Source organism: Lagenorhynchus albirostris, chromosome 2, assembly GCF_949774975.1.
Source record: "Lagenorhynchus albirostris chromosome 2, mLagAlb1.1, whole genome shotgun sequence".
Taxonomy (NCBI): Eukaryota; Metazoa; Chordata; class Mammalia; order Artiodactyla; family Delphinidae; genus Lagenorhynchus; species Lagenorhynchus albirostris.
Genome location: NC_083096.1, coordinates 178,547,137 through 178,670,258, shown reverse-complemented (window position 1 = coordinate 178,670,258; position 123,122 = coordinate 178,547,137). Strand labels below are relative to the sequence as shown.

Below are 123,122 nucleotides of genomic sequence, written 5' to 3'. Positions count from 1 at the left end.
GGCTCAGTAGTTGTGGCACACGGGCTTAGTTGCTTCGCGGCATGTGGATCTTCATGGACCAGGGATCGAGCCCATGTGCCCTGCATTGGCAGGCAGATTCTTAACCACTGCACCACAGGGAAGTCTCCCAACTCCCTTTTTTAAAAAAAAATTTAAAGAATCTTTTTCTGAACCCCTTGAATCTGGTGTGACTGACTTACTCCCGTGTGAGGTGGTGTCTTCCATTATGTTCCTTTCTTATGCTCACTGACACATTTATCAATTTTTTTCTAAGAGGAGAGAGAGAGAAGGAATGTAGGAGACTTATGATGAAAATATAGCCAAGAGGTAGGTAGTTTTCTCCTGATAATACTTTTCACTTAATGAGGAAATATAGAAGATGAGTTTGTGAGTATTCATCTCATTAAAAACATAATAAATCTTATTTTTATTCAAATGCAACTGTTCAATAGGTTTTAAAAATTAAAGGAGACTCTTCTAATATTACGTTTTAAGTACATATAACATTCATAGAATTTTTTTAACAAAAAGAGATGGAGTCAGTTCATTTGGCTATAAAATGAAAGTGGGGTCAAGATGTTCCTGCTTTTCAGGGGATTATAAAAATGAATTATCATGTTTTAAAATGCGGGGTAATACTGACATTAGTTGAGATCATTGGAAGGAAGGCTGTTGGGTAGATTTCTCTCAGAATACCTGCCTGCTTCAGTGAGTCAGAGCAATGTCCTCCAAACAAGTAATAATCTCTTTATCCTTTGAGTTCCTCTGTGCTTTCCTGGAATTTCTTTTTTTTGGCTGTGCTGCATGGCTTGTAGGATCTTAGTTCCCCAACCAGGGACAAAACACAGGCCCTCCGCACTGAAACTGCAGAATCCTAACCACTGGACTTCGAGGGAATTCCCACTTGGAATTTCTTTTACGGCACTTTACACTTTCTACAATGTATTATAGTTGTATACGTGTTTTGGGGTTTGTTTTTAATTTTTTTTATTTTATTGAAGTATAGTTGATTTACAATGTTGTGTTAGTTTCAGGTGTACAGCACAGTGATTCAGCTATATATATATTCTTCTTCATATTCTTCTCCCTTATAGGTTATTACAAAATATTGAGTATAATATTGGGTATAGTTCCCCATGCTATGAATAAGTCCTTGTTGGTTATCTATTTCATATATAGTATGAAATATATATATTTCATACTATATACGTGTATATATATATACATATATATATAAATATATATATACATAAATATATATATATATATTTCATATATAGTATGAAATAGTGTATGTGTTAATCCCAACCTCCTAATTTATCCCTCCTGCCTTTCCTCTTTGGTAACCATAAATTTGTTTTCTATGTCTGTGGGTCCATTTCTGTTTTGTAAATAAGTTCATTTGTACAATAAATTTTTGTTTTTAGATTCCACATATAAGCAATATCAGATGATATTTTTCTTTCTCTGTCTGACTTACTTCACTTAGTATGATAATCTCTAGGTCCATCCATGTTGCTGCAAATGGCATTATTTCATTCTTTTTTTATGGCTGAGTAATATTCCATTGTATATATATGTACCACATCTTCTTTAGCCACTCATCTATTGATGGACATTTAGGTTGCTTCCATGTCTTGGCTATTGCAAATAGTGCTGCAAGGAACATTGGGCTACATGTATCTTTTTGAATTAGAGTTTTCTCCGGATATATGCCCAGGAAAGTTGTGTGTCTGTTTTATGTCTCTCCTTGACTGTAAGGCATCTTATGGGTAGGAGAATACTTAGCATGTCTTATTCACCAGTTTGTCTTTGTAGCTTGTATACTGCTTTGCCCACGATAGGCTTTTTTTTTTTTCTTTTTCCTACTTTTTTTTTTGTGTGTGCTTGTGGGATCTCAGTTCCCTCACCAGAGATTGAACCTGGGCCACAGCATTGAAAGCCCGTAATCCTAACCACTAGGCCACCAGGAAACTCCCCCATCATAGGCTTTCAATAAGTGGTTACCACATGCACGAACAGATGACAGAGTGAGTCAGCAGTACTGGTTTTCTTTCCTGGATTTGGTGACCACATCTGCTGAGTGTATCAAGCAACCCCAGACATTAGGCATAACAATGTAATCCTATAAAAATCAAATTCTACTCCAAGCAAGCAGAATTCTGAATCCTAAGCCCAAGTAAGAGTCAGAATACATAAATTTCAGATAGTTAACTTTTAGAGACATTAAGTCAGTCACAGACATTACCTGTGATTCTAGCCAGAAACAACATCTAATGATTAACATGGCCTCATAAAGCAGTAGGCATTCTTTGGCAGGTGTGCTGTATCATTTTAGGCAAGAAGAAGGTTAAAAATCTAGAAAATTGCTAACAGCAATAGCAAACAATATTTATGTAAGAAAAATATCTTGCTATTATTTTCCTTTCAAGAGGAAATACACTTTTCCAATTTATAAGATAAGAATATACTTCTCAGGGCTTCCCTGGTGGCACAGTGGTTGAGAGTCCGCCTGCCGACGCAGGGGACACGGGTTCATGCCCCGGTCCGGGAAGATCCCACATGCCGTGGAGCGGCTGGGCCCGTGAGCCATGGCCGCTGAGCCTGCGCGTCCGGAGCCTGTGCTCCGCAATGGGGGAGGCCACAGCAGTGAGAGGCCCGCGTACCGCAAAAAAAAAAAAAAAAAAAAAAAGAATATACTTCTTAGAAGGTAAAGGATTTAAAGAAGACATCAATAGTATACAGAATCTACTTTTCCCTAAACATTCAAAAATTTCCCTCTCAACTGATAATTTCCATTAACATACAAGATATACTATTATTTCTCCCAATATGAAAAACAAAACAGTTTTACCCACTTCTCCCTCCAACTACTGTCCCATTTCTTTGCTCTTTTTTGCCATAAAACGGCTTGAGAGAGTTGTCTATTCCTTCATTCTTTCTCATACATACCTAGATCAGTTTTCCTGCCCCATCAATCCACCAAAACTGTTCTGAAGGTCACCGAAGAGCTGCTTGTTGCTAAATTCAATGGACAATCTCCGTCTTCATCTTAAGTCATCTGTTGACAGCATTTGAAACAGCTGATCATTACCTCTTTCTTTCAACACTTTGTTCACTTGACTTTGGTCACAGACACCACCGTCTCCTGGTTTTCCTCCACCTGCAGGCCAGTCATTGTCAGTCTCCCTTGCTGATTCCTTTCCTCCTCCTTGCTTCTTCTAATCACTCATCCCATCTCATGACTTCAAATTTTCACCCATGCACCAAAGATGCTCAACTGATGTCTCTAGTCTGGACCTCTCTCCTAAACTCCAGCGCTATATGTGCAGCCATCTACTTGACATCTTTACTTCAAAGTCTAGTAGATATCTTAGACTTACCATGCACCAAACTGAGCTCCTTATCTTCCCCTCAGAGTCTGCTCCACCCATAGTCCTCCCCATCTCAATGAATCACAACTTCTCTTTCTACCAACACTTGGAGTCATCCTTGACTTCTCTCATTTTTTTCATTCTCACCCTCCACTCGCAAATTCTGTTTGCTATTTCTTCAAAATATAACCAGAAGCCCATCACTTCTCCCTACCTTGCTTGCTGCTATCTTGTCGAGCCCTCAGCACCTCTCACCTGGATCACTGAGCCAAGAGGTGAGAACCTGACTGGTCTCTGCGCTTCTACTCTTATTCCCTACTGTCTGTCTTCAATGTAGCATCGAGAGAGTGATCCTTTTAAAACCTCGGAGAGATTAGATCACTCCTCTGTTCAGAATGCTCCAACAGCTCCCATCTTAGGGTAGAAAGCCACAGACATCACTTTCTACTTTCCCTAACATTCATCCTGCTTCAGCCACACTGGCCACCTGCCAGGCCTATTCCTGACTCAGGGCCTTCTATTCCCTCTGCTCCTCATATGCTCTCCCACTGATATCCACCTGGCTCACTTCCTCTGTCCCTTCAGGTCTTTCTTCAAATGCTACTTGCTGAGTTAGGTCTTCTCTGACCACTCTATTTATATATATATATACATATATATATATATATGTGTGTGTGTGTGTGTGTGTGTGTGTATATATATATATATGTATATATTTGGCTGTACCAGGTCTTAGTTGCAGCACACGGGATCTTCAGTTGTGGCACACGAACTCTTAGTTGAGGCATGTGGGATTTAGTTCTCTGACCAGGGATCGAACCTGGGCCCCCTGCATTGGGAGCATGGAGTCTTAGCCACTGGACCACCAGAGAAGTCCCTTTTACTTATTTATTTGAATTTAAATTAATTAATTTATTTTTGGCTGCATTGGGTCTTTGTTGCTGCGTGGGGCTTCCTCTAGTTGGGGCGAGTGGGGGCTACTCTTCATTGCGGTACACAGGCATCTCATAGTGGTGGCTTCTCTTGCTGCGGAGCACGGACTCTAGGCACCCGGGCTTCAGTATTTGCAGCACGCGGCCTCAGTACTTGTGGCTCACGGGATCTAGAGCGCAGGCTCAGTAGTTGTGGCGTGCGGGCTTAGTTGCTCTGCGGCATGTGGGATCTTCCCGGCCCAGGGCTCGAACCCGTGTCCCCTGCATTGGCAGGCGGATTCTTAACCACTGTGCCACCGGGAAAGTCCCCTTTATTTACTTTTTTAGTTAATTTTTTTATTGGAGTGTAGTTGATTTACAATGTTGTGTTAGTTTCTGCTGTACAGCAAAGTGAATCAGCCATACATATACATATACCCACTCTCTTCTAGACTCCATTCCCGTATAGGTCATTACAGAGCACTGAATAAATTTCCCTGTGCTATACAGTAGGTTCTTATTAGTTATTTTTTATATATAGTAGTGTGTATATGTCAATCCCAATCTCCCAATTTATCCCCCCCTACTCCTTTCCTCCTTGGTAACCATAAGTTTGTTTTCTACACCTGTGACTCAGTTTCTGTTTTGTATACAGATTCATTTGTATGACCACCCTCTTTAAAACGGAAACACCAATCTCCAGCATTATTCTCCTTCTTGGACTTACTTTAATCTATAGCACTTATCATGTTGGCAGAGAGAAGAGGACTCAGTACTGAGCCTGCAGCTCTACAGTATTTAAAACTTGGGTGAAAAAAAAAAAAAGAAAAAAGAAAAACTTGGGTGAAGGAGGCAGCAAATGAACCTGAGGAAGAGCTTCCAGTGAGGCAAGAGGAAACCCAAGGGAGTGTGGCCTCAATGAAAGGCAATATAGGGGAACGTGTTTCAAAAGTGCTCAACTGTACTGAATGCTGCTGAGAAGGCTGATAAATACTGGATACAAAAAATGGAACTGGTCTTGGCTAGATGGAGATCATTGGTGATCTCAACAAGAGAATTTTCTCAGAATGGCACAGACAGAGGATAGACTGGACTGAGGAATAAGGGAAGTAGTGGAAATAATATGCAAAATGTCTTTTGAGATGTTTTGCTGTGAAGGGAAGCAAGTAAAGGAGGCATGGCCCAAAGGAGATGTAAGGTCAAGGTAGGGGTTTTTAAAGTTAGCGTTCCTAGAGCAGAAATGTGTCCAGTGGGGAGAAAGAAAATGATGATGCAAAAGAAAAAGGATAAATCCTGGACCAAAGTCCTTAAGAAGGCGGGAGGGGAAGGAATCCAGGGTCCAGGTGCAGGGGCTGACCTCTGATGGCAGAAGAGAAAACAGAATATACTGTACTTATAGATGTAGGTAGCTTTGTAGATCATCAGGAAGACAAATTTTGGTCCAGTGAACTCTCTATATCCTGGCACTTGAATAAAAGCTATCCTAAAAGATTATAAGTTCTAGAATTTACCTTCACAAATGCCTTTTAATTGACTAGGAGGCTATTTTTTACTTTTTCTAAAGACTATTTTATTTATTTATTCTTGGCTGTGTTGGGTCTTCATTGCTGCGCGGGGGCTTTCTCTAGTTGCTGAGAGCGGGGGCTACCCTTCATTGCGGTTCATGGGCTTCTCATTGCAGTGGCTTCTCCTGTTGCGGAGCATGGGCTCTAGGCATGCGGGCTTCAGTAGTTGTGGCATGCGGGCTCAGCAGTTGTGGCTCGTGGGCTCTAGAGCGCAGGCTCAGTAGTTGTGGCATACGGGCTTAGTTGCTCTGTGGCATGTGGGATCTTCCCGGGCCAGGGCTTGAACCCGTGTCCCCTGCATTGGCAGGCGGATTCTTAACCACTGCGCCACCAGGGAAGTCCCTATTTTTACTTTCAAGTGAAAAAAACCCCACAAAAACTCCTTTCCCCTTATAAAATAACAAAATCTGCCCAAAGTATACTTTTATTTTCAGTCACGTTTCAGTTTGTTCTCCTCCTTTATCTGTTACTAGTAATAAAAAGTACTTTTGCTAACTTCTAGGTAATTCTGAGAACTAATTTGTCTTGGGCCTTGATGCTTGGTAGTTCCCAAATGAGGCAGACAGATTATTTTGCATGATCTAAAGGGGGTAATATAATGCCCCCTTTAGAAGATGGAAGATGGAAGAAACTGAGCAAAACAATGAGCTAAGTATCATGAACACCTCTGAGATACTCTTATTTACGATTTTGTGGGAAAGCTTCCCCTAAGTGAAGTGGTAGGTATTCCAGCACTTGGGCAGTTTAAAACACAACTGTAAAAGGCACTAAAAAACATATTAGAGGGATTCATCCTGTAAAAGACCATGGGAAATACAGTACATGGCTAAAGAGAGTTCACTTTTAATTGTTGTGATTTTACAAAATTCATTATATTTGCAGAAAGAGTACTTTGGAGTTGAAGAAAAAGAAAGGGAGTGGAGTTGTCACGCAAATGGTAAAAAAAATCCCTGTATTTCTTAGTCTTAAAATAGTGAGACAGCTTTAAAAGTGAATTCTATGTCAGAAAATCCAAATGTCATAAATCATAAAAGGTTAAAGCTAGATTGGACATGGAATCTATGGTGAATAAAATACTGTGGCATTTTCACAATATCACTACTCAGCAAACAAGCATACAATCAGTACTTTATCTTACATTTTTCGAATACCCATTTTGTTCTAGATATTGTATTCCTGTGATGTATAGACAGAGATATTTGTGTGATAGGGAAAGAATTCAGGGGAAGCAAGACTTCTAATCATTTTCCCATTTGACTTGGGGCAGGCCATTTAATATTCATAGTTTCACTTTCTCCAGCCACAAAATGGGAAGGATATTTCCTATAATATTTGAATATTGTTACAGACGGAATGTTTGTGTCTCCTGCAAATTCATGTGTTGACACCCTCCCCATGTGATGGCATTACTTTGCAGAGATAATTAGGAATAGATGAGGTCATAAGGGTGAGGCACTCAAATGAGATCAGTGCCCTTATGAGAGTTTGTAGAGAGCTTGCTTGCTCTCCGTTCACAGTCATGTGAGGATACCAGCAGAAGCTAGTACAAGCCACCTGGAAGAGGGAGTTCACCAGATTTGATCATGCTGGCACCCTGACCTCTGACTTTGAGCCTCCAGAACTAAGAAATAAATTTCTATTGCTTATAAGCCACTCAGTCTATGGTATTGTTATAGCAGCAAAAACTGACTAAGAGAAATAATAAATGATTCAATATGCCTTGTAAAAGTGAATGTATTACATCAAAAGCACAAATGACAAAAGAAAGAAATTGGACTACATCAAAATAAAAAAATTTGTGCTGCAAATGATACTATCAAGAAAGTGAAATGACAACCCACAGAATGGGAAAGATATTTATAAATTACATGTTTGTTAAGGGACTAATATCCAGAGTATATAAAGAACTCTTACAACTCAAAAATAAAAAGACAAATAACCAATTAAAAAATGAACAAAGGATTTGGACAGATATTTGTCCAAAGATATACAAATAACTGATAAATACATGAAAAGATGCTTAATATTGTTAGCCCTCAGAGGAATGAAAACACAAAACTGCAATGAGATACCACTTCACATCTACTAGTGTGACTATTCTAAAAAAGAGATACTAACAAGTGTTGGTGAGGATTGGAGAAATTGGAACCCTCATATGTTGCTGGTGGAATGTACAATGGTGTGGCACTTTGGAAAACAGTTTTTCAGTTGCTTGAAAAGGTAAACATAAAACCCAGAAATTCTCCTCCTAGGTATATATCCAAGAGAAATTAAAACAAATGTCCACACAAAAACTTACACATAAATATTGATAGCAGCATTATTCATAATAACCAAATAGTGGAAACAACCCAAATGTCCATTAGCTGATGAATGAATAAACAAAATGTGGTATATCCATACAATGGAATATTGTTCGGCATTAAAGAAATGAAGTACTGATATATACTGCAGCATGGATAAACTTTGAAAACATATGCTAAATAAAAGCAGCTGGACACAAAAAGCCACATAGAGTAGGATTCCACTGGTAGAGACAGAAAGTAGATTAGTGGTTGCCCAGAGGGAGGGGAGGGGAGAATGGGGAGTGACTGTTAACAGGTACAGGGTTTCTTTCTGGGGTGATGAAATGTTCTGGAATTAGTGATGATGGTTGATAACTGTGAATATTCTACAACCATCGTACACTTTAAATGGGTGAATTGTATGGAATACGAATTACATGGCAATGACCACGTTTAAAAAAAGAAGTAAATGTACTGATATCAATGTCAACAGGCGTCTAAATTCTGGCTTACACAGAATTCCTTTCCTGGAGAGCAGATAATATGTAAAGCCAGCAGTGGTCTAATTTTACTTACAAATTCCTTACATATCTGGTTGTCAGGTTACTATTTTAAGTAAGTAGCAGGAAAAAAAAATTGTGACTTTTAATTCTGGAATGCAATCTGTAATATTATGGTTAAGTAAACCATCCCATAAGTTACATTCTTCGTAGGTGGCAAAATCTGGAATTTCATGACACTGTTAAACATTGACCACTGTTTAGACTTGTATATTATAAAATATTTGCATTCTTCAGAGAACAGATTTGTGGTTGCCAGAGGGGGATAGTGCGTGGGCAAAATGGTGAAGGTGGTCAAAAGGTACAAACTCAGTTATAAAAAGTCCTGTGGGTGTAATGTACAGCATTGGGACTATAGTCAACAATACTGTATCATATATTTTAAAGTTGCTAAGCGAATAACTTTTTAAAGTGGTCATTCCAAGAAAAACAAAAAACAAAAAAACAAGTATGTGTGGTGATGGGTGTTAACATATTGTGGTAATCATTTCCCAATATATACGTATGTCAAATCATTATGCTGTACACGTTAAAACTAATATGATGTTTTGATCACACACATTTCAATTAAAATTTTTTTTGTATTCTTGTCCAGGTGAGGACGATGGTTTCTTTTCTTTGGCTCCACAAGTCTTCCTTGTGTTTGTGTATGCACTTCAAAGTTTTCTGGGTCTCAAACCCATTTATACTTTCAAATTTGGAACACACTTAAAAAAAATCAGAAATTATCTCTCTAAAAGAACAAAGTGAAATGAAATGAAGTTCTGCTTGTGTTAAACTTTTCTTCCAAATGGGCTTTCCTTGCGGAGGAGGAAGAGTCTACGTAGAAAGGTTTTGCAGAATGTGAGCGGTCAGGCTGGTAGAGAACGCTCATCGCAGAAAGGAAACGTTTTCCGTTTCTTTTAGTTCGTTTGGGCGGCATCGTGGACAGTCGAGAGGCGTTTGTGAGCCGCTAAAGAGAAAAACCTGGGAACAACGGAGGCGCTGTGGGCCCGGGTCGCGGGCGGGAGTCCCCTTCTGGCCAATCTTCCCGTTGTCTGCAGGCCCCGTGCCCCGCGGCCTCCGCCATCACCCGCCCACGTGGCCCTCCCGGGAACCTACCTGGGCCGGGCCCGCGCACCGCTCCCGTGCCGTCGCCATGGCAACTCTCCGCCCCGCCCCCCGCGCTCGGCAGGTCCGCCGGCGGCCCCGCTCGCCCCTCCCCCCGCCCCGCGCGGCTGCCGGGGAGAGGGTGGGGCGGAGGCGGGAGGAGACTCAGGAGAGAGGAAATCGGCCGCGCGACGCCCGCGGCCCATTGGCTGCCTCGTCCTGGGGCCAGAAACCCCGCCTGTCTGACGGGGTCACGTGATCACTTTCAAAGATGGCCGCCCTGTTGTTTTGATGAATAATACTTGGTGGGGCGAGGGGGTAAGAGTAGGGGTGGAGGGGTAGGAGGATTTACTCTTCCAGCCAGAACATCGCGAGTTCGGTCCTCCCCCTCCCCCTTGCCCAGGCTCCGGCGTGGAGGCGGGGCGTGGCCGGCCTGCTTTGGGAGGGGAGGAGCTTCCCTCCTCAGTGCTGGGCTCTGCCTGGGCGGCTCTGGGGTCGCCTTGCCTCGGGGCACCCACTCTGCAGTTGAACACTTCCCGCCAGGGGGAAAGGGTTGGAAGGAGAGCACGATCTGCTGGAGGAAGCGCAGCTGCCGCGCCACCACCACGAAGACACAGTAGGCTCCGGGCACGAGGAGAGCTGGAGACCGAGCTCCCTAGTCTGGGTAACCTGGGAAGCAGAGGGTAAAAAGTGGCGCCTTACGGTAACCCTGTAGCAGCAGCAGTGGCGGTCAAAGGAGGCTACTCGTGGCGTAAGCAGCTGTAGGAGTCTCTGGGGCAATTGGAGTGACCGACGCCAAGGCATTTCACTGCCTCTCGTGTTCTTATTTTTTAACCTCTGACTATGCAGTTCTGAAACCTCCCCCATTCGGGGGACCAGACAGCCCGATAGACACCTTCCACTCTCCTCCCGCCCTGGTCTCAAAGAACAGAAGATCTCTCCTTAACGCCTTTCACCATTAAGAGGAAAGCGATGGAGGAGCTGAGCGCTGATGAGGTGAGGAGGTTGGGGGACACCTTGGGAGATTAGTTGGCAACTCTTTGGCGCTTTGGATAGGGTTGATATTGCGCCAGTGGTGCCTGGCCTTTGGGCAGGAATGGAGATGACATTTTCTAAGAATTAAATGAGTCCCTCAGAGGGTCTCCGGTTGTATTCTCTTGTATTCCTTTGCCTTCTTTTTCCATCCTGAACTCCATTTGCCTCTTTTCGAGTCTTCTTTTAGGGTCTAAAGAAGAGGAGAGCATACTGAGGCTTTAATTCTTTCCTTCAGGGTATTTAAGCAAAAAGGGCTAGATTTACATCAAGTGTGTGTGTGTGTGTGTGTGTGTGTGTGTGTGTGTGTGTGTGTGTGTGTGTGTGTGTATACGCGCGCGCTCGCGCATGTGCGTGTGCGCGCGCGCGCCTTACTGCAGAGATCTAAAGAATAATTTTGGGAGGAATCATAATGTATAGGTGTATGTTTTTAAAGGATTTGAAATCCCAAGTATGTGTGGCATTTCACTGTATAAGTTAATTAAACATTACATATGTGTTTGGGGGTGGTCTACAGACAGATTCTTTGATATTTAACAAAATATGCGTCTTCTCAATAGCTTCGTGAATTACAGTTAAATTCTAGCAATTTAACAGACCACTAATGGCTTCTGGTATACTCCTCTTTCATTATGCCTTTTTCTAGTTTTTGCCCCTTTCAAATTTGTGTTTTGCTGTAACAGACACTGAACAGGAAGCAAATGGAAGCAAATGACTTTGAAAATTCCCCCTATTATCATTTCTGAAAGGAGTCTTACAGATCCCCTTCTTGATGTTTTCAAGATTATTTAATAATAATAAGAAAAAGTGGCATTTAGGGTACCAGGATTTTCCTGTGACTCTGTTGACTTTTCCCTTCTTTTTTTTTTACAAATAGGGAGCTTCCCTTTCAGGACCCCTGCTGGCCTCATTCTCTTCCACCTACCATTTCTTCCACAGTTCATGTAAAACTTCTCTACAGTATTATGAAAGTAGTCATCCATCAGGTTGGTTGTACTGTAAAACTTCCATGCTTCAGTTTTAGCTGCAGAGCAGTCAGTATATTTACCTAGGGACTAAAATTCTCCAGAGATGAGGCAGGCAAGTGGTGGGTTAAGGGTCACATAGGAAAGGAAGCAAATAATTTTGTTGGTTTTGATACCTGGCTTTTTGGAAAGTCAGGATTGCCCATTCTTTGTTACTGATTTTGTTTTCTAAATACATCAATAGTGTAATCTTAAATTAGAAGAATATTGAACAATTTCTTTGATTCAGGTAGGAACTATCAAGAGATCCTCTTAGAGGCACTTTGTTTTGTGTAGTTTTTTTAAAGTGCACCCCCTTTTTTCTTTAACATTAATGCTAGTGGATCATTTCTCTTAAGGCAGAGAGTTTTTTAGTGAGTTTTTTACCTCCAGAAATTACTTTTTTTCTTGACATTCTTTAAATTGTTCCTGGTTTAGAAGTTTTTACATACTTGAGTTTTCACTAAGAAAACCATTAAAGCATACAGACCAGTTAAAGAACTGTATAATCTGAACTGTAGCTCTTCACTTTATCCAGTCCTTGAGGAAGGTATTAACTTTTTTTTTTTTTTACCATATATGGAACAAATATAATCATTGTGGAGGAGATAGACATTTTTCAAGGTCAACAAAATATTAAAATAAATGTGAAAAATTAAATTCACTAATATAAGATCAATATAAAATTATGTTCAACAAATTAGTTGGCCTGAACACAAAGGGACAGTTCAATAACTGGTAATTTTACTCTCAGCATAATCTAAAACAAATATTTTATGGGGAAGAAGCTTAAGTTTTTTTTAATCCATTTCCTGTAATTCTGGGATTAGGTGAACAGTTCTCAACAGAGACATTTCCAGAACTTTTGCCTTATTGTTACTCTATTGGTGGAAACTTGTGTCACAGATAGGGTAGTTGACATTTATTTGGTTAGAAAATAATAATTTATATTATTGAAAACTCAAACATGTATCTCAGGGTGTAAACAATCAAGACATTGATCTTTCAATCTAAATTAGGTATGACAGAGTTTCATATTTTAGCAAAATGAAAATATATGAAAATGTAGTCCATGAAAAATAGAGCCTGCTATAACCAGGGTAGTAGCTTTAGAAGATTTTACATTATGGGTACTTTTTGGTCCCTCTTATAGATCACCTTGAATTCTTGTACTTTTCTTCTCTTGTGCTTTCTAAGTAGAGTATTTCTTTAACTTCAGTGCTGTTTATATAGCACATTACAATGAGCCCTTTGCTGTATAGAGCAGATCCATGACTAAGTTTATTCTCTTCAGGAGCCTGCATTTCAAGGCATCATTATTTACATTGCATTCATTCTGTACCCTGCTCATGTGTTTTTTTTTTTTTTTTTATACCAAAATGATGCTCTGAGTAGGGCAGGTATTTTAAACTGGTTTTCAACTATGGTGATGATGTGTTTTCATTGAAATGATTTTCTTTTTTTTTTTGCAAAATCTGTATGACCTAGTTCATCTTCAAGAGGGCTGGCTGGGATTCAGGGTGTGGTCAAGGTTTTAGAAGTTGTCTTCCTTCCCAAATGCAGAATATATGACCTTGGACATTTTAGCAGTGTTTTTTCAGTGGAAAGGGACCAACATTTATTAGCAGTCTTAGAAACCTGCTCTGTGCCAGGCATTTTACAACCATTGTCTCATTTGATAAAACAGTGCAGTCCAGCAGTTCCTTAAATTTTCCTTGTTTTATAGGTGAAGCAGCTGCGAATTAGGTTAAGTCCATAGTGCCCTGGCTTAGAAGTGACAGAATTGGAATTCAAACCCAGGGTTCCTGATCTAAAAGCTCTTTTTACTGTATTTTACTGCCCAACAACTGCCAATAAATTCACCACAGCTTCTATATAAATATCCTACTAACATGCTTGATCTGCATAGTTTTTCTGTAAAAGTGTTGTTTTTTATGAATTCATTCATGATGTGATCAAGTTTCTAGTCTTTTTGGTGCTGACTCTCATCACACCCCTCCAAAATCATTCACTCAGCAAACATTTTTTAAAAAGATGCTGTTGGGGCTTCCCTGGTGGCGCAGTGGTTGAGAGTCCGCCTGCCGATGCAGGGGACACGGGTTCGTGCCCCGGTCCGGGAGGATCCCACATGCTGCGGAGCGACTGGGCCCGTGAGCCATGGCCGCTGAGCCTGTGCTCGTCCGGAGCCTGTGCTCCGCAACGGGAGAGGCCACAACAGTGAGAGGACCGCATACCGCAAAAAATAAAAATTAAAATTAAAAAAAAAAGATGCTGTTGCTTTGTGACCACCTAGAGGGGTGGGATAGGGAGGGTGGGAGGGAGACGCAAGAAGGAGGAGATATGGGGATGTATGTATATGTATAGCTGATTCACTTTGTTATAAAGCAGAAACTAACACACCATTGTAAAGCAATTAAACTCCAATAAAGATGTTAAAAACAAAAGATGCTGTGCATTTCCAGCAATGTGTTAGGTAGGTTAGGAGAAACACAGTCTTTTTCTTAAAGAAATTATTTAACTGGGGTTAGGGGATGGGTAGAGATAGAGATAGCTAGGAGTCCAGCAATTACAATACAGGGTGCTAAGAGCTGTTGTGGACCTATGCACAAGACAATAAGAAAAACAAGAAGGGAGCCCTGCTGGCTTAGCGTCTTAGCGAAAACTTTCAAGAAAAAGCGATGCTTATGTGAAGGGCTCTTGAAACTGGCTGTGAAACTGGGGAGCTCAGGAAACCACAAGAAGTAGTGGGACTGGAGACAGGATTTGCCTGGGGGAGTGGCCGCAGGCAGACAGGCACCAGGTCTCCGAGGGTTTTCAGAAATGCTTAGGAGTTTGAACTTTCTCAGTAAGACTATCAGAAGCCTTTGAGGGATTTTAAGGGATTCGAAAGATAACTGGCAAGGGTGTCGAAGGTGGATAGGAAGAAGGTGGCTGCTGTTGCTATGGGAACCAAGGCAGTGGAGTCTCAGGCAAGGCCTTGGCAGTGGGAAAGGAGGAGAGCAGACATCAGAAATATTGATCTAAGTTAACCCACTTCTGATGATAAGTTTGATGTGAAAGAGGTGGACGCAGGGGAAGAAAGAAAAAGATGACTCCTTGGTTTCATTGGAGGAGAGAGAAGGAATTCCAGACAAGGAGCAGATTTTGGAGAAAGCAGATTTGTTCCTTTGGACCACTGAGAGATGAGCTGACATAGAGGCGCCAGCCCTGGCCTTTCTGCTCTTAACATCTCCATCTCTGACCTTTTCTTTCTTTGTAACAGGCCTCAGGACCTAAGCTCACTTTTTTCCCAGTAGATCATTGCTAACACTCACTTGATAACCAGGATTCTCCTTCCTCAAGCCTGGAAGGAGAGTGGGATGTTGCCTCCCAGGCCCCTTCTCCACTCCTTTTTGTTCATTTTAGCCAAGAAACAGAGAATGGTAATGATAATAGTTGATATTTATGAAGCTCTTAATATGTGCTAAGCACTTAACTTGCTCAGCAAGGTTGGTATTAATAGCCCCGTTTTACAGATTAAAAAGTTGAGGCTGATAGAAATTAACTTGCCAAAAGGTGGACAACGAGGAAGTGGTAGAACCTGGATTCTAATCCAGAGTCTGATCCCAGAGTTCTTAATCCCTTTGCTAAACTACCTCCAAAATAGGAATAATCTCAGCCAGATGTAATGGTTGCAGCATTTTTATTGTCCCTCTTGAGATGGGAAGTGGAAGCCCTCGTTATTGCTAAGAGTGGAGCTTATCAAATAGCCCTCTACTCTTTTAGGGGAAAAAGACAGAAAGACTTCTGACAACGGGTCCTTGGGTCTTCAGGCCTGTGCTTGGCACAGAATGCATTTTCTCAGAAGGTACTTGTGGTGTGTCCAGGTGGAGAGAGCTTCTGTAGCAGCTCCTTCAGTGATACTTGCCATTTACTTGCTGCATGTCAGACATCACACGAGCCTTGCTTGCATGGAGCTCCTTTCTAGTGGGAGGAGACGTGATAAACAAATACATACACATAAGATGTCATTTGGTGACAGTGCCACGGAGAAAAATAAAATAGGCTATAAAGGGATGGAGAGCAATGCGAGGAGTGTGTGCAATTTTAGGAGGCGACTTTCAATCAATTCTGAGGTGCCCCAACCTTTTTTTTTACTTCACATTTTCACATCTTTGAAATTGGGATGCTTCTTGGTGTAATCACGGTTGGCCACGTGGTAGTTGTGAAAGTTGTCATTTCCTGTTTATGTGTAAACCTGGTTATACCTGTTCATGTTGTTGTACCTTCAATTAAATGCTGTGCATGATAAATATAGTTGCTATTTTAAATGCCTCCCCCCAAATTACACTTTGATTAGCAGTGAAAGCATATGTTACTTTGTATGCAGAGAGAAATGGAAATAGCAGTGGGGTCTCAATTTGATATTAGTAAAGGAAACAAAGAAAATGTTGGTGAAAGAATGACCACAATTTCATATTTTATTGCAAAGCAGCAACCAAGTGCATTAGGGAGCCGTAGAAAGGCAGAAATCCACAAGTCTCTGAAGCTGTGTCACATTTTGAAATTGAACATAGTTAGAAGGACTGCCTTTTACACCCAGGCAATGCAATTGAAGGTCAGAGACACTCCACCTTCTCAGAAAGAAATTTCAAAGCAATGAGAGGCTGGTGTAACTGATTACTACTCTGGCCTGGTCTGTTGTTAAGGTATTTTGTTGTGGTTTAATGGACAGTAGTTTTTTGTCTTGGTGGTGCAAAAAACAACGATGCAGTTTACAGTCAGTGACATTTTGTATTTGATGACATATGGTATATGCCCAGCTTTGTTTTAGATCATGAGGATATATGAATGAACAATACAGGCAGAAATCCTTGCCTGCATGGGGCTTACATTCTGAATTATGTTTTTTTTTAAATTTATTAATTAATTAGTTTATTTGGCTGCGCCGGGTCTTAGTTGTGGCATGTGGGGTCTAGTTTCCTGACCAGGGATCGAACCCGGGCCCCCTGCATTGGGAGCATGGAGTCTTAACCACTGGACCACCAGGGAAGTCCCTGATTTATGTTTTAAAAGAATCACTGTGGCTGCTGTGAAGAGAATAGATAAAGGGGGAAAGAGTGAAAATGGAGAGAAAGGTTAGGAGGCCAGTGCAGGAGTCCCAGGACCAGGGTTTGTAGTGGAGAAGGTGAGAAAAGGTCAGATAGAGGATGGTCAGATATTTGGTGGGTAGAGCCAATAGGATTGGGTGATGGGATGGATGTGGAGTGGAGTCAAGAATGGCCATCTGAGCTGGGATGTCATCGAGTGGACCGTTGTAACAGTTGAAATAGCACGACACGAAATAGCAGCTGCTTAAACCAGATAGATGTTTATTTCTCTCTAAATAGAAGTCTGGGTAGGAGGCTGGGGCTGCTGTGGCAGCTCCGCGCTCATTAGGGGCCCAGGCGCCTTCTGTCCTGTTGTACCAACTCTCCTAACGTATGGCATCCATCTTTTGGTCCACGTCTGTCTGCACTGTAGCCAGAGGGACGAGAGGAGAGGGGAAGGAGAAGTCATGCTCCTCGTTAATGGCACAGCTTGGAAGTTGCACAGATCACTCACTTCTGCTCACCTCCCATTGGCCAGAACCTAAGTCACGTGGCCACGGCTCCTGGCTGGGAAGCTGAGAACTGCAGTTCTTACTGGGTAGCTGTATGCTCATCTAAAAGCTCTCTCACGTTAGAAGGGGAGTACAGTCAAGGCTGTTCTGTTCAAACCCTTCTTCCGAAACCTAAAACACACGCTCTGCTTTCCTAAAGAGGCAACCTTCAGCTGAGTCCAGAATCTCTGGGTGATATACCGTCCAGGAACCCTTAGATTAAAATGCAGGTTATCAGCTGCTGTTCCCTCCCCGCGCCCCCGCCCCACCATGTGCTGTGGTGGAGTAGGACAGAATCATGGAAATAACTACCATTTCGAAAAGGGAAGAATGGGGAGTACAGACCCCTCACTGGTCCACAGCCATTGTCAGCTCCTGCCAGGCTGTGGTAGGGGGTCTCCCTGCCTTGGCAGTGGTGGGAGTTCCTGAATCAGTCCTTTGGGGCCAGGTCATTGGAGAATATCCCCTTCCTGGGGCTGAACAGTGTTTCCAGCTTGTTTCTTTCAGGAACCTGAAGGAGTTGGCTTTTTCAACCCTACTTGATCCCCAAATTACCAGACTCTGAGCAAACTTAGACTAGACTGTGGACGTGCCTTAGGCAGACCTGTTTTCCCTTTTATCTCTGCAGGCAAATCGGCAAACTGCAGCTTGAGTCTGTCTCATTCTTGCGGAACTTCTTGCTTAAAGTGGCAAGAAGCCAATAGGCACCCAAATTCCGAATTGTTCAACCAGTTCCCCTAGAATTGTAGGCCGTGTAGGCATGCAGGCTATTTTCTGAGGTGTCACAGGTTTTACCAAACGTTTTATTGTGGCCTAACAAGGTTACCAGCCTTCCATCCTGCAATATCTGTGCCCATGCTGAGCCCTAAGCCACTGCCACGTAGTTATATTCTGTTTAGGTTGATTACTTCCAGGTTCCAAATTCTATATATTAGTTAAGGTATTGGTTTGATTGCTGCAGCAGAGATATCCAAAATAATAATTGTTTAAATAAGATAGAAGCTTATATTTCTTTTAAGTAAAAATCTGCGTAGGTGGTTGAGAGCCGGCTTAATAATTCCATGATCACTAGGGAGCCAGTTCTGTTTAGTGCTGTGTTATCCTCTGTATGAGGCATCTAGCTTGTAGTCCAAGATGGCTGCTCCAGTGCCTACACGCACATCTGCATTCCAGTCCTCGGGGACCAAAGGGGAGGACATGTTCTCGTCTGTCAAGGGCATGATCAGAGATGTCACACATCATTGCTTACACCTCCTTGGCCAGAACTCAGTCACGTGGCCATAACCAAATGCAAGGGTGGCTGAATGTATAGGAGGAGGAAGCAACTAGCTATCTCTACCACAGTGATGCCAAGAGTTTTAGCCTTCACAGTTTGAAAAATGGAGTTGTTCCGTACTGAGGTGGGGAACACTGAAAGAGGAGATTAGAGGGAGAAATTAAGCTATCTGTTTTGATCATATTCTTGTTATATTGTTTATTATTTGTCCACTTGGAGATGTTAAGTAGGTTGTTGGATGTATGTTGGGCTTGCAGTTCAGGAAGAAGGCTGGGGTTGGGGATACCAATCAGGACGTTGTCAGTATATTTAAAATCATGAGAATGGACAGATGACCTAGGGAGTGAGCCTAGGTAGAAGAGTGGAGGTCAGAGGACTGAGCCTGGAGCCTCTCCAGCATTTAGAGATGGGAAGGAAAGAGGACCCAGATGGCTTCGCTGGTGGTGCAGTGGTTAAGAATCCACTTGCCAATGCAGGGGACACGGGTTCGAGCCCTGGTCCGGGAAGATCCCACATGCCGCGGAGCAGCTAAGCCTGTGCGCCACAACTACTGAGCCTGTGCTCTAGAGCCCGCAAGCCACAACTACTGAGCCTGTGTGCCTAGAGCCCGTGCTCTGCAACAAGAGAAGCCGCCCCGATGAGAAGCCCGTGCTCGCCATAACTAGAGAAAGCCCGGGCGCAGCAACAAAGACCCAACACAGCCAAAAATAAAATAAATAAAAATAAATTAATTAATAAAGAGAAAAAAAAAGAGGACCCAGAAAAGAACTGACAAGGGCTGGCCACTGAGATAGAAGGAAAGACAAGAGAGCCTGGAGTTCTGGTGTCCAGGAGAAGAAAGTGTTTCATGACGGAGGGCAGTGTTCAGCTCTGTTGAATGCCAGTAAAGTAAATTAAAGGAAGACCAAGACTCAACGATGGGATTTGGCAACGTGGAGGTCATTAGTGACCTTAACAAGACCAATTTCATTGCTGAATAGGTTCAAGACAGAGTAAGACAGAACAGGATGGGAGAGTACATAGCTCAGAGTGAGGTATCAGCTCCAGGGGTATACTGGGGAGCCATCCATACACTGTGAAGCCATGGGTTTAAAAAGTGGGAAGAAGATATTTGGCGAACATATCTATCTATTTATTTATTTATTTATGGCTGCGTTGGGGCTTTGTTGCTGCGTGCGGGCTTTCTCTAGTTGCGGCGAGCAGGGGATACTCTTCGTTGCAGTGCGCGGGCTTCTCATTGCAGTGGCTTCTCTTGTTGCGGCGCACGGGCTTTAGGCATGTGGGCTCAGTAGTTGTGTCTCACAGGCTCTAGAGCGCAGGCCCAGTAGTTGTGGCGCACGGGTTTAGTTGCTCCACGGCATGTGGGATCTTCCCGGACCAGGGGCTTGAACCTGTGTCCCCCGCATTGGCCGGCGGATTCTTAACCACCGTGCCACTAGGGAAGTCCCAGAACATATCCTTTTAAATTTTATCTTTTACCATTTCCTATTATGATCACTAATTCCTTTATTCATTCAATAAATATTTACTCTTTACTCTGTTCCTCTCTTTCCCGAGGTAGGAAGTAAAGGTGTGGAGGTAGATTTGTATATTATTCCTAGCAGGGTGTTTGGGGCCTGAAGAGTTCCAAGTGTAAATTTTGAACCATAATCTGGGCACACTGAATCATACTACAGTTAATCTTTAAAACATTTAAGAAAGAGTGGCAAATAGGTATATGATAAAATATTAATTTTGTTTGTGTAGTTTCAGCAAATATATGTGGGATGTTTACTCTCTGCTGGGTATTGGGGGTACATGTGTGGAGATACCGTCTCAAATATGAGTGAGACCTGGTCTTCACCTTCAGTGAGCTCGTACTGCAATGGGGAGACAGGAACACAGCCAACTCCAAGTAGAGTTCAAGGGCTGAAAGAGATATTTAAGTAAAGGAGTACAGTTGATGGAGCAGTGAATCCTGACTGGGGAAATCTGGGAAGGGCTCTGGGAGGATTTGAGTTAGTCTGTAAAGATGATCAGAATTTTTGACATTTAGAAAAATCTGTGGTGAGGATAAATGTTTCAGTTATTTCTTACTCTGGGCAAACTCTGTTACCTTCACTCTTTGAAATTGATTGTAAAATTTTTAGAAGCACTGAAGAAGCATTGGAGATGGTGAAAAAATCTCTGATATTGGTGGGTGTTTGTGGGTCTGAAAGGTTTTGCCATGTGATTATCGAGCACAGCCAACTGTGTAACCCCAAACGCTCCTAAACCAGTAAGCGAGCAGAAGCTGGAGGAGGAGGAGTTGAGGAGAAATAGGAAGAACAGAAAAGGTGTTTCATTAAAATCGCTTCTCCTATCCTGATATTAATCACACTGGTTGGAATTGTCTATTTGTTTGGCGTATCTCCTACTGCAGCATAAGCCCTGATTATTCTTGTTTTCACTGTTTTTTATCCATCTCTTAGCACGAGGCTTGACACAGGGTGCCCCACGGTAAATAGTGGCTGAGTTCACGAATTGACTACAAGGCGTCTTTCCGTGACTCCCGGTTCTTGTGCTGCAATCGTTTTTTGTTTTGTTTTTGCTGTTACTACGTAAAATTACATTAGTTAGGTTAAGGTAGGCACTGGAAAGAAACATTATCGTCAGAGCTGTAATTCAGAGTCAGATGTGCCTGCGTTTTAGGCGGACCAACCAATTGGATGACTCCGGGCAAAGTACTTCTGAGCCTCAGTTTCCTCACTTGTAAAATGGGGGTCTGCATACCTGTCCGTGGCATTGTTCTTCATATTAATTGCAGTGATACGTAAAGTGCTGAGTGCAGTGCCCTGGCAGAGCATGTAGGGACATATTAGCTCTCATATGTCCCTTCCTGGGACAAATTAGCTCTCTTTTCCAGAGTAAGATTAAGTTGTACATGGTAAGAATTTTAGTTGGTGCTCATGTAGCACCTCCCGAGCCCTTTGCACATAACAATGCTGAGAGCATAAAAGGAGGTCTCTTACTTGTTAAGGTAGCAAACAGGCTGAGGCTTGTGTGAAAGGCTGGGTTGGAATCCTCTCCCCCAGCCCCTTAAGCTTCCTAAAGTCTCTTCTCACCCAGCTGCCATCTTTTGTGTGAAGCCACAGTGTTATCACTTGGCACACCTCCTCTTCCTTTTTCCTAAAATCTGGAGTGATCAGGTGGCCTGCATGTACTAAGGGGGTGAAGGAAGAGCGAGGAAGTTTGAAAGGAAGGGAACTGTGCAGACAGGAGAAACACGCTGCGTGTCAGGACCAAAACCCAAAACACGAGGTGATTCAGTCTGCTCAAGTCAGATGACGTGTTTTGTCTTCTGAAGGGACTGTCCCCTCCTGCAGGGCTGGCGAGGGGAATCTCTGAATGGGATGACACTGTGTGAACTGCTTACCAGCTGCCGTATCTTTAGCATCATTTGAAAACAGTAGTCAGGCTGGGCAAAGAGACCTCTTTTGGGTCCTAGTATTGAGAATATCTGGCCTTGACTTAATTAACTTTCTAATTAAACTTTGTGAAATGTATTCAGCGCACATTGTTTCTTTGCTCCCTGTCAGTGTTTGGCATAGATTCTAGATGTATAATAGTGTCATGGTAATTAGTTAAATTTTCTGCCTAGATGAGATGGCCCTTTGCTTTTATGGGTCTTTTTGGGAGCTGAACTCCTCGGATTTCCAAACAAATCATCATGCACATCTGTCATCTGCCAGGCACTCTTCTAGGGTCATATTAGGTCAGGGTCTTTGGTCAGACCTCTGTCTATACTTGTCACCAGGGCTGGCTTCGCAGACATGTGACCTGCAGTCAGAAGTGCCCCACACTTGGTCTAATGCTCTGCTGTTGCTGTCTTGAAATTTTTAATACATTTGAGAAAGAGGCCCTGCATTTTTATTAGGCCCCAGGCCCCACAAATCCTGTAGCTGGTCCTTGTTTGTCACTGACTTTCTCTGTACAGGTGGCTATATGTCTGGAGAGCGTTTGGTTAGAACCAAGCTTATAGAAAACCGTATGAAAGCTCATCAAAGACCGAAGTTCAGGTTTTAATGGAAAAAATATTGATATGTGTCTGACTCTAATGCCATGTCATTAAGAGAATTTCTTGAAATTTTTAACAAGTTTCTACTTATACACAATATTGAATCTTTGGATAACTCATTAAACTTCATCAAATAGATTCACTTTTTTTGTGTGTGTGTGTGTATTTTTTTTTACGCGGGCCTCTACTGTTGTGACCTCTCCCATTGCGGAGCGCAGGCTCAGCGGCCATGGCTCACGGGACCAGCCGCTCCACGGCATGTGGGATCTTCTCCGACCGGGGCACGAACCCGCGTCCCCTGCATCGGCAGGCGGACTCTCAACCACTGCGCTACCAGGGAAGCCCAGATTCACTTTTTTTTTAATCAATATTTTTACATAGAGGCATTTACTTCCATATTATCGTTTTCATGTTGCATATCTTATTTCTCCAATCTCAATGAAACCTCTTTTGTATTTTATCAAATACATTCGTCATATTTTTATAGTATAAACACTTGTTTTCATGAATTATGGATTGTTGTATTTAAAACTATAACTCGTGTTTTAAAATTTAAAACATTTTTGATTAAAAAGTGTTATCCAACAGCTAGTTTTCTATATTATTGGTGCTTATCTGTAAATACTTCTTTGTGCTGGCCAATCAGGTATTATGATTGACCCAAAATAATCATATACAGATTCCTCATTTTCAAAAATAATAAAGTACATTTAATGTTAGAGATGGAAAAATTCTGTATATATGAATGCCCTGGTGGGAAAAACTTATTTCTGAGAGGGAAATGAAAATTGGTGGAAAATTAAAAAATATCTAGCAACCTTTATAATCTACTGAGTAGAACTTTTTATGTGTGATTTAATTTACCCATAAAATTATCCTGTTTAGGCTATTGAGGGATATGAATATTTAGAAAAAAGCAGGTAGTAAAGTTTTTTTTTTTTGGCCACGCCATGCGCATGCGGGATTTTAGTTCCCCAACCAGGGATCGAACCTGTGTCCCCTGCAGTGGAAGTGTGGAGTCTTAACCACTGGACCGCCAGGGAAGTCCCTTTTATTTTTTTAAAATTAATTAGTTAATTTAAAAAAATTTTGAGGCAAGATGAAGGAAAAATTTTAAATGCTAAAAAGCAATAGCAAAACCCTTTTACCTTACTGTATATAGATCTCCCAGAGGAATTTACACTTTGGTTTCAGCAATAATTATTTTGTGGGCCAGTTAAAAAATGTTAACATTCAATCTACACAGAGAAAAAAATGTATAGCCCCTTTGAGCTTTGAACATCAGTTATGTAGAGTAGATGTTTAGAGTGTCATTTACGACATTTTTGTTTTAGGATGCTACCGTATGACAGCATATATATGTTTATGTTTGGTGAACATTAATTAATTAATTAGCTTTCCACTTTTATGTTAGTTAACCTTTTAGTTATGATAAATACAGACCAGACATCATTTCCGTGGAGTTTCATCACAGGAGTGCCCAATTTTTTTTCTTTCAAGGCCAACTTGGGGCAGATAGGATGGTCATCTGCAGGGGCTTTTGTGTGTTTGTTCTTTTTTACTTTGTATAAATGTCCTCACACTCGAATAGTTTGGTGATTTCTGGTCTAGGGAAATGCGGATAAAGCAGGCTTTTGCCTTGAGATGTTATGATTAGAATGGCTTGTGAGTGGGAGAATTTTAGTGAATGCCAAGTGGAAAATATGCTTGTGCAAGTGTCCCATTAGACACCTCTTAGTCTTTTTTTTTTGGTAAGTTTTTTTAAATTAAATTTGTTTATTTAATTTTGGCTGCATTGGGTCTTCGTTGCTGTGTGTGGGCTTTCTCTAGTTGTGGCAAGCGGGGGCTACTCTTTGTTGCGGTGCGCGGGCTTCTCATTGTGGTGGCTTCTCTTGTTGCGGAGCACGGACTTTTTGGGAAGTCCCTCTTTGTCTTTCTTGATGTTAATGTGGACAGGTAACAAAGCACATTGACCCATACTGGAACGAGATATTTATATGAAAGTATTGCCATTTCTGTTTTTAAAAAGGGCTGAGTGGCATTTGGGATGATGCTTAACCTGTAGGAGGAACTTAAACATTAATGATCCATGTTAGGAAGGAAACCTTTATTCATATCAAGAATATGATGGGGCTTCCCTGGTGGCGCAGTGGTTGAGAGTCCACCTGCTGATGCAGGGGACACGGGTTCGTGCCCCGGCCCGGGAGGATCCCACATGCCGCGGAGCGGCTGGGCCCGTGAGCCATGGCCGCTGAGCCTGTGCGTCTGGAGCCTGTGCTCCGCAACGGGAGAGGCCACAACAGTGAGAGGCCCGCGTACCGCAAAAAAATATATATATATATGGACAGGAAATGGCCAAAAGTCAGTGTTTTCTCCCTCTGAAAGAGCCCGCTTTCCCCAGCCCTGCTATATAGATCTGCTAGAATATTGGCGTTGGAGTGTTCAGATTTGGTGTGAATGTAGAACTTTGGTAGAGATTAGAGAAAACGCACGAACCCTGCCCCAGAAGAATTTACACTTTTGTTTCAGCAATAATTATTTTGAGAGTCAATTTAAAAACTCTTTCCCCATAGCTGGGCTTCAGGAAATTCTTTAAAATGTCTAATACTGCCTGTTTCACTCGGTCATTCTTAAGTGACCAGGAACCATTCTGTGAGAGAGTGTCAGAAGTAGCTGCTACTTGGTCTGTAGGCTCTTCTCGTCTATTTAAGGGCCACCAGGGAAGCCCTGTAAGAATCATTTTTTAAAAATCAGATCTAGTTAAAATGATCCTACCCTCAGGCTGTTTCTCTGCTCTATAATGTTAGGCTCTTGATTCTAGTGGTTTCTCCTAGTTTCACAGTCAGCTAATAGATCCGATGTTTTTCACAGATCTGATATAGCTGTGCTGTTTATTCATACCGTTTGGGTGAAACAGAGCCCTGAGCCAAAGGAAAACAGCGTCTGAGCCTAAAAGGGAGGTGGACAGAGCAAAAGGATGGTGGAAACCTGGAGGCTGAAGCTACAAAAACACAATGACTGTTTACTGTGTGTCAGGTGGGCGCTTGGTTTGTTCAGCAGATATCTACCGAGTGCTCTCTGCTGTAGGCATTGCTGTCGTTGCTTGGGCTGTGGCGGTGAGCACGATAGGCCAGATCCTTGCTCTCCTTGTGCGGCGCCGCGGGGAGGTAGGCCATACGCCCATAAAGAGAGACCAGCCCAGGTCATGTGTTGCGTTACCTTAATCTCTGGTGACTGTCTTGCAAGATGAGTGATATTTATATCATCACCTGCTTCCAAATGGGGAAACCAAGACCCAGAGAGGTAACACAGCTGGAAATGGGTACAGCTGGGATTTTGACCCAGAGCTGGCCCCAGGAGAGCTCGTTCGTCCCGTTGAAGGCTGTGAAGACGGCACCTGGCGCAGCAATCGCTCACCCACTGCGCTCGGTCTCTTGTTTTACTTCCTCTTTTTTTTCCCCCTTGTTTTACTTTCAAGCGGAATGCTTTTTTAAAAAAATTGCTCTAATATCAAATGTTGATGAAGAGTCTAAAATAAGTATTGTTATAAGCCGTTTATTATTTTAATTTGAAGTAATACTATTAACTAATATTTTCAGTGTTACAGGGTGACTCAAGAAAGTACTTTGGATGATCAGGCAGCTTATGCCTTTGGTTCTTAGCCCTCTCCCTCTGGCAGAACGTGCTTAGGCACATACCTAACACATACCCAAGGTTCTCCATACTATTGATCAGATGCAGAAAATATTGACATCAGTCATTTTTGTTGGACTTTATAAAACTCCATGTAATGAAAAACCCTGTAATCACTGCCTGGCATTGGAGAATTACTAAGGGTCAAACCTTTTTTCTCCCTGAGACAAAACAGTTTATAGTCTCTTTTCTAATGACAATAAAATCATTTCTTTGTCGTGAGCCAGACTGTGGGGTTGGTGGTTAGACTAGTTACGTAGGTGTGAGTGTCCTATGGTGAAGCAGCCAGGGTAGTAGAGTTCAAAAGACAGTTAGTTTGAAAATTGTGTATTTTGCCACCGACTGCTGGAACTTAGCCTCTGTAAGAATTTTGTACTTTATTTTTGAGAGGTTTACTCAACTAGAAAAGTACTCATGGAGGAAGTCGGATAACTTACCTTGTCTGCATTCCTTTCGCAGGGAAGGGAAGGGGAGCCTGGCAGGCAACTGAGTGGATGTCGGTAAAGACAGGCGCTGGAACAGAGGGGGCACCAGCCCAGGGGTGCTGAACGCAGGACAGTGAGACAGATAGCAAGTGACCACGAAATGGTCGTGTCCAAACCAGGACTCTTCCGAGAGTGGAAGGGGCTCTGTTAAAATTAGGCAGGAGCACCTGGAGTGCACTGCTGGGATCCATGGTCCCCCTGCTGTGTGTGACACGTTTGGGCTGGGGAGGAGTGTTTGGGAAAAGCACTGATGCTTTAAGGTTTTAATCTGGGAGTCAGTCGTGAACGTGGTCATCATATCCTTTGGAGAGGAAATGCAGTAGAGAAAGCAGGCTTCTTGTAGCTTTGAGTAAACATTTATTGAGTTGGGTGGGTAATGTGGAAAGAGAAGCAGAAAATGATTGGAAGACAGATTGCAGAGGTGACATGACTGGTCTACTGTTGTCTCTCTCTGCTGTGCTTTGTGTGTCCTGTGGCAGGTTTCAGCTGATAGGAGGGCTTGGTCCTTTATTTGGAGTATGGGATCTGGGCTCGTTGAGCTGTTAAATTCATGTGTTACAACTTACAGTGCACAGTCACAGGAATGCGGCCAGCTGTCTGTTCCTTTCTTCTGATACCTCCCTTTTATGACTTGCCATTAAAGGAAGGGTAGAGAACTGCAGATTCTACAATTAAATGTACTTTAGGTTCATTGTATTATGAGGCAAAAATAAAAATAGGAAACAGAAGGTAGAAGCAAAAGCTTTGTTCAGAATCTCACCATCCAGGGGTACCTGTAGTTTACATTTTGGTGTATATACTTTCTTCCACTATTCCACTATTTTTTCTAGGTTAGGTATTTTCCCCCCACAACTAAACCTTCTAACATATATTTTTTTTTGTCCCTCTAGAGTCATAGATTTTTGGAAATTGATTTTAGAAATTTTTCTAACCTACCCTCTTCGTTTTTCTGATTATAAATTCAGTAGTATAGATTCACTGAATTCTGCATGATTCATTGTCTAGGACTTCCATAACCAGGAATAAAGGGAAAAGCAAGAATTACCTGTAAACCTGTTATCCAGAGAGAACCATTGTTAATTTGGCGGGGGGATTGCCTTCCCAGATTTTCTCAGTGTGTATATACTTCGCATACTCTGCTGTTTCCTACCTTTGTACCTCTGCTCTATCTAGCGTCCTCCCTCTTGAACATTACAAGTTTTGATTATAAAATGTCCAGTTCACTCTGGTTCGAAAAACAAGATGCCACCTCTAGCCCTGCATTCCCCTCTTGCTGTCACTTGATCCCTTGGCTCTGCTTTCACAGACTAGGCTCTTACAAGGGTAGATCTCTTATCCCCACTCATTTTTCAGTCCCCCCTCCTTTCCTGTGCTTTTTGGGGAGGCTTTTTCCTTCATCTTTCCACTTAGATTGCTCTAGCTAAGACCACCTGATTGACAAATCCCTTGGCACTTTTCAGAATGTGTTATTTAACCTCTCTTTGGATTTTGACCATGGTGACCACTTCTTCTTTTCAAAGTCTCTTCCTTTGGATATCATGGGGATACAGCTTTTCTTGACTTCTTTCTTTCTTTTCTGTCTCCATCACAGACTGCTCTTTCCTGTATACCTTAAATGATGATGTTTCTCAGGATTCTACTCTCGAATCTCTTCATTCCCTACCTTCAAGGTATATCTGTTGAATGAATGAATACCCTTTTACTGGGCCTTCACTTATTTATTCTCCAGGTACTTATTTAATGCTCCTGTGGTCCATGCTCGATTCTGCAGTCCTCAGGAGATGGATGTGAACTAGATAGCAAATTTCTGCTCTTGGTACCTAGAGTTATCTGCCGTGTAAGTGTTGGTACTGATGACTTGCAAGTTCGTATCTCCTGCCTGCGATCTGGACCCAGATCTCCAGCTGCCCCAGCCTGGCAGACAGTGAGGGTGCGTGTCTTCTCAGCAGCTATACTTCTACACACGGCTCTGCTTTGGGGTATCACTGGAGGGCCACTAAAACTTGCTTCAGCTCAGCGCTCACTAGGAGTTCTGTTGAGGGCATATGTTTATGGGGGATCGAGTGAAGGATATGCAGCCCATTCATTCCCTGAGAAAGTGATTTTTAATCTGTTCTGAGTCAGGGACCTCTTTACAAATCTTATGAAAACTGGAGATCCTCGTGACCCTCAGATTTTGAATCCGTGCCCTTAGTACTCTGAAGTCTATCCCAAAATCAAGCCAGGCCACAAAGGTGGGGCAAGGCCCTCCTTCCTCATTGGGGCCACTCTAAACTGGATTGCTTCCTCTGAGTCATATTTTGGCATTACCATCTGCCTATACTCAGTATGTGATACGTGTTGTCACTCACATACTGTGTTGGTAAACTACATGCATAATGTGTACTAATCTCCCTTCTGGCTTTATCTGATTTTTTCTGTCATCATCTTATTTCTGTCCTAGTTTCCTTATCTATCAATATTTGATTTTAACTTAATTAAGTTAAATTAAAAATGTATTTTATGTGGTTTTTTTGTTAATCATTTTCGATCCTTGTTAGAACAAGGAAATGATAACCATAAATAAAACAAATGTCAGCTGCCTGTAGGGCATTTCTGTTGAGATATTCTTACAGGGATCTCATACCCAGTAGTCTAATCATGACTCATCTTCTCTTTGTAAAAACCCCTCCCTCTGTATTCTCAGTTTTAGGAATTTTACCATCCACTTGGGTACCCTGGCCCGAAACCTAGACTCTCCACCCTTCCTCACATCTCACTTCCAAAATAATGACCGAGTTCTGTTGATTATACACATTAAATATCCCTGGAACTGTCGCTTGCAGCGTCCCCCTTGCCCGGGCTTGCTTTGTCCTGCCTTAGTCCATTCTCCACATGGTAACTAGAGTGATGTGTTTTAAAAGATAAATCTGACCCAGTCACTCCTTCAAAATCTCTTCCTTGACGTCATGAAAAAGTTCAGCCTTAGGATGGTATTCAGAGCTCACCGTGGGCTTGCCCCAGCCTGTCTTTCCTGCCTTGCGTCTTGCTTTGGCCATTCACACGCATCTTTAACAAGCAGCCCAGAATTCCCTAAACACTGTGTGTTCTCACAAAGCCTCCCCACCGTTGCCAGTGCTCCTGTGTCCCTTTGCTTGCTGAGTCCTACCTGTCCTGAGGAAGAAACTCTAGTCAGGTAACGTGCACAGCGTGTTATGTTGTAGAATTTGTATGTTGCTTGACTTTCAAGATTACTCTTTGGGCTGATTCAGAAATGACTTACTATAGTTAGCGAAAGTGATTTTGAGTCCTGAAAACCTAATAGTGACAAAAGCCAGGTGTTATTCTGTGCACAAACTATTGATCATGTCTTTGGGAAATTGAGTGTTTATAAACATGTACACAGTAAGTGATACAGCAGCTTATCCAGCTTAAGCAAAAATAGGATTTATTTTAAGGATACAGGGGTCCTGCTTCTGAGCCCAGGGACAGCAAGATAGCTGGGTCACGGGAAGGAACTGGAACCTGGAATCAGAACGCTGCCAGGCCTTCCTTTGTCTTGGGTTTGTGCTTCATTGTCATCGCCCCTTGTACACACTGTGCATTACCTTCCCTCTGTCTCACTGTCTCACACTCATGGGCAACCCTGGCTGCTCCCACTTCATGCCTACTGTGTGCAGCTGAACACGGCTAGAGAAAAGCCAAGCCAGGTGGGCTGGTAGGTATAATTTTTCTCTCAAGTTTTTATTCTGAAAATGTTCAAATCTGCAGAAAGATTGATCGAGTCACCTGAATGGATTCATCGTGTGTTAGCGTTGCCTTGTTCCGTATTCACTTAGTATGTAAGTGTGTGTGTGTGCATGTAAACATACATACGTAAACATACATGTTGGTTTTGATGACTGAACTGTTTGAAAGTACAGAGAACCATAAAGCAGAGATGGGGGACAGGAGGTGGCCAGGGAAGGCCTCACGAAGAAGGCAGCATTTGAGCAAAGACCTGAGGAGGGGATGCTGGGCAGTTGTCTTAGAGAGGGGTGTGCTAGGGAGAAAGAGGCAGCAGTACAGGAAGTGACCCCTAACACCTGGACAGCATGTGTGCTGAAGGAAAAAGAGCCTCTGCTGCACTAGACTGTTTTATTGTCAAGATATTCCCTGCCCCTTCCTGGCGGAAGGTTATGTTTCTCAGCCCCACTGGCTGCAGGTGTGGCCACGTGACTTGTTTTGGCCAATGAGATGTGAGCAGAAACGAATAGGTCCCTTCTGGGCCGGCACCCAGTGCGCAGGCTCCTCTCCCGTTGCCTTGACAAGTGGGAGTGTTCCCTGTAGAGGCTGCTTTGTCATCCTGGGTCCTTGGAGTGAGGACGATTTGGAGCAGAACAGCCCTTGCATCTGAATGTTTTCAGATTTTATAGACATAGTAGGAGATAATAATAGTTTCATTCTCTTCATGAGAAATTGAAAGGAGAAGGAAGATGGGCAAAAATAGAAATTTATTATGTATCATTGCCATTTTCATTTGCACTAATACCTATTGTAATGTAAGTATACCCAAATGGAATCACAGTGTGTGCCCTTTTGCAACCTGCTTTTTCAATTCAATTAAAAAAATACTGTGGCAAAATACATATAACATAAAAATATACCTTCTTTTAAGAGCAGGAGATATCTGAATAGGAAACACATTGTTTTCTTTAAAAGATATGGCATGACTGGGCTTCCCTGGTGGCGCAGTGGTTGAGAGTCCGCCTGCCGATGCAGGGGACACGGGTTCGTGCCCCGGTCCGGGAGGATCCCACATGCCACGGAGCGGCTGGGCCCGTGAGCCATGGCCACTGAGCCTGCGCGTCCGGAGCCTGTGCTCCGCAACGGGAGAGGCCACAACAGTGAGAGGCCCGCGCACCACACACACACAGAAAAATATATATATATGACATGACTAAGCTCCGTATGTATGTATTATATATGTATGTGTGTATGTGTAACCTCCCTATGAAGTGATAATGGATGCCCCAGACATCCATTATCAAAGGAGAAGAGTTGCACTCTTCTCCTTTGTGTCTTTTCTACTCTCATTATATCTTGTGCAGACCTTATTTTGCTGTATCATAATTGTTGATTTTCTTCTATGTCTTTCCACAGTGGATCTGGAAGTCCTTAAGGATAGAGCTTATGACCCCAGTGTTGTCTTACTTTTAGTGCCTGCTACCGTGACTGGTGCAAAGTAGACAAAAAAACCAACAAAGGACTGAATTTGGGGGGCAAGATTATGTTCATAAAGTGTCATTTTTTTCCTGTTTTATTTATCGATACTCTATATATTTTAAACAAGAAAATGGAAATATTCTTTGTTTCAGAATACACAGTCATCGAAGAGGGAGATTTCTAATATTCTAATGTTAGAATATAAATACAGTATCTGAAATACCAACATTCTATGCATAAATTCCTTTATTTGTAACTGATAATGCACAAGCACTGTGTCATCAGGGAAGTAAGGCTGCCTCCATCTGCAAGACACTGCAGCTTCAGAGGGGGTTTTCTTCTGTAAAAGATCAATGGGGTTTGGGTAAGACTGTACCCTCTGGAGTTACAGTGGCTACTCTTTGGCTTTCTAGCTGTGTGACCTTGAGCAAGTCACTTAGCCTCTCTGAGTTCAGCTTTCTCATCTATAAAATGGGAAAATAAATGTACTGTCTCTTTGGATTATTAACTAAGTTTATATACGTGAAGCCCTTAGAACCAGCATTTGAGACATGATAAGGGTTTGGTAAGTGTTAATCATATTAATGTTAATTTTTTTTTATCTTAGAGTTTGCAGCAGCCTCCCAAAGTATCAGTAATCGTCAGTGACTAACCTAGAAAACTTTATTATCTGAGTGCCGTATTCACTTCCTCTTTGCAGGAGAGGAGATTATAGGATTGTATTGAGAAGTAAGGAGACATGTACTTGTGTTCAGTTGAAATCTTTGACTTAAACTCTTGTCACTTCTTGCTATAATGTTAGGATTTAAAGAAAAAGCATTTTTTCGTATTTTTGGCCTCATGTATATAGGGTGACAGTGACAGTCTGAGTTTAATATATTCTTTTTAAATGGGGGGGATTTAAGTGACAAGACTTTTGGAGGTTTAAGTGAAAATTAATTTAAAATTGTGAATTTAAAAAAGGAAACTTGTGAATTTTAGATCTCAGAGCTGTGGTGTTCAGATTTGAATGTATTTACTTTGAGATATATTGTTGGGCTTAGATATAGGCATATTGTGAAATTGTCATAGCATTTAATAACTTTTAGATATGACCAGCTATTAAAAAAGAAAATAAAACCTACAGTAATAATCAAAACAGGAGATATCTCTAGAAGGACACCATCCCAAAGAGTAAATATTTGAAAATGTTTTTCTTTATGTTAGAATTTAATATTTTAGAATTTAATAATTTGGAAAAGTAAGATGCTTTTGTAGAATGACTGTTTACTAAATTTAAAACAGTGCCTTTTGGATTTATTTTTCCCCACACAAACGCTAAAAATAGGAGGATCAGTTTGGCCCATCCTGTCTTAGCTTCTGCCTCATGTCACCACAGTGGCCCTTGCTGTTTTGAACAGAGGCTGTTTTGAATCTATTTTTAGTTAGTCAGAAACGTGAGGGTAGGAAATGCTGCATCAAGATAAAACAATTCCAGGGAAACCTCTATTTTATTTATTTTTTATCCTTTTTAAATTCTATTATTATTATTTTTTCGGCTGTACCGTGTGGCTTGCAGGATCTTAGTTCCCTGACCAAGGATTGAACCTGTGCCCCCTGCAGGGGAACCCAGGCCCACAGCAGTGAAAGCACTGAGTCTTAACCATTGGACCGTCAGGGAATTCCCGGGAAACCCCTATTTTAATGTCATTTGTGAAATAAGAACTGAAACAGTCAAGACAAGAAAAACTCTAGGAATGAGATTTCATGATCAGTATGTTTGGGTTTGAGTTGTGGTTAGGTCGTAAGTTGAGGAATTGGAAGTTCCTTTTTTATGCTCTTGGGTTTTTACTCTCTGTGACATCTAGGAAGACAGTTCTTTTAAAAAGGACTTCCGCTTAACTTAAAAGACTTTCTACCGGTCTTACCTGCTTATGTATAGAGTAGGCAAAGACGAAAACGTTTAATAATACTTTGGTGTGTTGGGACTATTTTTAGTTTGTGTCTCATACGTTTTGCTTGTGATGAAAGTGAGATCACGCCTCTTAATAGTCAAATTAATTAGGTAGACCTTCATACCTGCGATTGCTCAAAGCCATTCTCTTGAGAGTCTCCAATCCAGAAATTCCCAGGGTCCTCAGGCTGCTAGGCCAGTTCAGAGCCACCACCATGGTGGAAAGTGGTCAGTCCACTGAAGGGCACTGTCTTCTACTGAGAGCATTGCAGTGGGGCCGCCCAGAGCACTGCCCCATCCATGGCTGTTTCTTCCCTTCCCGGCAGGTTTTTAAGATGGGGGGTCAGGACAGGTTCTGCCAGTCTCCTCCTACCAGCTCATGTTATGCGTAGACCTGTCTCTTTTCCTTACTCCACTCCTCCATCTCCCTTCCTGGTCCACAGTATATTTCACAAAGTCTTGATTCTTATTCTTTTTTTTAAACCTGTGTTTGTGGAGTGGTGGTGGGGAGGGATTAGGGAATCCCAGCACGGTGGAAATCTTTCTTCTTGGAAAATTTCCTTCAAGCCCGTATTACAGTGAGTCAGGACATTTATTCTATGTTTATATCACTGAGGAGGACATCTGAATGTAACATCTCAGGCTGAACTTGGCACCTAGTTTTGTTTTGTTTTTTTTTTCGCGGTACGCGGACCTCTCACCACTGTGGCCTCTCCCGTTGCGGAGCACAGGCTCCGGACGTGCAGGCTCAGCGGCCATGGCCCACGGGCCCAGCTGCTCTGCGGCATGTGGGATCTTCCCGGACCGGGGCACGAACCCGTGTCCCCTGCATCGGCAGGCGGACCCTCAACCATTGCACCACCAGGGAAGCCCGGCACCCAGATTTAAAGTGGCTTCATATTTTTTTCAAAAGCAATGTGTGTGCTTTTTCAAAGATAATATTATCATTCCCTAAACAGTAAATTTTACGTGCAATGCATTTTCTGATAGTTTTCATTTATTCTTTAATTCATTCAGCACATATTTAAAGAGCACCTACTATGTGCCAGGCACTCTTCTAGGCACAGGTGAGCCATCAGAGAAAATGAGAAAAGCCCGGGCCTGAAGAAACTTAAAGTAGGGGGATGGTAAACAAGCAATACACAAAGGAACATCACAGGGCTTTCCTGGTGGTGCAGTGGTTAAGAATCCGCCTGCCAGTGCAGGGGACATGGGTTCGAGCCCTGGTCCGGGAAGATCTCACATGCCGCGGAGCAACTAAGCCCATGCGCCCCGACTACTGAGCCTGCGCTCTAGAGCCCATGAGGCACAACTACTGAGCCTGTGTGTCACAGCTACTGAATCCCACGTGCCTAGAGCCCATGCTCCGCAAAAAGAGAAGTCGCTGCAATGAGAAGCCCGCGCGCCTCAATGAAGAGTAGCCCCCGCTCACCGCAACTAGAGAAAGCCCAGCAACACACAGCAACGAAGACCCAATGCAGCTAAAAAATAAATTAATTAATTAATTAAAAAAAAAAGAAACATCACATGTGTAGTAGGTCAGTTAAGAGCCGTGAACATAAAATGAATTAGAGAACAGGGCAAAGTGGTAGTTTTCTCACAATTCTCTGAGGAAGGCACTGTTTATCCCCATTGTACAGATTCGGAACTGGAAGCCCAGAGAGGTCAGGTGACTTGTCTTGAACCCACTTAGGTAGTGAGTTAGTAGTAAAGGTTGCATTTGAATTTCAAGTCAAGCACGGGCTCTTAAGTTTAGCTGCCTCTAAAGTAATGAAACTTAACTTCTAGCAAATCCCCAAATGCTGGTTTCCTTGAAAATTTAAAGTCTCTTCTGTTGTATTGGTGTGTATACACAAACACATTTTAAAATGAAAATACTGCCTTAATTTCAGTATCAGGTAGTAAGCACAGTGTTTGTGTAAGGTATTTTAATTTACACTAAATTTAAAAAAAATGGAGAATCCTCATAAAGACTGTAGCATTTCCAGTGGGCCTTGAGGGATAAGTAGGATTTATTTTTTAAAATTATATCCTATTTGGGGCTTCCCTGGTGGCACAGTGGTTGAGAATCCACCTGCCGATGCAGGGGACACAGGTTCGTGCCCCGGTCTGGGAAGATCCCACATGCCACGGAGCAGCTGGGCCTGTGAGCCATGGCAAAAAAAAAAAAAAAAATTATATCCTATTTGAAACATGTAAAAGACTATATTTAACGTATAAGTTATGAAGAGTAATATGATGAACACCCGTGAACTCACTACCCACAGTTGTAAGTATACAACCCAATGAATTGTCACAGGGCGGACACACCTGTGAAACTAGCATCTCGTTAAAAAAGACAAAAGACCATTACCAGCACCCGAGACACCCGCTCATGCCTCCCCCAGCCATCCTCCTTGTACCCCTGCACCCCCTGCCAAAGGTAACCACTATCTTGACTAATGTTACAGTTTAGTTTTTCTTGTTTTTGAAATTTATCAAAATGGAATCATGCAGTGTTTGCTTTTTCATGTCTGGCTTTTCTTTCTTTCTTTATGGCTATGTTAGGTCTTTGTTGCTGTGCGCAGGTTCTCTCTAGTTGCGGCGAGCGGGGGCTACTCTTCCCTGCGGTGCATGGGCTTCTCATTGCGGTGGCTTCTCTTGTTGTGGAGCACAGGCTCTAGGTGCGCGGGCTTCAGTAGTTGTGGCACGCAGGTTTCAGTAGTTGTGGCTGTGGGCTCTAGAGCGCAGGCTCAGTAGTTGTGGCGCACGGGCTTAGTTGCTCCGCAGCACATAGGATCTTCCCGGACCAGGGCTCGAACCCGTGTCGCCTGCATTGACAGGCGGATTCGTCACCACTGCGCCACCCGGGAAGCCTCGTGATTTGTGTTTTTAAAGAATTACTGTGATTGCTGTGTGGGGAATGGGTTGCAGAGGAATCTAGGTGATACATGCTTTCTTATCATTTAGGATTTTATTCTATACTTAGATTAAAAAAAAAATCTCCCTAGCTCTTGGCAACCACCATTCTACTTTCTGCCTCTATGAAATTTGACTAGTCTAGGTGCCTCATGTAAGTGGAATCATACAGTATTTGTCTTTTTGTGACTGCCCTTATTTCACTTAGCATAAAGTGCTTGGGGCTCATTGTGTTGCAGTCAGAATTTCCTTTTTAAGGTTGAATAATATTCCATTTATGTTTAGAGCACATTTTATTTATCTATTAATAGACATTTGGGTTGCTTCCACCTTTTGGCTTTTGGAAATAATTTTACTATGAACATGGGTAAACAAATACATGTTTGAGTCCCTGCTTTCAGATCTTTTGGGTACATACCTATGAATGGAATTACTGGATCATATGGTAATTCTATGTTTAATTTCTTAAGGAACTGCCATACTGTTTTCCATAGCGGCTGCACCATTTTACATTCCCAACAACAGTGTACAGGGGTTCCAGTTTCTCTACACCCTTGCTAATAGTTGTTATTTTATGGGTTTTTGATTGTTTTTTTCATAGTAGCCATCCTAATGGGTGTGAGGTATTAGCTCATTGTGGTTTTGCTTTGCATTTCAGAAATCTAAAGCTTTGAAAGTGTTTAAAGAAAGGTGGATGGGGCCTCTGCCCTCACTAGGCCAGAGTGGACCCAGGCGTATCCATTAGGAAGCTTTTGCAGAGGTCCTGGTGAGAGAGGGTGGTGGCAGAGGAGCTGAGCGGGGAGGGTGTACTCCAGCAGAAGGAACAGGACTTGGTGGTAAATTGTCTATGTTTGAGGAGGTGAAGGGCAGCAGAGAAGCTGGGAACACAGACCCTGGGTCTCTGGCTTGATAATTGCGTTGGGAACAGGTTGGGGGTGGTGTTTCTGGTCTGTCCCCCTCCCCTGTCCCCCCCCCCCCCGCCAGTGAAGTATTCCTGAGAGAACGACTTGTTAGCTTCTTTCAGTGAGGTGTTTGTTTTTTTTTTAAGACACATATTCTTTTATTTCTGTTAAACTGAATATACAATTATTGTTCCCTAGGCAGCCAACTTTTACTTATAACTACAATTTAATTTCACGTTAACAAAACACAGACAGTGAAAAGACAACTTTGTGTAGATCTAATCACAATAGTAAATAATTTATACAAGTTTTTTTTTGTGTGACCAAACAACTTCAGGATTTTGTATAAATTCATCGATAGATGTATTTACAGCAGGGGCACAGGGAGGGGCTTCTGAACTTTGGGGTCAAGAATCAGGATGTTCTTGTCTGAACAATAGAAGGAGCAGATTTCCAACAATGTTAGAATATGGCAAATAGGTTCTTAGTTCAGATGAGGTCCATCCCCGTTAGCATTTGTTGTCATTTAACTTTTTCATCTAACTTATTCGTAATGGAAAGAGTGTGAGCAACCTAGTTGGTTTGCTTCTTTGATGCCTACTTAGAGCCAGAAGCCTTATCGTAATTGCTGTGTATGCCCACTGCCTGGGAGGGCAGGTGCTCAGTTTTTTGCCTGGTTATGAATTAGTGACTATCAAAATGTGGGGAAAACATTTCTGTGATCCACCGGGATTTTGTGGTACATATTTGTAATCACTTCATAACTCTGAGATGTCATTATAAGGAGGAAGTTGTTGATTATGTTTTTATTGAAATTAAGTAAGAAAAATCTAATCATTTTGTTCTTGAAAGTGAGAGTAAAATTTGTCCTAATATAACTTTTGTTAATTTCACTTTCAGTGACTTGTATTTATTTCATATCCTACCTATTAATATGACCAAATTTATATAGTTTTATTACAGTAACAACAAGCTTTAGTGTGTTTAAAAGTGTTGTATGCTTATTACAAATTCACAGTGTCACTCAAGAAGATTCAGTAAACAGAGGTGGTAAGGTGATTACAATGCAGGTTTTAGGGACTTCCCTGGTGGTCCAGTGGTTAGGACTCCGAGCTCTCACTGCCGAGGGCCTGGGTTCAGTCCCTGATCAGGGAACTAAGATCCCACAAGCTGTGTGGTGTGGCCAAAAAAAAAAAAAAAAGATTCAGTTTTTAAAATGTGAGGTGGTAGCTTATAAAAATACTGGTACACAGAGTTATCACTTGTCTCGAATGGGTGCTTTTTTCTCAAGGCGTATTTAGCTGTCAAGTTCTAGTATGCTTATTGATAACATTAACGTTGTTGCTCTTTGGCAGAATTGTGTTTCTGCTGTTCAGTTATGAAATGCCCTTTCGCTCTCATTGTAGATCCGACGGAGGCGCCTGGCACGACTTGCTGGTGGACAGACCTCCCAGCCAAACACCCCGCTCACCTCTCCCCAGAGGGAGAGCCCTCCGGGGCCTCCTGTAGCAGCCTCAGCCCCAGGCCCGTCCCAGAGTCTTGGTCTCAATGTCCACAACATGACCCCAGCTACCTCCCCCATAGGTGCATCAGGTAAGCCTTGCCTTCACACCTGGGACACATTTATCGTTCCCACAACTGTAAGCTTGCTCTTAACGCTTACAGTTGTGGCGTTTCCACAGCAACATAAAATGAATTGAACAATTGCTGAATTGAACAGCAACTTTTTAAAATCCTGCAAGCAGTAGTTTAAAGATTAAGATCATTAGAGTGTGTTTTGTTAATGTCTATTCATTTTGATAGTGATCTGTTGAAGCTACTTGTTTTCCTTTCTATAGCTTTCATCTTTTTTTTTTTTTTTTTGCGGTACGCGGGCCTCTCGCTGTTGTGGCCTCTCCCGTTGTGGAGCACAGGCTCTGGACGCGCAGGCTCAGCGGCCACGGCTCACGGGCCCAGCCGCTCCGCGGCACGTGGGATCCTCCCGGACCGGGGCACGAACCCGTGTCCCCTGCATCGGCAGGCGGACTCTCAACCACTGCGCTACCAGGGAAGCCCAGCTTTCATCTTTTTTTTCAAACAGGGTCAGGTCTTTATCTCTGATGGCAAGGAGATTAAGACTAAATTTGGTTCTGTTGATTTCATGAGTTTGGTTGATGCTTTTTTTTAAGATAAAATAATCTGAAAATGCAAGATTAAACTAATGGTCAAAATGAAGGGAACTTACCTCCTTAAGCTTCGATCATTCCTCCACCCACCTACTCGAATGTGTGGCCAGTTCTTGTTGGGCTTGAACTGTCCCTGCCCTAACTGCAGGCTGCGCCGCGCATCCCATCTCCTCTCACCTATCCAGAGCCATTGTTCCAACAGTTCCTCTCTCTCCTGCTTCATCTGGTTTTCCATCTCAAGTGGAAACCTTTTATTTTTTCTTTTAACAGCCATTGTGCATGCTCTTCCTTCTCCCCTCTTGGGAGTAAATAGAAAGGAACTCTCTTGATCTCATATACCCTGCCGGCTTCCACCCCACATCCCCGCACCCCTTCACAACAGAACTTCTGGAAAGAGTTGCCTGTCCTCAGTCTCCTCCTTCTGTCCTTGTACCTCTGCTGCGTCGAATCCCGTCAGGTGAGGCCTCCCGTGGTCCGCTCTGAGTCACTGTCTGATCTGACTTGTCAGCCCCATTCACTGTGGGTTTGGCCTTATTCTCCTTGAGGTGTCTGTTCGGCTCCGGAGCATCACACTCCTGGTGTTCGTCCTGTCTCCATCTGTTCCTTCTTAGCTCTTTGTATGAGTCTTTTTCGTTTCCCTGGCTTCGAAGTGTCAGGGTTCCAGGACTCAGTTAACCTCTTGTCCTCTCCATCTATGCTTATTCTCTTATTGATTTTATCCAGCTTCCTGGGTTTAGTTGGTATTTCTAATCTGATGATGCCTAAGTTTATATCTCCAGCTCAGACCTGTCGTTAGAACCTCAGACTCACGCATCATCTACTACGCATCTCACAGGTAACACGTCCAAAATTGAGCTCCTGATATTTCCTTACGTCTTGTCTTTTCCTAGGACCCCTTCTCAATAAATGACAACTTTTTTTTTTCTAGTTACTTAAGGCTAAAACATTCTCTCTTCTTTCTACCTCATATTCTGGATCGGGGGTCAGCACACTCTTTCTCTAAAGGGCCAGATAGTAAATATTTTTGGCTCTGCAGGCTGTGCAGTCTCTGTCACAAATATTCTTCTCTGCCCCGTAGCACAAAAGCAGCCATAGGCAATATATAAACTAATGATCATTGCTGTGTTCCAATAAAACTGTATTTACAAAAATAGGTAAGAGTGGCCTGTGGACTGTAGCTTGCTGACCCCAGCTCTAGGTCTATCAGCAAAATTTAGAACCAGACCCGATTCTCACCATCTCTTCTCATCTCACCACCTCTCCAGGTTCAAGGCACTAGCATATCTTGCCTGGATTACTGGAGTGGGCTCCAGACTGGTCTCTCCATGCCTACCCTTGCTTCACCTCAGTCTGTTCTCAGTGTAGGGCCATACTGGCTCCCACTAAAGCATAAGTACGGCATTGTATGACAGCAGCGTTATTTTTTACAGCAAGCAGGATAGTTACTATCACAAACCAACAGACTCGGGCGACTCTGAATGGTTAGTTCTTGGCAGTGCGCCTCTCTGCTGTTAAGTCCCGATTGTGTTTCTCATATAATCATCATTATTCATAATCATAAATAGGTAGATATTATTAGCCATGCTCTTGGCAGGTTGGATAAACAGATTTTTAGGGATCTATTAAATAAACAAGTTTAAACAAAACAATAGAAAACGAACCCCTCGTAAGACAGGTCACATCATTTTCTGTTAGCTCCCGGCCTCACTCAGAATGAAAGTCAGAGTCCTCACCTTGACCCAAGGCCACGTGTGACCTGGCCCTGCCCCGGCCCTGCCCTCCTCTCTCACTGCCCTTCTTGCGCCCTCTGCTTCAGCCATACTGGCTTCCTCTCTGTTCCTGGAACATTCCAGGCATGGTACCTAGTGGGGGCCTTTTTATTTGCTATTTCTTCGCCTAGAATTCTCCTACGCTAAAGTCCACATGGCTTTTTTGTTCAGCTCTTCAGTTGTTTATCCACACGTCACTTTCTCAAAAAGGCCTTCTCTGGGGCTTCCCTGGTGGCGCAGTGGTTGAGAGTCTGCCTGCCAGTACGGGGGACACGGGTTCGAGCCCTGGGCTGGAAGGATCCCACATGCCACAGAGCAACTGGGCCTGTGAGCCACAACTACTGAGCCTGTGCTGCGCAACAAGAGAGGCCGCAATAGTAAGAGGCCCACACACCGCAACGAAGAGTAGCCCCTGCTCACTGCGACTAGAGATGAATGAATAATTTTTTTAAAAAAAGGCTTTCTCTGGCCACCTTGTATAAAAGTGCAACCTCTATCTGACATAGACACTTTTTCTTCGAGCTCCTGTCACCAGCTGATGTAGCATGTATATTACTTGTATATCCTGTTTTCTCTGCTTCCTCTGCTAGAGTATAAGTTCTGCGGGACAGGGACTTGTGTCCATTTTATTCACTGCTGCGTGCCCAGTGCCTTAACAGTGCATGCCACGTGGTAGGCACCGAATAAAGATCTGTTGATCAGTAAGTGGATTGCAAGAGCAAATGACCAAAACAACATAGGCATGTGCAGTTCAAACAAAAGAAATCTCAGGCGGTTGTGATAGCTTTCCATGAAAACAGTGTGAAACGTCATGAGGAGGAGGCTGGCTTATGCTTGCCTCCTTTGGTCCTAGATGGTAAAAATAGGGCCAGTGGGTAGCTTCATTATCCACTGAGCATGAAGGGATGACTTCTGTTCCAGAATGATGTGCTTTCTAACAGAGACAAATACTGGGTGGGCTGCCACCCATGGGAAGGAGGTCCTCATCCGGGAGTGACTTGGCAGTCACCTGGCAGCCTTCTAAATTGAGATGCTTTCAGTTACAAGTAACTTTCAGTTAAAGTAACTGAAGCTGTAGTGAGTCCTACAAGTTGTTTCTCCCATCTAGTCCCAGCTTCTTTTTTTTCTTTTTAATTTAATTTGTTTACTTATTGGCTGCGTTGGGTCTTCGTTGCTGTGTGTGGGCTTTCTCTAGTTGCGGCGAGCGGCTACGCTTCGTTGTGGTGCGCGGGTCTCTCACTGCGGTGGCTTCTCTTGTTGCAGAGCACGGGCTCCAGGGGCGCAGGCTCAGTAGTTGTGGCACATGGGCTTAGTTGCTCTGCAGCATGTGGGATCTTCCCGGACTAGGGCTCGAACCCGTGTCCTCTGCATTGGCAGGTGGATTCTTAACCACTTCGCCACCAGGGGAGTCCCCAAAGTGATATTTTGTTCTGTTGTTTTGATTTGATTTTAGTTACAGTATTTAATTTATATCGATTCTAGATAAAGTCAAAGAGACCCTCCATTTTTTTTAAGTTTAAGAAAGAAGTGGAGGGCTTCCTTGGTGGCACAGTGGCTGGGAGTCTGCCTGCCAATGCAGGGTACATGGGTTTGAGCCCTGGTCCGGGAAGATCCCACATGCCGTGGAGCAACTAAGCCCGTGCGCTACAGCTGCTGAGCCTGCGTGCCACAACTGCTGAGGCCCACACGCCTAGAGCCCGTGCTGCGCAACAGAAGAAGCTGCTACAATGAGAGGCCCGTGTACCGCAACGAAGGAGTAGCCCCGGCTCGCTGCAACTAGAGAAAGCCCGCATGCATCAATGAAGACCCAACACAGCCAAATAAATAAATAAAAAGAAAGAAGTGGGGTCCCTCCTAGATTCTCGATGGTGTGTAGAGATTGGGGAACACTGGTAGACATAATAAATTCTGGGGAGAATTGCCCCACTTGAGCCTTGTGAAGATCATATGGAGGGTTGAGGAAAAAAAGAATTCAGATGATATTCTTGTTGTCTTATAAAAATATTGCAAATACAGTATATTATACTGTATGATATACCCTGGCACTCTATTACTATAGGGTTATTGTATACATAGTGTAGCAGAGCACCCTATGTTACAAGTACAGTTACTTAAACAACTTATTGTAATTATCAGTTTAATTTTAGAACTGGTTTTTACAAGGTGGAGATTTAAAAGCTGCTAAATTGATGTCCCATAAAAATTGTTGAACTTTATTATTTTATTAAAAAGTTGTCAGTCCTTTCAGTGTGGTAGGTAAAATGATATTCTCTTCAGGACATTGTTGATGCTCTGTTATTTACTCCTTCAGTAAATATTTATTGAGGACTTATTTTGGGTTACACTGGAATTGATTTAAAGTTTTACTGTCTTCTCTGAGCTTATTTCAAAATTCTCACTACATCAAATGCTTTTGGTATTTTACTTGAATCTACTTATGAATAGTAAAAATTTAGTTTCTCTTTCCCTCCTGAGTCCTGCAAAAGTTTTAATAAACAGGTCTGGGACTTCCCTGGTGGTGCAGTGGTTAAGAATCCGCCTACCAATGCCGGGGTCACAGGTTCGATCCCTGGTCCGGGAAGATTCCCACATGCCGCGGAGCAGCTAAGCCCGTGTGCCACAACTACTGAGCCTGCTCTCTAGAGCCAGCGAGCCACAACTACGGATCCCGCGCCACAACTACTGAAGCCCGCGTGCCCTAGAACCCGCACACCGCAACTACTGAGCCTGCGTGCTGCAGCTGCTGAAGCCCACACACTCTAGAGCCCGTGCTCTGCAACCAGAGAAGCCACAGCAATGAGGAGCCCACGCACCGCAACAAAGAGTAGCCCCCGCTCGCCGCAACTAGAGAGGGCCCACGCGCAGCGACAAAGACCCAACACAGCCAAAAAAATTAAAAATTAAAAAAAAACCAAACAGGTCCATGTTAAAACCTGCTGTCGGGCATGGATAAAGTCTTCAACGAAGAGAGACTTGAAAGGGTGGCGAGTGGACTTTCTTGGGATGCTGGGAGGGTTAAAGTTTCCTCCACTTGATAGTTGTTTCAGCTACAAGTGATAACTCAAATTGTTTTGTTTTTCTTTTTAAAATATACGAGCCATTTTCCTTTCAGCAACATAGGTATATATTTTTTAAGTACTTGAAAATGCCTGGGTAAACTTTTTTTTTTATAGAAAGATATTCATAGAGTTAAAGTAATTTTTAAAATTCTATGAAAAAGATGGTTTTGAAGACATTACTAGAAACACTGTGTCCCTGTGTGCCTGGCGGTGGTTCACTACACTGTGGGCTCTGTGAGGGCAAGGATGATGTCAGGATTTTTGTTTTCCCCAAACTATCACAAGATAAGATCTTCAGTTAATAAATGGATTGATCTGTATTTAAGGACATGGCTTAGATGGATCTATTCGACATCTTATTATGAAAATTCTAAGCATACAGAGAAGTAGAAAGAATTTTGCAGTGAATGCTTATATACCCATCACCTAGATTCTACCATTAACATTTTACTGTATTTGTTTTATCATACATCTCTCCATCTGTCTGTCTCTCTATCCATTCACTAAGGTATCTTATTTTTGGTACATTTCAAGGATATTTCTGGACTGTCTTGGAAGCTGATTTGTACTCAGGGACCATAGTTTGAATTAGTGAAAGAGAAGGTGATGAGTTAGTTTTAGGTATCAGACGTAGCTCTGTAACTGACCTCATGTGATACCTGTTGATAAATTATGATTTCTTGCTAACATTCCTATGATTTTAATGTTCCTTCAACCTTCAGTGTAATATTCTGATAGAAAGTCCTCGGTTGCCAACTGTAATGATTGTGTGAATGCCAATTCTGTGTGTTTACTGTTGCGTTACAAATACCTTTGACGTTATCTCACATGAGACTTCACCTTTCATGTCTCTTCTGGTTAGGAGTAGCCCATCGAAGCCAGAGCAGTGAAGGAGTCAGTTCTCTCAGCAGCTCGCCCTCCAATAGCCTTGAAACACAATCTCAGTCTCTCTCACGTTCCCAGAGCATGGATATCGATGGAGTCTCTTGTGAAAAAAGGTAAAGTAAGCCAGTTTTCCAGTAAGCTGCTTTGTTGTTGGAAAGGGAAAGATCCATTCACTTTAATCTCTAGTCCAGTGGTCTCAAATGCCAGCCCAGAGATCCATGGCAGTCCTTAGCAAATCAGAGCTAAATATAATAAATTGAAAGGTCTTTGTTTTATTCTGAAATGTTCTGTATACCTTTTTTTGTTTTTGGTGTTGGAATGTCTTTTATGAAATAATGGTATAGGTGGTAAAAAAAAATTTTTTTTAATGTCTTTATTTTGTAAATGCAAAGTTGGCAAGCATAGGTCAGCCCCTAAAAATTTCTGCAAAGATTTACTGCTTGGTGAAATTTTAAAAGTTTGGAAGGGTATAGGCAGGTAAGCCCCATATTCTAGGAGCTCCATGAGGATCAGGGTGTCTTGGAGCAGAGCCTTCCTGTGTTGCAGATGTGCTGTGACAAGATAACAGAGTCGCTGAAGGGTTGAGTACTCCTTGGGCAGCCTGACCTCCAGGGCCTGGCTCCTTTGCCCTCAAGCAGCCCCCTCTGTGTCAGTGGGCCAGACAGATACCATTTTCTGTGTGTGTTAGGATACTGGGGTGTCGTGCACTTGGTGGGTTGGGGTGAGGAGCCAGGTCAGGGGTTACCCCGCATTAGGCAAGAATTCAGAAAGGACCACACTTCCAGGAAGAAGATAAAGTAGAAAAAAATCAACCCCATAGAGTAAAAACAATTGTGTTCTTATTACCTTTGCTCTGAGTGGATGAATTTTTTTTTTTTTTTTTGAGTGGATGAATTTTTAAAAATCAAGTCAACTCTGCAATTTCTTGGCCAGTGGGTAACTTTCACATGGGTTTAGAACCTAAGTTTACACTATCGTGGTAGTCTGAAAAATCTCAGGCTAAGAACTGTCATAGACAATGTGGACTCTTTAGTGTCTTTAGGCATCTAGCAGATATGAACATAAATCATCCAAGTCTTTAGAAAATGTCCTTAGAAAAATTTCCAAGAAATATGAACTCATGGTCAAAAATTAAAGCACGCTAGAAAAAGCCACCATGAGTAAGAAGAGTCTGTAGAATCAATAAAAACAGAATTATTCACCTAGATGTTTTTGGGGTTTGGAATGATCAAATACAGAATGTAAAATTTGTACGTTTAAATAAATTTAAGAGTATGGAAAACATGAATAAGGTATAAGCAACTATAAAAACAACTAAGCACATTTGAAAAAGAACCAAATAGAATTTCTAGAAATGAAAATAATAAACAGTGGATTAAAATAACTAAAGAGAAATTAACAAATGGAATGATAGAGCTGAAGAAATTATCCAGGGTGTACCACAAAGAGAAAAAGAACTGAAAAATATGAAGGGTATTTAGAAATATAGAGGACACAGATCCAATATATATCTAATAGAAATGTCAAAAGGAGAGAATAGGCAGACTGGGAGATTCCCCACCCTTCTCCTTATTCCATGTTTTTTCCTCTGCTGGTTTGGAAGCCATTATCAAAAAGATAAATGGCTGAGGATTTTTCTGGAGTTGATAAATGTTATGAATCCTCAGATCAGGAAGCCCAACAACTCACGAGCAGATTAAACAAAGAGAAATTCATATCCAGACATTTTACAGTAAAATTGCAGAACACCAAAGACAAAGACGTTTAAAGCAGCCGGAGAGAAATGAGAGATTATCTACAAAAGAACAATAGATAGATAGATGTCTCAGTGATGGAGGCCAGAGGATGGTGGAAGTAGCCTTAAGTGCTGAGAGAAAGTAACTGTCAGCTGGGAATTATGTGCCCTTGTGGAACTATCTTTTAAGAGCAGGGGTGAAATAAAGACATTTATAGATTTAAAAAACAAACTAGAACAACCTGATAGTCTGCCACCAGAAGACCCGAACTTTTAACAGATGCCCTTTAAGACGAAGGAAAATGGTCTCAGGACTAATGTCTGAGATGCAAGAAGGAAAGATGAGTCAAGAAAATATTAAATATGTGGTAACCCTAAACACTGATGGTGTAAGACAGTAATAACAGTTTATGAAATAGTATAGGGGGAGAGAAGTAGATCATCAGGTCGATCTAACATACTGAACAGCAGTAGCAGGTAAGGCAGAAGGGGAGTGATCTGTATGCTTGGGAGAGGGGTAAAGACAGTGGCCAACTTTTAGATTTTGAGTTAAGAATACTTGATAAAGTTTCAAGGGTAACCACTGAAAGAATAGAAAGAGTTTATTTTCAAACCAGCAAAGGGAAAATATGGAATTGGGGTGGGTAGGGAGGGGGTTTAAGTCAATTCAAAGAAAGGGAAGAAAGAAACACAGATTTTAAAAAAGGCAAACAGCACAAAATAAGATGGTTAAAAGAAATGAAAATACGTCAGTAATCACAGTAAATCACAGTGAAACGTCAGGTTGGATTAAAAACAAAATAGAACACAGCTTTATTCTTGTTTACTGAAGGCATACCTGAAACATTAGGTTAGAGAAAGTTTGAAAATAAAAGAAAGGGAAAAATATATACCAGGCAAAAATACTAAACAAAAGAAAATTGGGGAAAGTATATTAATAAATTAGACTTTGTCACAAAGTATTACTAGAAATAAGCACTGTACAGTGATAAGTGTTTAGTTTACCAGTAGGATATAACAGTTTCCAAAGTATATGCACTTAGTAATGTAATAGCAACATGAAATAAGGCAAATCTTGATAGAACTAGAGGAAATTGACACAGACATAATCATAATGGGAGGTTTTTAACATGTCTTCTTCAGTCATCAATAGAGCAAAGAGAATAAACATCAGTAAGCATATGGACAAATTAAACAACACAGCTAACAAGTTTGATCAAATTGAAAGATACAGAATTTGGCACTCTGCAGTTGGAGAATACACATTCTTTTCTATAAGATCCATTGACCCAGAGGTTTCAGGAGTCAGAATCATACAGATCACGTTTTCTGACATTAGCTTAGATAATTATATAAGGTAAAAAAATCTTTTAAAAACCCATCATGAATTTGGAAATTTTAAAAACAGATCATGCTTCTAAATACAAGTCAAAGAAGAAATCATAATGGAAATTTGGAAGTATCTAGAACTGAACAATAACAAATATTACATATCATCATTTGTGTGTTGTAGCTAATGTGCTTCTTAAAGAGAATATAAAGCTATATATAATTAAAAATGAAAAATGGAAAAAGAATATAAATAAATATTGGGAATAAAACCCCTTTTCTTGGAATACTTTTCCTCTGGATATGCGCATGGCTAACCTCCTTCATATTTTTGCCCAGATAGCATTTCAGTGAGGTCACCCCATTTAAAAGGGGGAAAGCCCTGCCCTCTCAATTGCCTTTTCCCTGCTCTGTTTTCTTTAATTTTTCCATAGCATTTATCATATACTATATGCTTTGTTTATTGTTTATTATCTTTCTCCCTTTAACTAGAATGGAAGCTCCATGATGCAGGGATTTTTTTGTCTGTTTGTTTGTTGGCATCTCAGACACCTGGAACAATGCCTGCATAGAACGGGCACTCAGTAATACTTGTTGCTGAAAAAGAATTCTGCGAAAAATGTAAATATGCAGGATGCATATAAATTTCAAAATTTGGATGAAAATCAAATTCCTAGAAAAACACATTCTCCCAAAATTGACTCAAGAAAAAAGAGAGAACCTGAATAATCAAAAAAACGTGAAATAAATTGAATCAGTATTTTAAAATTTTCCAAAGAAAGCACGTTTCTTATATGATTTTATAGGTAATTCCAGCATTCCAACTTTACACACATTTTTCAGGTAATTTTTAAACTTACCAAATCAGTTTACGAGACTAATATGACCTTAATGTACAAAACCAGACAAGAATAACGTAAAAGAAGAAAATTAATTACGTGGTAATCATGCTTATGAACATATTTGCAAAAGTCTGAAGATATTGGCAAATCAAATACTGCAGCACATAAAAAGAAGACAAAACATCTATGGGGCTAGATGCCAGGAGAGCAGTTACTGTGGGCTAGCGTAGTAGTGATTGAAAGGGTCATGAGGGGGGACTTTTGGGGTGCTGGTAATGTTCTGTTGCTTGATCTGGGTGTCGGTTACATTAGTATGTTTCCTTTGTGAAACTATTCAGCCAAACACATCATGTATGCACATTTCTGTATATTTCAACTAAAAGATTCGTTAAAAAAAATAATATAACATGACCAACTTGGGTTTATCTTAAGAATGCAAAGGTGCTTTAACATTAGAAAATCTATAAATATTATTCACCACATTATATATTAAATAGAAAAGCCATATAATCTTGGAAGTTGCAAAGGTTTGATACAATTCAACATTGATTCATGGTAAAAATCTTAGCAAACAGGAGACAGAAAGTTGCATCCTTAAACTGTAGGGCAGAGACAGAGTTCACCAAATATTACACAGGCTCCCCTGCATTTCCAGTCTCCTTTGCCATTAGATTGGGGCCAATTAACTAGTTCTGTCCAGTAGACTTGTGAATGGAAGTGACATGTGTCACTTTTAGGTGAAGGCAGTTGAGCCGATGATCCTCCTCCATCCCTCTCTTCTCTTGCTCTAGTGACCTTGGAGGCTGTATATTGCAGACGGCATAGATTAAAGATGGCGTAAGGTTGCTTCACTCGTCAAACTTTGCGGAGGCAAGAAACAAACCCTTATAGTGTGAAGCCTCTAAGATTGCAGAGTGTATGTGTTACTACAACATAGCCTCTTATTCTCACTAATATAAAGGACATCTGCCAAAAAACCACAGCAGCTCTCATACTCAGTGGTAAGAAATTAGAAGCATTCTCTTTAAAATCAGGAATAAAAAAAGGATGAGTGCTGTTTCTGCTTCTATTCAACATGGGATCCTACCCACTGCAGTAAAGCAAGTTAGGATTGGAGTGAAAGAAACAAAACAGTTATTTGGAGATAAAATGATTGCCTTATAAGCCCAGTGTATAAGTAAACAAGTAGCTTATAAGAGGTCTGTGTCTAAAGTCAGTTACATTACTATGTACTCGCAACAAATTAGAAAACTTAACTTTTAAAAAGGCCCATTCACAATTTTATTTAAAAATATTTGGTGCTGGGCTTACCTGGTGGCGCAGTGGTTAAGAATCCGCCTCCCAATGCAAGGGGCACGGGTTCGAGCCCTGGTCTGGGAAGATCCCACATGCTGTGGAACAACTACGCCTGTGCGCCACAACTACTGAGCGTGGGCTCTAGAGCCCGTGAGCCACAACTACTGAAGTAAGCCCGCACGCCTAGAGTCCATGCTCCGCAACAAGAGAAGCCACCGCAATGAGAAGGCCGCGCACCACAACAAAGAGTAGCCCCCCCTTGTCACAACTAGAGAAAGCCCGCACGCAGCAGCAAAGACCCAACACAGCCAAAAAAAAAAAAAAATATATATATATATATATATATATATATATATATATATATATATATGGTGCCTAAGGATAAATTTAGCAAAAGAAGTGAAAGACTTAGGGAGAAAATTATCAAAGTTTATTGAAAGAAGACCTTAAATACTTGGAGAGAGGTACCTTGTCCATGGATAGATCAGTAACATAATGAGGTCTTTTCTTCCCAATTTGATCTATAGAGTCAGTGAAATTCTAGTCAAAATCCCAACAGGAGTTTTAAGGAACCCGTCAAGCTGATTCTTAAGTACGTGTGGAAGAGCAAAGGGCCAAGAATGGCCAAGACTCTCCTGAGGTAGAAGAATAAGGTAGAGGCGTTGACCTAGCATATAGCAAGGTTTATTGTGAAGTCGTAGTAAGTACAACACAGTGGTATTGGCTCAGGGACAGACAGATTGTCTAATGGAACAGCAATGAGTATCCAGAAGGAGACCTGCACACGTATGACAGTTGGACATATGACGTAGGTGATTTCATATTGGTGTTGAAAAGGATGGTCTTTTCAATAAGTGGTGCTGGGACAGTTATTTAATGTGGGGGAAATAATATATGTACTTCACCAGATTTTGTAATCAGGCTCTGATTGATTGTATATCATTTAGAAATAGCAATGTATAGAAAACCTTCTCTTAATTTTTGTTTTTGAAAGTGAGCCTAAGAAAATAACAACTTGAGGAAAATATTTCCAACAATATTATTATTATTTTTGAAAGTGAGCCTAAAGAAATGACAACTTGGGAAAAATATTTTCAACAAGAATGATAGAATGTTTATATCCTAATATATGAAGAGCTCTTAAAAATTAATGAGAAAAAAGATGAACCTTTATTATTTTGCTTTCCTGACTGATTTTGATTGATAGTTTAAAACTTTTCCCCAGGGAATTCCCTGGCGGTCCCATGGTTAGGACTTGGTGCTTTCAGTGCTGAGGGCACAGGTTGAATCCCTGGTCGGGGAACTAAGGTCCTTTAAGCCATGTGGCACGGCCAAAAGAAAAAACCACAAAAAACAAACACTTTTCCTCAACCAGTAGCTATGACATTGGGTGGATTTATCTAAGGTGAAAGACTGATTGTCTTTTATACTTAAAGCATGTCCCAGGTGGATGTGGATTCAGGAATTGAAAATATGGAAGTTGATGAAAATGACCGAAGAGAAAAAAGGAGCCTCAGCGATAAGGTTGGTAAGAGATGAAGCCCTTGCTTCTGTTTTTAGTTACAGGTAATATAAATAAACACTGCTTCATGTCCTGTATCTGTAAAGTCCATGAGAGAATGCCACCCCAAACCAGCAGATCCTATTTAGTTGACTGGGTTTTTTCTTTTACTTTTTTCAGGAAAAGTGGGTAGCCTTGATCACCCTTATTAGTGGAAGTATAACTCAGTCCTTTTACCTGATAAAAATCCTTCAGTTATCTTTGTTTCAGGTCCATGTTTTTTTCAGTAAATGTCAGCAAATAATTTAGAGCTAATTTGAATTTTTTTCTGTCTGTCTTTAATTGCTTAAGCAAGTAGGTCATCACATCTTTGGTTGTATTCTGAGGGAAATGACTGGGAATTGAAGCAAGAATGTGAGGAAACAGGAGGCTTTTATATTTTGTTATCATCTGAGCCTTAGTTCCCTATATTTAGAAAAAGGATTTTTTGGGTTTTTGGTGTGTGTCATGGTGTAGAACTGGTAGAGATAATTGTATCACTTTCTGTTCAGTAAATTATTGGTGTTCAGCAACATTATTAGAAGCTGGGCTGTAGCCTCCTGGTGGTGCAGTGCTTTATTTTGTATAGGTTTTGAGTGTTTACAAAGTTCTTTCATATATGATACTTTCTGTGATGGAAAGTAGTGAAAAACATTGAATTCTGGAAACATTTCTAGAGAAAAATTGGTTGTATACCTAGAATATCAACCTGGTCTTTTAGCATTCAGAAAAGTAAATAAATGGGATATATGTACATCCTTTATCACTGTCTTCCTTGGCAATTCCTGATAACAATCCTGCTGGTTTATACTCCACCCACCCCATAGACTTGCGTTGTAAGCTCGTGAGACCTACATGTTGTAACCTTGAAGTCATAGTAGCAAGTTTATTTTTCCCTAAATCAGTAGGTGAATAGTTTTATGCATTTCTAAAATATCCTCATTTGTAAAAAATTAAATCAGAATTAGGTATTTCTATTAAAGTCTAACTCACACCTCCTACTACTTGAAATTAACCCTCAAATCTTCTTCCTCACAAGGAGCCTTCATCAGGTTCTGAAGTGTCTGAAGAACAGGCCTTACAGCTGGTCTGTAAGATCTTCCGTGTCTCCTGGAAGGACCGGGACAGAGATGTCATCTTTCTTTCTTCTCTTTCTGCACAATTTAAGCAGAACCCAAAAGAAGGTAGGAATCAAGCTCAGCTGTCTTATTTCAGAGCCCTTAATAGAAAACCAGGATGAAAAATCTTTTGTCTTTCCCTCCTATCCACATGCATTGTCTTGCTTTGCAGTTGTATTTTTGATTACAGGCATACTTCTTGATGAGGACACTGCTGTTTGGCTACTTTCCACCTATCTTATTGATAAATTATTTTTTTTACTTTTTTGATTTCTCTAAAAGAAAACCGTATAAATAAGTTAATGGTCTCTACTGTCTCAGGGTTGAAGTTTTTTCCTTTGCAATAAGAAGGTGCTTAGAGAGAGCATTAGTGCCTCTTATACTCTGGGCAGGAGTATACTGGGTAGTCTCCGGGGATCCTGAGAGAGGCGCTCTGGATGGCCTATGCCTGCTGTAAGTGCCTCCCGGGTCATATGGAGACAGTGGAGTAAATCGGCTTGATTAAACTGCTTAGCAAGATAGCACATGTTGATATTTTGCAGTGTTTACAGGATTCTATTTTAAGAGGCTACACTAAACCACACTTACAGCAAAGTAATAAAACTCTTAGCAAGATACCAGCATTACAGGGCACACTCACTTTTCTCTACAGCAGTCATTTCGAGAACAGAAGAGGGAGGGGAAGTGCGCCAGAGTGTTCTTCTACGTATCACTAGTATATAACCTCCCTGATGGCAGGAATTTTTGTCTGTTTTGCTCACTGATGTATTCCCAGTGCCTGCACTTAATAATCCCTCAGTAGATACATTTTAAATGAGTGAATGAACATCAAGGAGATTGCATTCCCTTTTCTCTGCTGCTTGTCTTCCATGACAGACATGCGTGCGCGCGCGCACACACACACACACACACACACACACACACACACACACACATGAGTCCTCTGTGTTCCTGGTGGATGGACAGTTTACTTCTGACTTCACTGAGATCTTCTTAACTCTGGTTATAGAGATGAGCTTAGCAACCATGAGTTTCAAAACCCTGCCACTTGTAATTATTGTAACTGTTAAGATTCTTAAATCTGTCCAGTACATATATAAGTAGTAATTTTTAATAACAAATCAGATAAGATTTACATGGGTTAGACATTTTATTTATTTAGTAATATTTAAAATATATCTAAAGACCTACAGTAAAGCAGTTGGGAGCTGCAAAGAATAAGAGGGAAGCTAGAAGACAAGAGTCTGCTCCAGAAAGGCAGGTGGTGACTAAATATTAGACCCTTCATAAAATACTTTGAACTTTGTACTTAACAGTTTAACTATATAAACATACAGAGGTGAAGAAATAGTAACCCAGTTTGCATTTCTAGTGTGATAAACTAACCTCTGTAGTTGGGAGTAGCTTCTTTTTATAGTTAATATATATCAGCAGTGACTCTCATCAGCTGGGCTCCAGTTCTTTTTTGTTTTTTTTCTAATAAGCTTTCTGTTTTGGAATAATTTTAGATTTACCAAAAGTTCTAGAGATAGTGCAGGGAGTTCCTATATACACTTCACGCAGTTTTCCCTAATGTTAACATCTTACATAACCATAGTATATTTGTCAGAACTAAGATCTTACTGTTCACTAAACTCCAGACCTTATTTGGATTTCACCAGGTTTTCTACTGACGTCCTTCTACTGTTCCAGAATCCAACCCAAGATACCACATCGAACTTCTCTGGTTCACTTTGGCTTATTCAAGGACCGTGTGTATGAAGAACCATGTGTAACCTCTTCTTTATTCTGCCTTTCCAACAGTGTTCTCTGATTTTAAGGACTTGATTGGCCAGATTTTAATGGAAGTGCTAATGATGTCCACTCAGACTAGAGATGAAAACCCATTTGCCAGTCTGACAGCCACATCCCAGCCAATTGCAGCGGCAGCTCGGTCACCAGACAGAAATCTCATGCTAAATACCGGCTCCAATCCAGGAACAAGCCCCATGTTCTGCAGCGTGGGTTCCTTCGGTGCCAGCTCTTTATCTAGGTCGGTGTGGTTCTTTTTGCACATGTCATTGGTGGTAAAATAGCCAGGAAGTATGTAAGAGAAGGGAATGTTCATTTGTGGGCCTGTCATGCAGATTATGACATGTATTGTGTTTGGGGGATGGATTGACTCATTGAGGAGATATTGTCTCTTCCACTTGGGTCTCTGTGGCTTTCCATGGTTAGGCTACTGGTAAGTTAAGTTTTAGGAACAAATGACTGTGTATAGTATATTATTCTCTGGAAAGAAGGCTTTCTCATATTATAAGTATAGCCTCTAAATCAGTGCGGCAGTCTACTTACAGTTATTTAGGTGAGTCTCTAAAAGATCTCTATACTTGAACGCTTAGAGATATGAAGTGCAATTATACTATTCTTTAAAAACATGATATTTTCCATTTTAGTTATTTATCTCAAGCTTTTCTTCAATTTTCTCTCCTTTCCTCCCTTTCTCAACTCGTTTAGCCTCTATGAGACTAGCCCAGCTCCCAGCATGAGTGTCTGGAGCTCTGTGCCAATGATGAGTCTGCCTCTGGCCCCCCCGTCCCGGGCAGCCAGCCAGGCGTCCACTCCTCCCGCTTCCCTCAGTCCTCACGGCGCAGCTGCAGGGACACCTGCGGGAAGCCAGCCCTCGTCTCCGCGGTACCGGCCCTACACTGTCACCCACCCCTGGGGGTTGTCATCTTCTCCTGCCCCGCGGTCCTCGGGCAGCTCCATCCTGTCGAGCTCCCCAGGCCTGCCCACCCCAGCTAGTAGCCCTCAAGCCGTGCCCGCCAGCTCCTCCCGACAGAGACCCACCGGCGCGGGGCCACCTTTACTGTCCGCCTCATCCGGTGCGGGTGCCATGAGCAGACGGCCCTCCTCCCTAAGGAGCTCTCCTAGGTATCTATGCAGCAGGAGAGTCGGGTGCGTGTTTGCAGTGCAGGGAGAGGAGATTAACACGGTTTGGAAGAACTGTCGTGTGGCACTGACCTCGGTTACCTGTGTTTCTCTGTTTGGGGTCATTAACCCGCGTGTCTAACTGGTTCGGTAGACTCGTGCCCCGAGTCCACGCCCAGCCAGGCTTCAGTCACATCAGAAAGTATGGGTGGCTTGATGGTGAGACCCTTTCTTCCCTTCTTCCCCCTCACTCTTCCTCCTTCCTGTACAAAATAAAAAGAAGTCACTTGGTGTTTGAAATCGAGTGCACATGTCATGCCTCCTGACAAATGAATTTCAGAGACTGGCCAGCTTGTATTTGAGAGTTGGGGCTCACATGACCACTTTTCCACGTTTCGTACTGTTGCTAATCATAGTTGAAATACAGTCAGACCAAGGGGTTGAGGGAGCAGATCCCTTACCTCTGGCAAGTGGTTATGCCTTGACACTTTGTTTTCAGCCCCTTAGAAAGAAGCAGTATCGTGACTCCATTAATCCGCGCCCTCCACCCCTCAAGGGTTCCTATGCCTTTATATAATTTAGGTGAATTATTTTTCTGCATGTCAGTAGACAAAACTTGTAGCGTAAGATTTCATTAAAAGGCCAGCAATTGTAAAAGCTTTCCTCCTCTCTGTTTTCCTTTGTTCCCTGATGACTTTTTTTGCTTTTGTTACGGTAGTATGTACGACAGTCCTTTCTCCTTCCTCTTCCTCGCACTTTCTGGGGACAGTAGTGATGAAGATGGAGAAGAAGATGATGATGATGGTGATGATGAAGGTGGTGGTGGTGGTGATGAGTTTTCTTGTGTCCAGTTTGGGTCCAGGTATCAGAGGAATGGAGTCTTACCCCTGCATGTGCCTAGGTGCTTAGGAACTAACTTTTATAAGTCTTAATTAGAGGTGTGCTTTGAATCCAAACAGGATAGGGTCAAATGGCTCCAGGTGGCCTGAAAAGTCAAGATGTGAGAAACTTTGCATGTACTAAAGCATTAGGACCTTCTCATGGGGTAAAGTGGTACATAGAAAAAAATTTCATAGTTGTTGCCTGACAAGTTTGGAGAAAAACTTACATGTAATCATTTGTCAAGAACATGAACAGGATCAGTCATCGTTAAGATCAAAGATTAAAGATCAGTCATCATTCAGTTCACCCACGCTAAGATCTAAAATGAGAGGCCCTCCATTTATCTGTTGGAAGAGTATTCTTAGGAGCTGCCAGGTGTGAGCAAAATCTACTCTGGGAGGCATGTTCTCTTATGTACAGTTGCATGGATTGCTGCTAGTTAGGAATGGCAGAGGGGCTGGAACGTGTGTGTGTGTGTGTGTGTGTGTGTGTGTGTGTGTGTGTGTGTGTGTGTGTGTGTGTGTGTGTGTGTGTGTGTGTGTGTGTGTGTGTGTGTGTGTGTGTGTGAGAGTGTGTCCCTCCAGCTCACTCTAGGCTTGCAGGCTTCAGTAGTTGTGGCACGCAGGCTCAGTAGTTGTGGCTCACGGGCTCTAGAGCGTAGGCTCAGTAGTTGTGGCACACGGGCTTAGTTGATCCGCGGCATGTGGGATCTTCCTGGACCAGGGCTTGAACCCGTGTCCCCTGCATTGGCAGGCGGATTCTTAACCACTGCGCCACCAGGGAAGTCCCGCTGCTTTCACTTCTAATCTTAAATTTTGCTAATCATTCACCTCCTTGGCCTTGGTAAAGCCAAACCGTATTTGTTTAGACGGCCTGTGGAATGGCAGCAGAGGCTAAAGCATAGCTCATGATGTTGCTGAATGTTCACCCCTGAAAACCGAGTGAAAGAGACCGCTTGGGTCTTCTAGGTGACTTTGAACAAGAAAATATAATAGCCCCGTCTTTCTAACCCTCCCACTCATTGTCTTACAATTTTGCTCTTAAATTGAAGTTTCCTCTGTACCAAGTTGATATTTGTGCCCAGCAGTGTTCAAAAATAGCTCCAGGCTATAAATAGAGACAGCCGTAGGAGTGAGGTACACTGCATTCAATTCGTCGGTGTTCAGAAGAATCATTAGAGGGTATATAAAGAGAGAGGGGTGTTGGTGCAATGTCGAATATTGATTCAGGAAGGTCAATATTTGTATTAGGTTGAACGTTGTATCACTGTTTCTCAAGTAAATTTCCCACAGATAGAAGTGTCTTTTTCATGTAGATAAAGTCCTCATCCATGACGATAGTAATGCAGCAGACATCCTTGTCAGGAATCAATTTCTGTACCTGAAAAAAGTGCTTTATTATCTGTTTTACTGTAAGCTATCTGTGGGAGAAACGCTGTCTCTCCCGGGCCTGTTGAATTCCAGCTTCCTCTAACAAAGATACCAGAATTGTATGCGGCTTTCACTGACTCCGCTCTAGACTTATAACATCCCAACCTTGTCTCAGATCTAGACTTGATAAGGAGAAATAAATCTTACCGATTATGTACTCGTAGCTGCGAATAGTTATGAGCATCACCTGCCGGGTACTGTGTCAGCTCTCAACCTACGTTATCACTTGAATCCTCACAGCACCGCCCCTAGTTACTGCCAGGAAACGTGGGTACAGGGAGGTTAGTCACACAACTAGTACGAGGCAGAGCCTGAGTCCAGAACTCACATTCCTCCCACCATACCCAGCTGCCTCTGGCTTCTCCATCTTTGCCCAGTGGGACTTGTGTTGTTCTCATTCCTTACGAGTTATTTCGCTGCCCAGAGTTTACACATCTACTCAGTTCCTTGGCAAGAAAGTGCCAACATTTTACTCCTTAATTACAAAATTCCACTCCAGTCAGCTGGCAGGTCCTTTGCTGGCTGTTCAAATGAAATCTGATCTGTCCAGGTTTTAGAAATTACAGATTCTGAATCTATATCAGAATCTATATCAAAAAGAATGTAGAAGGACAGGGCGTATTCATATATAACTGATTAAACAAATAGAGAAGAACTTGAGAATGCACGTAGTGTCAGAACCAAGAAGTAGCAGAAAAATCTGATTAATTTGGGCAGTCGGTGAAGAGTTTTTTTCTTTCCCCTTTTCTAATTGATCTTAGAATTTTATTTACTTTGAAGTAAGCACTTTTAACACCCACTTCTCGCCTGGTAAGATCAATGTCTTAGAAGCAGCAGTCAAGGGGGCTTGTTTCTGTCTCCCTTTGTGCTTGCCCAGTGGAATCGATGGGTTGTACATCTTTTGTGAAGTAGTTAGGACATACATTCCTATGTTAATTATTTATAGTGGTGATAATAAGGGTTAATTTAAGAAAGGCAAAAACATTCCTTCTAGACTGTTTCGTAGTGCTCTGTGAAAAAAGCTATAAGAATTATAAGGAACTACTTCCTGCAGGAATGGAAATGAGCGAAGTGAGAGTTATCTTTGTAATAAATATAACAAAGGAATTATTCTGCGGAAACGTTTTCTGATTGTTTCCTAGGAAGTTGAGGACTAGAAAGAAGTTTTTCTTTCGTTTATTGGGTTCTTCTTCTCACTGCTCAGATATTTCAGTGAAGGAGATCAAATCTTGCAAGTCCTGAGCCTATGTGAATAGAGAAAGAGAAAACTAGCAAATAGGGGAAAACATTGACCTTTCCCCTCTTATTTCTGCTGACCATCACTATTTGGAGATGAAGCAACAGAGATGGTCGAAAGGAAATCTTTCTGCCATGTCTGTCCCCCAAACCCTCCAGTGATTTCCCTTCTCCCACAGAGTAAGACCCAAAGCCTCTCACCCTGGCCTGCAAGACAGTGCATCCCACATGTACACACACACACACACTCACATTCACACTCACACACTCTTCCTGCCCCTTTCTGTCACCCATACTCTGCCTTTCTTTTCCTTCATAGCACTTAAAGCACTTCTATACTATTTTTGTTTTTAATTGTCTTCTCTCTGTAATGTAGTTGGCATATAACAAGGTCTTTATCTGTTTGATTCAGTGTACTGTCCCCAGGACCTTCGACAGTGCAGACATTTGTTCAGGGAATTTACATGGCTTGACCCTGCCCAGCTCTGCCTTTGCCTTGCATCTAGAAAATATACCATTCCAAAGTCTGCATCTAAAAAAGTAATAAAATAGGGTGATTATTCCCATAATAGAAGAACGGAAACTGCGATGGAATCCTTTTAAGAAACAAGTTTTCTTGGTACATTTAAAATGGGACTCAATTTGCACAGATCTGATGCATGTATAAATCCCCAGAAATATTTTCATTGTGTTTTCAGAAGGAATCAGCTGTATTTCCAATATGTGAAGTAATTAAATTATTCAGTTGGATTGTTGATGTCGTTATCAGAAAATGGTTCACATGTTCTCCCAAGGGAGGTATAATTTTATAGATACTCTTAGGACTTAAACATGACATATTTCCAGTGTCGCATTCCATGTTACGGTTGTAAAAGCATCATGAATTTCATAACAACTTCTTCAGGAAAAAAATGAAATACTATTTTAAAACAGTTAAAAATGTCCATTGATAGCATAAATTTAATGTATATAAACTGTACACCCCTTGCTCCTTCAGTATCACATTCAAAATTTGAGTTCAGCTCTTTGAGTTCAAACCTAGAGATCCTTATAAACCGGTTTTGACCACTGACAATCATGCACATCCCTGGTGACGCTGGCCGCTTTGCATACCTGTGCTCATGATCTACTTCGGCACCCTTAGGACTGATCTTATAATTTGGAAGCATATTGACAAACACTAGGGTTTCTGTGTTTTCTGTTTAGTTAAACTTAACGTTTCTTTTCTTTCTTTCTCTTCTCTTGAAAGTCACTTGGAAGTGTTGTTTGGTCCCTGACAGATGATCACAGCGTACATCAACGTCTTTTATCTTTGAAACTTCTATTATACATTCTGAGTGTCTCTCATTGCCTTGCCTGGCGGTCTCGTACACACCCTGTCATTTTTCATGCCTTTGCGAAATGTTCGTGAAGGCATTTCGGTTGACTTTGAGGTGTTCAGATCTAAGTTAAAATGAAAGGGGACATTTTGGCTGAGAATGGAACCCAGTGTCAGTGCATCAGCAGCCGCCAGCTAAGCGCGTTGACTTCCCACAGTCGTTCACAGGCACAGCATCAGACTGACTCCTTGCAACTGGCAAGGACCCATTGGCATCAAATATCAGATGCTTTCCATTCCAGAGGTGTAAAAATGTGAGAAAGATGGGGCTTATTATCAAGGAAATGTATAGTTTAAATACTTCATTTTAAACACGAGGAAGATCTATTTTCAGTGTCATCTGTGAGAGCTTTTCAAAGGGACTTTAACCTTAACTGTGTATAGTTATAAGCCTGTGTTAGCAAATTTCATCTTTGGGAAGTGCAGTGAATATAGTCCCTGAGTCACTAACCTCAGATGGAAGAGGGAGGGATAGCAGATAGCTTGAGAGCGGGATCGTGGCAGGTAAAGCCAAATATCTTTCTCCCCTGTCTCCTTCTGGGGATTCACCACACTACTTATATTTATGGGTGGGTTTTTCGGTTTTGTTTTTATGTTTTGTTTTGTTTTTTTCCTTTGCTTCATTACAGTCCTCATCTTTCTGTTGTCAGGTCAATTAACAGATAACAGATCTTACTATACCATGAACTGTAGCCCAAAATTTAAGTGGTGTGAAGACACAAGAATTGTTTTTGGTTTTTTGAGGTGTCCCACCCTGGGCTGCCCATCTTTGTCTCTGGTGAGGCACTTTGTGGGTGGCTCCATTACCTGCCCAGTCAGGAGGGCGTTGGCTGCCTTGTGCTTTTTTTTTTTTTTTTTAATATATTTATTTATTTTGGGCTGTGTTGGGTCTTCGTTTCTGTGCGAGGGCTTTCTCTAGTTGTGGCAAGCAGGGGCCACTCTTCATCGCGGTGCGTGGGCCTCTCATTGTTGCGGCCTGTCTTGTTGCGGAGCACAGGCTCCAGACGCGCAGGCTCAGTAGTTGTGGCCCACGGGCCTAGTTGCTGCGCGGCATGTGGGATCTTCCCAGACCAGGGCTCGAACCCGTGTCCCCTGCATTAGCAGGCAGATTCTCAACCACTGCGCCACCAGGGAAGCCGTGCCTTGTGCCTTTGACTGCTTCTCAGCCTCCCCTCCTCCCTTCCCTTCTGTCAGACCTATGTAGTAAGTAAGTTGTAAGAATTCAGGTTTACGAGACTCTGGCCTGAGAGCCTTGGATTTAAAGCCTTGCTATTGTTTTCATCTTTTTAAATTGAAATACTCTAATATCATACTTTCATTCCAAGGTCAATTATGTGTATTCTTCTAAAATTCTAAGGTCAGTTATGTATATATTCCAAAATTACTTTTGTGTATCTATGCATCTATCTGCATAACGTATCATTAATATCTTAATTCTTCTTTTAGTTTCTAGCTCCTCTCTGCCCCAGGCTGAAGTAGGGATGGGTATCTCAAGTTCCTGATATTCTTCCCCGCCTTTATCATCTTTCACATGTAAATTTTTTTTTTTTTTGCTAAGTTTATATTTTTTCATTTGTCTTCATTTCATAATTCCTGACCTCTTCCTATGCCATGATTAATCTTTTTGTATCTTTTATGTCTATCAAATTTGTGAGTTAAACATCAGATTTGGTATTTGACCTATTGATGGTTAATCTAAACTTTGATTTCCTAACACCTAACCCTTGTGATAATGGTCTCAGGGAATAATTGTTACTAATAATAATAGTGCCTCACGTTGTATCCTGCTTATATTTTACAAAGCACCTCCACATTTTATTGAACCCTCACTGCAGATGAGATGAAGTTCTGGGTTCAGGTAACAAGTAAGCAGTAGGGATGGGAATAGAACGCAAGTTTGGATACTCCTAGTGCAAGGTTTTTGTTTTGTTTTCACTATACTAGTTTGTCCCTTTTGCCAAACATTTTGGAAAATTTGTGTTTGTAACATATTTTTCGTGTCTCCTTCTAACTGGACGGTTTTCCTAAGCCCTGGTCCTGTTGCCGAATGCTGGATGAAGGCTTTTAAGATCTGTGCTAGAAGTTAGGAAGAGGGATATTTTGTTAGTCCCTTGTAACTTCCCTCCTAAAGACTTCGATTACGTAATAGCGTAGGCTGGCTTTAACCTCCAAGCCTGCCTAATTGCAGCTGGCCAGTTGGATTTACATACGTGTGGTATCCCTTCAAATGCCCAGTGCTCAGTAGCAATTCTTAGAGTCCTCCTGGTTTTGTAAGGTGCTGTTCCCAAGAAGATAAGATGTTGGGTTTCTGGACAGACTTTCTTCTTAGGTCAATAAAATGTTTACTAAAAATTGCTATTGTTGGACTTGGAGCAGGTGAAACAAGCAGTCCGCTCCAGCCTCGGCTGCATGGGTGTCTGTGCTTTGTTCTGGGCGTGGGGACCCTAACGGGCTTTCTGCAGAAGTGTGAACTCTATCAAACGTGATTTATTGAGAACAGGTAAAAATCATCCATTCTTCTTTTCTCCAAAGTTTTGGAGCCTCTGGTGGGGCAAGTACTTGGGATTCCTACAGCGACCATTTCACCATTGAGACGTGCAAAGAGACAGATATGCTGAACTACCTCATCGAGTGTTTTGACCGAGTTGGAATAGAGGAAAAAAAAGCACCGAAGGTAACATGAAATGGATTCTTTTTTTTTTTTCTTTTTTTTCGGTACATGGGCCTCTCAACTGTTGTGGCCTCTCCCGTTTGCGGAGCACAGGCTCCGGACGCGCAGGCTCAGCGGCCATGGCTCACGGGCCCAGCCGCTCCGCAGCACGTGGGATCGTCCTGGACCGGGGCACGAACCCGTGTCCCCTGCATCGGCAGGCAGACTCTCAACCACTGCGCCACCAGGGAAGCCCGAAATGGATTCATTTTAAAACCCCCACAAAAACCTGGTTATGTGGTGGATAAATAATTGGTTTTTGACCCCCTAATGAGCATTCACTCATGTATTCAATCAGTAAAGTGGTTATTGAGCATCTACTATGGGTCAGGCACTGTGTTAGAAGCTGGGGGTGGATCAGTGAACCAGACAGACGAGGATCCCAGTCCTCATGGAATTCACATCCTAGTAGAGGGAAGAAGTGACAGGGCCAAGTGCCACTGCCACCAGCGACTTACACGGCCCTGATGATTTCTCTCCGAGTCTGTCGTAATCATAATAACCAACATTTATGGAGCGCCTAGACCGCCAGACACTTGGCTAGGTCTCATTCTCACAGTTGTTCATTAGTCCAGTGTGGTCCTGTGTGGTATAAGTATTATTTTTTTCCGTTGTGTTAATAAGCAAATGAACCTCAGAGAGATCAAGTACATACTAACCTCGGTCTTTCCTAAAAGCCAAGTGGCGTAAAGTGAACTTTCAAAAAGCGAGGGATACCTGTAATTGTCCAGAATCACATAAATAATAAATTGCAAAACTGGGTTTAAACTCAGCAAGCTGCACTTTTTCTTCTATTTCATGCTGAGTTACTTTATTATTATCACATTTCATTCCTATTTCATTTTCTTTTTTTTTTAAAGTTTTTATTGGAGTATAGTTGATTTACAATGTTGTGTTAGTTTCAGGTACACAGCAAAGTGAATCGGTTATACATATACAAATATCCACTCTTTTTTTTTTAAGATTCTTTTCCCATATAGGCCATTGCAGAGTACTAAGTAGAGTTCCCTGTGCTATACAGTAGGTCCTTATTAGTTATCTATTGTATATATAGTAGTGTGTATATGTCAATCCCAATCTCCCAATTTATCCCCACCACCCCAATTTCATTTTCTAGTTCTGGTTTTCCATTGGAAATTAATCCGGTTGTCAACCTGTTAGCTTCATATTTGTGAAGGGCTTCTTGGGGTTTGCTGCACTTAACCTTAGCAAAATCAAAGAGAGTGGGCATATCTCTGAAATCCCCACGTGGTCACCTGAAGCTTCTGCTTCTCTCTTCTCTAATTGTAGATTTTAGCGGAGACATTATACTTGGATGATACAGTTACTCTAGTTTGTTCATCATCGGTAAAAGAAGAGAAAAGGGTGCCATTTCCTGCAGATTGATCTCTTCTGACTCTTGTCAGTTTTCAACTGTATGGGATTATTTTGTTTGTCTTTGTAGACCTAACCTCTACCTTTCTTTGCAGATGTGTAGCCAGCCAGCAGTCAGCCAGCTTCTGAGCAACATCCGCTCACAGTGCATATCCCATACTGCATTAGTACTACAAGGGTCCCTCACACAACCAAGGTATGAAAAACCAATATGTGCTTGCTGTTAGCGGGGAGAGGGCCCTCTCCATCAGGCTGCCCAGCCATTCTGCACCACGTTGGATAACTCACTTCCTTACCCATGAAATGAGTGGTTGACTAGATGGTTTCTGAGGTCCCTTTCTTTCTCTAAAATACTATGAAAATAAAACACTCTGTGTGGTTTATTGAGATAGACTGTGGTTGAAATATGTTGACATCAGGGCAGGAAATTAGTAATTCAGTTTAAAAGCAGCTGCTTGAAAGCAGTATAGATACTTGAAAAAAAAGTGTAGATCATCACTTTCCATGTATCATATAATCAATTTCTATTATTCGATAATAAAGAATAGTGGTGGAATAGGTAATATGGGAATCACCCGAAGTGTACTACATTATTAATTTTTGTTCAGAGGGTCCCATAAAGGTTTCAAGTTTAATAAAAGAGTATTTCTGTATTTCATTTCTCTTGTGAAAAAACATCTAAAGGAAAAATGACAAAGTTCAAGATTTATTCATTCTGGATGATCTTACCATAACCATTTTTGAAATTTGTCAGAAAAAAAAAAAGGAAAATGATGCACATGTACTAAAACTTACACACCGTTCCATGGTTAAAATTAATAAGAGCTTAAAAAAGTCTTCAGCCACTGCTAATCTTTTTTTCCCCCATTGGATGAGGCATAAATAAATAAGTAAAAGAGACATATAATACTTTGGTTTTTCTAATGCTTTATTTTTCAAGGGCTATATGGAGGCAAAGATGGATCCTTTCAAACTTTCTATAGTTTCTTACTGAAAAGCCCCCAAAGTGATTATCTTAACAATGAGAAAGGTGATCTTTTGCCTAAAACGATTGACTGTTGTGTGGATTATTTGGGAAATTTGAAGCTTGACCTGTGATTGTCAGCTACATGACATCCTGTATGTTCTGTTGTTACACGGTGACAAGTTGATTTATCAGAGCCCTTGACTTTCGTGGGTCTGCAGGTCCCTGCAGCAGCCGTCCTTCCTGGTGCCGTACATGCTGTGTAGGAATCTCCCATACGGCTTTATTCAAGAACTGGTGAGAACCACTCACCAGGATGAAGAAGTGTTCAAGCAGGTAAGGTTTTGTGTGTTTGCTACTGAAACTGCTGGATTAGGAGCTTCCCTGCCGAGCTAGATTTCTAAAGACACCATATATTGAAAACTTTGGTTCCTGAATTTGAACATGCGCATGTCATTTGCTCAGAGAGAGCTCCCCGAGATTCCTGTCCTGAGGAAATCAGATTGACAGCTGCATTGTTCAAATCATGTGTACATTTCAACTAATCAGTCAAGCATCAGATGTTTTAAACATGGTCTGTGCTAAGTGCTTTGGGAGAGTAGAAGAAATATAAGGCCCTGTCTTTGATTTTAAGAAGCTCTTAACACACTACCAAGAAGTAGCATAAGACGTGATATACATTTGCCAGATAAGTAGTGTTGAAAATTAGTTCTGAGTTTACAAAAAGGAGATTAATAAATCAAAGACCAAATTAGCTCAGCTGCAGTTTGCAGGTCACATAAAACCATTGTCTTCTCACCACTAAACCGGGAATGAAGTCTCAGATCTTACTGATTACTTCATTCATTAAGTATCCATACATTTTTGATATCCCATTGTGTAAAGGCAAGTGAAAATCAGATATGTAATATTTAATAATAAAGCTTAATAATAATAATAACTACTAAAAAAGATAGTCTTGAAGATTTCTTCCAAGGTAAAACCTTGGCATGAATTTTGATTACTGTTCTGTGGCCTGTGTTGTAAAGTAAGCACTTTGCCACAACAACTTTAACACAGCTATTTCCCATGATGAAAGGATGCTAATGACATTTTCTTACAATTTGTTGTATGATAATCTCTTTTTTTGTTTCTAGAAAGAATAATAGAGGCAATAGCTACAAATGATATGATTCCTTTTCATCTATTTTTTTAAAAACTCTGTTTGTTTTTTTATTTATGGCTGCTTTGGGTCTTCGTTGCTATGCACGGACTTTCTCTAATTTTGGCGAACGAGGGCTACTCTTCATTGCGGTGCGCAGGCTTCTCATTGCAGTGGCTTCTCTTGTTGCGGAGCATTGGCTCTAGGCATGCGGGCTTCAGTAGTTGCAGCACACGGGCTTCAATAGTTGCAGCGCGCGGGCTCAGTAGTTGTGGCTCATGGGCTCTAGAGTGCAGTCTCAGTAGTTGTGGCGCATGGGGTTAGTTGCTCTGCGGCATGTGGGATCTTCCTGGACCAGGGCTTGAACCCGTGTCCCCTGCATTGGCAGGCAGATTCTTAACCACTGCGCCACCAGGGAGATCCCTAATCTGTTTTTATACCTAATATTATTTTTAACTGTTCATATTGAGGCCTTTGAATTCTCAGAAACTGTGTTTTCAGCAGTTTTCAAAGTATTAGTAAAAGAAGCATCCGGGAGTGAAAATCCCAGTCAGTGAGTGTTGTGTATTCTGTATTTGGAATTTATCAACTGCTCATCTTAGATGATGGTCTTACTGACTTACAGGAATATTTTAGGCATTATAGTGAGCTTTTCTTCTCTAGAAAATTAAGTGAACTCTGATGAAAATATATAACTGTCTTGTAAGGTTTAAGTGATACACTGTATTATATGTATAATATACATAAAGTAGAATACTTCTACTCAAAAAGACATCACTTGAGGAACCAGAGTAGCTTTACCTGTATGAAAGCCTGGAGATCAGCTAAAAAAGTATGTTATGCCTATTTTATTCATAAAGAAACTTACATAGAGGCTATGAAATGACCTCTATGTGTGTTTTTTTGTTTTTATATTTTAAATTTATTTATTTCACCTTATTTATTTTTTGGCTGCGTCAGGTCTTCGTTGCTGTGCGTGGGCTTTCTCTAGTTGCTGCCAGTGGGAGCTACTCTTCGTTGCGGTGCGCGGGCTTCTCAGTGCGCTGGCTTCTCTTGTTGGGAGCACGGGCTTTAGGCACGCGGGCTTCAGTAGTTGTGGAGCACAGGCTTCAGTAGTTGTGGTGCACGGGCTTTGTTGCTCCACAGCATGTGGGATCCTCCCGGACCAGGGCTCGAACCTGTGTCCGCTGCGTTGTCAGGCGGACTCCCAACCACTGCGCCACCAGGGAAGCCCTATCTGTTTATTTTTAATCACAGAATTCTGATCCCTTGTCTTTTCTTATGTGTCACCATGTTTCCTCAAGAGAAATGATGAGTACAGTGGAGTTGCTGAACTGAAAAACAGCATTTTACCTTTTGTCTTAAGAATGTGGCAGATTTGAATGATTAAACCTTTTGAGTGAAATTTCAGTCTTCCTTTAATTAAAGTTTGAGATGTTCATAGATAAATAAACAGCAATAAATAATAGTTAGAATTTAGAATTGGAGATGAACACTTGGAGCATTTTTTATCGGTGCTGGGAGGTATTTATTTGAAAATAAAATTATTTTAAAAACGTGTAAGTCACACAAACAGTATAATGTTCGATATTTGAAAAGTATTATGTTTAGTAATATTTTGTCTGCTTATTATAATTTAAACCCTACTTGCAAAAGAGGATAACTCTAAAGAAGTTTTACTTTATAGCGTTCCTGAAAAAAATGCTTAAGAGATTTTTCTAGATGATCAATTGTGAAATTTATCTTTTGGTGATTCTGGAACTACTGTTTTTCCCTCGATTGCAGTTTGGGCATTTCCCACCCCTACACCTAGGCATTTCCTCTCCATTTTTAGCTAGCTTACGAACGCACATTACTTCTACCCTGATTGCTTGGGTTGCGAGAACTAGAAGGATCTCTTCAAGAGCTGTGTTGATATCTCAAGACACTCTAATACACTTTGTAATGCAGGGCACCTTTTTAATACTGTGCTCCTTAAATGACAAAGGTGTTCCATACAATGGGATGAAATTAGTAGGAAAGAGAATTTTTCAGATTTTCTAGTAGCTTTTTAGAACACTCCCTTTTTCAACTTGTTGGCGTTCAGACTGTCAGCTGTTGTTTACAACATTCTCAGCTTAATGTTATTAGTCTTGAATCCCAACCAACTCCCTAAATGTGCTGCTCAGTGAGTACACTGTGAAATTTAAACATGAGCTGTGCTGAGCAGATTCTGCAGTGTTCCTGTGCCCTGGTATTAATGGTGAGCTTGTAAACGTAAATTTGAGTGCCCTTAGGCCCTGACATCAGGTTGTTGTACTAATCACACCATATATGGAGGTAAGGCATCCTGATGAAGTTTTCTTTTTCAGTTTCAACATTTACCAGCCATCTCTTTGTTCTACATAATTCAAGTTAAGATACTAATAATATCCACTATTGGTCTATTTTTTTTGTTCTCTTCGAAGTAAACGAGGAAAGATGGAAAGAATTAAAGGTGTAGGTGTAGGGGTGGCAACAAAAAATTTCTTAAAACGTTAATAGAATTGAGCAGATATTGGAACATTTAGTCCAATTTCTTTACAGGTTATAGGTGCTTGGTAATCAGAAACATATTCGTTGCTGTGATATGCAGGTTAGAGTAATGTATTTGATTAGGGCAAGGAGCCCGGGAGAGTCCTGCAGCAGGCTCCACATTTGTGAGTTTCTGTTGAATCACGGGGAGTCTTGTCAGAGTTTTAGGGTTCACCAAAACCTATTACTTCTGGAGAATTCAGCTGCCTTACTTTACGGTCAGCCTTGTGAAAGGACAAAGCAACACCCTGTGGCTGGATTCTAGGCTCCTGTGTATGCAAAACAGCTTTTCCTTGGGCAAGCAGTGCAAATGCCTGGACTTTGCAGATTCGGCACTTTATTTGACATGCCTCCTGTTCTTAAATTTTCTGTAACTTATATTTCTGATTTTTTTTCCTTGTAGATCTTTATCCCCATTTTACAAGGCCTGGCTCTCGCTGCCAAAGAGTGCTCCCTGGACAGCGACTACTTTAAATACCCCCTCATGGTAAAACTTTATTCTTTTCCTTGTAACACATTCAGCAGATGTTTTTCTTCCAGATGATTTTAACATACACTTTTCTTTCAGGTCCATGATCAGCCTTGTTTTCAAACTTAAAACATGAAATCATTGTGTTGGCCATGCAGAGTGTTTGGTGTGCAGTGAGATGCATCAGTGAAGACAGTTAGCAGCGCGGTACATATTTCACCATCCGAGCCTTAGACAGGAGTCAGTGATACAGTCATTAAAACGTACTTTGTCTTATTCTATAGCTTATGAAAACAATAATCATTGGTGGTCTCCTTCTTGATTGTCCTAGCAATGAGCATACCATATTTGGGGTGAAATTTTGTTAATTTAAAACAGAACAAAACAAAAAAAAGAACTGTGACAAATGCAAATAAAGAAGGCAGAGTTAGATTAAGAAAAGGAATACAATTTTGTCTTTACCTAGTGACTTTACACAGAAAATTGCACAGTGCTTTTCTTGTTCATCTTCCCCGTTTCCTGAGGCTGTACTCTTCACTTCAGGCTTTACTTGGAAAACACAAATTTGCTCAGCTCCTCCAGGCACTTAGAGGAAGCATAAATTGTGAACAGAACTATTGGCTAGATTCTCACCAAGGGTCTTCAGAGTTGTGAAAATATTGGAACCAGAAAGAAAATAAGAGGCTGTTTTCTTCTCTGACCTTGCTTCTTTAAAATTTTGGGAGAAAAATACTTTGAAGTATTACTGAATATTTTTCATTCTAAAAGTATGAAGGAAAAATATCAAAACATGAAATTAGTTGACTCTGTATAAACACGACCTTGTGTAAATTGAAGCCTTGGTTAAATTGATGTTTTGCTGCCCATGTTCCTTTTACTCATTCTGCTAACTTGATTCCATCTTACCATTAATTCACTGCTTCCTGAGCGCCTCAAGTGTGACACACACAGAGGACCCAGGAGCTCATGAGATAAGGTGCCTCTCCTCAAGGCAAAAATCAAGACCACAACGATACAGTCAGATAATTACAATCAGTGCAAACACAGAGGTGTATTTATCTGTTTCAGAAAATCAAAACTGAGCTAAAAGGCTAAATATTAAAGTTAAACATTAAAACATTAATTAATGTTTTAAACATTAAAGCCAGTTAAATAGAAGGTGAAGCAGGAAGTCTTAGTTTTAAAAATAATTTTGAATGAATTTATGTCGGGGTTCTTCCTAGTGCACATGTTATTCCCATTCCTAATGAAATTCTATTAATCCTTGTGCATTGTTCTGTCTTCGGCACATAAAAAGAAGTGGAAAAATCTGATTATTTGAGTTCAGTGATGAAATCTCTTAGTGTACATTAATTATCACTGTATTATATAAATATTCCCTCCTGGAATTGTTGGCTTTTCCCTGTGGTTTGAATTAGCTTGATGATTCAGTAAGGAGCTTTTAGTGTCAGATATCAACAAAGTGTTCTTCTGGGTCAAAAGACAAAGGCCTCCATTATGATAGACAATAGTTTTATTGATGCTTGTGCATCAATAAATGATGCTTGTGCAGCAAAGGGAGTGCACTGAGAGAAAGGGCAATAATTTAAGGCAGGAAGCGGAAGACCGTTGGAGCTAAAATCAGAAAGAAGCATGATTATCCTCTAGGTCAGTGGATCCCAACTTTGCCATACCTTGGAATCACCTGGGGATCTGTAGAAAGTACCTCTGCCTGGCTCTCCAAAGCTGTGACTTAATTCGTTGAGGATGTGGTAAGGGCGTGGCCTGGCATGGGGCTTTCAGAGGCTGCCCAGGTGATCCTAATGTGCAGCTGAGTTTGGGAGCCCTGGTGCTGAGCAGGGAGAATGTTTCCTTCTCAGTGGCTCTCTGAGCCTCAGCGGCTTCTCAGATGTGTCAGTGCCTGAATGCATGGACTCAAAAGCTTCCAGCAGCTGTTTTAGCAACTCCCATAGCAACATCCAAATCACAGAGGAAATTAAATTCACTGTTAAAATAGTGTTTGACTGTATTACCATGGCCATGGTAAACGCTTTTTATGTGCCTAAGAACTATATTTCCTGATTGTCTTAACTCGAGAACGATTGGAGCGCCGATGGAAAACTTTGAGGTTCTCAAAACAGGGATCTTGAAACCAAGGAATACTTTTAAATATATTTTGAATTTGGTCGCTTATTAAATTTTAATTATTTATAGTCCTGTTTGATACTGGCGAGACTAGCCATCTCAAGTTTATGAAGCATATCTTTCTGGTATAGAAAGATGTTAAATGAAAAAATCATTTATTGTAAGAATACACTCATTTACCTCTGTGTGTATATGTACAAAAATATGTCTAGAAAGCTCTTGGGCAAAATATCAATAGAGGTTAATGAGGGTGAAGTTTATGAGCGACTTGTAGTTTCATTTTATATTTCTGTTTTACCGGAAGTTTTTTACAACGCACATGTACTAGTTTATTCATCAGAAAAGCAGTGAAGCTATTTGTGCTTTGTTGGGAATGCATACCTATTTATAGCAGCATTAAAGCTATGTCTTGATGTTACCCATGGTGGTCAGTTTAGGATGAAATACATTTAAATGGCCCTTTCTGATCTTGTTTCTAGGCTTTAGGTGAGCTCTGTGAAACCAAGTTTGGAAAGACACACCCTGTGTGCAATTTGGTAAGTGCCACCCTAATGGACTTGCACATTTTCAGTGAACATGTAACACAGAAGATATTCCTTAAGTAACAGTATCTGAAAAATGTCTCTTGGAGGACGTTGAGATGCAGATGTGAGTAATACATGTGGGTGGCTCTCAACTGTTACATTGTTGTCACCTACGTTATTTCCGGGAATGACATTATTCACTTCTCTTTTGTGATTTTCGGGAGATAAGTATTGTACAGCTAGTACAACAGGTCCTATTGGAAACGTTTCCTTGAGTCCTTTGGTGGTATAGGAATACTTCATTTGCATGATATCAAATATTATCATGAAACATGGAAATTAAAAGTATATCTTGTAAAAATGTAGCGGACCTGGAGTGCTTTCCTTCATCTGAAATGAGAAAAAGTGGACAGGCATCCTGACATATTTGTGACCTTGTGTTTTTGGATGTTAAATGTCAGGCATTTTGCTGGTGGCTAAGAACCAGCTGAACAGGTCACCTGCCGAGAATTCTTTTTGTCTCATTTTTACATCACTTGCTGATTTAGCAGCTTGACTTGCCTCTTCTGTTTTTTCCTAGGTTGCTTCTTTGCCTTTGTGGTTGCCTAAATCATTAAGCCCTGGCTCTGGGCGGGAGCTGCAGAGACTCTCGTACTTGGGGGCTTTCTTTAGCTTCTCAGTCTTTGCAGAAGATGATGTAAGTACAGCGGCCCTTTGCACTTTGCTGCTCTTATGTTCAGATTCTTCCCCAAATGTATATTATACGTTGAATTTTTGCTTTCTCTTTCCAGGCAAAAGTGGTTGAAAAATATTTCTCAGGGCCTGCCATTACCCTGGAAAACACTCGTGTGGTGAGCCAATCACTGCAGCATTACTTGGAGCTGGGAAGGGTAGGTGTTGAGAAAATGAATCCAAAGGATGAATGTGTTTTCAGTTCTGAAAGTTAAAAGCAGCACAATTATAGGCTCATTATAGTGTGATTAAGGTAATTGGGCCCCTGTCCTGGAAAGGAAATAGCAAAGGCTATTTTATTAAAACTATAACTACTCCCCTCTTCCACTCCACATTCTGCTTTCATGCTGATCATCTTAATACAGTTGAATATGGACTTTTCTTCTATCCTTGTAGTCAGGTTCTTCTAAAATGAGTGGACGTGGGAGAGGAGAAAAAGTGGGAAGGAGTTTAGCTTTTTGTAAAGTCAAAAGAATAATTTCTTAAACAAAGTTTTAATTTTTTTCTTCCCTTATAAAATAAATTTCAGCAAGAGCTTTTCAAGATTCTGCATAGTATTTTGTTAAACGGAGAAACCCGGGAGGCTGCTCTTGGTTACATGGCAGCTGTCGTCAATGCCAATATGAAGAAAGCACAGATGCAGGTAGGATTCCTGAAGACTGCTTTTACTTATTCATTAAATTCATTCATCTAAGTCATACTTATTCAGAACCTACCAGACATTGTGCTAGGAAATGGAGATACAGTGTTGAACAAGATAGACAAGCTTCCTGCCTTTGTGGAGCTTATGTTCTATAGGGTAGATGAGTAGACATGTAAATGTTTAATTCTAGAATCGATGAAGCCAGTGAAGCAAGGTAGAGGACTTGAAAGTAACCATAGAGGCACCAGAAGGAAGGCATGGGAGTGTCCAAGGAGGAGACATTTGATCAGAGGCCTGACTGATAAGAAAGAGCCAGCCATCACAAGGCTGAGAAAAGAACTTTCTAGATACGTGTGAAACACGAAGGTGGGAGTGAACCAGCTTTGGAACGAGCCCCACGTGCAGGCTTTCATGGCTGGAGGATAGTGAACAGGAAGGAAACCGGCGGGTCATGGGCTGGAGGGGTGGGCAGAGGCTCCATCAGGTTGAGCTGATGTTGTAAGAAGTGTCATGAGGAGCCACTGGAGGGTTTTCGGGAAGGAAATCACCAAGTCTGCTGTGTGGAGGATGGGCTAATGGGAGGAGGGGGTACAGGAGCCAACCCGAGAAGACCAGGTACAAGGTGCGATGTTCCTGATGGGGGAGGCTGGTGGCTGGGACCACTTTACCGGCATGGAAAAGTTAAAAGGGCATCCTTGCTATATTATTATTATTATTAATAATAAATTTATTTATTTTTGGCTGCATTGGGTCTTTGTTGCTGCACGTGGACTTTTCTCTAGTTGCGGTGAGCGGGCGCTGCTCTTCCTTGTGGTGCGCGGGCTTCTCATTGCGGTGGCTTCTCTTGTTGCGGAGCACGGCCTCCAGGCATGCGGGCTCAGTAGTTATGACACACGGGCTTAGTTACTCCACGGCATGTGGAATCTTCCCGGACCAGAACTCAAACCCGTGTCCCCTACATTGGCACGCGGATTCCCAACCACTGCGCCATCAGGGAAGCTCCCTTGCTATATTATTAATGAGCGATGTGACATTTCTACTCAGAAGAAAAAGCAGAGAGAAGAGCATGCACGTGGTATTAGACTGCCTGGATTTCCAACTGGGGTTCCACTGTTTGCCGGCAGTAGGACGTAGACAGTTGCTTCTCTGTGCCTCCATTTCCTTGTTGCCAAGTGGGGATAATAATAGTACCTGACTTGTGGACTTAGTGTATATAAAGCTGTCAGAATCATGCCCAGTACGTGGTGAGCACTCCACCGATGTTAACTATCTTTATTAGAATTATGGTCTTTTTTTTTTGGCTGTGCCACACGGTTTGCAGGATCCCCAACCAGGGATTGAACCCAGGCCCTGGGCAGTGAAAGCACAGCGTCCCAACCACTGGACCTCCAGGGAATTCCCAGAATTGTTGTATTCTTAGAGCAGGATTATGCTATCGCTGTCAGCCAGAGAAGCTGTTAGTCAAGTGGTAACTGTGAAACGAGTTGTTCCGATGCTTTTGAGGGGAAATAAAGAAGAGAAAGGAAATAGCATTTATTGCATTTCTGCTTCCTGATTTTGAGGATCTTAGGCAAATCACTTAAATTCTCTGAGCCTTAGTTTCCTCCTCCGTAAAATGTGAATAACAGTATCATTCAATTCTAAGGGCTATTGTGGAGATTCAGTGAGAGAAAACCCTTCACGTATCGTTAACACTCAACAAATCGCACCTGCCAGTAGAGTGACGATGGTGGTGCTATAGGTGTCCCCTTGCTGACTTCAGGATGAAAGTTTGCTCTCCTTTCTGTACGCTTGTGCCAAAATTTCTGTTCAGATCATGATTTTAAATACTTTTCTCTTTCACAGACGGATGATAGATTGGTATCTACGGACGGATTGATGCTGAATTTCCTTTGGGTGCTGCAGCAGCTAAGCACAAAGATCAAGTTAGAGACGGTCGACCCCACGTACATATTCCACCCGAGGTGTCGGATTACTCTTCCCAGCGATGAGACGAGAGTGAATGCAACGATGGAGGACGTGAATGACTGGCTGACTGAACTTTGTGAGTGACATGTTCATTAGGTCGTTAAAAGCTGCCCTTCTTTTATTTTTTTTTTTTGGTTGCCCCATGTGGCACGTGGGATCTTAGTTCCCAGACCAGGGATCGAACCCACGCCCCCTGCATCGGAAGCATGGAGTTGTAACCACTGGACCACCAGGCAAGCAGTTCTTCTATTTTCTTTTAATTACAAAAAGTAGAGTAGATATGCATTCTAACAGAAGGACCCATTTGGACTCAGCATCATCCCACAGTGTGAATCTGACACCAGCTACAGCGTCCCTGTCTGTCACCTCCCAGCGTCCCACCCTCATCCCTGGGGCTCCCTCTTGCCCTGTTCCTGTTCTCCATCATCAGTGCCAGTTTTCATTGACTCCTCTCCCCCTAAAGCTGCTACATCAGACGGTTATGGGATTATCAGGAGGAGAACTTTAATAAACATCTTAATAGCAACGCTACTGTCTTACTCGTTAAATATAAGGAGACTGAGGCTCCAGAAAGTGCCCAGCTCACCTAGCCTGTCAATCAGCGAGTTGCACCTGCGGTCCAGGTGTGCTGAGCCGAGCCCAGGGCTCTGTCTGCTCCACCACACTCCCTGATCTGGGTCCATCCTTCCCAGTGTTTAGTTCGGTTCCACTTTTTCTTACTTGGCAGTAGTGAGGGAAGCAACCTAATTCTTTAGGGAATTTCTGTTCCTCTCAGGCGACCTGATTTCTGATAAGCCAGGCTCCAGAATTAGGATCTGGGCTCCTGGGGCCAGGCCAGCAGGGTTGGGGGTAGTTAGAGGGTTTGTGGAGAAGGTCAAGGGGGTCCCCTAAAGAACAGGCTGCCCAGAGGACGGCTGGAGCTAAGGAAGACGCTTTCTGAGGAAGGGCCCTTCCAGAGGGAGGGCCTGTAGGAGAGGAAGAAGAGAGCCTACCCTGCTTGACCACAGCTGCTTTCCCGGCTAAACGCAGTCGTGACAGAGAGGTAGAGGGGCAGAGGGAGAGAATGCAAAGGAGTATAGATGGAGAAGGCAGAAAAGAAGGAAAGACACAGGCAAAGGGAAGCTTGTGACGAATAAAATGTATCTGAGAGACCGGTGATCAGGAAAACAGAAAAGTAGAAATCCAAGAGAAATGGGTACATATTTTATGTTGCAAAATACTGGGTTTGAAAGTGATTCCTGAGTGAAGGAAAATAATGACTTTCTGGGCTTCCCTGGTGACTCAGTGGTTGAGAGTCCGCCTGCCGATGCAGGGGGCACAGGTTCGTACCCCGGTCCAGGAACATCCCATATGCCGCGGAGTGGCTGGGCCCGTGAGCCATGGCCGCTGAGCCTGCGCGTCCGGAGCCTGTGCTCCACAATGGGAGAGGCCACAGCAGTGAGAGGCCCGCGTACTGCAAAAAAAAAAAAAAAAAGACTTTTCTGCTTTTCCATTTCTTTGTTTTGTTATAATCCCTGAGAATCTGTCAGTACTGGGAATGCTATTCATTCACCCAAGTGAGCCACATCCAGCTTATGTGGAGGGGTGGTTCTCAGCTGCACCAGGTGAGAAGTTAGAGTTTACAGAGTCTAGGAAAAATAGAAAAATTTATTTTGTTTGGATGCTAATGACTCCTCACAAATTGTTATTACCTCTCTAGAAATACATTTATGAGCTAGAGATATGCAATAAAAATTAATACAATAAAAAAAGAAGTTCTCTTTTGGATTAGCCAACATCAAATAGATACGTAGAACAAATGGGAGGAAATGTGCTGTTCTGGGTTTAAATATGTATGTGTATACAATAGAAATGATAGCAATGACTTAGTTATTATGTAGATTTTATATATGCCAGTTAAAATTCTCATGAAATCTCTCATAGATCTTGATGAGTTGATGGAATAAAAATACGAATATTTTGAAAGTGTTATGATTATGGATCTTTTTCTCTATATTATAAAGCATGTTATTAAAGCAACTATACTTCAATGTAAAAAATTTTAAGGGGTTTCCCTGGTGGTGCAGTGGTTGAGAATCTGCCTGCTAATGCAGGGGACACGGGTTCGAGCCCTGGTCTGGGAGGATCCCACATGCCGCGGAGCAACTAGGCCCCCGTGAGCCACAACTACTGAGCCTGTGCGTCTGGAGCCTGTGCTTCGCAACAAGAGAGGCCGCGATAGTGAGAGGCCCGTGCACCGCGATGACGAGTGGCCCCCGCTTGCCACAACTAGAGAAAGCCCCTCGCACAGAAACGAAGACCCAACACAGCAAAAATAAATAAATTAATTAATAAACTCCTTAAAAAAATTTTTTTTAAACATGTTACTTAATGACAAACATAAAAACCATATGACATTTAGTTTTAAACATTATAAAATTATTCATGGAGTGATGTAGAGCTTCCACCCTTCCCTGGCACGAAAAAGCCGAACAGAGGATTTGACCCAGCCATAAAAGAGAGAGAAATTTTTAATGATTTAAGAAATGGAAAATATCATCAGAGATAATATATATATATCTTAATATATAAACATACTTTTTATAGAGGGAGAGAAAATGAATATGTAAAATAAAAGAATGGGAGAAAATATGTGTCACATAATTGATAAAATCATATTCAAAATGCAGAACTGTTATAAATGTGTAAGACCAAAACTAAATTCTACCAAGAAACAGTTATCTTTTGCTTGGGGGGAAAAAATATAAGCAGTATATGTCAAATAAAATATACTTGTAGGGGAAAATATACATATTTGTAGGAATTAGATACAAATTGAAAGAAATTCAAATTAACGTTCTGTAACTATAAATTATTCAAAAACAGTGATAAGATAGAATATAAGTTTGTAAATAAATAGATGGCATTTTATCAATTAATTTAGTCTATCTAAAGTGAATTCTGGTGATTCATAACAAAAATCTGTAATACTGTCTTTCTCAATAATTCTACTTCCCAGAATATGCTCGCAAAGCTGGCAACGGAGAGGGGGTGAGGGAGTAACTTGTTATACATAGATCCTCCCAGCACTGTTTCTAATAGAGGAAAATTAGAAACAACAAATATGTCCAACAGTAGGGAAATGGCTATGGAATCTGTAGCTTATTTACATAATCTAATACCATTTTGAGGTTTAACAATGATGTTTGAATAGTAGAAATGATTCTATAAAATACACCAGGAAGACACATCACCGAAGATTGTTGGTGTACATTTGTATAAACATTTAATTAGATGGGGCAGAGTACCTGATCATACATGGAGCTCAGAGGAATTCTGTTTTTCTTATAACATTACCTAAACCTAATTTTTTTTATATAAATTTATTTATTTATTTTGGCTGCTTTGGGTCTTCGCTGTTGCGCATGGGCTTTCTCTAGTTGCGGCGAGCGGGGGCTACTCTTCGTTGCAGTGCGCGGGCTTCTCACTGCAGTGGCTTCTCGTTGCAGAGCATGGGCTCTAGGCGCACAGGCTTCAGTAGTTGTGGCACGTGGGCTCAGTAGTTGTGGCTTGCGGTGTCTAGAGCACAGGTTCAGTAGTTGTGGCACACGAGCTTAGTTGCTCCTCAGCATGTGGGATCTTCCTGGACCAGGGATCAAACCCGTGTCCCCTGCCTTGGCAGGCGGATTCTTAACCACTGTACCACCAGGGAAGTCCCATTAATTCTAATTTTTTAAAAGTGTCCTTGGGGACTTCCCTAGTGGCACAGTGGTTGAGAGTCCGCCTGCCGATGCAGGGGACGTGGGTTCATGCCCCGGTCCGGGAAGATCCCACATGCCGTGGAGTGGCTGGGCCCGTGAGCCATGGCCACTGAGCCTGCGCGTCCAGAGCCTGTGCTCCGCAACGGGAGAGGCCACAACAGTGAGAGGCCTGAGTACCACACACACACAAAAAAAAGTGTCCTTAAACTTCTTGAAAATACAGGTGTAATTTTGTCTTCTTAATTGTGCTTTTCCTCTGATATAGTCATGTGGTAGATTTTATTTCGGGGATTTTGTTCTTTTTCCTAGATGGAGATCAATCTCCGTTTTCTGAGCCGAAATTCCCTACGGAATGCTTCTTCCTTACCCTGCACGCCCACCATCTCTCAATTCTGCCGGGTTGCCGACGCTACATCCGCAGACTCCGGGCCATACGGGAGCTCAACAGGTATGTGCATGATGCCATGTCCTGAGGTTGCCTGAATCACCACTTGTTCTCACAAGCAGGCAGTTCCCTTGTGACCAGTAGATTTGAATGTGACGGGTACATAGGGTACTGCCAGTAGATTTGAATGTGAGGGGTACATAGGGTACTGCCTCTGCTACTACATCCATGTTCCTTGATTGGCCAGAGTTCTTTACATGGTGAAGTGACCCAAACTTTGATTTCTAGAGTTCTCAACCCTTGGTATGTGGTTGAGACTTCCATTAACTTTTTCCACTAGGCACCATATTATCAGGAGGCACTTTAAAGGATTTCTTGGGTTCCAGACATACCCCTCTTTCCCTGGACTGTGAAACAGTTAACTCTGGTTTCCCTTAATAAACAAGGTAATTTACTCCCACCAACATGTAATTCACTTTTTTTGCACATTGTCCTGTGGCATAAGAAGTCTAAAAGGGCCAGATAGTAGCCTCAGTTTCCTATTCATTAGCACCATTGTTGTTTTTCTTAATCTAAGCATTTCTCCCCATGTACCAGCACCTGCAAACAAAGGTCACAGGAATAGGAGGCAAACATTTTTTTGAACAGGTCATCTGGAATAATAATGGAGTAGCCACTTAACACCATTTGGTCCAGGAGTGGTGTAGTCTGAGTATGATAGAAAATGTGTCATATCTATATCTACCTTGAATTAAAATAGAATCAATCACTTAATAATTCTAATAACTGCCTGGTAGATTTCTTAATATTTTTTTTCTACATGTAATCATGTTGTCTGTAAATGATGACAGTTTTCTTTCTTTGTCATAATTTTCTTTTTATTATTTTTCTAATTTTAATTATGCTTTATTATTTGACCTACATGCTATTTATGATTGTATTGATTAATTTTAAATTCTTTTCCTTTTTTTTTTTTTTTAAACCCCACATTTGTTTATTTATTTTTTTTGGCTGTGTTGGGTCTTCGTTTCTGTGCGAGGGCTTTCTCTAGTTGTGGCAAGCAGGGGCCACTCTTCATCGCGGTGCAAGGGCCTCTCACTATCGCGGCCGCTTTTGTTGCGGAGCACAGGCTCCAGACGCGCAGGCTCAGTAGCTGTGGCTCACGGGCCCAGTTGCTCCGCGGCATGTGGGATCTTCCCAGACCAGGGCTCGAATCCATGTCCCCTGCATTAGCAGGCAGATTCTCAACCACTGCGCCACCAGGGAAGCCCTCATAATTTTCTTTTTCATGCCTTACTGCCCTGGCTACAATTTCTACTACAGTCTTTTTATTTTTTTTTTTGCTGTACGTGGGCCTCTCACTGCTGTGGCCTCTCCCATTGCGGAGCACAGGCTCCGGGCGCACAGGCTCAGTGGCCATGGCTCACGGGCCCAGCCGCTCCGCGGCACGTGGGATCCTCCCACACCGGGGCACGAACCTGTATCCCCTGCATCGGCAGGCGGACTCTCAACCACTGCGCCACCAGGGAAGCCCTCTACTACAGTCTTGAGTAGAAGTATTGATAACTTTATTAAAATTTCTTTCTTATTCCAGTTAATGGGGGGAAGTTTTTTAGACATCCTCTATTATCAGATTAAGGAAATTCCCTTTTAGGTGATTATTTTCTACAAGTTTTTTGTTCTCAACAGGAGTTGAATTTTATTAAAATCTTTTTCCATCTCTGTTGAGGAGATCAGATTTTTTCCCCTTTATTCTATTAATATGGTTGAATTACATCAACTGGCTTTCTGATATCAAACCAATCTTACATTCTTTTTTAATTATTATTATTATTTTATTTATTTTATTCTTGACTGTGTTGGGTCTTAGTTGTGGCACGTGGGATCTTTGTTGAGGCATGCAGGATCTTTTGTTGCAGTTCCTGGGCTTTCCTCTAGTTGTGGCGTGTAGGTTTTCTCTCTGTAGTTGTGGCGCGCAGGCTGCAGAGTGTGTGAGCTCTCTAGTTCAGGCATGCAGGCTCAGTAGTTGTGGCACGCAGGCTTAGTTGCCCCGTGGCATGTGGGATCTTAGTTCCCTGACCAAGGATCGAACCCGCGTCCCCTGCATTGGAAGGTGGATTCTTTACCACTGGACCACCAGGGAAGTTCCCTTATATTCTTGAAATAAACTCAACTCTATATTATTGCTTTTAAATCTCATTGGATATTCAATTTGCTAATATTCTGTTTAGGAGTTTTGAGTCTATATTCAAAAGAAAGATTGACCTATGATTTTCATTTCTTGTTAAGTCCTTCTCAAATTTTGTTATCAACATTATTCTTGCCACATAGAATCAGTTGTGGAGTGTTCCCTCTTTTTATATTTTTTGAGGAGTTTATTGTGTAAGAATTATTTTATTTCTTCCTTAAATGTTTGGAAACATTGATGAAGTTGTCTGGGCTTAGAGTTTTCTATGTGGGAAGTTTTTTAAATTATGTATTTTATTGTTAATAGATATAGGCCTGTTTAGATTTTCATTTCATCTTGTGCGAGTTTTCCCGTGGTATGTAAAGGTTCAAAACTTTTTGGTATAAAGTTGTTCATAGTATCCTCTTTTTATCACTTTTGTGTCTGTAGGGCCTTTATTATTTCCTTTTAGTTTAATTTGCTTTTTGTTGATGTTTCTATTGCTTTTTGAGGTTGATATTTAAATCATTCATTTTCAGCCCTTATATATGCATTTAAGGCTGTTTAGTTTCCCTCTAAGTATGGCTTTAGCTGCATCCCTCAATTTTAGTAGGTCATCTTTTTTACTGAGGTATAATAGACATATAACATTATGTTGGTTTCAGGTATACAACATAATGATTTGATGTTTGCATATATTGCAAAATGGTCACCACAATAAGTCTAATTAACATCTGTCACCGTACATAGTAACATATTTTTTTCTTGTGATGAGAACTTCTAGGATCTCTCTCAGCAACTTTCAAATACACAGTACAGTATTATTAACTATAGTCACCATGTTGTATATTACATCCCCATGACTTACTTATTTTATAACTGGTAGTTTGTGTACCTTTTGACTCCCTTGACCTATTTTGTCCACCCCACTCCCCCACCTCTGGCAGCCACCAGTCGTCTTCTCTGTGTCTTTGAACTTGGTATTTTGGGTTTTTGTTTGTTTTTTTAGGATTCCATACATAAGTGAGATTATATGGTATTTTTCGCTCTCCGACTTATTTCACTTAGCATAATGCCCTCAAGGTCCATCCATGTTGTTACCAGTGGCAAAATTTCATTCTTTTTTATGGCCGAAAAATATTCCTCTGTGTGTGTGTGTGTCTGTGTGTGTGAGACATTTCTTTTTCCATTCATCTGTTGGTGGACACTTAGATTGTTTCTCCATCTTGGCTATTGTAAATAATGCTGCAATGAACATGGGGGTGCATATATCTTTTCATTTTTGTTTTCGTGGGCTAAATACCCAGAAGTGGAATTGCTGGATCATACAGTAGTTTTAATTTTAATTTTTTGCGGAATATCCATACTGTTTTCCATAGTGGTTGTACCAGTTTACATTGCCACCAACAGTGCACAGGGGTTCCCTTTTCTCTACATTCTTACCAACACTTATTTCTTATCTTTTTGATAGTGGCCATTCTAACAGGTATGAGGTGATATCTCATGTGGTTTTGATTTGCATTTCCTTAATAGTTAGTGATCTTGAGCACCTTTTGGTATGTCATATTTTATTGTTCCGTTCAAAATATATTCTAATTTTTATTATTTCTTACTTGACTTGTGGATTATATAAAGATGGGGTGCTTAAATTCCAGATTCTTGGGGGGATTTGTTCATTTATCCTTTGTTACTGATTTCTAGCTAAATTCCATTGTCAGAAGACATATTCTGATTTGTGTTCTTTGAACTTTATTGAGATTTGCTTTGTAGCTAACATTTAAATTAATAAATGTTCCATAGCGGAAATGAGTGCACAGGAATTCCCTGGCAGTCCAGTGGTTAGGACTCTGCACTCTCACTGCCGAGGACCTTGGTTCAGTCCCTGGTCAGGGAACTAAAATCCCACGTGCCACGCAACCAAAAAAAAAGAAGAAGAAAAGAAAAGAATCCGCTTTCTATATTGCTTTTTGCAGTATTTCACATATATTGTTTAAGTTTGTTTATCTTTTGTTCAAATTTTCCTTATGTCTGCTGATTTTATCAGCTTATAATATCAGTTATTGAGAGGCTTATAAAAATTTCCAACTCTGATTTGTCTGTTCCTTCATCCTGGAATGGATGCCGTCCTGTGGTCCCATCATTCCCGCTGACTTTGGAGGATACATGTCAATGGCACCATCTGCCATCTTCACTCCCAGCCTGCAGTGAGGGTTGGTGCCTTTCAGAGATGTTGGTGTTCCCCTCACCTGTGTATTTTTCAGTGCTGTGATACAAGAGGTATCTTCCAGGGCTTCCCTGGTGGCGCAGTGGTTAAGAATCTGCCCGCCAATGCAGGGGACACGGGTTCAAGCCCTGATCCAGGAAGATCCCACATGCTGCGGAGCAGCTAAGCCTGTAGTCCGTGGCAACTAAGCCTGTGTGCCACAACTACTGATCCTGTGCTCTACAGCCTCCGAGCCACAACTACTGAGCCCGCACACCTAGAGCCCATGCTCCACAACAAGAGAAGCCACTGCAATGAGAAGCCCGCGCACCACAACAAAGAGTAGCCCCCACTCACCGCAACTAGAGAAAGCCCACGTGCAGCAGTGAAGACCCAATGCAGCCAAAAATAAATAAATAAAATAAATAAATTTTTTAAATAAAAAAACTAATTAAATAAATAAAAGTATATCTGGCTGAAGTCAGATTAAGAAAATAAAAGAAGTGTCTTCCAGGACACAGTTGGGGTATGTGTGTGTTTTGAGAGGGTGGTTTTCTGAGCTAGTCATATGTGGTAAATCTATATTAATATTCCAAGCTTCTTATATTTTGGATTCCTTCCTCTGAATTTATATCAAGGAATTCCTAACAACTCAACTTCAATTCTAGGTTTTAGTCAACCAGGTGGGCACACAGTTAGAGCCCCTCCCAGATACTCAGGATAAGGTTGAATCCAGAGACTCTGGTCGTTGTATTCATGTCAATGAATTTATCCCCACTTAGGAGTGTGTTAGCACGTTCCTCTCTTGGTGATCAAGCATCTTCAGAATCTGTTCCACACATACTGCCACATTCCTTCACTACATACATAGTAGGTAGAATAGTGGTGCGGCAAAGATGTTCATGTCCTAGTGCCCAGAACTTGTGAATGTGTTACCTTACATGGTAAAAGAGACTTTGCAGATGTGACTAATTGTAGGATCTTGAGATGGAGAGGTTTTCCTAGATTATCTGGGTGGACCCAATGTATCACAAGGGTCCTTTTAAGAGGGAGGCAAGAAGGTCAGAGTGAGAAAGGAAATGTGATGACAGAAGCAGACATCAGAGTGATGTGGGGCCACAAGCCAAGGAATGCAGGCTCCCTCTAGAAGCTGGAAAGGGCAAGGAAACACTCTCCCTAGAGCCTCCAGAAGGAATGCATCCCCTGCTGACCCATTTTAGGCTCCTGACCTCTGGAACTCTAAGACTATAATTGTGTTGCCGCAAGCCAGTAAGTTTGTGATGATTTGTTACAGCAGCAATAGGAAGCTAATATAACATATTAGCAAATCTTGGTCTTTCTTTTTTCTTCAAATGTGTGCTTTTCCTGCATATGGCTTTGTAATTGGCCCATAAGGACAGTGATTGATCTCACTCCAGTTTCGGTTCTGGAAGCAATGACGTATGATGGGTTGGGACCTAAGGGAAATTGGCATCATCCTGCAATTTGACCATCTGAGCTACAATCACTGCAGGAGCTGCTTCTGCTGTCAGACGAGGCTCAGGGGATTTAGGGATTTGGGTACTTTGGTTCTCCTGAACTCCTCCATTTGAATTCTTGGAGTCCCAGTCTTTGCTCTGACATTTAGATAAGAGATCCAGTGAGGTTATGGATTCAGTCTGTGTTATAATTTGGTGCTTTATAGGACCAGACTCTGCTTCTTTATGGTCATCTTAGAAACTCCCTGACTCATTGGCTTGTTCTTGAGGCGAGATTTTAAAATCTGGAGCCTGTCATTTTCTTCTGTGAGCTTTCCAGCATAGTTACAAGTAGCCACACCATCTCTTCACTCCAGGAGGTCACTGGTGATCGTTTATGCAGCTGTTTTTCCACTGAAAACCTGGGCTACCAGTTTTATGCCCTCACATGCTAACTGAATCTTCACCGCTTTCTTTTTTTTTTTTAGTATTTATTTTTATTTATTTATTTTGGCTGCACTGGGTCTTAGTTGTGGCACACGGGATCTTAGTTGCGGCATGCGGGATCTACTTCCCCAACCACGGATCGAACCCAGGCCCCATGCATTGGGAGCATGGAGTCTTACCCACTGGACCACTGGAAGTCCCCTTCACCACTTTCAAACCAGCCCAGTCGAAGAACTAATCCCAAAGGCCCATTTTTCTGAAGGGCCTGTTACCTGTAACCTCTTCTTGCCAATAAGCATATAGGTCGTTATGTTAGTTTCCTTTTGCTACTGCAACAGATTACCAGGACCTTTGTGAGTTAAAACAACAAAAATTATTACCTTAGGGTTCTGGTGGTCTGAAGTCCTAAAATCAAGGCTGCATTCCTTCTGAGGCTCTAGGGAAGGATCTCTTTCTCTGCCTGTTCCAGCTGCTGGAGACCCCCTACATTCCTTGGTTCACAGCCCCCTTCCTCTCTTTTCAAAATCAGCACCATCGCATCTTCAGCTCTCCCTCCCTCTGATCTCTGCTTCACTTGTCACAACTCTTTCTCTTACTCTGACTCCCTCTTTCTCTTAGAAGGACCCTGAGATGACATTGGGCCCACCCAGACATATGGGCCCGTCTTAGACTCCATACCCTTAATCACATCTGCAAGTTTCCTTTTGCCATGTAAGGTAACATATTCACAGGTTCTGGGGATTAAGCTGTGACATCTTCCTGTGGGGCGGTGGGGCGGAGCATTATTCTGTCTACCATTATTCATGTTCCAGTTGTAGACAGAGGAATCCACTTCATCTGAGATAAGCAGCAAGAGGATAATTAAGGCTACTATTTGGTTTATTGAATCACTGGCATGCCTGGAAAAGAGGACTCCCAGAGCTCTTCTTCGAACCTGGCCTGGCAGGAAGAAGCTGCTTCAGGGTTCAGCCTCTGCCAGTGCTTCAAGCAAAACCCGTCAACACTGTACTTCCAGAAGAACCATGTGGCTGTCACTTCACTATATTCACTTCTGCCTTCAGTGAGGGCTCACCTCTTGGTGGAAGCTAGGTCATGTGCAGAAATGCTGGCAGCAAGGGAATCAAGGAAATGTAGTTTTTGTTTTTGTTTAATTTATTTATTTAATTAATTTATCTTTGGCTGTGTTGGGTCTTCGTTGCTGCTCACGGGCTTTCTCTAGTTGCGGCGAGCGGGGGCTGCTCTTCGTTGTTGTGCACGGGCTTCTCATTGTGGTGGCTTCTCTTATTGCAGAGCACAGGCCTCTAGGTGCGTGGGCTTCAGTAGTTATGGCACGCAGGCTCAGTAGTTGTGGCTCGCGGGTTCTAGAGAGCAGGCTCAGTAGTTGTGGCACACGGGCTTAGCTGCTCCACGGCATGTGGGATCTTCCCGGACCAGGGCTCGAACCCGTGTCCCCTGCATTGGTAGGCAGATTCTTAACCGCTGCACCACCAGGGAAGTCGCTAGGAAATGTACTTTTAAAGAAGTTATTGTCCCCTAGTTTCCTACACAATGTTTTGATAGATAGAAAGGGTTGACATAGTGTTAAGTGAGCCAGTCTTTAAAATATGCAGCATATTACATGATCAGGGAAGGCTTTACCTGTCTGACAGGTGATATTTGAGGAGATACCTGAAGGGAGTGAAGGAGCAAGTCGCAAAGGTAACCTCAGAGAAGAGCATTCCAAGCAGAAGGAAAAGTGCCCTTAGTAAAGCAGCCTTTTGTTTTGGGTAATTGAGTAGGCATGGTAACCTTGCATTTTTCCCCTCCCAGAAAAACAGGGAACAATGTACGTCCTTCCCAAAGTAATGATTACTGTATTTCATCAAATCTAAAATGCCATCCACTTTAAGACATCGTTATGTTGGGAATCAGTAAGAAAGAAAAATACTGCCCATTTAGCCATAACTTGCCACTGAGTTTGGTGATGCTGACATGGGGGGAGAGAGGGGACATGTGTCTGAGAGTCAGTGACATGGTGAAAATGAACAGATAAGGTGGGTGATGGATCTCTGTGTCTTCTTTCATTTGACTGTTAGTCTTCACTTTCAGAACTGTGGAAGATTTGAAAAACAATGAAAGCCAATGGAAAGACTCCCCACTGGCAGCTAGACACCGTGAAATGCTGAAGCGCTGCAAAACTCAGCTTAAGGTTTGTATCATTAATTGGGATAATTATACACCAGCCTCATAATAGTAATTTTCCCACCAGAATATGCGCCTTGAATGAGCAGTTTAATGTCTTCAGTTTTTCTCATTATTCTCTTCCCCCCAAGATAAAAATGGTACATTTAAAAACTTGTGGATAGTTTCTATGTATATTTAAATCTCAGGACAGAAAATGCCTATGCCTATGCCAATGACAATATGAATTCTTAATGGATTTTATCATCCTCAGTTGAACATCACCTCCCTTTCCTTGCCTTGTGCAAGATCCTCCCCATCTGCTAACCCTCACCCCCGCACCTCAAAACACACACAACTCCGGTTTGTCCAGCCACGCATTTTCATGATGTTTGACAAAGTGGATTTGTGGTAGTGGAAAGATCTCTTTGCTTTGCCCCTCATTGTTCGTTTAATTGAAAATGATCCATCGTATAGAACCTAACTGCAGATGGGAAGATTTCTGCTTATGAGACATAGCTGGGAACAGATGCTAGCTAAGGTTGTACAAGGGAAGCACAGACAGCAAATTTATGCATTTTTCATTTATGCATTTTTATATTCAAATTACAAAGCTGAATGTTAGCTGGTCGTGTTTTTTCTTGATTAGTAGGATGATGTGTAGACATTTTACCTGACTTAGATTTCTGGTACAAGTTAAGATTTCAGTTTTATTTATCTATACAGTAGACCTCTTTGAGATGCTGAAAAAGCTGGGGGCTCTTTTCTGGGGTCTATAGACCCCCTAAGCACTCCAGAGATAGGTTTCAAGAAGCCTGTAAACTGTTTATATGCAATGTGTGCTCACGTGTGTGTTTAAACTCACAGCGATACTCTGGGGGGGTATCATACCCTTGGTGGACAAGCATTTTGCCCAAGAGCAGCTTTTCAGCGCTGACCTGGCACTGAGATGCAGATTTGTCTGGCTCTTCTCAGTAACCATCCCTGACTTCCGAAGGGCCTCCCCCATCAGGTTATTTGAATATGGCAGTGACAGCCTAACCTTTTTCAGCACTAACTGTGTGCTAGGTTCTGTGCCCAGTGATTCGCATGGCATGCCTTTTCTTTCTCTTGGAACAGAGAAAGAGAAAGCTCTTGAGACATGACCAGCATCTTACAGGCAGTTAGCAAGGAAGCTCTTGAAGCTCTAGAGCCTAGGTTTCCCATCTCCTTGCCCATTCCCTGCCCAATCACGCTGCAGGTACTTAGCCACCAACTAATTAATCTATGGGTGGGGACATACCTGCTTCCGCAGAAACTGGTACGATGCAAGGCCTGTGCTGATGCTGGTTTACTTGACGAGAGCTTCCTGAGAAGATGTCTGAATTTTTACGGCCTTCTCATTCAGCTGCTGCTCCGCATCCTGGACCCTGCCTATCCCGAGTGAGTGTGCTCTGTCCTCTTCACGCCGGCTGCACTCCCCAGGCTGTGTTGTCTTTATTGTTCTTCAAAGCCAATACCTAAGACAAGACCCTTACGTTATTAAGAATTCATTTCCAGGTTGTACTTATATAGAAAGTAGTAATTTTTTGTTGTTGTTGTTGCGTGGGCCTCTCACCGTTATGGCCTCTCCCGTTGCGGAGCACAGGCTCTGGACGCGCAGGCTCAGTGGCCACAGCTAACTGAGCCTCTCCGCGGCATGTGGGATCTTCCCGGACCGGGGCACGAACCCGTGTCCCCTGCATGGGCAGGCGGACTCTCAACCACTGCACCGCCAGGGAAACCCGAAAGTAGTAGTATTAATAAATATTTTCGGGGACTTCCCTGGCAGTCCAGTGGTTAAGACTCCACACTCCCAATGCAGGGGGCATGGGTTCGACCCCTGGTTGCGAAACTAAGATCCCCACGTGCCGCATGGCGCGGCCTGGGGAAAAAAAAAAATAAGTAAGTAAATATTTTCCTTGGAATTAGTTACAGTAATAAGGGACTGTCAACACCTATTAAATTATTAATTTTGACATAATGCTTTTTAAAAATTGACTATAAAATCTTCAGGGTTTTTTGTTGTTGTTCTGGGGGTTTTTTTGTTTTTGCTTTTATTTATTTATTTAGTTAATTTTGGCTGCATTGGGTCTTCGTTGCTGCACGCAGGCTTTCTCTAGTTGCCACAAGAGGGGGCTACTCTTAGTTGCGGTGCACGGGCTTCTCATTGCAGTGGCTTCTCTTGTTGTGGAGCACGGGCTCTAGGCGCACGGGTTTCAGTAGTTGTGGCATGTGGGCTCAGTAGTTGTGGCTCACAGGCTCTAGAGCGCAGGCTGAGTAGTTGTGACACACGGACTTAGTTGCTCTGTGGCATGTGGGATCATCCCGGACCAGGGCTCAAACCCGTGTCCCCTGCATTGGCAGGCGGATTCTTATCCACTGCGCCACCAGGGAAGCCTCGCTTTTCTTTATTTTTTTTAATTGAAGTAGAGTTGATTTACAGTGTTGTGCCAGTCTCTGCTGGACAGCAAAGTGACTCAGTTACTCATATATAGACATTCTTTTCTTTTTTAATATTCTTTTCCATTATGGTTTATCACAGGATAGTGAATATAGTTCCCTGTGTTTATACAGTAGGACCTTGTTGTTTATCCATCCTATATTTAATAGTTTACATCTGCTAATCCCCCACTCCCAATCCTTCCTTCCCCCACCCCCCTCCCCCTTGGCAACCACAAGTCTGTTCTCTATGCCGGTGAGTCTGTTTCTGTTTTGTAGATGGGTTCATTTGTGCCATGTTTTAGATACCACGTATGAGTGATACCGTATGGTATTTGTCTTTCTCTTTCTGACTTCCTTCACTTAGCATGATAATCTCTAGTTGCATCCATGTTGCTGCAAATGGCATTATTTTGTTCTTTTTTATGGCTAAATAGTATTCCATTGTATATATATGTACCACATCTTCTTTATCCATTCATCTGTCAATGAACATTTAGGTTTTTTCCATGACTTGGCTATCGTGAATAGTGCTGCTGTGAACATAGGGGTGCATGTATCTTTTTGAATTATAGTTTTGTCCAGGTATATGCCCAGGAGTGGGATTGCTGGATCATATGGTGATTCTATTTTTAGTTTTTTGAGGAATCTTCATACTGTTCTCCACAGTGGCTGCACCAACTTACATTCCCATCAACAGCGTAGGAGGGTTCCCTTTTCTTTTCACCCTCTCCAGCATTTGTTATTTGTAGACGTTTTCATGATGGCCATTCTGACCTTTGTGAGGTGGTACCTCATTGTAGTTTTGATTTGCATTTCTCTAATAATTAGCAGTGATGAACATCTTTTCATGTGCCTACTGGCCATCTGTATGTCTTCTTTGGAGAAGTGTCTATTAAGGTCTTCTGCCCATTTTTCAATTGTGTTGTTTGATTTTTTTTGTTGTTGAGTTGTATGAGTTTGTATACTTTGGAGATTAAGCCCTTGTCTGTCACATCATTTGCCGATACTTTTCTCCCATTCCATAGGTTGTCTTTTCATTTGTTTTTTATGGTTTCCTTTGCTGTGCAAAAGCTTGTAAATTTGATTAGGTCCCATTTGTTTATTTTTGTTTTTATTTCTATTGCCTTGGGAGACTGACCTAAGAAAACATTGGTATGATTTATATCAGAGAATGCTTTGCCTATGCTCTCTTCTAGGATTTTATGGTGTCATGTCTTATGTTTAGGTCTTTAAGACATTTTGAGTTTATTTTTTTTCATGGAGTGAGGGAGTGTTCTAATTTCATTGATTTACATGCAGCTCTCCAACTTTCCCAGCATCACTTGCTGAAGAGACTGTTTACCATTTTATATTCTTGGAAAATTGGCTATAAAATCTTTGATTGATAGAAAAGGAAATTGGAAGCTAAACGCTGGAGTTAACAGGATATTAGGTCCCCCTAGACACTGGGTCCAGGCAAATCCCTAGCGAATTCAGAGAATGAGCTGAGAACATTCTTGATCTCTTTATCATCACCTGGACAGCTCCTCCAGGCAGCCATTTTTGTTTTATTTGTTATTATTTTATGGTTATTATGAAATCTCAGGATCACCAATGTTGGTGAGGTTGGCCCAAGCCCCCTGCAGGAGTGGAAAATATTGGGTTGGCCAAAAGGTTCGTTCAGTTTTTTCCGTAAGATGGCTCTAGTAGCACTTAGTTGTCTTTAACTTCATTCGAAACAATTTTGTTAGGTTGTATGTGACAGCTGTCATATCAGCGTGCATTTAAAAAAAGACATCAGAATTGGTGAATTTTTGTGTAGCCATTTTAATATTGAAGATGGAAGGAAAAAAGTCACATTTTCAGCATATCATGCTTTATTATTTCAAGAAAGGTAAAAACGCAGCTGAAACGCAAAAAAAGATTTGTGCAGTGTATGGAGAAGGTGCTGCGACTGATAGAATGTTGTCAGAAGTGGTTTGCGAAGTTTCGTGCTGGAGATTTCTCACTGGATGACACTCCTGGTCGGATAGACCAGTTGAAGTTGATAGAGATCAAATCAAGACATTAACTGAGAACAATCAATGTTATACCACGTGGGAGATAGCCGCATACTCAAAATATCCAAATCAAGCGTTGGAAATCATTTGCACCAACTTGGTTATGTTAATTGCTTTGATGTTTGGATTCCACATAAGTTAAGCAAAAAAAACCTTCTTGACTGTATTTCCGAATGCCATTCTCTACTTAAATGTAATGAAAATGTTCCGTTTTTAAAACAAATTGTGACGGGCAATGCAAAGTGGATACTGTGCAGTAATGTGGAATGGAAGAGATCGTGGGGAAGCAAAATGGACCACCACCAACTACACCAAAGGCCGGTCTTCATCCAAAGAAGGTGATGTTGTGTATATGGTGGGACTGGAAGGGAGTCCTCTATCATGAGCTCCTTCTGGAAAACCAAACGATTAATTCCAACAAGTACTGCTCCCAGTTAGATCAACTGAAAGCAGCACTCAACAAAAAACGTGCGGAATTAGTCAACAGAAAACGCATAATCTTCCATCAGGATAACGCAAGACCGCATGTTTCTTTGATGACCAGACAAAAACTGTTATAGCTTGGCTGGGAAGTTCTGATTCATCTGCCGTATTCACCAGACATTGCACCTTTGGATTTGAATTTATTTCGGTCTTTACAAAATTCTCTTAATGGAAAAAATTTCAATTCCCTGGAAGACTGTAAAAGGCACCTGGAACAGTTCTTTGCTCAAAAAGATAAAAAGTTTTGGGAAGATGGAATTATGAAGTTGCCTGAAAAATGGCAGAAGGTAGTGGATCAAAAGGGTGAAGACGTTGTTCAATAAAGTTCTTGGTGAAAATGAAAAATGTGTCTTTTATTTTTACTTAAAAACCGAAGGCACTTTTTGGCCAACCCAATAGTATTTAAAGTACATGTGTAACTCTGTTGTCTCAAACAGTTTGAGTTCCATAAAATGACCAAACATGACCCTTTTATTTCCTTCACATTTATTGCATTAATTTTAATGCAATAAATAAAAATCAAGAAATCAAGGAAAGGAAAAACGAAAATGTTTCACGTCCACCCTAGCCTATCCCTGTCTTCATTATTCCCTGTTCATTTCTGGTTGTAGTTTCTTTGCCTGTGCACTTTTTACATAGTTCTGTTATAGAATGAGAGCTTTTTCCAAGTGAAACACTTACTTGTGTTGGTAGTATAATATTCCTTGTAGTTTGATGTGTCATGATTTCATTTTGTAACCGGTACTTTTTCTCTTTGACAGCATCACGCTGCCTTTAAGTGCAGATGTCCCCAAGGTATTTGCAGCATTGCCTGAGTTTTATGTAGAAGATGTTGCTGAATTTTTATTTTTTATTGTACAGTAAGTCCCATTCCCATATTACATAGTTCTAATATGTGTTTATATTTAATATGTACATTATATTATGAACCTCCATCTTATGCCACTGCTTTAACCGAATGCTGCCTGGAGACTGGAAAAATAAATCCGGCTGTGGCATCCAGCCAATTCCAGTAATAAGACAGAGGAGGATTAACAGTGCTGGTAATAATGTGCTCTGTGAAAAGTGAGTCGAATTGTGTGTCTGAGAAACAAGGAGAAAACCATTTATAAATATCTGAGTGAACATTCAAAAGCCAGAAATACCCACCTCTATATTTTGTACCAAAATTTTTCTCAATTGTAAAATTAGAGAATGCTTACAAAGAAATATGTTGAGTGTATAACCAATATTTGAACTTTGAAAAAATGAAAACAGCTCCATCAAAATATTTTTTATAAAGTTTTTTTGGTCGTGAAGATCTTTTGTAAAATTCACCTATGATTTAATCATACCTTTGGTTTATTTTCTAAAACATAAGTTAATATAACATGCTATGGCCAATAGACGCAATGGGTTTTAAATCTACCTAGTTGTAATGGGGATAGTCACCTTAAACTCAGCAAGTTAAAGGGAATTCCGTGTCCTGGCTCCTAGACCTATTCGTCCCCTTCCTTGCCTAATGACACCAGCATCCACCCGTGTTTTCTCAGAGCTTTACTACCTGTTCCTCTCACCTCTCTTCAGATACTCTCCTCAGGTGCTTTATGAGCCCTGTACTCAGGATATTGTGATGTTCCTCGTTGTGATGTTGTGTAACCAGAACTACATCCGAAATCCATATCTGGTGGCCAAACTCGTAGAAGTCATGTTTATGACTAACCCTGCTGTTCAGCCACGGACCCAGAAGTTTTTTGAAATGATTGAGAACCATCCTCTCTCCACCAAGCTGTTGGTCCCTTCCCTGATGAAGTTTTATACAGGTAGGTTCCTGATGTGTACAGGTGGGCAAGGTCGTCTAAAGCCAGTGGTTGAAGTTGTTCTAAACCTGTTACCTAATATTCTGACATCGGCTTAAGTATGACCCACTAATACACTGCCAGCAGAGTATAAACTGTTGGTTATTTTTCCCCTGAGTTGTGGAAATATTACACTGACCACTCTATATACTAGTCCCTGATGATTCAGTGAGATCCATTGAAAGTCAAGATGGGTAACACTGAGATCAAGTTGGTGTTTTTATCTGAAACTACCTGGGTCATTTTGGCTTTTAACTTACAACATTAGTTTCGCAACACTGTCCTATAACCCAGAGTTTCAAAACTGGGTAAAACCAGGAGCTTGTTAAAAATGCTTATTCTTGGAGATCCCACTCAAACCAACAGAATCAGGATCTCTGAGAGTCACTCATTGACTAATTGTGTACATTCATCCAGTGCCTACTATTTGCCAGGCACTGTTCTAGGTGCTAGGCGACACTGGTGAACAAAACTGAGAATGTATCAGGCACTCTTCAAGGAGGTCTTCCTCTTCTGGTTGAATTGTATTCCAAATTTTCATTTTTAATTTGGCTTTTGAACTGCAAATGTGTTTTCATAAAGCCCATTACTTAGGGGACGCATTCACCTGTTCTCTACCAAAGGCACAGGATTATACAGATGGAACATTTTCCCTCCAGTTTGTATATTTCTCAGGAAAGGAAGTGTGTTGTTTGTCTTCTTTTTATTTATTTATTTATTTATTTATTTATTTATTTATTTATTTTTGGCTGTGTTGGGTGTTCGTTGCTGCGCGCAGGCTTTCTCTAGCTGCGGCAAGCGGGGACTATTCTTCATTGCGGTGTGCAGGCTTCTCATTGCAGTGGCTTCTCTTGTTGAGGAGCACAAGCTCTAGGCACACGGACTTCAGTAGTTGTGGCATGTGGGCTCAGTAGTTGTGGATCGTGCAGGCTCAGTAGTTGTGGCACGTGGGCTTAGTGGTTCCACGGCATGTGGGATCTTCCCGGACCAGGGCTCGAACCTGTGTCCCCTGCATTGGCAGGTGGATTCTTAACCACTGCGCCATCAGGGAAGCCCTTGTCTGTCTTCTTATCTTCTATTGAATCTAGCACGTTCTGAGCACCCATTTAGCAGAATGTACTCGCCATGCTCTTAGAAGAAACACCAGCCTCCCAGAGCACAGTCCATTGTTGTTCACGGCGGCAGCAGCAGTTTGAGGATTCCTCTGTGTTCAGTGACAACCACCCCTTACCTGTAGACCAACACCTGCTCCTGCTTGTTTTGGGCTGGTGCTGACATCTCTCTCTGTGTGCTTCTGAGGCTCAAGAACCTGTCTACCTCCTTTCCCCCTTGTCACTATTATCTTATGTCACCTACTAGGATATTCTCTCCTTCCCCAAGCCTGCCTATATCCTCTTAAACCTAAACAAGTATGCAGGCCTCTTGAAGTTTTGTTAACATGCTCACCTTGGCAACAGCAGAACACTCCTGGGTAAAAGGCCCCCGCTTGGCTCTCCTGTCCTCCTCTTACCTCTCAGCCCTGGTAGGAGAGGACCACGGGCCATTCCAGGTACAAGTGGTACATCACCCGTGTACAGGACGGGACCTTGTGTGGTCCCTTACACCTGTCAGGCTTACCTGAATTGAAGGTAATTCTGCATTTCTTAAAATAATGATGAGGTACCTCTTTTCACCTGTTAAATTTATTTTTAAGATGGGAATACCTAGTGCTAATATGGTTGTAGGGAAATAAACGAACCTGCAAAAGTCTGTTTCATCTCCTCCGTAGCTCGTGTGTAGAATTAGTGCTGTGAAACTCTCTTCAGAATGTAAGTTGGTAAAGCCTTTCTGGAAGGCAAATTGGCAGTCCACACCAAAGCCTTTTATCTTCCATATCAGTCAAGGCCCAGTTAGCATAACCTGCTGGTTAGTTTAAGAGAGAGAATTTAACATAAGGAACTGGTGAAATAGGTAGTGGAAGACAGAAAAGGCAAATAAGGAACACTGGGGTAGTACAGATTGTTGGTACAGGGAGCAGCCATCATCTGTCCCTAGGACTGGGGGAACCAAGGGAAAAGGCTGGGGTTATGGGATTCTAGTGCCTCAAATTAGTGCTTAGACAGAACTGGGACCCAGGCCTGAGGAAGCATGCTGGCCAGCTGGTGCTGGTGTCTCTGAGGGCATGTGGGATTCCTGGTCCTGCGAGTGTGGAACAAAGCTGGAAACAAGCCAGCTGCTGCTGCTGGGCTGGGAGAGTCCATGATGGGAGCAGCAAGCCAACAGAGGTCCAAGTCCCTTCTTCAGTTTTCCAGCTCCCCTGCAGCGCCCCCTGTTGGCGAGCCTAACAGGGGGGCCAGCCGGCAAAGGGAAACTTAAGAGTCCCAGCGTCAGTATCACAAAGCCAAGTATAAAGGGTGGATTTGGGGGGACCTCCCTGGTGGCCCAGTGGTTAAGACTCTGTCCTCCCAATGCAAGGGTCCAGGTTCGATCCCTGGTCAGGGAACTAGATCCCATGTGCATGCCGCACCTAAGAGTTACATGCCGCAACTAAGGAGCCCACTGACGCAACTAAGACCCGGCGCGACCAAATAAATAAATAAATAAATGTCTTTTAAAAAAAAAATTGGTGGATTTGGGGCTGAGAGACAGTAGCTAAATAATGAGTACACCCTCTTACATGTAAATTTCATTCATAGTAGTTGATTCTGTGGGAATAAATATAAATGTCTATAAATGTTTGTAACAGCATTCCCTGTGTTAGTATTTATAATGCGGTACAGTGAGAGTATTAAAAACAACCTAAATTCCTGCCAATTGTGGGTCAGTTAAGTAAATTATAGTGTATCCATACGGTGGGTCTATGGGAACCATGAAAAATAGTGTGTTATTTACAGTACGTGGTTAAGTAATAAAAAGTAAAGAAAATGCCATGTAATGGAACAATAATGTCAAGTATGACCACGTTTTGGTACACATATATATATTACAGAAAAAAGTATGGGAGCGTATACGCCAAAATATTAACAGTGAATTGGTTATTTATGAATGGTAGAACTGTGGGTAGTTTAGGGTTTTTTTTTAATTATCTGAACATCTTAATTATTCTACAGTAAACATGCATTGTTAGTATTAAAAAAAATTTTTTTAGTTAAGTGCATTTTGTACTCAGATAGTGCCCTGGGCCCGTCACTGTGGCTTTGGTATAAAGAACAGGGCTGGGCCTCTTGCCTGTGAGACCAGTGCTGGGCCTGGGGGGCCCCCCACCGGTAAGATTCCAGGAGCTGGTGGGCGGGTGTTGTTTTTCCTTTCCCCCTTGCCACCAAGCAGTGTGCCCTCTGGCCCTGGGCCACCTCTGTGGTGGTCCATGGGTATTAGATGATACCCATGCTAATAATAGCCACTGCTTATTGAACATTTACTAATCCTTTCACTAAATCCACACAGCAGTCCTCAAGATGGGTGCTATAAATATCTCCATTTTACGAATGAGGAAACTGCAGCTTAGAAAGGTCAAGAAGCTTGCTGAAGGTAAACAGCCAGTGAGTGGCAGTGGCCTCAGCAGCCGGGCATTAGCACAGGTGCTCCTGCAGTTACCACGGGCCCTGCGCCAAGGGAGCCTTGCTGCGGGCGTGGTGGACACTCCCCACGTGTCCATCAAATCCATGTTAAGTCCTGCTGACTGAGGTCCTGGCTCCTGAGCACGGCTGACTCTCAGACGTGAATTAGAGATTGATCTCTGGAACAGTCTCCTCTTTTACACCCCAGAGAGGGTATTCTAGCTTAGACAATACTTAAGATCAAATGTTTGTTCCAAAAATAAAACTGAGTTTCAAAAATAAGAGTATTTTATTTGTACCACAGCAGTCAGTGCCTTAAGGACCAGCTCTCAAAACTTGGCTACTCAGAACCAGGAAGAACACTGATAACCAAGACTTACCTTCAAGACTGTTCTCTTCCCCACGCTGATCTGAATCAGCAAAGCCAGCGTTAGCCCAAGTAGATTCGATCTCTAATTCAACAAATACGTACGGAGCTCCTACTGCGGGTCAGCTTTGGTGTTGCTGCCAGGGCCTAGCGGTGAGGACCCCAAATCCCCGCCATCACCAGTCAGGCACCCTAGCTGGGAGACAGACACTGAACCCATAAATGAGGTAATTCCAGAGAGTGAGTGTGAGAGGAAGGCCTGGTGCTGCTTTAAGAAGCATAGTCAGGGGAGGTCTCTGAGGAGATGACTTTGGAGTAATGTTGAAAATGAGACCCAAGAGGGGACAATAAGCAGATCTCAGCCACAGTGTGCAGACAGTGAGGACAGCAAGTGTAAAGGCCCTGAGGCCCGGGCAGCCTAGTGAATCAAGCCAGAAGACTCATGACGGGGGAGCAACTACCAGGGATAGTTCATTGCAGGCCTCTCAGAACTAGGACTTGAGAATTAGAACTTGGCCTGATGCAGTTTTGAGGGAACATTAGGAATGAATTTTCTTTTAATGTTGGGAGAGATGTATGTTGATGGGTAGTAAGTTAATGGTCATTACTTAGCCTCTGCTCTGTTCAGGATACAGCACAGGTGTTAGGAGCCATTTAGAGCCTCGACGAGGCTCTTTGTCAGCCCCCGGTGTTCTTCTCCTGTGGACTCTGCTAAATCAGCCCTCCACGCTTTAGTTCACATTTTTATACAGTTAATAAAATGACACTTAGTTCAGCTTAAAGAAAGGTTGACCTAATGAATATATGTAAGTGCTTTTAGATCTTTGTACCGTAGGTCTTAGCTTATTCCTTTTATCTTTAAATAACTACTTTCCTTTTTAATCCCAAGAAACTGTTTGTTGGCAAATATAGAAAATAGCAAAAAAGAAAATAAAAATCATTGATAATCTCTGCACTCAGAGAGAATCTGTTAACATTTTGCTCTGTATCTTTCTGGTCAATTTGTATATCATGTGTGTGAGTGTGTGTGTATTTTTTAATATGATTGGACCCAAACTGTATATTTTGTTTGGTAGCCTATGGTTTTCACTTAATATATCACAAATACCTTTTTGTGTTCTCTGTTGGGCACTTGGATTATTTATATTCTTTTCATATAAATAGTACTTTAATGAGTATCCTTGGAGATCAGTCTTTGAACATGTGTTTTCTTGAATAGAATTGGTGGGTCAGAAAGATGGGCATACTGATGGCTTGTGATACATTTTGTAAAATTGTCTGTTCATCCCCACCAGCATTTATAGGGTGCCTTTTATCTTTTCCTTGAGTCGTACTGTCTTTACCTGACAGTTTTCCTTCTTTTTAAGATTTGTCATGAATTCAGGAATTTCTCATGCTTAAGCTGTTTGTCTTTTGGATAACTAAGTTTGATCTTTGTTCCATGTAAAAAGATACATGGATGATGGTAATTGGTAAATGAATGATGAGTACATAGAGATTTACTATGCTTTTCTCTACTTTTAGAACATCAATTATACAAAAGTAGTTAAAATAATAGTCACATTTAGTAGGTATGTGGCCCTTAATAAAACTTAACCCAATTTTTTTCCTGCTCAGGGATACTCATTTAAAGTTCTATGGAATTTCTATAAATTAGTAAGAAAATTGGGGGAGTTATGAGAATTCAGATTCTGGTCATGGGTGTTGCCAAGCTATTTTCCCAGCCCAGTTCCTTTTGTTATTGTGTCATTGCCAGACCTTGGTTGTGAAACTTTTGTCTTCAAAGCCACCTCGTAATTTCTCTTCTGCCTTCCATGTGAGATATAGACAAAATTTTATCATATCTGTGATTTTGCAGATTTGTATTATTCATTCAATGACATTGTAGCAGCAATAACTGCTTTTAGAAAGGGAAGAAAGTACATATGCTTCAGTCCCTTGTCTTTCTTCTTTAGATGTTGAGCATACCGGAGCCACCAGCGAGTTCTATGACAAGTTCACCATTCGCTATCATATTAGCACCATTTTTAAAAGCCTTTGGCAAAATATAGCTCACCATGGCACCTTTATGGAGGAGTTCAAGTGAGTATTGGGCCCCTAATGTCACAGCTTGCTCTCTTGCAAATCACAGGTAGAGTGGCCGCTTAAAAACTTTCACAGCTGGGTTCTTGTTGACTGTTTGCTTGGTCTCAGCCTCCCTTAAGTTTTCCAGATGGTACTGCTAAATGTGAGTAGGGTTACCTAAATCTCTGTGCTTGACAGACATTGCTGAACTTTAGATTTTTCAAGATACTGTGGGCATGGTATACGTAGAGAAAGAATCTATAACTATTCTGAAATGATGTGTTGTGTTTTTTGGTGTTTCCTGAGTACAGTATTAAATGAATTTGCAGAATGCCTGAAATGAGATCTTACGGTGCTCTTGAATATGATACCAAGCTTTGGAGTTAGAAATGTAAGGAGAACTTCAGATTCAGAAGCAGATAGGGTAAGGCTGTCACTTGAAGTGACGTTCTTTGTAGTGAGGCCCTAGACCTTGATTAAGGGCTTTTCATTACCAACCTGAAATTTCGGTGACTACTTAAACCTGGACATTAGTAATTCCGTCTAAGTTACTTTAAAAAGAAAAGTGCTTCAAATAGAAAGGTAGGTGAAAATACTGAACTCTTGAATTATTCTTCAGAAGAGATTTTATCCCATCTCCTTGGATCTTTTGCAACCCATGTTCAGTCTTTGGTCAAGCCTAGCTGTCACTTGTTTACTGAGTTACTAGTCAACAGTATAAGTATGACCAGTGGAGTAGCCATTTGCTAGACACCTTTCTGCAGAGTAACCTCTTTAATTTAGTTATCTCCATGAACTGCTCTTGTCATCAGAATTACATTCCAGCAAAAAAAGCTTGGCATGAGCTTAGGAGACCAGGCAGGCCCACAGCTTCATCTGCCTGGAGAGTTCATCCTGAACTTGCCATGTTCCTGAAATCCAGGCCTCTGCCCTTGTTCACAGGAACTTCTCTTCCCCGCACCCCCGGCATGGGCTCACTGCCCTCTGGTCACCCAGCAGTAGATCCTGAAGTGTAGCTCCTCTTTTCTCTACTAATCTGGCAGATACAGAGTCTAACAGGTGGGCCAAGCCATCTCAGCTCACCAGCAAGTCCCTCCATTATAATAGGATATGCAGGACAGTTCCAGAGTTTGGAAACTTCTGTTTCTATAAAGTATGTTAATATCCTACTTTATCAGTATTACAGCTTCCACTTTTTCTTCAACCTGTCTTTCTTTATAATAAAGAAGAACTGTATCGGAAATTCTCTTATCTCTTATATGTGGGTATTTGTGCTTTCCTTATATGTTGGGGAGTTTAAGCATATTTTCTTTTCTAGTCTGGAAGAGTGTTTTCTCTACTTAAAATTACTGAGGGAATGAGCTGGGGAGTGCTGGTAAATCCACTCTCTGGAGGGGGAGAAAAATCAGCATTTGCTGGTCGTCCAGGGTGTAAATACCACCACTGTTGCCAAATTTGAGCTACCAAGGGAATTTGCTCGCAGAACTCTAGAATGTTAGGACTTGGCTCTCGGGAACCGTGCAGGGTGGCTGTAGCACATCGGTGGAATGAGCTTATCAATTAATACAGAAGAATGACAAGGTCTCAGGAGATGTGGGGCTGCAGCACCAGAGCTGCACCTCCGCTCCAGGGAAATGTGTGACCATGTACCGTGTAATTGCCTTTTTAGTTCCGGGAAGCAGTTTGTCCGCTATATAAACATGCTGATAAACGACACAACATTTTTGCTCGATGAAAGCCTGGAGTCTTTGAAGCGGATCCACGAAGTGCAAGAAGAGATGAAGAACAAAGAACAGTGGGACCAGCTGCCCCGGGTGAGGACACGGTCCAGGTGATGGGACAGCATCGCAGGGAAGCAGCCTCGGCCCCAGGCAGAGCTCTGCTTTGGGGGCTGCATCTGGGTCTGAAGGCTTAGGTCCGACAGACTTGTCGGTACTTGTTACCGTCCCACGTGTGGGCTTCTGTGAAGTTAGAGCCCAGGTTTGGGGTAGGAGAACCCTTAAACACTTGACCTAAAGTTAGGAAATGAGGTGAGAAGTCTTTGTCCTGAAAACTCTCTCTGCCTTTTTAACTTTCAAGGGCTGTTTTGGAGAAGAGCTTTTATTGTTGGAATATGTTAAGATGTAGGAAAGTAACTAGGAACTAAATCTCTAGAACTCTGTCTGCTAGTCAAGAATTCGGTTTGTTCGCATGATCTTCTTTGGACATCTGTGTGACTGACTCAGGAGGGCTCTGATGGGGTGTTTTTCCTCTCAGTACATCTTGGTTTTTATGTTCAGTTATAAACAGAAAAGAGGTCTGTTTTGCCAGGTTCCATGAGAAATTCCTGCTGTGCCAGTGACAGCACACTGCCCTCTCCTGACACTGATTGCCACCATTTAGGCGATTCCCCGGTCAGTTATTAGGCCCTTCGCAGCTATTGGTGACTTCATATATTGCTTAGTTCTGCTCCTGGTTTTGTTAGGTTCAAAATCAGAACTGCTTTCCGGAAAGCTGGGAGGACCGCTTTTTCTTTACTCGCAGCAGCATTCTCGAGGTGAAGATAGTACTGAGGTTGTTCTAAAGCTGTGGAGTCAAAACTCTCTTAAACGTAGAATGTCGAAGCACACACTTAGGGAAGGTTTTCATTCCAAGTATTCCTGCAGCTTTGATGAGAATTTTACGTCTTACTGTAGCCAACATGCTTCAACTACAAACTTAAACCTTCTGGGGGGCTTTGCGCAGAGTCCGTGGATGCTGGATTTCTCCGGTGTCCACGCCACCACGCTCCTTGAGCCCCTCTAATTGGATTCATGAGGTGGCGCAGTGGTCGTCATCTTTTCCCTCGGCACTGTACTGGCAGCCTTTCGATGGCGTTCATCCTACCCACCAGCCTCATATGCATTTCTAAACACATCTTAAACTGTTTCGCTCCTATGCCTCCAAAACCCTCCTCCTGCCGCTCTCCGTTTCCCATGGGGCGGCGTCACCCCCAGGCCTGAGGCTCCCCAGGGTGGCTCTAAGACATCCTCCCATGCTTACCCCTTGTCACAGTCCGTCAGCTCGAATCTGGTCCAGTCGCCCGGCCTTTGCAGAACATGCCGGGGAAACAGATGAGCTGTAGTTGCAAGAGCCCCAGCTTCGGGGTCCAGGGGACCTGGGTTTGAGAACTGTCACTGCCACACATTAACAGTTCTTCCTCGCTGTTTCCTAGCCCGTAAGTCAGAGATAGTTCTTGCCTTGTGGGAAAGTTGTGAGGCGAGACAGATGGTGAGGACGTAGTTCATGACCAGCCCAGAGAAAGTGTTCAGGATGTGTAGCCCCTATTGCTTTGTTTGCCTTGAGACACTTCTGTCCAAAATGCTGTACATTCTACTATTACGTATTAAAATCTTACCCATTCTTTGAGGGACGTCTTGTCCAAATACTCCCTCACGGCTGACCTGCCCCATCAGTGGAGCTGCAAAGTCTCACCTTTCTCCCCACTCCTGTAACACCTCTTTATGTCACTCATGATGCTAATGTTGGACCAGCTTACGTTGTCGATGTTGGGATGCGGGTCTGTGGCACATTACCTCGTCCAGAGTCAGTGCTTATAATAATAGCATTTGTTTATGAGGCGACTGAGCAGATACTATTGATTTTTCTGGGTCAACGGATGGAAAAGGGCATAAATAATCCCTAAAACAATGCTCCTTCAGAATCAGGTCTGCTTGACTTTGGAGTCACTTCCTGCCTCCTGCCTCCCCGCCTGGTCCTCCCAGGTGCTCAGCTCTCAGGCTTCTCTTCTCTCTACACACTTGCTCCCTAGGTCGTGTGTTTCACGGTGAGGATGCTGGTTGGAGTTTTGCTGTAAGAGTAATTCTTTGCTATGGGACAAGGTCCCGGGCACTGCAGGACCTTTAGCATCTCCAGCTCGTGCCCATTTAATGCCAGTGATGTTTCCCTCCGACCCTGGGTCACCATGCAACCGGAAACATTCCCACACGTGGCCTGATGCCCCCAGTTGAAAATCACTGCTAGCTGATCTCATCTATTCCAAGGTTTTAGCTGTCTGTATTCTAACAACTCCAAAATGTGCCTCCCCAGCTTGGCTCACTCCTGATTCAGGCTTACATAACCAGCTGTTGACCTGCCCCTGCCCAGTGGTCTAATAGGATCTCAAACCTGACTTGTCCAAAACTGAGCCCTTGATGTCGTCCCCCAGATCTCCTCTCCAGACTGCCCTGTCGCAGGAAGTGCCGACTGCATTCTGCTCATTGCTCTGGCTCAGCACCTTCTGGAGTCTTCCTTGATTCCTCTCTCTCCCAGCAAAGGCCCCTGGGCTCTGTCCTAAAGTATGTTTGTTATCTGACCTCTTCCCCCACCTCCAGCTCACTACCGTCTCTTAACCTGCATTACCGGAGTAGCCCCCCATTTGGTTTCAGCCTCCACCCTTGCCCATGTGCATTCCAGCAGGATGGTGTTAAAATCTGTCAGCCTCTCATCCCTGCTCTGCTCAGAGACCTTCCAGGCTTCCCGAATTCTCGCACTCTGGGCCTGGAGGGCACTGCAGTCTCGGCCCCGCCCTTCCCCTTCGCTCATGCTACCCTGCCCCCACTCGCCTCCTTGATCTTCCACCGAACAGCAGGGCCTTTGCACTTGCTGTTCCCTGAGCCCTGAGTGCTTTTCCCCTGGATCTTGCTGACTCACTTCCTTCAGATACCTGCTTAAATGTTACCTCCTCAGAGAGGCCTTCCCTGACCACCCTTTCCAGACTAGCACCCCAGCCCCAGCACACTCTTACCCTGCCGCCACCCCAGCCACCCCAGCCCGGCTTTATTTTTCTTCATCGTTATTGGACTTATCTGTATCTGGGTGGGTGTCTGTTTATTGCTTATCTCCCTAACTAGCGTCTAAATTCCATGAGGTAGGGAGCCTTCTTGGTCACGTTCTGTGCTTCATCTCCAGGACCTAAAGGAGGCCTGGCCTGTGGAAGGGGCTGGATCACACGACTGATGAATGAATGTGACACCCACACACACACTGAGGTGGTTCTCACCTTGCTCTCCCTCCATCCTCCCTGCTTCAGCCTTTCGTTCCTGACCGAAGGGCGGTGGGCAGGTCACCCAGCACTGGTGCGGGATCTCCACCGGGCACTTACCCAGGGGGCACTCGTGTGGCTACATCAGCTGTTCTAGCTGTTTCCCCTCCCCCAAGGTAAAGTAAACAGGCCTCTGAGCAGATGTAGGAATTTAAGCCCGTGCTGATGTTTCTGTATTTGGTCTATCACAGAGCCTTCAGTAGATTCCACCTTATTTTACCCATGAGTCAAACACACTTTATTGTCTTGTTTCCCAGCCTATGGCAGAGTAGAAGGAGGAGGATGGCACCAGAGGCAAGCATGCTGACAGTTGTAGAGGTTGACAGCCTAACCGATGTGGAGAGACAAAATTCAAAAGCTGAGCAATCTACAGGCCCTTGGTGTTGTGGCGAAACCTATAGGCCAGTGTGATAGTGCAGCACGCCTGTGGTTTTCAAAATAACGATGACTACGCAGACGTTGTTATTGAGGAAGGTGAATATCCTTTATTAGCACGTGTATCAGGCAGGATGTAAGAATCATTTATTGCGTCCTGCATAGAAGCTGATGGTGAGTTCTTTTATCATTGAGGAAACTGAGTCTCATGTAAGTTAAGTCATGTGCCAAGGTCCCCTTATTCAAAGCCCTAAGACATCCGATGGCAAAAGGAATAAACCCCAGTTATCTGGGAGGTTTGCTGTACAGGTTGTTGTATCATTCCCTAAGTATGTTGGCTGTATTCTGTACTTCCCCAGTTATGAGCTGACTGTATTTTTCCTTCACACTTGGCGTTTGCTGAGCTGCTGACTGTACTGAGATGTGTCTGGCATCTGTTCACTGTTCCCCAGGATCAGCAGCAGGCCCGCCAGTCCCAGCTCGCTCAGGATGAGCGCGTTTCACGCTCGTATCTTGCCCTGGCGACAGAAACCGTGGACATGTTCCATATCCTCACCAAGCAGGTCCAGAAGCCATTCCTCAGACCTGTGAGTAGAACCTTGGGGGTATTTGTTTTGTCTGTTGGATTCCACATTCAGAGTCTATCACTTATAACTAAATAGAGTAGTTGTTGAAATCCTGGGTGTTTCAGCACCACAGTCACCGATCGGTGAGATTCTGTTACTGATTTTGTTCCCAGTTATGCTAATCGATACACACAACATTCTATCGATAGTCTGAAGTCTGCCAAAGGTCACTTCCAAGATAACTTATATCACTTTCTGCTGAGACAGCACATTGGATTATTAATGTTGAAGCTGTGACGTATTTTTGTCATCATCGACTCCAGTATTTTATTTATAGGAAAAGTATAGGTGACATCAATTGGAAATGAGACTATATTAAATAGAAATAATTGATAGTGTATAAGATCTTTGGTTCTCTTCAGTGTAGGTTTGTTACACTCAGGAAACCAAAGGTTAATGAGAGCCATAATTAGGGTTTATGATAGGTCAAAGGTAGCCAGATTGTTTGGCCATGACTTGATTGATGAGACCGGGATCCTGTTTCTGAAATCGAAACTGAGGGGCATAAATGAAGATCTCTGCTTCTCTTCAACAATCCCCCGCAACACACACACACACACACACGCGCACGCACGCACGCACGCACGCAAACACACACACAGAGTTTGGAAGTCTTATGGTGGGGCCGGGGCCAGGATAGTGAGGAAGGCAAGAAAGGGGCCTGAGATTTGGTAGTGACTTGCCCACATGGAGACAAGTTTACAGTGGGATGTAATTTTACTCCACGTCTCCTCCAGTTTCCCTGTTTACTCTCACCTCCGTCATTATCACTACACCCTGTCCTACGTGCAACTCAGGAGATGAGCCCCCTCCTCTGTCCCCTTTACATTTCACGTCTCTTCATAAATAGATTGCAGTGCCAGAGCAGCAGAACATGAAGCAAAACAGTGCATCACTGAAAGCGTAAGAACACTCACCTCATTTAGATAAGTGCTTCAGGCACTTGCTTCCCTTAAAGGTTTGCAATGGACTTCTTTAAACTTTTTCTATGAAGGCCAGACAGTAAATAGTTTAGGCACTGTAGGCCACATGGCCTCTGTTGCAGCTGCTAGCTATGCTGTTGCTGTGTTCCAATAAAACTCCATGAAGTGAGGCATCAGGCCAGATATGTCTTGCAGCTAGCAGTTTGCCAATCCCTGCTCTAAGTCATGTTTTATTTTATGTTCAACTACTCCGATGGCAGTGCTCTTTGATTGTTCAGAAGGTCAGAAACTATAAAAATTGCTTGAGACTAAATTATCATAAAGCCTATTTTTAGTTCTAAATTCTTCATTTTTTGTAAAGGACATTATTGAAAGCTAGGTCTATTATTTTCATGTCAATTAAAATTAATGTTTTTCAAGACCTACTCTTTGATCTGAGCTCTCCATACACCTGGGTCACAGTCTTCTGCCCCCCAGCCTTTGCCTGTGCCTGCTTTGATCTTTCCTTTTCCTTTGCTGCACTGTTTTCACCTTCTTTGCTGGTTAACACAAAACTCTCCCACTTCAGGAAAAAAAAAAATTACCAATTATATCCTATTCTTATCCCTGCTTTACCTCACAGTTTCTTAACAATTAAATACAGGAGTACTTTTTACTTTGTGCAAAAGCAGGTCCTTTAGAAGCCAAATTTAAGTTGAATTTGTATAAATCCAGTCATGAAATTTAATGAAAACCTTGTTACTTAAAGAGAAGCTTTCACAGCTCATTTTTTATGGCCGGTGTTTAATACTCTATAAGCCAGGTTTTCCTATTTCAGGTTTGCTTAAAGCAATGTATGCCCACCTGTAGTAGGTACTGTGTCACCTTGTGGGGTTATAGCATATTATTTCATAATTAGTTTTTAGTTGTTTCATTTAAGTTTGTCTTGTCTCACTGGCTAGATTTAAAACTATTCAAGACATAAATTTTATCTTCTACCTCTTTTATATTTCTTCACTCTTTGCATCTGATAAATAAATAAGAATAGTGCATATTGCCTGAACTGTCAGGGACTTGAAATTTATAGAAAAAGAATGCATAAAATGATGACTGAAAGAGCATACTCCAGAAACTTTCATGACACGTGTGATGATGATGGAATTATGAATAGTTTCCCTCTTTTACCTATTAACAAATTCGAAGTGATCCTTGTTTTTATAATTAAAGCATGAATTTAATGAAAATGTTGCCTTTTTGGTATTTATAAATATTCCATCAGCATGCAACACTCTATGAAGTATTAGAATTATTGGATTAGAAACGGAGAGTAAAGAAAAGTTTGAATGGAATGTCCTTCTTCAGCGTATGATATAGCACATATAAGGGATTCTTTGAAGATTGAGCCTGCCAATTCCTGTTCCTCCACTGAAATGGGAGGTTTGGGTCCTTCTTGCTTGTCTCAACAGCATGAATTGTCCTATTATCCCGTGATTTCCTAGGAACTCGGACCCCGATTGGCTGCGATGCTGAACTTTAATCTTCAGCAGCTCTGTGGTCCTAAGTGCCGTGACCTGAAAGTGGAAAACCCTGAGAAATACGGCTTTGAACCAAAGAAGCTGTTGGACCAACTGACGGATATTTACTTGCAGCTGGACTGTGCCCGGTTCGCTAAAGCCATTGCTGACGACCAGGTTAGTGCCCAAGGGAACAGTTTCAGAGGGAGCCTGGAGTTCAGGCTCCTGAAGTGGGTGACTTGAGTTTGCTTCCCTGTGGATTTCCCGGCAGACCCTGCGCGATTACATATCCATCTGTTCTTGGATTTTCCCCACTTGAAATCAAGGAAGGTGACACTTTTCAAAACGTGGTTTGAGAAGTTTTTACTATGTAACTAGAAATAATGGCCACAGTGGCAAGGGGAACTTGTTTGGTGTAAATGGATGTGACTCAGTTGTTTTCCTTTGGGCGTAAAGAGCAGATTTGGCTCTCAGATCCGTCTCCAGTTGAGTTTGTACCCATCTTGCTAAGGGCCTCACTCGACAAATCGGTTACATTTCCAGAAAGAGCCTGGTTTTCGCAGGGAATCCAAATCTTCTTCCCGAGAAGGAGATTTAATAACAGCTTCAGTGCTGCCATTATTTCGGTGGTTCCAGGTTTCAAACCGTGTACGTTATCTTTACATTCTTCCCGTCTTTATTCCTTGCGTCCCTCTGATTGTATCCATTTTGTGGTTTTCATTTCCACAGCTACCAATTTAGTCCAAGCGGCCCCTGTCCGGCCTCGACGTTTAATTTTTCAGTATCTCATGAAGGGCTTCCCCTCCCTCCACGGTCCTGTGTCCTGCAGCATCTTCAGCGTTATAATAACTGGTGTTATTAACCACGCATCAAGTTTTAGCCACTTTTCATGTTTTCACTTGTAATCCTCACAGGATCCTACGATTGAGGTTTAGTTGGATTCCTTGCTTTTCAGGGAGGCACACGGAGGTTAACGAGCTGCACAGTTGATGTGAGGCAGAGGCAGGACTCCCACCTGGCAGTCTGGCCCTGAGCCCATGTTCTCAGCTTCTCTGCTCTCCACTTAAAATGCCCCCAAAGTGCCATGTCCGTTTCAGTCTCCGCATCTTTGTTCACATTATTTATCCAAGTATTAACTCACATCTCAGGGTAACCATCACTAGGCATTCCAGAAGGTTCTTTACTTATATCTCATCCAAAGGTCAAAATAGGGGAATTGTAGGTACTTGTTATTTTTCAATAACAGCTTTATTGAGACATAATTCTCATACATGGGTACTTTTGGATAAAGCAAGAGATGTGGTCTTGACAAAGCACCTGCAATGGAAAAAACCACATATGTCTAAAGCAGGTTTTCCATAAAAAGTCGCGTTAAAAGAGCAGGTTAGGTGTTTGCAGTTACTTTGGGTAGATGCTAAAATGATTTTCTAGCCTACGACTGTATGATGCTACACATATTGAGAAATGGAAGATAAGCGGTAGCCTTAAGAGGGACAGGAAATGGAAACGCTCCCCAGGCAAGGTCAGGTCGTCTGCTTGGGCAGCAGGCCGGCTGGAGCTGGGCCTCTCCGGCCCAGCCAGAGATCGGGTGTGAGGAGTGCCCGGGGCCTCCTCTGCTTTCACTGTCAGGGACTCAGAAGGGTCGTTTAGCCTGCTCCCTCTTCTCCTGGTAGGTCTTGCTGTGGCTGCCACGTCGCAAGCGGTTATAACACGTAACATAAAGTTTGCAGTGTGCATGAGCACAGCACACCCACTGAGACGATGCAAACCAAGTGGGTGACAAAGGAGTGTTTCCGAGTGCTTCCAGCTGCCTTTCCTTGGTGACCAGCAAAACGTCCACACTGCCTGGTAATGCCTATGGACTGTGGTGGTGGCACAGGTGGTGGCCTGTGGTGGCACGTGGCTTGAGTCACAGGCAGTGGTTTCTGCGCAGTGACACGTGGGTCTTCTCGAATGTCTAAATAGCCCTGTTCTTGCAGACACGTGAAGCAGGCCCACAAGTGCCAGTGGCACAGTGGAGAGAGACACTCTTGCAGTGGTTTCTCTGCTGCCTTGTACAGTGTGGCGTTTGTCTTGATTGTTGGACACTTTCCATTTATATGGGCTGTAAGCTGATGAGGAGCCTGCCCACTGGATTGTTTCGGAAGAGGGGCTGGGGGGGCTGGGGGCGGAAGGGTGGAAGACTAGAAGGCTCCAGGGAGGTGGTAGAATTTCATCTTCTCCCTTGGGAGCAGCGCTCTTGCTTCGCTCTGGTTCCGTCTGGTATGTCTTGTTTTCCTGGGAAGACAGAGGAGGAAAAAAACAGCAGCCGAGCAAGGGAAGAAACTGAGAGCCTTCTCTCCTGTGCACCGAGAGCGGGCGGAAGACAGGTGCCCGGGAGAGGTGACAGAAGGCCCCAGCGCGAGGAGCCCTGAGCCTTACACTCACAGGCCTGAGGAGAGAGCCCCTCGTCAGAGAGGAAGTGCGACAGGACAGTTGTCCCTGGAGCCCAGGAGAGAGAGAGGTCTTAGCCTGACACAGTGAGCTGCACTGAGGGCCAAGTCTGCCTGTGGTTTCCGGGCAGATGGACGGCAGATCTGTTGTTCATGGAGCGCTGTCTGTTAACACCATGTTCCATTAAACAACAATAGTAGTAAAGAGCCCACGTAATGGGGACTTCCTGGTGGTCCAGTGATTAAGACTTTGCCTTCCAGTGCAGGGGGTGTGGGTTCGATCCCTGGTCAGGGAGCTAAGATCCCACATGGCTCCTGGCCAAAAAACCAAAACATAAAACAGAAACAATATTGTAACAAATTCAATAAAGACTTTTAAAAAATAAAAAAAAAAAAAGGAAAAAAAATCTTGGGATTTCCCTGGTGGTCCAATGGTAAAGAATCCACCTTCTAATGCAGGGACCACAGGTTCAATCCCTGGTTGGGGATCCAAGATCCCACATGCCGCGGGGCAGCTAAGCTCGCGCGCCACGACAACTGAACTTGCGTGCCTCAACGAGAGAGCCCGCGTGCCACAAACTACTGAGTCCTTGCGCTCTGGAACCCGCGCACCACAACTAAAGAGAAGCCCACGCACTGCAGTGAAAGATCCCGCATGCCTCAGTGAAAGATCCCACATTCCTCAACGAAGATCCCTCATGCCGCAACTAAGACCCGACGCAACCGTAAAAATTAAAAAAAAAAAAAGAGCCCATGTGAAATCTCACTTCTCCTATGCAGCGTTCCTTTTTTTTTTTTTTTTAATAAATTTACTTATTTATTTATTTGGCTGTGTTGGATCTTCATTGCTGCACGCAGGCTTTGTCTAGTTGCAGTGAGCGGGGGCTACTCTTCGTTGCAGTGCGCGGGCTTCTCATTGCGGTGGCTTCCCTTGTTGCGGAGCATGGGCTCTAGGCGCGTGGACTTCAGTAGTTGTGGCATGTGGGCTCAGTAGTTGTGGCTCGCGGGCTCTAGAGCGCAGGCTCAGTAGTTGTGGCACACAGGCTTCATTGCTCCGCAGCATGTAGGATCTTCCCAGACCAGGACTCAAACCCATGTCCCCTGCATTGGCAGGCGGATTCTTAACCACTGCGCCACCAGGGAAGTCCTGCAGCCTTCCTTTTTTATTTTTTTTTTTTTTTTGAGGTGAAATTCACATAACATAAAATTAACCATGTTGAAGTGTGTAATTCAGTGGCATTTAGTACATTCACAGTATTGTACAACCATCACCTCTAATCACCCCCACAAGGAAATCCCGTACCCATTAAGCAGTCAGTGTCCCTTCGTCCTCACCCCAGCTCCTGGCAACCACTAAACTGCTTTCTGTCTTTATTTTACCTATTTTTACATTTATCTATTAGCCTGTTCTGAATATTTCATGTAAATGGAATCATACAGTGTATAACCTTTTGTGTGTGGCTTCTTTCATGTAGCATGCTTTCGAGGTTCATTCATGTTATATCACGTAGCAGTACCTTATTCGTTTTTACGGCTTAATGTTTCATTGTATGGCTATACCATGGTTTGTTTGTTCATTCATCCATTGATGGACATTTGAATTGTTTCCACCTTTTGGCTGTTATAAATAGTATCCTGTGAACGTTCCTGTAAAAGTGTTTGAATACCTATTTTCAATTCTTTGGGATATACTTAGGAGTAGAATTTCTGAGTCATATGGTAATTCTATGTTTAACATTCCCACCAGCAGTGTACGAAGGTTCTAATTTCTCCACATCCTCGCCAACACTTGCTATTTTCTGTTTTGTTTTTTTATTTTTAAATAGCCACCCTAGTGGGAGTAAAGTTGTATTTCACTGTGGTTTTGATTTGCATTTCCCTAATGACAAATGCTGTTGAACATCTTTTCGTGTACTTGCTGGCCATTTGTATATCTTTTTTGAAGAAATGTCTGTTCGATCCTTCATCTTTTTCTTTTTCTTTGGCCGCACCCAGCAGCTTTGTGGGATTTTAGTTCCCTGACCAGGGATTCAACCCAGACCCTCGGTAGTGAAAGCACGAGTCCTAACCACTGGACCACCAGAGAACTCCCCTTCATCCATTTTTTATCTTATTTATTTATTTTTGGCTGCATTAGGTCTTCATTGCTGCACGCGGACTTTCTTTAGTTGCGTCAAGCGGGGGCTACTTTTTGTTGCAGTGTGTGGGCTTCTCATTGCGGTGGCTTCTCTTGTTGTGGAGCACGGGCTTTAGGCTCGCGGGCTTCAGGAGTTGTGGTGCATGGGCTTATTAGTTGCTCCACAGCATGTGGGAATCTTCCTGGACTAGGGCTCAAACCTGTGTCCTCTCCATTGGCAGGGGATTCTTTTTTTTTTTTTTTTTTTTTTTTTTTTTTTCCTGTACGCGGGCCTCTCACTGCTGTGGCCTCTCCCGTTGCAGAGCACGGGCTCCGGACGCGCAGGCTCAGCGGCCATGGCTCACGGGCCCAGCTGCTCCGCGGCATGCGGGATCCTCCCAGACCGGGGGGCATGAACCCACGTCCCCTGCATCGGCAGGCGGACTCTCAACCATTGCGCCACCAGGGAAGCCCGGCAGGTGGATTCTTAACCGCTGTGCCACCAGGGAAGCCCCTATCCATTTTTTAAATTGGATTCTTTCTGTTCTGTTCTTTATATATTCTGTGTGAGTTCTTTATATATTCTGGATACTAGACCTTTATCAGATACATGATTTGCAGATATTTTTATGTTTAATTTCTGTAGCCATTCTGTAAGGTCCTTGAGGTCAAGAACAACATCTTGGGACTCCCCTGGTGGTCCAGTAGTTAAGAATCAGCCTGGGCTTCCCTGGTGGCACAGTGGTTAAGAACCTGCCTGCCGGGCTTCCCTGGTGGCGCAGTGGTTGAGAGTCCGCCTGCCGATGCAGGGGACACGGGTTCGTGCCCCGGTCCGGGAAGATCCCACATGCCGCGGAGTGGCTGGGCCCATGAGCCATGGCCGCTGAGCCTGCGCGTCTGGAGCCTGTGCTCCGCAATGGGAGAGGCCACAACAGTGAGAGGCCCACGTACTGCAAAAAAAAAGAAAAAGAATCTGCCTGCCAATGCAGGGGACATGGGTTCAAGCCCTGGGCTGGGAAGATCCCACATGCCGCGGAGCAACTAAGCCCAGGCGCCACAACTACTGAGCCCGCATTCTAGAGCCCACAAGCCGCAACTACTGAGCCCGTGTGCTCTAGAGCTCGCACACTGCAACTGCTGAGCCCACGCGCCACAACTACTGAAGCCCGTGCGCTCTGGGCCCCATGTGCTGCAACTACTGAAGCCCGCGCGCCTGGAGCCCGTGCTCCACAACGAGAGTAGCCACCACAATAAGTCCGTGCGCTACAACAAAGCATAGCCCCCACTTGCCGCAACTAGAGAAAGCCCGCACACAACAACCAAGACCCAGCACAGCCAAAAAAAACCCGCAACATCTTTGCTTCCTCTCTGACACCATCCACACTGAACTTGAAGCAGCAGCTCAGTAATCTGTATTTGGTCGATTCATTGGCACCACTGCTCTTTGAAACTGAGCGCCATGTCCTCTTATCATAAGTACCCTTTGATTTCTTATTTCTGTTTTTTTGGCTGTGCTGGGTCTTGATTGCTACTCACAGGCTTTCTCTAGTTGCGGCGAGCGGGGGCTACTCTTTGTTGCGGTGTGCAGGTTTCTCATTGCGGTGGCTTCTCTTGTTGCGGAGCATGGGCTCTAGGCACGCGGGCTTCAGCAGTTGTGGCACACGAGCTCTAGAGCACAGGCTCAGTAGTTGTGGCACACGGGCTTAGTTGCTCCGCAGCATGTGGGATCTTCCCGGACCAGGGCTCGAACCCATGTCCCTTGCATTGGCAGGCGGATTCTTAACCACTGCCCCACCAGGGAAGTCCCTACCCTTTCTGATAATGCTCACTACCCTTTCTGATAATGCTTTGATAATAATGATAATTTCTGATAATGCTCACTCCACTGCTCTATCTTAGAAGTTGACTTAACAGCAGGCAGAAGTCAGTTGGTTAAAAACTCAATCATCTTTTGAGAAATAGAGTGGGTGATATTTTCGAGAATAGTAAATGGGCTAAGAATGACTACTTGTTTACACAGAGAAGTTCAAGGTGAATCGTCTCAGTAGTGTGGATAGCAGCACCCACCCTGTGCGTTTTTGCCCTTCCAACATCTCACCATAACCCTTTGGCCATTTATACCCTGTGCCTCTTCCCAAAGGGACGGGGACTGTAGCTTACCTGGCTCATAATAAGTAGACACCAAATAAAGTATCTGTTGACCTAATGTAGTAATTTAGTTTCAGAAAACTATAACCGAGGCTCTCTGAACTTTTCAAATTATTTTAAAGGATTATTGCCAGGCCCAAGTGCCCTGCTGGCTTTTTGTCCTCTCCTCTCTTTTCCCCTGAGTTGCATGGATTAAATAAGGGGCGTGGCTGTGTGTGGAGAGAGAAAGCGAGCATGTGCACTTATTTAGAAACTGAAGTTTAAAAAGAACCGAAGAAAGACTGAGGACTTTCATTCCAGCCTTCTAAGGGAACACAAGTATTGAGATGAGTTCATCCCATGATGTTCATGTGAATCCTCGTTTAGAAATCACAGGTCACAGATTATGGTCCTGTCATTCAGAGTTTCAGATTTAGTCATTCCCCTCCTCCATTTGCATCACTGTCACTAAAGTGACAAGCATTCAGTGATTTTGCCGTAAATGCAAAATACGATATACTTTGATATTTTGAAATGGCAGTGATTTATATAAATTAGGCACCTGTGGGGTAGGTGTTACTACCCCCATTTTACACCTGAGGAAACTGGGGCTCAGGAGAGTTAGAGCTTTCTCTAAGACCACACAGCAGGTAGATGGTAAAGCCAGGATTGAAACCCAGGCTTGCCTGGGTCTTTGGTGGGCGCTTGCTGTGTAGACCAGCCCTCCCACTCTCACAGGCATAAACCCTGTCTGCTCCCGTCAGCAGAGCCCCTGACATTTAACAGCGTTGAACTGAGAGATCTTAAATAAGGATTGACAGGGAATGGGAGAACGCGCTTGTTGATTATGAACTATATTGGGTTGTTTTCACCATGTTTACCTTTAGGGAAAAGAACTGAAATTTCCACCTCCTCTCATAGGCTGCTAGGGCTCAGTGCCTGGCAAGGACTGAAGTAGACTTTCAGTCCTTCTCTTTTTAATATTTCCTTCTCTTTTTAATATTTAAATTTTAAGAGAAATGGATGTTTGCTATAAAAGTAATTAAAACTTTTTAAAATTCCCCTCATTTGCCTCAATCCTGAAGCCCTTTCCAGAGGCCTTGTACAGTTTGGTGCGTATTAGCCCAGTCTTTATGTATTTATAGCCATGTCAAAGTATTTATATATGTACATTAGAATTTTAGGGCTTTTTTAGAAAACAGATGATGCTTTGGGTATTTTCTGCAGCTTGCTTTTTTCCGCTTAAAATATATTTACGTCTCACGGTGTCTTTCCTCATTTTCAGAGATCCTACAGCAAAGAATTGTTTGAAGAAGTTATTTTGAAGATGCGGAAGGCAGGGATCAAATCCACAATAGCGATAGAGAAGTTTAAACTTCTGGCTGAGAAGGTGGAGGAGATCGTGGCCAAGAACGCGCGTGCAGAAATCGACTACAGTGATGCCCCAGACGAGTTCAGAGGCGAGTGGGCCCGCTTTTTTCACGTGGAATTCTTTGATTTGAGTTAACTTGAAACATGTAACATTAGAAGAGGACGTTCTGTGCTCTCATTACTTTTTTTTTTTTAATTTAATTTATTTTATTTTTGGCTGCCTTGGGTCTTCGTTGCTGTGTGTGGGCTTTCTCTAGTTACGGCGAGCGGGGGCTACTCTTCATTGTGGCGCGTGGGCTTCTCACTGCAGTGGCTTCTCTTGTTGCGGAGCACGGGCTCTAGGTGCGTGGGCTTCAGTAGTTGTGGCACGTGGGCTCAGTAGTTGTGGCTCGCGGGCTCTAGAGCACAGGCTCAGTAGTTATGGCGCAAGGGCTTAGTTGCTCCGCGGCATGTGGGATCTTCCCGGACCAGGGCTCAAACCCGTGTCCCCTGCATTGGCAGGCAGATTCTTAACCACTGCACCGCCAGGGAAGCCCCCTCTCATTGCTTTTTGAGACACTGGTCAGAAATTGAAATTCTGTTTATCTACCTTTAGTTCATATTATAAATTACAAGAGAAAAAAGTCCTCAGCCTGATTTCAAACCAGATAACAACCCTGAAGATTCTAAGGTCAATCTTGCCTTTGCAAGTGGGGACTCATGTTTTCAAAGAATTCTGAGTAGTCCTAAGAGGAAAGGTTGATTCTAGCCTGCCATCTTCGCCATACAGCTCGGGAGGGCCTGTCTGTCCTGCTGTCTTTTTTGTCTGTTCTTTCCTCCCAGCAGTAGCTGACAAAAGGGTGCTTCCCCTCTACAAAAGGTGAAGTGTATGCCTTTATCTAATGCTGATTTCCTCCTAAACTTGGGGGCCTGGTAGGGGCCGTTTGGTTGCTGTTTCCTATGGTTATATTTTTCACTGATAGGAGGGACTCTGTTTTCTTTTTCAGTTTTAGGCTCTATTGTTAGATCAGAGTTTGCTTTGCTCTGTCTCTGTAGACCCTCTGATGGACACCCTGATGACTGACCCCGTGCGGCTGCCCTCTGGCACCATCATGGACCGCTCCATCATCCTGCGGCACTTGCTGAACTCCCCCACGGACCCCTTCAACCGACAGACGCTGACAGAGAGCATGCTGGAGCCAGGTAGGGAGGGCATGGCTCGAACTGCAGTGCCTGCACCTGTACTGAGCAGTGAGGCCAAAATCGTGTATCAGAGAGTAGTCAAAAGGGGGAAATTTAACAAATCCAGACACTACATGGTTTCTGACACTTAATGGACAAGACATAAAACATTCTTTGCTCTTTTTCACTACAGAATTCCAGTTCTTACTTTTCATGTCCTATTTCTTCTTCAGCCTTCAGTTCAGTGAGGGAATGAATTGCCTTTTCTTTCCTTTTATACAGAACTACAAGCATCATCTCTCAGGAAGAGCCCTCCCATCTGGGGTATTAATTCTTTCCTTTCTTTTCTCAGTGCCAGAACTGAAAGAACAGATTCATGCCTGGATGAGAGAGAAACAGAACAATGATCATTAAACCATCCCCCTTGCCCACCCTCTGCGAGAAACAGCCAAGGCCGGCGAGGCAGGCAGGAGCAGCATCGGTGGTGCAAATGCTGTTCACATGTTGGAGGCCAGAAGTGGCAAAATACACCAAGAGCCTACCCAGAGTGACCAAACAGTGGAGACCGGAAAGGACATGAGTAAGAAGAGGAGCCCAATTCCTGTACATATATTTAAGTGACAGACGTGGTCAAAAGCTTGAGGGATACGTTTTATGATTGCTTGTGTAGTAGAGCACGTCCTTCATATGTCACAATTTGGGGCTTTTGCTACGGAAGTCTTTTAGTGATTGATGACGAATGGGTCTGGGCAGCATCCCCTTCATCCCTTTTTTTTTTTTTTCCTAAATCCAGTATCCGTTGGTTTTGATTGTGATTAGAGAACCTTGGACATCTTGCTGCTAAGACTCTTCCCCCCCGCCGGCCCCATCCTGATCCTACTTGCACTGCTGTGGATTTTTTTTAAGAGAAGCAAAAACAAAAATAAACTCTTTTCCCTGGCCCTCCAAACATTTATTCTGTGAGATAACTGTGCCTGCAACAAAGTGTTAATCCTGGGATCGTATTTTTATATCATATTCACATATTTGTTTTTTTAATTGGTGTTAGATGACATGATTAATAAAAAAGGCAAGATATTTTCAGAATTTGAATTTCAGTTTTTTTTTTTAAATTATTTTGAAATGTCCCTTAAAATTTTTTTTTATTCTAAACAAAATGAAGAGAATCCTGTTGCTCTGGTCCTTGTAGTGAGTCCACGATTAGGAATCTGAGGAACAGCTGCAGCAAAGGAAGCATTTAAGTGTATCAGGATTTCGCGTCTTACGGTTTGGGGGGGGTTGGGTTATTTTTAATGCTATGTGACAGTTGGAAACCTTTATAGTTATCCTGCGAGGGTAAATAAATTCCTCAACCCTTGAGTCTGTGAGTTCAAGGCAGGGGTCGTTTGTATGATGTGTCCTGTGGGGCTTGGCCTTACCAAAGCAAAAAAGGGGTGCAAGAAATGTGGAAGTACATCTGCTTGTAAAAACACACACAAAGAAAACACACACACACACACACACACACACACACACACACACACACACACACACACACACACACACACACACACACACACACACACACACACACACACACACACACACACACACACACACACACGATTTTTTGTATTACTGCTCCCTACTTAACCATACTCGGATTCTTGAATCTCCTTTGGGGTAAAAAAGAATTTGAAACCATAAAGTGTTTTGAAGAAATTAAGTCTACAAAAACATACTTTCTTTTTCTTTTCCTTTCTTTCCCGCTCCACAGACAATGTCCTCTGTTCAGTTCCTAACGCAAACTACAATAAATGGTGATACACATTCAGAAGGAATCTTCTTTGAGTCTCTTCTTTTTGTGGAAAACAAAGGGGTGGGTGAAGACCAAGAGCCAGATGTGTTGGCATGTGGTACATGATCTTTCCTGGAGCCAATTAGGAGTTGCTGTTTTTAAAATAAAACTTTCCTATTGTGTCAGTCTTGATGCTCCAGTTGGTTCTTGTGTCACTGTTTGCTTGTTCAAGGGGGTTGAGCTTTGTCATGTTCAGTCTCTTCAGTTCTCAGGTGGTTACCCTATTGCAAATATATTTTCCCTGACCTTGAAAATTTTTGCTCAAGTTCAGCCCATCTCATGAACATTATCTTAGGTACTGCAGTTGATGAAACCTACCAGCTCATGTAATAAGAGCAAGCGTTTCTGCAGCATTTACTGTGTGCCAACCTATGCCAAGGCCTTTACATTTACGATTTCGTTCTCTAAGATGGTACAATCATCTTTGTTTTTTTTCCAGCAGGTCAGGGTGTGGGATGTGGAGAGGTTAGGTCACTTGCTCAAGGTCACCTGGCCAATTAGTGGAAGAGCAGGTGTCCAGGCTCCAGAGTCCATGCCCTCAGCCACTACTCTTGAGCACATTTGGACTAAATCAACTTTTTCCTTTTTCCAAAAAATATAATGTATTCCTGTTAACAACAATTTTAGACAATATAGGTAAAAGAAAGCCAAAGTCACCTGTAATCCCACTGTGCAGATAATTGTTAATTTATTTTTTACCAAGTTTATATACATTTATGCCTATACAGTTAATGATGTTTATTGGCTTCTATTGCCAGTTTTGTTTCTCCATGTCATGCATGTGTATTGTTTCTCTCCTCTCTATCCAGAAGATAAACTCTGCAGAGGTTTATCAGGTTCAGGCACAGGTTCTGTCCTGTTATTTGCATGCCTCACTCTTTCCCCATGAATGTAATAAGATGCTGCTTTACCCCTTCAGATGTACTCATCATTTTGAAAATTCAGAATTCGGAGGTTTGAAGGACCTTCTGCAGGCTAGGGCATTCCTACTTGTACTGTCTCTAGGGGGAAGATGTTTGCTATTTCTATTTTTAGAGTCTAAGGCTTGCTATTGTATAGAAACTTGTGACTGCCTTCATTCTGTGAATTATGGATATTAAAGTAAGTTCCAAAATATTTTAAAAGTAGGCCTTGGCTACAAGGAAGATGGCCAAACAGGAAGGAGGATCTGAGAATCAGAAGAGCAGAAGAGAAATGATCCTGAAGAGAAAGATGATTAAAATAGCTTCTTAGTCGTCTTGTGACTCACTATTGTGTGGGTTTTTAAACGGAGTTGATAAGAATATCTTTTAAAAAAATAGCCGAGCACGTTATTTTGTTCACATTTTGTAACCTTTGGGTTTGGTACATAAAATAGTGAATTTCACAGTGTTGTGTTGAGGTGCTAAGGGGAGATAAATAGGCCCTATCTGAGTAGGTAACTTTTTTTTTTTTTTTTTTTTTTTTTTTTTTTTTGCGGTACGCGAGCCTCTCACTGTGTGGCCTCTCCCGTTGAGGAGCACAGGCTCCGGACGCGCAGGCTCAGTGGCCATGGCTCACAGGTCCAGCCGCCCCGTGGCACGTGGGATCTTCTCAGACCAGGGCACAAACCCGTGTCCCCTGCATCGGCAGGCGGACTCTCAACCAC

The 123,122-nt window shown here is 42.5% G+C and overlaps 1 protein-coding gene across 3 annotated transcripts; it reads left to right on the top strand.

Moving 5' to 3' along the window:
* Positions 1-10,139: 10,139 nt before the first annotated feature.
* On the top strand, positions 10,140-121,474 carry UBE4B (ubiquitination factor E4B). 3 transcript variants are annotated; one of them, XM_060141496.1, is made up of 29 exons: positions 10,140-10,780; positions 39,254-39,440; positions 45,703-45,838; positions 52,364-52,451; positions 53,507-53,651; positions 55,389-55,617; positions 56,082-56,498; positions 57,214-57,357; positions 63,954-64,095; positions 65,601-65,701; positions 66,691-66,805; positions 70,567-70,650; positions 73,236-73,292; positions 73,861-73,977; positions 74,072-74,170; positions 74,542-74,655; positions 76,501-76,699; positions 80,673-80,811; positions 89,111-89,210; positions 90,477-90,604; positions 94,929-95,027; positions 95,734-95,969; positions 101,864-101,990; positions 103,642-103,786; positions 107,862-107,996; positions 110,437-110,628; positions 118,412-118,586; positions 119,533-119,679; positions 120,011-121,474. In XM_060141496.1, exons 1-29 carry the CDS (start codon positions 10,757-10,759, stop codon positions 120,070-120,072), a joined length of 4,083 nt encoding a protein of 1,360 aa, XP_059997479.1. In that variant the 5' UTR covers positions 10,140-10,756; the 3' UTR covers positions 120,073-121,474. The 3 variants fall into 3 exon arrangements, with proteins under 3 accessions (XP_059997479.1, XP_059997480.1, XP_059997481.1); XM_060141497.1 differs by lacking the exon at positions 57,214-57,357; XM_060141498.1 differs by lacking the exons at positions 56,082-56,498; positions 57,214-57,357 and having other exon boundaries at positions 10,141-10,780.
* The last annotated feature ends 1,648 nt before the right edge of the window (positions 121,475-123,122 follow it).

Excerpts from the sequence above, each read along its gene's own strand:
- UBE4B (XM_060141496.1), top strand. The coding sequence starts at position 10,757 with ATGGAGGAGCTGAGCGCTGATGAG. Across the intron at positions 66,806-70,566 it reads ATGAAGAAGTGTTCAAGCAG|ATCTTTATCCCCATTTTACA; the intron begins GTAAGGTTTTGT and ends TTTTCCTTGTAG. Across the intron at positions 90,605-94,928 it reads CTGGACCCTGCCTATCCCGA|CATCACGCTGCCTTTAAGTG; the intron begins GTGAGTGTGCTC and ends TCTCTTTGACAG.